General features: G+C 42.1%; 2 protein-coding genes and 1 long non-coding RNA gene across 8 annotated transcripts; 2 read left to right on the top strand and 1 right to left on the bottom strand.

Annotated features, from left to right (window-relative positions):
- The first annotated feature begins 42,119 nt into the window (after window positions 1-42,119).
- On the top strand, window positions 42,120-59,969 carry ZFAND5 (zinc finger AN1-type containing 5). Of its 3 annotated transcripts, none has more exons than XM_030005022.2 (6): window positions 42,120-42,332; window positions 45,932-46,089; window positions 46,526-46,637; window positions 47,057-47,154; window positions 57,937-58,062; window positions 58,319-59,969. In XM_030005022.2, the coding sequence occupies exons 2-6, from the start codon at window positions 45,939-45,941 to the stop codon at window positions 58,465-58,467; spliced, it is 636 nt and encodes a 211-aa protein (XP_029860882.1). In that variant the 5' UTR covers window positions 42,120-42,332; window positions 45,932-45,938; the 3' UTR covers window positions 58,468-59,969. The 3 variants fall into 3 exon arrangements, with proteins under 3 accessions (XP_029860882.1, XP_040976887.1, XP_040976888.1); XM_041120953.1 differs by lacking the exon at window positions 42,120-42,332 and adding an exon at window positions 43,837-43,918; XM_041120954.1 differs by lacking the exon at window positions 42,120-42,332 and adding an exon at window positions 43,977-44,109.
- Window positions 59,970-78,800: 18,831 nt separating this feature from the next.
- Window positions 78,801-115,051, bottom strand: GDA (guanine deaminase). 4 transcript variants are annotated; one of them, XM_041120735.1, is made up of 15 exons: window positions 114,928-114,943; window positions 114,767-114,894; window positions 106,409-106,497; window positions 104,656-104,827; window positions 101,996-102,083; window positions 100,615-100,720; window positions 97,790-97,817; window positions 96,250-96,357; window positions 95,094-95,201; window positions 92,859-92,956; window positions 91,396-91,463; window positions 90,778-90,924; window positions 88,212-88,330; window positions 87,087-87,114; window positions 78,801-86,048 (listed from the first exon to the last, which is right to left on the bottom strand). In XM_041120735.1, the coding sequence occupies exons 2-15, from the start codon at window positions 114,887-114,889 to the stop codon at window positions 85,978-85,980; spliced, it is 1,353 nt and encodes a 450-aa protein (XP_040976669.1). In that variant the 5' UTR covers window positions 114,890-114,894; window positions 114,928-114,943; the 3' UTR covers window positions 78,801-85,977. The 4 variants fall into 4 exon arrangements, with proteins under 4 accessions (XP_040976669.1, XP_029859879.1, XP_029859881.1 ...); XM_030004019.2 differs by having other exon boundaries at window positions 114,767-115,050; XM_030004021.2 differs by lacking the exons at window positions 114,767-114,894; window positions 114,928-114,943 and adding an exon at window positions 108,613-109,404.
- A 109-nt stretch (window positions 115,052-115,160) lies between these two features.
- On the top strand, window positions 115,161-122,172 carry LOC115336660. The gene is made up of 3 exons (XR_003921860.1): window positions 115,161-115,995; window positions 119,366-119,504; window positions 121,838-122,172. It is a non-coding gene; the product is annotated as an uncharacterized LOC115336660 (long non-coding RNA).
- Window positions 122,173-144,179: the final 22,007 nt, after the last annotated feature.

The raw sequence follows: 144,179 nt of genomic DNA, 5'->3' as shown, positions 1-144,179 counted from the left end.
TGGAAAGTACCTAGCACGTCATTGCCACTGCTGTAAGAAAAAAATCTTAATTTGTTCCCCATGCAATATCATGCCATGAAATTTCCTGAAATTTGTACAATCATGTGGTCACCTGACTCTTACCAGTCAGACTTCTAAAACATTTCAGGGGACATGCATAAAGGACAAATTACATTTGTAACAAGTTCAGTCACAGACAAATAAAAATCTTAGTATCATAACCATCTGCACTTGAAATCAAGACTCTACCCTTTAAAACTTCACTTTTAAGTTTAGAGTATCCAAACAGAAAAAGTACTAGGAAACATCAACAGTTCTATAGGGACATACCCTAATCTTTCATTTTTTATTTTATACAGATTTATTCATATATAAGATCCAAGAAGTGGTGACTAACTGTTTCTTTAGTGGAAACAGGGTAGGTGCCTGTCAGTCAGAGGTGAGTTTATTGAAGAATTTTGGCTTGGGGTTAGGAGGGTGTTGTGGGCCCTCAGTTTCCTTCTGACAAAAAAGCTTTTCTTTATTCAATGACTTCGATCATCCTTGGTATGAACAGCCCCTGCTAATAACATGCAGTAATATCCCAACTCCCCACTGCCTCTGTCCATGTTATTCTTCTTCAGGAATGCTCTTTATAAGAAATTCGTTGAAAAGTCACCTTTTCTTCTGTCAACCTTTTTATGTGTCTGAGTAAATCATGTCAGGTGTCTGAGCTTGTTGACCCTACACCAGGAAATATGAAAGCTTCTGATTCTCCCAGTCTTTGAATTTATCTGGCTAATTATCATGTCTGCTTAGCTGGCATATCTGTGCAATTTGCTTTTCCCTTTGGGATTTGCAACCAGCCATGAATTCCCTCTGGCTTCTCATACCTTAAGTAGTTGAACCAGGAGAGACAAGACATTTTGAGAAAGGGAATCCTCAAACAGTAAAAATATCTGCACTCATGTCTTTTCACTTAAACACCTACTGGCAGTGACCTCGCAGAAACATAGGTTAGAGCTCAAGGAAAGGTCACCGGACTGCAGTTTGAGAAACCTTTGATTGAAATCCAGGTGCCATCACCTGTCACATTACCACTCTCTAAAACCAGATCAAGCTTCTTAAGAAACCCAGCAAGTGCTTCTCACCAGCTGAGTAACTTCCTGGAAACCTGTTCCTAACGAGAATAGGAGTCCTTTTACTGCTTGTGTCCCCAGCTCCTGCCAGTTCCCCAGCTATTGCTGGCTGGACAGCAATGGCCCCACACGTTCAGTAGGAGGTCAAGCTGGACTCCTAGCAGCCAGCAGCTCTGGGGTAGACTACAGTGCCCACCCAGTGCCTCCTATCACGTCATTTATAGCCCATTCTTGTCTGAGTAGCTCACTTAGTTTAACTTTAGTTGGAAAATACTGTGGGGATTTTGTGGGAGTCCCATGGGGAAGTCCCTGTCTACCTGGGGGTCACTTGCTCCTCATGCACATAGTGCTGAAGATTCACTCAAGAGCTCAGCAAAAGGTTACTCACGCATGACTCCAACTTGTCCATACTCATATTTGATGGGATTTGGGAACTGTTTGCACTTCATCTTTCCATGTGCAAATGTGTGCTAATCAGAGGAAGAATGTGCTGGATAAGGATACAGACTGTAACTGATGAGCACATTGAGTCCAGTGCGGGTACATCTTATCCTTGCCACAAACATAAAAAGCCACTGTGACTGATTGAGTCTTTTTTTGTTGTTTTTTTTCCTCTTTTTTTCTCTTTTTTTTCTGTTTGTCTTTTTTCTTTCTTCTTTTTTTTTTTTTTTTAAATAATGCTTGGGTATATAAAAGGCAAAAACTCCCTGCACAATTTTTCTTTACCCAAGTACCACACAGGGCTTCAGCAGCAGCATGTACTAGTTTTACTTTAGCACATTACATGGCAGAATATGTACTTCCTTTGCTGTTAAACATGTGCAATTTAATAGAGGAAGTCTTAAAAAAAGATGAGATTTTAAATGCCAGTTGAAACATACAAACAAGCAGCAAAATTCTTTCCCCTGACAAGGGAAATGCTACAATAACAACTACCTCCAAATTAATCTAAAACAGAGGAGTATCAAAAGCAGTAGACAGGCTTGAAAATATCTTGGGGTGACTTTCAAATATAAAATGTCATCTAATTAAAAGGAAGCAAAGCATCTAGTTTACTTTTTTTTTAAAGTGATATAACTCTGCTATCAGCGTCTGAAGTACAAACTAGGTCAGATGTGACAGAGACATTACTATAGTTCCTTTTTTGTGAACACTGGCTTTCAGTACATTTTTTGGAGAAAGCAATTGAAGCTTCACTTCCTATTACCAGTGTTCTTTACTTACCAGCTCTATGATGTCTGCAAAGCAAGAACTGAAAAGCTTAGCCAATTAAGGCTTGTCAATTGCAATATAAAAATTGGAAGGAATTTACCTGCTCGTATCTGGGAATGACAACTGATAAAACAGCAGCTGCAATAAAAGAGGTAGAACAGTAAACACTCTTGGTGTAATTGCTTTCTGATCTTTTCGGATCTCAGCAGTAGCAGAAGTGTGCTTACTGTAGTCTTTAAAATAGGTTAGAACTTAGAAAACTGTGAGGACAGCTCTTGCACAAAACCAATTTATATGCCTGGAAATCCAGCAAAGGCTTAGGACCTTCCTAGATAACAACCCATGTTACCATCAGCCTGCATGCATGAGGCTGTCGGTCTTCCTGTATGGGAAGTGGCACCCTTTCCTCCCAGCTGAGGTTCCAGACTCAGTCGGTTTCTCTCCTGTGCTCATCAGATCCTCTCTGGAGTATTGCATTTCCCTATACTGTGAGATTAAAGAGACGCAAAAGTCCTGTGTCCTGGTTTTGGCTGGGACAGAATTAATTTTCTTCCTGGTAGCTAGTATCATGCTGTATTTTGCATTTAGTATGAGAATTATGTTGATAATACACTGATGGTTTAGCTGTTGCTAAGTAGTGCTCCTAAGGAGGTGTACAAGCTGGGAGGGAGCACAGTCAGGAGAGCTGATCCAAACTAGCCAGAGGGATATTCCATACCATGGAATGTCATGCTCAGTATATAAACTAGGGGGAGTTGGCTGGTAGGGGTGGATTGCTGTTTGGGGACTGGATGCACATGGGCCAGTGGGTGGTGAGCAATTGCATAGTGCATCACTTGTCTTTCTTGGGTTTCATCTCTCTTTTTGTTACCTTCCTTTTCATTACTATTATTACTATTATTATTATTATTATCATCATCATCATCATCATCATCATCACCATCATCATCATCATTATCATTACTGCATTTTATTTTATTTCAATTATTAAACTGTTCTTACCTCAACCCATGAGTTTTACTTTTTTTCCCAATTCTCCTCCCCATCCCACCAGGGCAGGGAGGATTGAGAGAGCAGCCGTGTGGTGCTTAGTTGCCAGTTGGTGTTAAACCATGACATCCTGTTAGTAGACTATGCCCACCTGCTTTTTCAGCTGGATAGATGACTTTCCACACATTACTCATTTGTGTTGAAATTAATTAATTTTCCCACAATTTTTTGGGTTGCCCATATTGTCAGCACAGTATCTTGATCATGACATTGTGGGCCTCCATGCAATCATGTCAATGATTGTGTCTCTGTGAACAACTCAGCAAGGTCTCAATGTCTTTTAGGGTGACAGAGCACAGCAAGAATACAAATATTCATGCACATGCTAGATGGAGAAAATTCTCACTTCAGCCAAGTACAAGAGAGTAGAGGAGGAAGAATATAAAGTGTCACAGTGACTTTTCCAGTCCCTGATACTGAACTACACCCACCACCCCATATCCACAGGAACCTCTCCAAGGATTAGAAGGAGATCAAGAGCTCCTTTACATTTCCCCAGATGCCTCCTACAAACTACTAACCCCTGCCAGTTCCCAGCCTCCCCTTTCTGTTGGAGGCACATGGGAGACACGCTGCTGGCCATTTTCCAGTGTTTGCAGCTTCTCTTCTGTGTCTCTTTGGGGTAGCTTTCCTGCACTGCCTGTCACCCAGTTTACCAGACAGAATTCAATGGTATTTAAACCCGGGCTAGGACTGGTTAAATAACATTTCTCCTACACTATAAAGCTTGAGTCTCACTGTAATGAAGCTGTAACAGTGGTAGATCTCTTGATAGATGCTGGCCTAGACAAGTCTAAATGAAACAACACAAAGTGTTTGTGACTGTTCTGATGACCAATTTGCATTCACTGGCAGAAGGGTACGGTCTTTCATTTTAAACCTTAATACCACCATTCTTTAATCTCATTCATTGTTTATGTAGTTGAGCTCTTATCTTGATGCCCATCACCAAAGCATCTGATGTCTCGCAAGGATTAAATTAACAATAATAAATCTCTCATCTTTCCCATCAGGTAGGAGTTGGAACTTGATTAGGAATAATTTAAGCCATTGTTACTCCTGTGTTTCCCCCAGGCAGCAAACAACTGTTGTTGACTGAAACATTAGTAAACAGGAGTATGATGAAACAAAGTAAAAGAATTGTGGTGTGAAACCCAAAGCATTTATAGAAAGCATTAGTCATACCTTGGAAATCAATCAAGAATTTGGGGAAGGGGGAGGGTAGAAGGCTAGAGAGGCCAAGAGGTAGGCAGAACCAGCTGTAAATAACTTCCCTCAAGATAGCTGACTAACATACAGTGCATGAGTTGAAACTTGTTTATTTGAACCCTGCGAACCCCGTACAGGTTTCTACTGGTCAAATGTTTTGGAGCTAGAAGCAGATGCAAGTGGCAAAGGTTACTCCCTAGTTACCACCACCAAAAAGCAAAGCGCTCTCCCACACCTTTCCACCTGGGGCTGGCACAGGAACAGCCAAGGCAAGAGACCTGTGCCTTAACCCCTGGGATACACATGGGTGGCAGGTGGGAACGGTCCTGGAGAACAGCCTGCACATTCCCGTCAGGTCATGTTTATGCACCAGACATTGGGTATGGCCCAGGAGACAAGAAGAGGAGGGTGGGACAGGCTGTTTTGGGGTTTCCAATTTATTTGCTTATTTCCTGCAAATTCACAGCTACTGAAGGTGAAAGAAACAAGGGGAATTGGAAAGGTGCTTATCTCCCTCAGCACCTCTCCTCTCTCCGTTTTTTGCCTTCTCTGCCCATGTTGCTTTACCGTCGTGTCACTGATGACTTTATTGCTGGAAATGAGTACTTTGGTGAAAACTGCAGAAAAACTAGCACTGTGCCCAGTGAAACTGCCCTGCATAAATGTAAAAAAAAAAAAAAAAAAAAAAAAAAAAATCCTCCCAAAACTTCTTAGAAGGAATGCTTTAAAAAGTTTTTAAAACTGTAGGATCTAATGATTTTATCAGGTTTTTTTCCAGTTGACTTCTGGGTAGTGGGAATTCAAATATCTCATCAATGAGATTCATCCCTCTGCAGATATTATCTCTCTTTTAACATGTCTTCATTATGAATTTTAAGGAGGGCAACACTAGAAGTGGGCACAAACAGAAAATTATTTCACAGCATTAATAAACCTCTCACATCCCAGTACTAAAGACGAGCTGTAATGAACATGTCAAATTACTGAAAACTCCTGTAAGGCTCTAAGCCCACCTCGTGGTCTGCTCCTGCTGCAGCACAGGTCACCTAGAATCAGTCTGCTGATGTCCGCCCCACTTCACAACTGAACTCAGAAGCTAATTCAAGTTAACAGCTGAATGAATTTGGTTCCAGCTACCCAAGACAGATCTCTTCTTCTTGAGACCAGAACATCTCAAGACATCCCTGTTCCTCTGTTAGAGTGGAAATGTTTATTCATGGAGGCAAAATCATGTCCCAGATTTTAATGGGAGGAGGATGATGGCTGTACCAAATTACCAGCTGAAGTGAGAATAGCTTTTGAGTTCAGTGCACAGCAAGGCCAATGCAAAACCACCTTTTCACACAAACATTCCTATTGTTATGGTAGTGCCTCCTTTCCTTTACTCTCATAGTTATGTATATCATTGAAAGGAAATAAATGCTCCCTGATGCCCATTCCTTACTGGAAGGGAAGGAGAAAAATGATAATTTTGTCATTTTTACAGCTGGTCCAAATTTCCTGCTGAAAACCTCCTAGATTAACTATGTAAATTCAATGAAAATGACATTTTCTCCAAATAAAAATATGAATGCCTGATTTTTCCAGAAGAAATGCTGAAATGGCGTTATTCTGTTTGAACTGTTATTTTGTCTTGAAATATCATTTGAGTATATCCAAATAGCAACTCGCAGGAGTTTCTGTCCTGCAAAAGCAATAAAGCCAACTATGAAAAAAGAAGCTGTTTTGGACAGTGAACTGGTTCTTCAACATCAATTGCAAATCAACATTCATCACAAGACTGGAACTTTGTTATTGTTATTCCAAGGGATGATATGAGTATTAGAGAAATAACAGGTTAGTATGTATAATGCAGGCTAATTCAATGGGCTGCTCCAGGAGGAATATGATAAGGCATAAACAAGTTTTGACTAATTATTAACTAGGTTAACATGACAGAGTGTGCGTGTGTATGTGTATGTGTGCGCGCGCGTGCGTTGGATGGAGATAATACTCTTACGAAGTATTATGAATGTGTCATATCTGCAACACTGATTACTCATCCCTGCTTGCAGACAGACTGAAAGTCCTTGCTATTAAGTATACGTACCAATTTAGTCAGTGCTCTCTAATGGATTAAGTGGAGAATACTGTCACACGGGGCACTGGTGATTCAAATATTGCAGCTCAGTGAACAAATTCTGTTTGGGTTTTTTTTAATCATCTTCTGTTCCCTTGTGTTACAGTAGCTTCACCATCTTAAGAAACTAGAGCATAAGCCAGAAAACCACGTCCACAATTTTGCTAGTATTAGCCCAGCGTTACATCACAGGAGTCCTGAGTTTCTCCCCACTGCTTTTTGTGCAAAGTTCACAGAATAAATAGCCTTGACAGCTCTCTGAGCCCACAATAGCTCCTCCATTTGTACTTTCTGGTGTTTATCCCACAAAGGTCAAGTGACGTCATGTGACTGTGCTTGCCCTTGCTCATTGTGTAGCTGTGTCATCCTCTTCTGCAGTTACTAAGCTAAACCTAAGTCCCACGTGCAGCACCACCCTGCTCCCCCAGTCATATCCTGGTGACAGCCCTAATTCCTTGCCTAGCACCACTATCGGTCAGGAGCTGTAACGGGATACACACCATTACAAATGCTTTCCACTCAACTTCCACTAACAGTGTGAGGAACCACAGCAGCAGGTTAGTAGGATGTTTTTATATTTCCTGTGGCAGGGAAAACATCCACACTTCTATAATATTGTTTCAAAACAACTGTAACATTTTGTTTAGAGGAATTCTGCACAAATTAAAGCAGCAACCCTAAGGATCCTCAAAGCCATGGGTGCCAGAGTCTGTTGCCTTTCCTCTTCCTGACAGTCTTATAGAAGTGAAAAAAAGTCAGATTTTTTTAAAAATACTGGTAGTTATGGATGAATTAGCAGGCTAAAAGTTCTGAGAGCCTCAGGTTTATACCTGCAAACCAAGAGTCTGAGGGCTCACCCAAAGACACCATTCCCCAGGCATCCACTTCTTCCACAGAGAGTTTCTAAGTCCTGAGAGTTGCCAGAATCAGGTCTCAGGAAAAGCATTTTCCTCCCCCCTGCTGATGCCTTGCACTTGGCTGAGGCAAGCCACGGCAAGAAGCTGAAGTGTCCCAACTCCAGAGCCACATCCCAGGAAATGGCTCTCCGGTGCCTTGGGATTCCCAGCCCTCGGACCACCTGCACACATGGTCAGCCTACAGTCTAGATCATCATTTTACTACACCTATTCAAATAGGAAAACTGCTAGTCTAACTAGCTGAAGATGGCAAATAGTTTCTACCGAGCAGTGAGCTCTGTTGGTTCATAAGGTTGTTTTAAAGGGGTACAACCTTGCTTTTACTTTCAATAGAAAAGCTTTGGATTTGAGCAGACTTCCAAAATATTTAGGACCTTAAGGGCTACTTACACTCATTGAAAATGATCTCTGAAAATCCAAGTTTTGTTGTGGATGTATTCCAAAAGAAGTGCTCCAAGTTTAAAAGTGGAAAGAGATGACCGAAGAAGTTTTCTTGCAAATTTTATAATCCTTTTCAGTGTAGGCAAAATGCTGCAAAAAAATGGTTGCTGACCTAATGTTTTGCTTTTCCACACCCTGTTGCATTAGGGCCCAGTAAAGGTCAGGAAAAATTAAAAAAAAAAAAAAAAAAAATCCAAAGAACCTCTGTCCCATTTTCAAACCTCAGAGGGATACAGCTTTATTGGGATTAAACTGGCTTTTGCTTCATGCTAACCAGAACCTGTTCAGAGCAGGACTTAAGACTGCACAACTGCAAAACCCATGCCACAGAGCACAGTCCGTAGACAGCATCATTACCCTACTTTATTCATGCATGTTATCCCATTAACTTCAATGGGACAACTCATTTTCTAGGTTGATCTATATACTCAAGTATTGGCAGAGTTTGTGTTAAAAATAGTTATCAAGGGAGAAATACATTATTAATGAATAATCAACTTCAATATGCCTTCTATGTTCCACAAGGAGAGATGGGTTTAAAAATTTAGCCTTCCACTCTGCTTATGAATAAAGTGTATCCAGGACTGTAGCATGCAGAAAGACAGCCTCCCACAGAAGGAGGATAGAAGGGTGAGGAAAAAAATCCACTTCTTTGCAAAAAAGGAAATAACATTAACACAGATCTTAGCTAGTGATTTAATGAGATGTTTTGTCTCCTGTGCAGTAAAGTTTCCTCATGTGATTATTTCCTATTATCACCTTTCTCCAGATGAATTTAAGGATGAGATTACTATTTTAAATGCCTGGAAGGTATACCTAACATCCAGACCAGTTCAGCCTGGAATCAGTATGCATAGGAAACCGGAAAATTTTGACACATGTATCTGCTCCAAGATGAATAGAAGAGATAATCCATGGACATTGGGGCTTATAGAAGAGTCAGTAAACAAATCTATTTCAAAACCTGAAAAGCTGGGAGCTTGATGGAAGGGTAGGACAGGAGTCGTATCCACCTTAGTGACCCAGATGGCTTTGCTTACTTCCTTGCCTGCTATTTGTCTACTTAAACACCCTGTCATTGCAAGATTATTTGCAACAGAGGAACCTTGGACCTGCTGAGAAAGTAAACACTGGTCAAACATGCACATTTCCTGAATATTAACAGGCCAGACACGAGTGACAGGCATCACACTGAGACAATAAATTATTGTAATGCACTTACCCATGTCTTCTTTTGTCTCAAAAGATGCAACACTACCTGCCTGGCTGGCATCTCATGTTAACAGACTGAGAAGCAAGCTGTTGATGCTGGGCCTAGGATTTAGCCACCCAGGCAGACACGACCCAAGCCATGTCGCACAGTGCCTATTACAACAGGACCGCATCCCCAGTTGAACCTGAGGAGTCTTTCTAACAGGTCATTAGGGAGCTGTGTTTAGACTCCCAGTCCCATGAGGTATCATGCTGATTAGTGTGGGGTGACAATGGCTTCTCTTCTTTGAAGTGTAGGAGCCAGATGTACAAATGCCAACTAACTCTGCACACCCCCACAGACTCTCATCCCATCCAGTGACATAATTCTTTCCTCCCCATTCCTGGATTGGCTTCATTGATCCAGAACAATGCTGTTCCTTGCCATGAGCACAGGTTAAAATACAAGGACTGAACAGATTGCCAGGAGACCACGCTCAAAACTACAGCTCTTACTCTGCATTTCCAAGTCCTGTGAAAGCCTACACCAGGGCCTAGTTTGGCCTCTAAGTATCATTTTTGTGATTCAGGTACATGAATTGTACACCCAGAATCATGTCCAATTTTACAATGGATATTTAGTTCCCAGTGTGTGCATTTATTATGGGGATCCTTGCTATTTCTAAAAGAGTTTAGCCTTTGTTGCTACTGAAGAATAAAAAAATAATAATACTGTAAATACTAAAAGTTCAAAGCTAGAATGAACATTCAAAGAAGCCAAAGTATGTTACAGTTGCACAACTGCCTAGCGGTCCTGTGATTTTTGAGTGCAAGGAGTCAATGCTACAGGGCTGGTACAACCGTTTTGCTTACAAAGTGCAGCACCACTCTTCAGGAAGGAGGACGACAAGTTCTTGAAAAGGTGGATTGTTTTTTCCTTTAGTATCAATGAGGCCCTACATGCTGAAATGTGCCCGTGTTTGATGGGTTAAGAACTTTATGCAAATGGCTCTTGGCAGACATGAACTAACTGCTGAAAACAATCCCATCTGTAAAACTGCACCAATTTGGTTGGCACCGAGTTTCCTCTCCTTATACCATGTGCTGACTGATGGAATAGGAATCACAAGAATTAAAGATAGAAAAGATCTATTAGCTTATCTATCCTTCTACTGCCAGGCCAGTCTTATTCCTTGCCGTATATTCAGCACTGCTTTCAAGTCCTTTTATAAAAGTTGCATACAGTCTTCCACCAATTCTTTGGCAATGCACAAGCCTAATGGCTCCCAAATTAGAAAGATTTCTTCATGTGTAGCTTTTGCCTAATTTCATGGCATTACCTCCTTGGCATGCCCTTGGCAACTTCGCTGTATGTTTAGCTCTCTTTCCAATTGTTTCCACTCCTGCCACAACATTCCTGCCAAATGCCACAGCAAAGGAGCAGATTCACAAAGGTGACAGTTTTTAGCATCCTCAAAAATTTTCAAAGCAGCTCTACATAGAACAGCGTGGCTGCTGGGGTGGATGATGAGCAGTTAGTAAAAGGAAAGGCAGAATTACACAAAAGTACAGGGACAGACTTCTGCTAGTGGAGGCATGACTGAACCATTACTGAGGAACAACAGGCTTTCCTGAATGTTGCTACCTCTCATGCAGTCTGTTTATGAAGTGCTAACAAGAATTTACAAAGAAAATACTGCAAGTCAAAATCTGAGGTTTCCTCTTGCTGTTTAAACCTTCCTGTAATGGAAACTGTAAGATTTCTCTAACTGGGCAATTCTTCTGCATTCTTAAAATGTCACGTTCATCCATGGATAATTGTATGTGTTGGTCACAAGTACACAGGTAGCTTCCTGATGCAGCCTTTCTGTATAATGTATTTTCTACTATGATTTCTATGCATACTTCAGACTTAAGTTGCAGGTCCTGCAATAAATATCGCACTTTAGAGCATGCTGGTTGCTCAGTATGCCAGAAGCCCAGTTTAAAAGACCAGACAGCATACTTGTATTCACTACCTTCCTACCTGCACTCCTTTCCTTCCACTACAAAGGTGACAATGCCATAGAAATTAGAAGTACTTGTGTGGCTTATCATTTGCCCTGAGGTGATTCAGCATTTGATTTAACTGAAATCTTCATTTGCCTCCATCCTCTTTCTTCACGGAAAATGTTGCCCTACCTGGCACACAGGAAGGTGAGAAAATCTTACTACTCTAGTAGTTATCTCCTAAATTACATGGTGGCCTTGGGGGGAGGCTCAGAATAGTGGTTTATCATCTTCTGACAGTCTGACAGTGTCAGATCACAGCACACCCACTAGTGCCAGGCAGCAGTCTGAGCATGAGTAATACTCCTCGTTTTGCTGTTACTGACTGTAAGGCTGGAAATTGATGGTGAGCACTCAAAGCTTATTTTAATGGGTTAACAACACATAGTACAGGGTCACAGAATCAGAAAAGTAAAAGATAGGAAAGCCATCTAGCCTTGTGCTAACTTGTTCCCTAAAATGTATTTTCTAGACTGTGGCTGTCTCAAATCAGTTTCTTCCACTTTCTTTGAAGTGTCATATCCAATCTATTATCATCACCAAAGCTCTGTCAGTACAGCAGTCATCACTAGTACTGAGCAGTGCAAGGAATGAAGTTTTATGAAGGATTTTCACTTTTTATCCCTTTGTACAGCCAACAACCAAAAATGTCAAAATTCTTCAGGAAGGGAATTCCAGGACCTGGGGAGAAAAGGGAAGTGCTGGAATGGTTCAAAACATCTTAAAATCATCCTGTATTAATGTCAGTTTTTCAACTGTTATATTGCATTATATGTATTATAAGGTATATTGTACACATACTTAATACTTGAAATGAAAAGTCATTTATTAAACACTGTAGATTTTCAGCTTAAATATTTATTGGGAAATCTTCATATGGTTGAAACATTTTCATGTTCACTTTTTTAACAGAAGTTCCAGACAGCAAAATAGGCTTGATTTCTTCAGTATTTTGATAGTTAAACACTTTTACTGCAAATTTTCCACCAGAAAACTTGTCAGAAATGTAGTCTTGCGCATTTTGTTTTGTTCAGCCATAGTAAATGCCAGTCAAGATATATGGTAAATACATTCCTATTTTGTTCCTTTCATGTATACCAAAGTACGTAGAGTGTATGCCCCTGAGTTAACTCCAACATGTTCTGAATGTAAGTGTAAATATTTTCCAATTCAGCACATGCATAAACCTGTTGCGCACACCTCCTTAAAATAAATTTTATTCAAGAGAGAGAAAAACACATCATGTTCTAGTCTAAAAGCAGGGAAGAGGTGTGGGAGGGAGTTTTCTAATCAATTCTGAATGGAAGAAAGAGGGATGCTCTGCTGCCATTTAAAAGACACTTGTGCAAAACCGCCTGGAATTTTATAGTTCCACAGAGACTTACCACGGTTCTAAGTATTAAGAGATGCTTATGTTTTAGTTACAATTCCCCAAGGGACCGTAACGACTGCTAGGGTTTAGAGAAGAACTGCACTGCCAACTCTAAGAAATGTTCAGCATTAGCAGACAGTCAAACAGTGCTGATGGGGTAGGTCAGGCTTCACCTTTAATTGTTTATACTTACAGTACTATTTTTAAAACAGTCCAAGAAAATCATATGATCCCGAAAGAACAGAGAGAGGCTATAGCAGCCTTGGAGAAGTAAAATTGCCCAGGGTTTCATTTTCTCATGTTGTCAGTTCAAGGGTGGACACTAAAGGGCCCTGAACTTTGAAAATGTGTTCAGATTTAAATAAATGAACAAGTATTTTCAGAATTAGGGCTAACGTTTAATATTAACCAGATACTGCAAGTTTCTAATTGCTCTATTTCTCTCCACTCCTCTAATGGAGCCACTCATTACTGCAAGATCCTAATTGTTATACCTGCTCCCTCTTACCCAGGGAGATACATGGGGAAGATACACAGCATCTTTATATTTTGCAAAATTAAATAATATGGCATCATCATACAACATATCTTACAGAAAGCTTTGTGTCAAGACACTGCAGGACAAAGCTTTAAAGCTTGGGCTGCTAAGCTGCACCAATACAATTTGCATGCACACCCCCTGCACATATAAAATAGATTAATGCATATTATGTTATCTTTACTCATTTGCATTTTGGTAATGATGACAAGGTGCTTGGCATGCTCTCACCACGCACAGAGAAAAGACAGTTTGAACACACATACATGCACACACACGTAGTCTTCTTTCATGCCATTTGGGAGAGGATTCAAATTGTGGCCTTATAAAATGTATAGCAAATAAGTAAGCAGCAGTATAGCAAGTAAGTAAGCAGCAGCTAACTTTTTGTAAGACAAAAAGTAATTCTATCTACAATAGTCAAACTCAGCAAATGTGGCTTCTCTTTATTAAATTTTGGTTTTCATTACAAAGAAAGCTGGACAATGAAATGAACACAAGAAAATTGTGAACAGAAGAAAGCAGTTTGCTCCCAGTTGTTACTCTCATCTCAGCATTGGCTCTACCAGTGTTCACAGTGGCAGCCTGGTTTTATTTTCATGCACTTAAATTACTGTTTTCCTCACAGAGCTGTTGAGGAAAAAGAATTGTGGCATTTGTGCAGCAATAATGAAGCGGTGAGATAAATTTACTGCATTTTCCAGCCATTTGCTGACAAGTTTTCTGAAATAGTGTTAAATTTGCAGTCTCTTGGCCCAGCAGCATCTCTGAGTACCATGATGGTGCTCAGCGGGCTTGGCAGCTCAGTGTCCATACCCTGACATAGCTGTAACTCTGATCTGTGGCATTTTACGGCAATATACAAATCTTGCCATTCTGTAGTTAGGCTGTAACTTGGAACAGAACTGGGAAGACAACACAATTTTTATTTAGCATAATTAGTCTGTGATTGGTAGCTAATTCTAGGTAGTTTTTTCCCAGGTATTGTGGTAATGAAATAATGTTGTCAGACTTCACCAGCTTATACTGGAGCCTTGGTGCATAAAGGCAGGAGTACTCCCAGGCTGTTGAATGCCTATATAATTTTATTTGCTAAAGAGAAGATAAATTCTAGTGTCGTGGCCAGAATTTTTCTAGCTTTGGGATCACATCAAAACAAGTCAACACCTCTCTAAAAAGCAGTCTAGAGCAGCTGCAATGAATAAATACAGCTCACTTGCACAAGCCCATTTATTTCAGTGATATCAACCCAAGCCAACCCAATACAGAAAAAGATTTAGAGTTTGTCTGCTTTCTTCAGGTTATATCAAGATGATGTACTTCATTTTAAGTGTACCATCTGAGCAGGCGGCATCCTAATAGCTTTCATTTTACAGTGAGTTACTGCTTCCAGACAAGGAAAGTTTCTTCTGATGGCTTCACTTGCTTATAACAACGCTGACCTCCATTCACAGTGGCATTTTTCTAGCAATTGGATGGGGGCCATGAAGCAACTGAAAACTGCTGCGCCCCACCTCGGGATCACACAACAAAAATCCTGGGAAGTTCTCCTGCCATCTCGTGATCTGACGTTTTTGAACAGCCAGCACCAGTGAACAGTCACAACTACCACAAAGGCTTCAGTCTGATACTCAGGCAGACGTGCTAGACACACAGCGTGTGTACATTTGACCTGACGCTGATTGCTGCAAGCTGACCACAAACCAAGCACTGTGCTCATCAACAGCTGTGACAGTGGCTTGAGTGGCCACAATCACATGTTCCTCTGTGTCATCTGCAGCTGCCCAGGAAAGAGAACAAGCATGAGGCCAAGAGAAGAAGCCTGGGTAGCTGCTTCAGGGAGGACAACACAGAATATCTTCATTTAGCACGTTGTTGTTCTGGGAACAATAAAGAGGCATTGCCAGGGAAGAGAGAGCAACCTGTGGCTGCAGAAGACAGAGTTCTGTGCACTTCAGCAACAGGAACATACACACAGGAGACCTCCCGCAAGCACCTAGAGCACCTGGAAGTTTGTGATGTTCCATTGGTGCCTACAGGTGCTAACCAATCCAGTGCTGACAGCCCGACAAGCAGAGCTGTTGTGATGAACGCGGGCACATGCCTTGAATTACAGATATTGCCACTGCCTTGCCCTCAGCTACTGACTGTTTAGATGCACGGACATTACTGTGTGTTTTCCTGTCATCTTATGAATCTTCACGTTTTCTTCCAGCTACCACAGCTGATGAAAACTTGCTTTTACCAGGAACTGTCTAACAGTCACCAAAGCAGGGTAACCACAGCGAGTGCTTTTGGGAAACAGTGATGCCTGGTGTGCAATATCAACCTCAGAACCCAATTCAGATGTGTTGGCTGCAATATTGTCTGGAGCAGTATCAGAAGGTGTGGGGGGTTGACCCTGGCTGAATGCCAGGTGCCCACTAAAGCTGCTCTATCTCTCCCCCCCTCAGCTGGACAGGGGAGAGAAAATATAAAAAGGGCTCGTGGGTTGAGATAAGGACAAGGAGAGATCACTCACCAATTACTGTCACGGGCAAAACAGACTTGACTTAGGGAGAATTAACTTGATTTATTACCAATCAACCAGAGCAGGGTAACAAGAAATAAAACCAAATCTTAAAACACCTTCCCCCCACCCCTCTCTTCTTCCTGGGCACGGCTTCACTCCTGAATTCTCTACCTACCCCCCACCCCACCGCAGCAGCACAGGGGGATGGGGAATGGCGGTTGTGGTCAGTTCATCACACGTTATTTTCTGCCACTTCATCCTCTTCAGGGGCAGGACTCATCACACTCTTCCCCTGCTCCAGCGTGGGGTCCCTCCCATGGGAGACAGTCCTCCACGAACTTCTCCAGCGTGAATCCTTCCCACGGGCTACAGTTCTTCATGAACTGCTCCAGCGTGGGTCCTTTCCACAGGGTGCAACCCTTCAGGAGCACACTGCTCCACCGTGGGTCCTCCACGGGGCCACAGGTAAAGGCAGAAAACCTGCTCCAGTGCAGGCTCCTCTCTGCACAGGTCCACAGGTCCTGCCAGGACCCTGCTCCAGCACAGGCTTCCCACGGGGTCACAGCCTCCTTCCGGCACCCACCTGCTCCGGCGTGGGGTCCTCCCCGGGCTGCAGGTGGATATCTGCTCCACCGTGGACCTCCATGGACTGCAGGGGGACAGCCTGCCTCACCATGGTCTTCCCCACGGGCTGCAGGGGAATCTCTGCTCCAGCACCTGGAGCACCTCCTCCCCCTCCTTCTTCACTGACCTTGGTGTCTGCAGGGTTGTTTCTCTTAACATGTTATCATTCCTCTCTGTGGCTGCAGTTTCTGTGCTGCCACAACTTTTTTCCTTCTTAAATCTGTTATCCCAGAGGCACTACCACTGTCACTGACGGGCTCGGCCTTGGCCAGCAGTGGGTCCGTCTTGGAGCCAGCTGGCCTTGGCTCTGTCGGACTTGGGGGAAGCTTCTGGCAGCTTCTCACAGAAGCCACCCTGTAGCCCTGCCTGCTACCAAAACCTTGCCACGCAAACCTGATGCAGAAGCACTGGAGAGAAAGACACCAATTTTCCAGGCAGTCCGAGTGCACTAGGAGATGCCTCCTCCTAAGGGAGAATTGCTGGGGACACAGTATCAGGGATGTCTCATATAGACAGGTAGACATCCATTTGGCAAAAGAGGCTTTGACTAACATATTGGGTCACTTGTCGTAGCTCGTGGGGTGTGACACCACTAGCCATGTCCCATGCTCTCCTGGGCCCATGCTTTTGCTGCACCTGCAGTGTACCTTATTGAGGGTACAGTGGTATGAGATACACTTACCGACAAGGTGATAAGCGTACCTTTGCTATGATGTGATCCATTTAAGCATTTTGGCCTATTGGCTTAAAAGAAACAGTGGCTACTCTCTGTGGAATACCTCCTCAAATGCTTTGTAAAATGGTATTTTCTTAAAAGAATGGGAGAAGAACTCTCTCTAGCCAGAAGCATTTGGTTTAACAGGCAAAAAGAGAAAATGAAATCACGTTTGAACAAACAATATCTCTGTTTTCCTTAAACTGCACCTGCTTACATGCTGTGCACACAGTGGGGGCTTGAACTGTAGAATCAGAAAGGTCTCAGTTTGGAAACTTTAACCTTTGGGTTCAAGATTCCTTCTTGCCTCTTGAAGCCCCCTCGAGAACTCCAGAGGCTGAAGGAGTTCATGAAGGACCAGCTTCACCTCCAGAGGAATCAAAGCAACTCAGCTTCCATGGGCCACTGTCCTCACTATAGAAGGAATCACTACCTGAAGGGTTATGACACTTCAAGGTATGTTCCTTGCAGGAGGCACTCATTCATGCCTGTCAAAGGGAAATCCTCACCAAAATTCACTGCCCAGCAGCACCAGCCCTTGTACTGATCCGTTGAAGAGCAGCAGGAAGTATCCCGCCAACCCCTAAGTTTGCTGAACACTTCCCAGTGTCCAGGTCTGGCAAGACTGCCTACATACACATCTGATTTGCTATTTCCTTTGAAGCACTGCACCATATAGCTTCACCCTGATCCACTTTGTTTTTTCCACTTTCATTGCCTCCACTCTCTCACTTCTCATGGTATAAAGAAAGGAAGGTTCATTAAGTGGAACAATGTCAAAGTACAAGATAAATATTTCTAATTTAAGAAAATGCAAATGCAAACCTGATTCATATTTAGCAACAGGGATATTTATTAGCTGCTTCAGTACTCTTTGCTTATAATCTATCAGCCAGGCCCAGATATGACAGTGGGGAGCAGGGTTTGATCATGCTCTGACTATATCGTGGGGCCCTGGATCCTTTGCAGGAGTGTAGGTGAACACCCAGCTGCACGGCAATGCTGTGTCAGGATGAAATACAGCCCACAGCATCCCCTGTGTCCTGCTTTCCACACAAGGGAAACCCAAGCACAGAGGCCAGAATGAAATCACAGCACTGTCCATGAGCTCCACTGGGCTAAGGGATCATAGGGTCAGGGCCTGGGAGGTAGACCCCAAAGGACGTTTGCTCTGCAGGGTGAACATTACCTGTATAGTGTCCGCAGCTCAGAATGGTGCCCTTTCCACCCAGACTGTCCACTCCATAATCTGCATCTAGGTGGGACATCCAATACACTTACCACTGAGCTTGTATGCTCTGGAGCCGTAACAGCTGCCTAAAGCGATCGCACATAATATATTATTAATATAGATGAAACAAACCCTTCCCTTTGCTTGACAATGCCTCTTCTTTTTCTCAGCTATTTTGGAGTTTCTGAGTCACAGGTTCTAATGGGCAGCTGTTCCTCACTCACAGGGTTTTCAGAGCCTGCTGCTGATGGGACTTCATGTTAATGTAAAGGCAGTCAGACACCAAAGAGGAAGAAGTAGAAGAGCAACAAGGAAGCATGCTTTGTTAGTTCATTTATCCACAAGATCTGCTTCTGCAACAGCTTTCCAGTTCCCTGATTATAGCAATTTTCCTTCTTCAGCAATTCTTAAGTTTTGCCTCCTTGCACTGCTGCCTTTTTGATTGTCCTCCATATGTAACCCTTCCAAACCCAAGCCTCTCTCCTTCATTTCATCATGCTCCCATAGGTTACCAAACATTTGTTTGCAGATGTTGTGCAGTGTTTAGCAGCAGTGTTCCAAGAAAGGTCTGATGCACTTTGAATGTAAATTTTCTGCTGTTCATCATTCAGATTTTATGATAGCAAAGCCAAACACAAAAAAACCAGCAATATAGCAACTGGCACTTATGTTAAACTAAGGGAATATGCTGCCTATATGCAGATCCTTTTATATCAATGCAGCTTGAGTTACTACTAAGTAAATTCAACATGTGCAAAAGTCTCCAGATACAATCAATATTGATCCACAAAGTTAATCTTTTCCTGTTGTGCTGTCCATGCTGCTATGACCTGGTCATGCAACACTGAAATTAACTGAAAGTATTTATTAAGAGTTAATGAAGACCAAATTCTATCACAAAATTGTTCTTGTGAAATAGAAAAGGAGGTCAAACATAAATGCAGACCTACAAACCCACTTGAAGTTAATCATGACTTTGCACATAAATCAGCCATCACGCTATTTGCACATACTGTTACAGTAACTATCCAGCCTACAGCAGCATGGCCCACAGATTTTTAACCAATTTACATCAAATACACATTGCTCGTGTCATTGTTAATGTCCCTGGCCTACAGACATCCCTGAAAATTCCACTTCTCTCCTCCAGACTAAAATTAGCTACAGATGTTTCCCAATTTGTTTTTGCTCAGTGAATGCCATATATTGTGAGGAAAAAATACACTATATTGGACAATATAGCATGAAGCATCTATATTGTTTCACTGATGAAGAGCTTTCCCGGATGATGATGATGATAAGTTTTAATGATTAGAGCTCAGCAGAGGAACTGATAGATATGTGGGAAAAAAGGGTGGGTAGTTGAGCCACTGTCCAGCACACACATTGCAGGTAATTCCAAGTCTTGTTGTATACGGGATCTGGGTCCATGAGCTAGGCATTTGTGCTAAGCATTTTATCTACACGGAGAAATTTATGGGTCAAACAATGTTGGTATAATTATCTCAGTAGAGCTATATCGGCATAAATCCTTGCATGAACACTCTCCTTCCTGACTAAGACTGCTCACGTGGGTATTTATTCCAGCATAACTATAGCATTATAATTAGATCAATATAGTTCTACTGGTATAAATTCCCATCTAGAAAGTGCTGTCAAAATTACTAGAAGAAACAATACCAATTCACCTTCATTTGTTCAGCCACATTTCTTCACTGCTATTCTTATACATAGAGAAAGGAAAATAAATTTATTCTCTATATAGTGCAGGAGGGAGAATTTTTTACATTGTCTGGTATTATATGTTTTTTTATGTCAACAGTAATTGCTATAAAACTTCATATCAAGAATATGGTAGTATAATGTAACTCAGAACCCAGAGAATCAAAAGGCAATACAGACCCCCCAAAAGACTCAATAAAGCTAGGTGAGCTATGATTAAGGGAGAAAATGGCAAATTTCCCATTTGCACCAACTAAATGTAATCAGAGCTGACAAGTAACTGTTCCCCCCAGGGGCTTACTGAATCTGTTTGAAAGCTCTAATTCCAAATTAAATCAAAGTACAAACAGTTCCAAAAGGCATCAGAGACAGCATGGTCACTACTGGAATATTAAAATGTAATATCAGCCATCTGACACAAATCAACTGATTTCTTATCTGGCCAGTTATTGTCGTGATGAAAACCCCTGTTCATCCCAGTTCAATACCATTCTTCTCCTCTGCCTGAACTCAGTAATTTGTTCCTTTCTCCACAGCGAGCAACAAACTGTGGAGGTGGAACAATGAACCCTTTCATGGCAAGAAAGAGAAGAAAATAAAACGCCTTTCACTGGACATCTTTTGCTCTTGGTCTCTCTCTTTTCCTGAGACAATGACGGCCTACACATTTTCAAAAAAGAGAAGGCTAAAGAAGAGATTATTAAAGTTATAATGGTCAAAGAGGACACCCTTTTCATAGCACATCTCTTACCTACACAGTTCCAATGTTCAAAGAGCTAGATCCTTATCAGTTAGAAGCAGGCACCTGCTTGTAAGTGCTGGAGGATCTCTGCAGGCACTCGTGGTTTGACACCGTCTCTCCTTGTAGACTCTGAGGCCTCCATGCTGCAAGTCGCTGCAGCAGGATGGGCGCGTTTGCCCCCGATGGGGACCACGGACAGGCTGATGCGGGCGCAGGACCCTACCGTGACGGAGCATGGGTTTGGGGAGTGAAGCCAGCACTCCTCATCTCCATGCACGCGTGGGAAAACCAGCGTATCCTTGTTGCACAGCGTATGGAGCGATGCATCGATCAGATGTGCTACAGCGGCACAGTGCAGGCACCGGGCTGGGCAGAGCTCCTCCTCGGGCTGCAGCACGGTCCATTTGCTTGGCTTGCCAGACCCACTCTAGTGCTGTCACCACCATCCTAAAACATCCCCAGCCAACGTAAGCCTATGTTGGTAAAACTATAAAGCAGAGACCAGGCCAAGCACTAAGGTTCCCCAAAGCTGCCAGTTATCTCCCTTTAAGACATTATACTAATAATTAGTAAAATCAGTGGAGCCTGTGGTGGGTAAAGCAGTTTCCCCATGTGGAGCAACTTGTGACACTGGAGCTTGCTTCTCTCTTTCAGTGGTGCACCAAGAGGTTGAATAATGATTTCCATAAGGGTTCCTGGATTTTTTTTTAATAGGATCCCAACAGAAGCTTATGGTTTTAATTACAGCTGGTGGAGCTGAAATCTGTATTCCATCCTCTCGACCCCAAAGATCCTTTTCTATGAGATTTTGATTTTAAAAATGTGTTCTGATTGTTCCTCTGAGTCTTTTCAAATGCCTGCCCTTCTTTAAGAACAGTGTCTTAGGCTGTCTCAAGGGCTTTGTTTAAATATTAATTTATTTTCTCCTCCAACATATTCTTTTCCTTAGAAAAATACTTTGTCATTTACTACATGGTCTGGGTCCTCTGAGAAGTTCTGCAGCTCCTGAAAAGTGTGAGTGCTTAGCTCCTCATAGGGGAGGCTCAAGACAGCATCCCTCGGAGAGCACAAAGAGGGAACCGGGAAAAGGCTGAATGCAATTCCCATCCAACTGAAAAGCAGACGAATAGCTGCCACAAGAACAAAGGCTGTGTTCGCTGGCAGGATGAACTGAAACTAATCCAGCATTATGGGCCTGGAATTTTGATTCTTCCTGGAGCATCTTCACATTTATATTCAGCCTCCCAGACTCAAAAAGGAGAGGAAAAGGGAGAGTGCTGTATGTCATCCAGGAAGAGAGGCCAGTAGCCAAGGCTGCTTTACACATCTCTGGTTTTGCTGTTTAGCATTTTAGGAAACTTAAGTCTCTTGGGCTTCTACCGCTACCAGTTACTCCTTTAGTTCAGATAGCTGAGAAAAGTGTTAGGATTCCTTATCTCTGTTAAGGACCCATAGGAAAGACGGTCAGGAGAGCTCAAGAAGATGACTTCTTCAGCTTAAGGGGTGACTTCTTTTTTAAAAATTCCAGGAAATTACATCCCCACGTTTCCAGCTGCGCCCACACCATAAGAAAAGCCTGATGCGAGAGAAAAGTTAATGCAAAGTCACACACTGAAAGGTTCATAAATGTTAGCATAATGGTAGGCAAAATTTTGAGTAGAAAAAAATGTATGCAACAATATAATTAAAGCTGGTAGCATAATGCATAACCTCAGGGGGCCTGAGCTAAGGCTGACCCAGCAATCCTGACTTTTAAATACTAGGTTTCACAATGTTCACGTTTCTTTCTCAGAGGTTTCTGGACTGTGATGTATTCACTGTCAGCTTTTCTTGTGGCCATATGGAAAGCACCATTTTTTAAGAAACCTGACTACAAAGACAACCTTGAAAAACATGGATTTTTAAAATACTCTAAATAATTTCTGTAGGGAAAAAAGAAAGTAGCAACTTACATTAATTTGCAAAGTTTCAAGTTCCATGAAGTCTGCCTGTTCCTAAAGTCAAGCAAAATGCTATGGTTACAGTGACCATGAAAAGGTACACTGATTAGCACTCACTTTCGAATTTCATAAAATAACCACAAAACCTTCTTCCTAGAAAACATACTTCTTAACTCCCAGTTCTTACACTGAAAAACTAGTCCGGTTGCTGATACTTGGGAGCTGCAGTATTTCCAGTATGAGAACTTCTGTAAGCTTTTATCTTATTTAGCAAAATTCTGCTGAGCTGATGAACAAAGTCACTATTGGTAAACAACACCAGCAGCTCCTCACAAATGTACCAGCATCTTCTCTCCTTTCTGCAGAGGTGAACATGCATGAGGCTCAGCAGTTCAGCAAAGGGAGTCTGCTAAACTAAAGATGGGTGATTCACTGTGACACACATCTAACACAGATTCACAGGCCTATCTCTTTGGTTCCTACTACTCCCAAATTCAGGAAGTTTGTTTAGCAATCCTTGTTTCCATCTGTGGGCTTTGCTAACCCAGTTGTAGGTCAAACTCTAACATGCAGAGATCCTACTAATACATAATGACATAGTATTTTCTATTAAGTTACTCAGCGAAAAGAGAGAACCAGGTGATGGTATTAAGACTCACAAACTGGACATTGCGACCATGGATGGACCTTAAAAAAACAGGTCATCCTGAAATACTTTGAAAGCTTCTAAAACAAGTGTAAAACCAAAGGTCACAAGGTCAATATGCCTGAGTGTTACTACAGTATTTTGTCATTTGTCACTGATTTGGAAAGGCTTGTTGTAACAGCTGGGTGATTTCAGGCATGCAATGTGACTTCTTCAGGATAATCTTTTAATCTCATGAGCTTGGTTTCTTGCAGTATGAAGTAGCTTAAAATAAAACAGAAAAGCAGACTTTCAATAGCTATATCAAACTGCAAGCTTCTCTAATGAGTGACAACTTTTTCCTCTTAAAGTGCTAGGTTTATACAGAAGACTGAATTTGTGTTGTTTTAATGACAGCAAAATTCAAAAAAATAACTGCAGGACGTATCTATTTTGCTTTCAAATACAATCTCAAATCCAAGTTTCCCAGTTAGAAAAAAATTAGTGTCAGGGTCACTGGGAACTGAAAAAGCATGAAAATTAGAACGTGTTCATGTAACCTTAGAAAAAAAAGCAGAGAGAGAAGAGAAACACTGAAGCTCCTGAGCCAAGGGAAACAGATGAAGATGGTGCACAGATAATTTTCAGAAAAATCAAAATTGTTATTAGCAGATGCTAAGATTCTTCAGTGGGTGATAAACACTAATATACAGCTCCTGTCCATTCCCCCAACCAGTAAGAGTTTGTCTTATATCAGACATGAATTAATGTGTGGATTAATGGTGTCATGATACCCGAAGTTAGAATATACCGTAAGGCTTCACCAAAGTTTTTCATTTCAGTAATGTAAGCAGCACCATATACTGAAAATTATAAATATTTAAAAAAAAAAAAAAAAAAAAAGTTGTTGCCTTTGGACATGTAGGTGAAAATCAACACATTAAAATCTGCTGGTTTAGATATTCCATAATTTAATCTATCCTAGTAATTTGCATTGCATATCAGACATACAGTGACTCACAGTAATTACAGACATGTAGACAGAAACAGAGACTATCTGCAGATAGGCTGCATATCAATGAATATAAACCTTTGCAGCTGGTTTGTTCTTATCATTTGACCCTTTGGGGACTCAGTTAAATGCACATTTTAATACTGTGGTTTCTAGAAAGATGGTCCACAGGATTATTTCTGCCACCAGCCCTTGTGAGCTGCCAGATAACTCCTTCATTTGACAGGGTGTGACCAGAGTCCCATATGGCCCTTTTGTCATCCTTGCACTACCCTGCAATAGGTTGGCTTCCCCTGTGCTCCACCTACACACTTCGATGCCCTGTTAGTGTGATGTAATTTAACACTATTCTGACCACAAAAAGGCGAAGAGGGAGGCATTTTTACATTCCACAGTTAAAAGAAGGACTAGTTAGATATACTACAGTGGCATGGGGATGGGCCTTGACATCCAGGGCTAAAAGCAGGAAAAGAAAGGAGCATGACAAACCTTCCCAAAAGCCATTTCAGCTGTGAGAGTAATAAAGAGTTGTATCTTTTCTCCAAAACGTAACAGCAGGTAAAAGGTAAGGAGGAGAAATCGAGCAACATGTCATACAAAATCCACTGCCTACACTGTGAGAATTAATTTGAAATTTTGATTAGGGGAAGAGGAGCAAGCAAAGTGTCCAGACACTGGCACCAGGTAAAATGCCACCCAAAGGCAAATGAACACAGCCCAGTGGGCTCTGCATGTATCTTCTCTGCAGTTTCAAGCCTGTAACCAGGCAGCAGTCCATCCACTTCCTTTAACAAAAGCCATGGTTCATGACTGCAACCTCCCCAAAGTCACTAACCCACCAGCTTGGCACAAGCACTTACAAGCATGACTAATTTTACAGCTGAAATGAGCAGAGCCCTTCCACAAAGGGAGACAGGAGCCAGAAGTGTGGAAAGTCTTCTACCACCCTCCTGCCCAAATCCGGACACGAGAAAAGGTGGCGGCATGCAGACAATCCAACCCTTTGTCTGCTTTTGTTCCTAGAGCACAGACCAGCACCACTACAAAACAGCTGCAAGCTGGAAAGGGACTTACTGCATTCACATTCATCTGCTTGGCCAGGAGTCAGGCCAGAAGCGCTCAGTAGTTCCTGGCTATTTAATAGCAGCACCAAGGCAATTGGAGAAAAACAAAAATCGGTGGTGGGCTTGAGTATGTGCTGACTCTCTCTTTATAAAGGGAATGGTAAAATAAATCAGTTAAGCAGTGGATGTGCCAAGCTGAGTTTCTAAGTCTTAAGCTACAACATTTTAATTTAGTGTGGCTGGTTTTTAATTTTTCAGTATTTCTGCTAATGGCTGCAGGGCTGCTCTAAAGCCCAAGCAGAGAGCCTTCATATTGGTATGAATGAAAGCAAATACATTGAATGTGTGGGTTAAATGGCAGGGTTGTTGTTATTTCTGTATCACAGGAGGGGGACATGGACAGATTCATCGTGGCCCTCTACTATGGAGGATTGCATCACTGTGAGAAGATGAGAAAAAAAGTAGATGGGAAGTAATGCTCTGGCCACCATGAGCAAGTAGGGCAGGAATCCTGGGGAGGCCACGACCAACATGAGAAGGCAGATGACAGAGCCGTGCTTTACCTTACCACTGCCTTTCCGTGATCCTATTTTCAGTAAAGGTTTATGGGAGAGACATCTTAGAAAATCTCTATATACAGCATCAACGAAAATCTTCTCGTACACTCCCAAATAGAGAGTCCCAAATCACTTGGGCCATTCTCAGGATCTCCAGAAATATCACTGGTATGGTATTTGAAACCTTTCCCAACTTACCCCATCCCTATTTCCCATGCACTAGAGTCATCAAATCTAGGCCAAGGCTAGATACCTAAAAAAGGATTTATTTTCCACTCAGTATAGCTCAGTCAATACAGTTTAGCACCTTTGAGAGACCGCTAAAGCCTAAACTGAAATAAAGCCAGCTAAGCTGGTTAGGCTGTGGGTAAGCAAACACCGTGAGGATTTTCCCATTGTGTTGTTGAGAAAACACAGGGGAAGAGCTGCTCAGGCAGGACCTTCCCTGTTGCTCCTATAATACCATCTCCCCAGCAGTGTAAATCAAATCTCCAGCAGACGGTCACCAAAAGGCTGTCCTGAACTGACTCACTTATGGCCTTACCAACAACGGGCAATCCCCTGCTTCTGCCCTGGCTGGCAGCAGTGCTTACCTGCATCCAAGGGAATGTCTGGCTGCCCTCTCCTGTCTTTTTGCCACAGGGCAGTCCTAGAACCCGAATTTATAGCAGAAGAAGCCAACGTAACTCCACACAGCACTTGGGTTAATTTTGCTGTGCAGAGGAAAGTGATTGATGCCCAATACGCAGCCACAAAACTTTCTAAGTGTCTGTTCTGTTGGAAGGGCAAGGTGAAATATTAGACCAAAAAGTTCGCATCGGTGTTATTTTCCATGGCAATTGCTCCAAGACGCTGAAACTACAAGCAAGAATTGCACTAAGAAAAGCTGTAGGTAGAATTTCTATAGATTTTGTATTTTCCTTTCATTACTGCAGTTTCATTACTTTATATTCTTTTATAATTTTATCGGTAATGACCTTAATGATTGCTGCACATAGACTAACAATCTTCGGAATGTTCTGGGATAGACAGCCTCAAGTGTAGAGGGTAAACACACTGTTTCCTTTAATAACAAAACACTGCTATTTTTCACAGGGTATAGCAAACAGAAGCAGAAAATGACAAAATGCAGATTATAACCTCTTCACAGTTCGGATGCCCTGATGCTGTAAGACTGTTAATGTCATTTCCTATGCTTTGGCATCTTTGCATCTTTGGTACCTTCCTTTGGAAGAAGTACGTATCTTCATTACCCGTTAGCTATAAAATCAGCCTCCCCAAAAGAGAACAACTGGTATTTGGTATCTTTTGCCCACAGGTATTTCCACAGGGCTCTGCTTAGGCTCAGTAAATGCTGCATTTATCTGGCTTTGCCCCTCTTCTGTTGTCCTGATTGCAAGTATGCAATGCTCAATATTGTTTATATTTTGCTCCGCTACAGTCAGTGAGAGTTTCACCATCAATTACAAAAAGAGACAAGTTACATATGTGATAATATACCAGCCCTAATTGTACTCCTCCAACAGCTGTCATCTTTTGTAATTATTTCTTAACCTCAGTTACATCATTTTAACTGCTTTGGGGTCATCATTTTGAGACTGATGACAACCACATTTATGTTTCTTTTGGTTGTTCGAATGACTCGGCCAACTTCCTAAGTGCCCCCATTCCCCCCACCCAGCTTTGATCCTATCGAAACTTGGCTTCAATTCCGCTTTCCTCATGGCTGCAATATTGATGAGTATGCAGGTCAACTAACTAGGCTATGCACTTTCTGCCTCAAGTGAAGTGGGCCCCCAGAGTGAACCCTGGATCTCAGCATCGTCCCAGTTTGTACCTGACGAGCAGCCCTGGGAAAGAAACAGAAGGTGGCAGATATAACCTCTTAGCTGGCGTTTAGGCAAGTAGAGACATTTAATCAGTGGGTTTACTGGCAGACTCCCAGTCTGCCTGCATGCAGCACACTGCCTCAGTAGCACAGGGGAGCCCAGGTTCCCTGCCTGATCCCTCTTCTCCCTGGTGAGCCCATCCCACATGGCAGCACTTCCACTCTTAACTCTCTTTTTTGTCAAAAGATTGTGCTTTTCCACTGACATTAGGAAAGCACTTTTGATCTCAAATGGTTTCTTAATTTTCAAAGGACATGGGAAGAAGGTTAAGATCACAAAGTGAATCAAAACAAATTACAAGATGTCAGTGTTAAGTCTACAAACAGGTTACAATGCAGAAACCTGGGTCTTTGCCAGAGAAAGCTTCCCCTTACACAGTCTGCTATATTATACTGACAAATCACTCCAGCAAAGTACCTCTGGTACTAGTATAATAAAACCACTCCCCTGCTCCTCTTACAAATGAATGAAGCCACATGGATGAAAACATAGTTTTGTCATTATAAAAGTGCTGGCACCAGGACAGTCTGTTGCAGAGAGTCAGTCTGAGATAACATCACCAAGACACATCTGTAGCATAAACTTGCCGCAGTTATCTCATCCCTAATTTGGCTAAGAGGCAGACAAAAAATAGGGTACCTGCAGGCCTTATTAACAGGCTGTTTACTTAAATATCTACCAGCTGGTTTTATCACTTTCTGTGGACTGAAGAAGTGAAAAATTCCCAAGTATAAAGGAATCAGTTTAAAAAAAGAAAGAAGACACAAATACAATTTTAGATTATTAGTTATACTTTAGATGTAACTTTCTTTTTTGCTAGTGAAATCAGACTTCATGGAGCTCCTCCATACTCTATCTTTGTTTCATATTTTACGAGCTGTAGTAATAACTTTCTTCAAAACACTGCTCATAGGTGTATTGCCTCTGTCTTGCAAAAGCTGGTTCCTTTGTGGCAATGGAAAGAAAAGAAATGTTTTTAATATTAAACTACACTTTTGGGTGTAATTATGCTCTACTGAGCTTTTCAAATGTTGAAGTGATAAATCAAGTGAAGTGGAAAGATGTTGGTGAGATAACCCACCTCCTTCAAAAAATAGCTTGACTAGTAGGAGAGAGGGAAGACACCAGGCTAACAAGATGACATTCAATTCCTTGCTGAAAACTGACCACTTAAGAAAGGTACCTGACCACTGGATCTCTTCCCAGGCAAAAAAAATAAAAATTAGTTTCTCTTATGTGTGCCTAGTTGGAACGCACTGAAAAGAAGGCTTTCTTCAGTGTGTACAGAAGGACCTTGCACAGCTTCTTTCTTATGAGATACTGATGGTAAAGAGAAGGTCTTGTGACAACACACTGCAAATGTTCTGATAATGCCATTACGGTGACCTTGTGGACGCAGAATTGGATGGACAATCAAGGACCTCAATTTCCGCAAGACTGAGAATCCAAAGCCCCAAGAGTTCTGTGCAATCTCACAGATTTTCAGTAAAATTCTCGGTGGCTATCTAGCTTTAAAATCTGCCTTAGTCATAAACTGTGAGACTTATAAAATCGATGCTAAAACCAGAGGATAATAGGAAGGTTATCAACAGTGGAAACCCAACAGAAGGAGCAATGCTAAAAATTCAAAAGTGTATAAAACAAGTAAATAAAGCCCAGATACAGAAAGCCTAACAGGATTAAAAGATATATAGGATATATAGGATGCTTAGACATTCTTCAAAAAGAAGCAAGAAAAGACAATTATGGTCCGAAGGATGTATATTTACCTGGAGTTCAGAATTATGTATTTTATTATGACATAGCTTTATTATTCTTATCATCATCATCATCATCATCATTTTATTTTATTGTTGGAATGCTTATTTTACAAAATGCCAATAGGCATTTTCAGGCCTATGATGACAGAGTATGCAAGACCACTGATGGGCCACGGTGAACAAAGCTGAAGTGCCTGGGGAGGTATCACTGGCATTGCTCGGGACAGGCCTGGAAGTCCCCCTTAGTACTTACAGATTGAACACCAGCTCTCAAAGGAGATTCTCCCTGCCTCTGCAGCTTTCAGCCTCCAGATTATCAAGTGATCAAACCTATCCAGTGGCAGAGTAACTAAACCGTCCAGTCTCTGCTGATCGGCACAGTAAAAATAGTGATCCAATGCCATGAAGAAACTCATTTATATCAGTAAGTTTGTTTCTCAGGATTGTACAATGTCTAGAAACAGATTTAACTGACTTTGTGTGAACTAGCATGGGCGGGCTAGGCTAATCTTTTACAAGGAGGAGTACAGTGAGTACTGAAGCAGTCTCCTAAGGATTAAAGAAATGGCAGGGCACCAAGGCTCCTGGGGTCCTTCTTTGATTCTCCCACTGTCCCACTCCCACACTCCCACTGTGTCCTTGTCCCAGTCTCTCAGGTCAACATGTCCGACTAAAGTTTGGTACATAAATCCATATTTAGGTATTAACCTGCTTTCTAGAAGTGTTCAGTATAATTCCCAGTTTGATCCCAGCACAACAGGCCCTCTTCAGGCCAGGAGAGAAAAGCATCTTCTCCCTAGCAGCTGGGGCTTTCTAAAAGAAGTAAATGTAATGAGATCATCAGCAGGAAAACGGCTATGCATTTTATGTATAATAGATCAATGTTGCGATCACTGGATTTTTTTATTATTTCAGATTAAAATGCAAGGGAGCACGCAGCATTACCCAAAATGGCAGGACAGCCTGGCAAGTCAACCTGGGTAGACAGCTCTCCCTGATGCATCTGCATTCCCTTCTGTATCATCATCTTCTATTCAAGCCCAGGTAAACACTATTTTTATTCTTTTATAAACAAATCCTCTTTATTGTTTCATTTGTAGTAAGACTCGCAAAGGGAAAAGCGGAAGTTAGAAATTGATGCCATCAGATACTTGGAAGGGGCCAGGAACACATAGACAAAGAAATCTCCTAGTGCTGAGAAATGAAATGGGCAGGTAACATGATGTTTCCTCCAGGCTTGTGGTGCCTTTGGAGTGCAATGAAGGACATGCTTTCTCAGATTTGCTAACTTTGCATATTCATCGTGTTTCAAACTGCATTCACTGCAGTGGTTGCATGCTTTTTCCAAAAGTATCTTACTTCTGGAAATGAAACATGAATGACAAACTGACATCTTAATGAAAATTATCTGCATTTGTTTACACTTACAAAGCTTTTAAAGTAGACTAAGTTACAGACACTTTAAATACTTGCCAAAACAAGCAGACGGACACGTGTGAAAACTCTGAGGCAAATGGCTTGTGAATGAAAGATCTTCATGAATGTGTTTAAATTCACAACTTAAGTAAACATCTTCTGTAGTTCCACAGCAAGAACACTGGACTGGCACGCAAGGAATTCATTTGCAGAAGCCCAAACTGGCTACTACATGAAACCAGCAGCTGTGGAAATTAGACTAATACACATCTTGGTTTTCTTGAGTTGCTACATACCTCTTAAAAGTCACTTAAGTCAAGATTTTCAAAAGCTTTTAGGAATTTTGGCTAGATGGACCTCTAAGTGCCATACCTTGGATACCTTGAAGGACACGAGCCTCCTGTTCAAGGTGTGGCTTACAGGAACTTTGCCAAACCACCTTCTTCAAAGGTTATCTCAGTCTGGGTATGCACCAGACTGCTAGCTTCTCTGGAAAAGTAGTGTTTTAACCTCTATGTGAGTTACAGCAGAAATACTAGGGGATGCAATGGAGACATTTTAGCTTTCTGGAGTGCTTGCAAATCTAGTGTTACCTATAAATTTGGTGTTAGCAGTTAACGAAACTCTACTAATCAGTAACCATGTGGTTACAGAGAAGTGCCTATTAAGTCATCTTAAAACTGCAATATGTGCTACCATGCCATTTCACATACATGCATACACTACAGCACATTGACGTACTGTAACTGCATCTTCCACATGCCACAGAAGATTTTAAAAATCCAGAATAATAAGCAGGATCTCAGAACAGTGTCAGCATTTTAGTTGAAAGGGGTGCATGTATGCTTTTAGTTTCACCAAGCAACTTTTATACCAGTGCTTTCTCAAGGTGATATGTTTTACACAGTATAGACCAAATTTTCAGTTGGTCCTTACTGTCCCAGAAGAGCATTTTACATAAAACCCCCTGCTTTTCAGAGAGAAATTACACGTGTACTGATCACTTTTCACCCAGTTTTGCAGGCATACATTTATTTGTGGACATCATTTTAGACACCTGAGAATTGAACCAAAGCTCAAAAAGCTTTTAAGTTCCCCATACTGAAGTACTGTCTCCTCAGTGCAAAGATATAAACAAGAGAAAGTGTGTATCAGAAGAGAGAATCAGCCCCCACCCTTTTACTTCTCTTAAAACATGTATGTTTCTATTTACATGTATGTCCATCTAAAGCGTCTGAACATTTTTCGTGTTTATTTATTTTGAGAGCACACAAATATTGCTTTTAAACTATTTATTTTCCTTTGAAGTCAAATTGTATTTAATAGTTTACTTTGTGTAACAATTACTATTTTCTTTGGTCTACAAATTACGTGGATTGTTATGTACCCATATCTAGCCCTGAGATCCAAATAAAACTGTAAATAACACATCATACACAATGTAAGTAATGCTATAAAAGAATATAATAATATAAAAATAATAATAAATAATTGATAAATAAATAAATAATATAAAAGCTCTTAGAATCGGGGACTATCAATAGCTTATCCCACAAAAGGTATCTTTCACTCCTAGTGAAAAGTTAGCATAAGTCCTACCCCTCAGTTAAGCGCTGTTGAAAACTTAAGCAGGAAGCAGATTTTCAAAGACCAGTAACTCTGACTGATGCTTCGTATAATCTATAGTCTTCTGAAGTTAGCAGGACTCTGTCTTATTCCGGTTACTGGGGAACATTTTCAACCTGATATGCAAGTTTCAGCTATGCCTTTAGAACTCCAGCTTTTTAAATGCTCCATATTAATCATAAAATAAATTTGGCTTCTATACACCCAACACCCTGGCAACCTGTTCATTAGAACATTGCTAGTACTGCATGAGTGTCCATATGGCAGCAGATGCAAAGCTTTTTGCTTTCTATTTCATTGATCTCGTCTTAGCTCCAAGGCACAAGAACTCCTGGGGCTCTTTTGTGCAAAGGATCTAAGCAGCTTATAAGGGTAAATTTCTTTTATGGTTCCACCAATTCACATTCACAATTTTCATTCTCTGAGGAAATTTACTATAGGTTGGTTTTGACCCAATACTATCGTATTCATGAGGTTCCCACAGAACAGTACATGAAAGCGCTGGCGTATAGGGAATGGAGATTAGAAGTATTTTCTGAGCAAATTGATCAATTATCACTGAGCTCTTCCCAGCATCACCAAAAACAAAAATAGTATTGTCCTGAAAACTCCTGTGAGGAGAGAGTTAAAGTTGTGTTGTCTGTGGAGTTTTTTTCTTCCTTAAACTGAATGAGGACATTCATAGACCATTACCAGTGGTGTCCTGCCAAATATTTACATCTCTGTGGTAAGCACATATCCAAATTAGCTCAAAAGATTCCCACTCTGAAAAGATAGAAAGGTGACCTGCTCCAAATGAAGTCCTTCCCTTATTGCAGGAATCTTTTTATGTCACATAGAAATCTGAATAATTGCTGTGCCCTGAAGAAATAATCTTTCATACCATATCTGTCCCAGTATTGGTAAAAACAGATTAGTTTACATCAGACACAAAGAACTGTATTAAGACAAGACAGACTTCGTCCACAAGTAGAGCTGGTAGCCTAGCAGGGTCTGTACAGCCACACAGACACAAAGAATTTGGCCACCACTAACTGCATGACGCGAATCAGCACATTACTCTGCTGTACTGAACAATGAGGCACCGCAGATCCACCTGCTTTCACGATGCGACTTCTCTGCCTGCCTCAGCCCTCTTACCTCATCATCTATTAATACTACAGCAACAACATCCACCTGTAAATACTTACCTCCTTTGTGAAAAATGAAACATATTTGTTGATTCTCCAGGACTGAGACCTGGTCACGTTTCAGGCTTTCTATATCAGGATGCGTGGTCATACCACACAAGTACAGTTTGATCATTGCCTAGGAAATGCCCCAAAATACAGAGGAATACGACAAGGAAAATGGAGGCAATGTTTAATTGTCAGATTAAATAAAATAACAGATTGGGCAGAAATTCCCTGCAGTCTGAGTGACCATATCTGACTCCTATTTAAATGTAGGAAAAAAATGTAGAAAATTAAGATTATCAAAAGAAGAGGAGGTACACCACCAGTATTGCAGTTTTCTCAGAAAAATGGTTGTGAGGAAGCTACACGGCTGAATAAAGCAAACAGTCTGTCCTCCTGTCTCATTTAAAAAAAGAAAAAAAAAAGACCAAACCACAACAACCAAAAAAAACCAAAATAGCAGCTATCAGATGCTTTAGTATAATTTACTAATACTTGAGAATGATATCTTCAACAGTGCTCAGCATTGCCATTAATTCTGCTCTCACCCCAGTCTACAGTAAAAGTACATAAAAGTCACTGGAATTTGTACCTTTGACTGTGATGCAACAAGAACTAAAACCATGTAGAGATTTTCTACATTTCATATGTTAGTGTTTCTTCACCTAAACTTTTACCAGTTTTTGTTCAGCTATTCCGAATCTCCACTGATGTAACTAAAATCAGAATTGGGTGCAAGAAAATGAAAAATTGAAAAAGTCGTCTTTAAGATTTGTGTATTTACCTATATCATTTTTCAACCCAGCTGAAATGAAGGTCTGTTACCAAAAAAAAAAAAAAATTAAAAAAAAAAAATCATGAAAAACCAAACCTAAGACACGAGGAAATTTACTGATAATCTGATTTATCTCCCGTATACACTTCTGATACAACATAAGAGCTTTTTATTTTATTGATGTACATATTTAAGTGTAACATGCTCTTTTTTCAAAGAACTCATAGGCAGCCAGGACTAAAACAGAGAACATGAAAGAACATGATGCAAAATATGAAACAACTAGGGAAACTAGAGAGAGAGATCTCAAGGGCATTACACAGGTCAATAGTAGAACTATTTTTGAAGATTGTGAAAAAAATTGAAGTTGTTTACAAGATCTGAAATGAATCTATTTATTATTTATATTAATTATCAAAAATGCTGTAAAACTGATTTACCAGCAACAAAGATTTCAGTAAATGAACAATGCACATATCCATTTCAGGACACATGGCTGATAATGGTGTTAGTGAAATTATGTAAACTTTATTTTTTTGTCATGCAACAGCTTCTGATGAATAATTTGGAAAGTAGTATTTTTTACAAAAATGCTCATCTATCTCTACTCGTACTGCATTCTACAAATTGCATACTTTTACCTATGTAAAACATAACTATGTTCATAAAACCAAGATTTAGTCTATGCAACAGATTTTAGACAGACTGAGATACAAACAGCATATCCCCAACTCATACTGGATACTTGTTTACAGCACATACCTTGTCGCCACTGACTGGCAGCAGCAGATTCCAGGAAAAGATATAGGAGGTACAGAAAGGTCTCCAATTTGATGTGCTTAAAGCTGAACAATCAATGCTTAATACAACATGATCAATGTTTGCAATATATTTGAGTCTTGGTTAAAAAGCTTTAGTAATTACTTTATGAAAGAATCAATGCATTTTTTCAAACACAACTAAATACATATGAGATCTGAGGCACTTCTTGGTGCACAACACAGTGTTAATTCTGTGAATGCTGTGAAATTCTTTTCTTATAGTGACCAGCTGTGGTGGATGGGATTGACTGACAACATTTAGATCAGGGGTCTCCACACTTTTATCATCATGCACCCCTATTAGTAAAACGTTTTTGAGCACATACACCCCGTATAAATATATTTATTTATAATTTATATACATGCATTACTGAAATTCTAGTACTTTCTTCCTGCACCCCAATGGATCCTCTCACGCACCCCACTTTGGAGACCACTGATTTAGATGGCCTAAGTAACTTAACTGCAGTGCTTCAGATGACACAAACACCTGGGCTTCTTCCTTGCAGTGTTGCAGAAAAGAGTTGGATGCAGAAATCTGTAGTACCTATGTTTGCCAGTCAAAAGTACAGGCTATCAAACTACAGATTATATTCTACATATCGATTTTGGTTTTAAAAGAATGCAGCAATTACAGAAGCTAAACTAGCAGCCAAGCCAGCCTCGAGTAATCCATTGATACAAAACTATCTAAAGCACCATCAGAAAACAAAGTACAGAAGTATTACAGTATCAAAATATTAACAAGAGCTTTTAAGGGGTGAAAATGAGACGTATGAGGGCAGGATGCAAGGACTTGCACAAAAAGCAGGCATAGTATGCCAAATAGCCCATGAACTGACATGTCTTTGGGGCCTATTAAGTTCTGAAGGTTAAAATGAGTCTGGACAAGACTAAGGTGCCATTAGCACAATGAAGAAAGGAAACTGAGAAGCACTGGCTAGGATCAACACATCCAGTCTAGTTGAGGCACTCGTTCACCACATCCACAGAGGTTCACAACTCGGCACGCCTTAAATCAAGGCCTGCTCTGGGCTGTTTGGGTAATGCAGATTACTTTTATCTGCTTAAGAACGTGGACATTTCAGTCACTTAAAGTCCTTGCTATACTTAATTATGTATTGTCTTCATTGTAACTAGATTACTGTAATGTTGTCCATGTCAGAGCTACCCGGGATTTCAGATTTATACAAAATATACGGAAGATCTTCCTGCCAAGCCCATTACCACTGTTCCACAGCTCAGACCTGCATCTTACCAAGCAGCAAATAGAACCAAACATGTTCAATTTGATAATTAAAGCCCAAAAATGACTTAGGACCTGACTGCCTAGGAGATGATGGCTTTTGCCATGTTGCATTTCCACTGATCAGGGTTTAATGAAGACAATAGACTTAGATGTTCAAAGAGGGTGCTTGCAACAAGGTATTTTCCATGCAAGCATTGTGGTGGGACAGCTTACACAACTGGAGTGCTGTGATGGATGGAGACAAGCCCTTTGGGAGAGACAGGCAGACCAGAGGAGGAAGGGGGCTGCCCTTCATGTGAAGGAGCTGCTCAGATGTGTGGGGGCTCAGGTCTGGCTAACAGCTTGTGGGTCAGGGTCAGAGGAGAGGTTGCTAAACGTGACACTGTGGATGTGTTACAGACCACCGACATGGGTAAGTAAGCAGATGAAGCTTTCTCTGAACAACCTGAGGAAGGCTCTGTGTCACAGACCACCATCCTCTTTGGGAAATTTAACGCATCAGGACTCCAGCCATCCAGGAGATTGCTGGAGGGTGTCAAGGATAACTTCTTGTTACACAGGTACTGGATGGGCCAAGCAGGGCTGATGGACAGTGGGTGATGCTGTACTGACCATGAAATAGCAGAGTCAAGGTCCTGAGGGGGGTGAGGGAGGAAGGCGAGTAGCAGAGCACAAACCCCAGGCTTCAGGAGGGCAGACTTTGAGTCATTCGGGGAACTGGTAGAGGGGATACCATGGGAGTCAGCTCTGAAGGGAAAAGGATCCCAGTAAAGGTGGTTGGCCTTTGAGGAGAGCATCCTCAAGCACAAGAACGGTCCACCTCTACACTCAAGAAACCAAGTAGACATATCAGGAAGCCAGTTTGGCAAGACAGGAAACCCACGATAGAACTACAACACAAAAAAGGCAGCATACAGAGACTGGAAGCAGAGACAGCCTACAAAGGGAGAATCAAGAAACACTGCCCAGGCATGCAGGGACTGTATCAGGGAAGCCAAAGCTCAGCTGGAGTTGAGACTTATCAGAAACAACAAGAGCAACAAGAAGAGCTTCCACTATTACACCAGTAGTGAAAGACTGAACAGAGAAAATATATAACTGCTGCTGAATGGAGTGGATGACTTAGTCACAGCAGACAAAGAAAAGATTGAGGTACTGAGTGCATTAATTTCAAGAAGTATGTGCATAAATTTAATTTCAGTAAAGCTGTATAAAGTAGAATTAAAGCAGAACTTTTCCCAAATAGAATGAGGAATGTTCATTAAAATTGGTATTCACAAATGTGTCTTTGAAAACAGGTTACATAAACATTTGTCAGCAGACCTTCCTATTCTGTAACCATGCAAATAATGATTCATTCTTTCAAACCCTCCACTGTAATAGTAATTATTGCCATTATTATCTAGTTGTACATAGGAACAGAAGCTGTGTCGAGGGTCACAATACATTAAGTAGTATACAAATACAGAAAGAGAGAGCCACTGCCCAAAGAGCCTGTATTCTAGTCACTCTCTACATTTCTTCTACTGCCTACAATGAAGATGAGAGCATCAGAGTATGTGTCATTACTCAAATGTCAGCATTACAGAAGAAAGTACGGGGGAGAGAGTACTGGCAGCCTTTTACGACCCTTCTTAGGTAAAAGCTTACAGTTGTGTACCATGATGCAGACTAATACATTTTAGAGAAAAAATAATCTGTGGGTAAGACAGGCACTCATCCCTCTGTGTCAGACTGCTCACCCCCTACCTCTAAAAACAACACAGCTCGACCAAAACATTTCAGGGATGCTACATTTCACCTCAGGGGTCTCCAGAGGGCAGCTGCCCTTCATCAGGAGGTAAGCTTGTTCCTTCAGAGGAGTGCCCAGAACCCTGCTCCATACCCTGTCACCCTCAGATTCCCAAACTAGGTATTTCCTGCCTCCTTCACCTGCTAAGGTCCAGGTGCCTACACCCTTGAACAATTCACAAAATACAACCAGGAATAGCTGTAAGACAGTGGAAGGTGCCTGTTTCTGCTTTACTTATTGACTGAAAATGAGGATGTTCACCTTAGAAGACTTGTTTAAAATCCTCTCTCTCTAACCAAAGTCACCTGCTTCCTTAGAAGTGCAGCTTACCTGTGATGCCACTGAGCGGACCAACATGAGGTCCAAAATCATCTCCTTCTTCTGAAGCTGTGGTTTCTAAGGAAGCAAGTACCCTTTCGCTCTCTGAGAAAAATGTTGAGGCTACCCTAGGAGTGGTCTCCCTTTATAGGTCCCTGATATTCCAACGATCACAAGTTAGAAAAGGTCTCCAAAGCAGCTTGCATGAACCTCACAGTATTCTTGAAGATACCAAGCTCTTAAAGGATAAGGTGATCTCCAAAACAGGAGGTAGAATTAGCTCTTTAGCATTGAATTAAGTAAAATGTGTGGCTACTTTACTCCTTCATTTTTTTTTAATTATGTGTGGGTTTGCTCTGAAGGAGAAGGAGAGTGTGATCAGCCAACTGGCAATGAAATTCATAATCAGCAATTTAAATTGAAAGGTCTCTTCTGTTTTGGGGCAACACTGCTGCATTTTTGCTTTTGATCCCACAGACGCCTAGATCTTGTAGGTAAATTTAGGTCAAATGAAAAGAAAAAATAAACCCAAGAAAATTATGTTTTAAGGGCTACCTACTTTCTCTAAGATACTATGTAGTGGGAGTGTGTCCCAATGACTCCAAATCAAACAGAAGGTCACAGAAGTCTAAGCGTTGAAGTTAGAAATCTCTGGTAAATATGCATAGGGTCACAGAGGCAATTTTTCTGTGGCTTGGGAAACTGGACATCCACCCAGCTCTGCAGAACCCCATAAAAAATGCAATACTCTTACACACTTGTGCACTCTCCTGGTTTCTAGGCCTGAGACTTCCAGGAAAAATACTGCCTTTCTAAGACAGCTTATATATGGAAGTTAACAACCATGAGATGAGCGTGTAGGCAAAGGACCTTAGCAGGGAATTCTGCCCATTTCCCATTCCTCTGGGGCTCTTTATCTTTGAGACAAACTTTGCCTGTTGATGTACCTCTTGAACAATCACTCTGCTTTTTGAGATTTACCTTGGAAAAAGCCAGAGAAGTTAATGGGTTTCAGCTGAAGCTGTTCCGACAGAGCTGGTCCTGTGCCCTGCCACTGTAAGAGAAGTCTAAATTACTCTCCAGTAAAAACTTGAATTTTTACAATGAGATTTACTGTCATCCTCAGTTTTGGTTCTGGTCATAAAATCTCTGCAAGGGAAAAAGAATACACATCTCAACTTCTTTGTCCAGTTTTCCCCTCAAAGTGATAAAGATGTGCAACTCTCAGAGAGAGTCCCGAGAGCAGTGATCTTAGAAGACTTCTCTTCTACATCATAAATCAGCAAGCTATGCTTAAATGTTTTCTTTTAATAGTTGAAGCTACTTTTTACTACCAAGTAGGAACTACCTGCTCAAACACTGCAGATAACAGGGGCATTATTCCAATCACTGGTTACAGAGCAGCTGCTGTTCCATACCACAATAGCAGCCTTCTGCAGCAAGCAGATTGCCCTATACTTCTGCAGTGTGCTATACTGCAGCACTGTGCAATTCCATGTACCTGAAGCTTTTGGGTCTCAGGAGACATCTCTCTGAAAAATGAGGAAAAGATGAACTCTAGAAAACATATCAGGCAAAAAAAGACTTTCTGACGATTTCTGTGATGTATTTCCCATAAAGCCATACATTCCAATTCTAGCCGTTTTCTTCAGATGAAGTGGTTTAGAGGCCCATAAACATATGCCCCAATATACTGTTGCCTTAGAACATAACTAGAACATGGCAGAAACTGCGTTTAAGGAAAGCTGAATTACTCAGAACACTTATCCAAGCAACTTTGAATTTTACAGCTGAAGATGTTCTATCCTTAAGAAAAACATACCATGCTTGTATGAATCCATGCATTTTCTGCTTCTCAGAAACACTGCCTTAAAAAAAAAAGTATTGCCCTTAGTTTACTATGGCAAAGCAAGTAATCATCGTCCTGTATCTACTAACAGTGTTTTGAAGCCATCAGGTACCCTGTGTTGCACTCGGAGCGAGGAGGAAGTCTAAAATAACAAGCTTTATTCTCTTTCCTTTGATTTCTTTCTCTTCCCATGCTACCCAGGCTTGCACGACCTTCTAATTCCCTCTCTCCAAAGCAGTGCAACCTTTCCTTCTCTCTTACCTTCCTAGGTCAGTGCCACATCCTTTGAATATAACAGCTTCATCAACATCCAATAGACATGAAGTCTATTTATTGTACCGATACCATCTTTGAAACACAGCTTGGGCATGTGGAAGTACAGAAATATCCCATCTTGAGGTTCAACGACCCATAAATTCACAAACCTGAATGCAAACCAAGGTCTGGTCTTCAAGTCCTCCCTGTGCTTCTACATGGTGACAGCCAATAGCTAGTAGCAAGCCCTCAAAACCTGAGTGTTCAGTCAGAAGATACTTGGGCCCGTGGGAAGCGCGGCAAACCCGCAGGCAGGCCAGGGTCAGTTGGCTATGGGCCGCAGCCTAACACAGTGCCCTGAAACATACGTGTTCCAAGCTGACACCTTTGCATGCCACAGAGGTTACGTCGCTCTTAGCAGGGTACGTTTTACAAACGCTCAAAAATCAGGACTTTCGCACCAGTGCAGCTCACAACGAGCAGGACTGACTTCTCTGCACCGTCATCTAGCAGCAAGAAACCACCCGCCAGCAGGCAGCCACCCCCGCCTCCGAGGCTGCTCCGTCACCACAGCCCGCTCGCAGGGTCTGGCAGCCCCTAAAAAGTTGCCCAGCGCTGACGTGCCCTACGCTTAGCATCGCTTTACGCCTAAGAAATTGTGAGCAGGCAAGAGCCACGGGATCCAGCCAGGGCGCTCGTGAAGAGCACGTTCAGGGGCCGAAGTAAGTGCCCCGGTTCTCCGAAACGCCGCAGCATGCCGGTGAGCAGCCGTCCCGCCCGTGGGAAACCCCCCCCTGCCCGCCCCCGCAGCCCGCCTGCCCGCTCACCCCCGGCCGCCTCACGCACCCACGGCCACGCCCCCCCGTGGGGCGGGGCGGCCGCTCGGCACACGGTTGCTTCCCGCCCTCCCGGGGCAGACGTCGCTCTGTGACGCGTAGCCCGGAACGCCGTCCTCCCCCGCCCCCGCGGGCGGCGGCGGCACCAGGGGCTGCCGGCGCGCGCGCTCCCGCCCCGCCTCCTGAGCGCCTTCCCCCGCCCCCCCCGCAGCTCCGCGCCGCCCCTGGGCGGCAGCGCGCATGCCCCGGCGGCCCGCGGCGGCCGGGAGGAGGCGGAGGCGGAGGCGGAGGCGGAGCCGGCGGGCGGGCACGGCTCCCTCCTCCTCCCCCTCCTCTTCCTCCTCTTCTTCTTCTTCTTCTTCCCCCTCCCCGCCTCCCTCCCTCCTGTGCCTTCCCGCCGCCCGCCCCCAGCGCACGGCGCGTCTCGCCTCGCGCCGCCGATACGGCCGCCGCTGCTGCTGCGGGAACAAAGGAGGGAAGCGGCGGCGGCGGTGCCGCCAGCTCCGCGCCCCGCGCCCGCCCGACCTCCGCTCTCCCGGGAGCCGTCCGGAGCTACCCGCGGCGCCTTCTCGGACGCCCGCCGCGGGGTTTCTGGGCCCCGCTGGGAACAGGTAGGTGCGGGGCGGCGGGCGGGGCGGGGCTGGGCTCGGCTCCCCAGGGCCCTCAGGGCGGTGAGGGGTGCGCGGCGCTCCCGGCGGGTGGCCCCTGCGCATCTCCCGGTGGTTCTCCTCCCGCCCGGTCCCCGGCGCGGGGGGAGGCCGCGGGCCGGGCCGGCGCGGGGCAGCGCCGGCGGCGAGACAATAAGGTTTCCCTGGCCGGCAGCGGCGGGGCGGTGGGGGCAGGCAGCGGCGCGGGGCCTGGCGGCGGCCGGGCGGCCGTGACTCAGGGGTTTGCGAGGAGCGGCCCGGCCCCGCCGGCCCGGCTGGGCACCCCCGCCCGCCGTCGCTGTTCCTCGGCCCGGCAGCCTCCGGGTCTTTTGTGTTCCCGTGTCCTCGGCGGAGGAGGCGCGGGGGGGCAATGAAGACGTACGGCGCTGCGGGCGCTTGGCAGCGGCTCCCCTTTTGTCTGACTCACCCAGCCGGGCTTCACCCTCCTCGGGAAGCGCCCGGTGTCGGTCCGCCTTCTCCGTACCGACCCCTCCTGCCCCGCTTCCCCCCAGCGCGGCCGTGCAAAGGCGAGCGGCCCGGGCAGCCTCGGTGAACCCCCCCTATTGCTTCGTTTGTACGTTTCCCTTGTTCAACTGTGGTGCCTCTTCGAGAGGAGGATGTTGAAGTGAATAAGTATTTTAGGTCAGCAAGCCGACCGCTGACGCAGTTCCCGGGTTTTACGGTGGATTTCGGTGCACGCCGGGGTCTTCACGTCCGCCGTCACGCTGAAGCGTGGGATCGCCCGGCGGCAGGGAGCGGGGCTGCGCCCGCCGCTGCTGGGACGGGCCGGCCGTCGCCTCGGGGGCGGAAGGGCGGCTTGGGTGCGAGGCCTGGGTCGCTGACGGGATTCCCGCTCCCGCCCCGAGTTCGGCTGGTGACGGCGAGGGTGAGCAGCGTGCGCTGCTGCTGGAGTTAACAGGCTGAATGAAAGGGCTCCGTTTTGTGTCGGGGGGTCCCGGGGCTGAGGACGAGCATCCGTGGGGTAAAGACCTGCTCCTGCTGGTGGCAGAACCGAGACCGTTTTTTATCATCTGTTTTTTTTCTTCTCCCCCCGCCCCAAGAGGAATAGTTGGGTTTAACCGCCCACCCCCGCGGTTGTGGGGTGCCTTTGTGAAACGGTGGCCGCCCGCTCGGCCCCTGATCACGCCCAGCCGCCCTCCGTGCGAGCTGGTGGCGAACATGGCTGTTGGAGACGACGGGCTGGTGATGCTGCGTTTTCCGGACTGAACTTCAGCGTCCCCACTCCCCCGCCGCGGGAAGGAAGGGGTAATCGGATTTCGCCTCGGCGGGTCGCGCAGCAGCCGGCGGCCTGCGGGGGATCGGTATAAATAGGGGCTGATTTGAGAGGCCCGGCGGAGGCGGCCGGGCGCCTCGGCCCGGCGGCCCCGTCACGTCGCGGCCGCCTGACAGGCGGAAGCGCAGGCGCTCGGCCACGTGACCCGCGGCGGCGGCGGGGGGGGGGGGCCGGCCGGCGCTCCTCCGGGAGAGCGGGACCGAGGTGGCGAAGAAGGGTTTAGCTGCCCGCCGGCACGCCGAGGGGGAAAGCCGCGGTGAGTGCGTGGCAGCCGATCTCCAGCTGGCGGTGGGCGCTCGTAGAGGAGACTCGGGTGACGGGCGGGGCACCTTCCAGAGCCCGGAGGAGCACAGGCTTCCTACGCGTCGCGTAACGTGACCTTTCGCTTAGGGGCGCGCACTGCAAGGAGTGGAAGAACGTGTTGGCGAGGGAGCTGCGGAGACTCCGGTGCGTAGTGGGTTATAACACCAGCACTAGCACCTAAAGCTAGATGTAGCGAAGCGGTGAAGCGCGTTCGCGGCGCGCGGGCTTGGGAGTGGAGCGAGGCGGTTGAGGTCGGTGGCGGCACTGTGTTTGGTAGCACTTCGAGCTTACCTGCTTAATAAAAGGGCAGAAGTACGGCCTTTATTTGTATCATATAGACATAGGCCTACGATACGGACGACAGGATTTTTTTAGATTTCTCTAGGTGGGTCACGGTTTCTTCTCGCTCCCTTGACTGGTGTGTATGGCTGTAAAACTTTTACCGGAATAAGTGCAAAGCTGCTTCATAGTCCTGAAAGGAAACTACTTATACCTGGAAGGTATTATAAAGGCATAAATAATACAACTACTCACACCTGGAAAATGAGGCCCCAGCAGGCAAGCAGATGAATTTTGCTTGTTTGTTTTCTCCTGCCCTTGCTTTACTTTGATCCCAGAAGTTTAGTTTAACTAGACAAAGGCAGCTGTCAGTTGTAGTTGTCATACTAGTGGAACATAAGTTTACTACTTGCAGTGTGGGGTGTCTTAATTAAAAGAAGTATTTCTCTGTATGCTGTAATGAATTTGCTTTTGGCCTTTTTGGCTTCTCACAAGCATCAGCAGTCAAATATCTCTTATTGTGACTGAATAGGACGACAGCAGTCTAGAGATTACACTAAAATGTCTCCAGGTGCTGTGTATAGTGCTTCTACTAAATCGAATTTGGGAGGACAGTGCAATATTCTTACGTGTCCTCAATTTGTAGCAGATGGCTTGATTACTGTGCTCCAGTTTTATTGCCCTTGGGAGTCAAGGATTTTGTTGCTGTTCAGTTTTTCTACTAACCTTGCTTTGCAAGAGCTTAACCAGCAGTGAAGGTGAAGTATTTTTATTCCTGACTTCTGCAGCTCATGCCAGAGAGTTAGCATTGCCTGCCTTGAGGAAGCTCACAAGTCTTGCTATAACTTTATTAAGACAAAGGATTTAACTGGCTGCTTTTTTTTTTTTTAAATGAAATGTGTAGCCTGTGTAATAGAACATATTCAACAGTTTAAAGCTGTTAATTTTATTTCTCTTGGAAGCGTAAGACCTAGTCTAAGTTTACTTCAGAAATGCTGCGTAGATTCTTGGTTGAAGGGCCCGTTGTACACATGTTGTTGCCAGTTAGTACTCAGTATCAGGTTTCGTACACCACTTAAGTGGTATTCATGGCCTTGTTTTGGAAACTCTTTCTAAAGATAGGAATACAGACTTTAAATGGCTGCTGCCAATGCTTCAGGGATTTTTATTGTTCTGTTTGACAAATGTATTGCAAGAGTAGGAACTGCTAATAGTGGAATGAACATAAAAATGATGCAAGATCAACGTTACTGAAAAAGTGGGGTTCTTCTGCTGGAGTGGGGAAAAAATAAGCCATGTTATTTGCCAGAACTGTTCAGTAGATATGAGATCGGTCTTGCTTATTCTGCGTATCCCTGTTAGTGCTCAGAGGTTGGTAATAAAGGGCCTTTTTGGCTGTCAAATTGAATTTGGTCATAACCTGCACGTGCAGCTCCGTGCCCAACAAGTATTTTATTTCTCAGTATTAGTGTGATGCCACTTTTTCTTCTCTTAAAGGTTCATAACGATGCTACTTAGCAATACAATTGCAGTATTGAATAGTATATTAACATCCATATAACGCTCTTTAAGAATGCTGATACCACTTTTGGGGGGCAGGGTGAGCAGACATACTTTAATTCTGTAACACTGTAATTGATTTTGGTGACATGCCAGCTCCTAATGCAGTTCTTGGTTTTATTTACAGCATCGAGATGACTCAGGAGACAAACCAGTCCCCAGGGCCCATGCTGTGTAGTACAGGATGTGGATTTTATGGAAATCCTAGGACAAATGGGATGTGTTCTGTTTGCTACAAAGAGCATCTTCAGCGACAGCAGAATAGTGGTAGAATCAGCCCAATGGGTAAGGGTCTGTGGTTTGGTGTTGTTGTTTTTTTTTTTTTTTTTTAACTTCTTGTGAAATAGAACATATAGAAGATGATGAGGAATCCCAGAACATTTTTCAGGAGAACTTCTGAAAGCTGTGTACTAAAACAGTGAATATCAAAGAGAGTACTATTTTAAATTACAGTAAAGAGAAAAATACCTTTCTGTGCAATATATTCTGGTCTGCTTGGCATTCAGCCATAACTTGCTTTCCCACTTAGCCTCCTCTGTTAGCATATTCTTACACAATCTCTGTATTTTGGTTGTTAACAGTATAGCTGTCTTTAAGTAAGAAGTAATATGCAGTAGCAGTGAAGATTGTATGCAGACAGTTCATAAATGTGTATACGAGACTGACTAACATACATTCTACAGTTTGTTCATAACTAACTTGTCAAATTCTCGTTATATAGGAACAGCCAGTGGTTCAAACAGTCCTACCTCAGACTCTGCATCTGTACAGAGATCAGACACTAGCTTAAACAACTGTGAAGGTGCTGCTGGCAGCACATCTGAAAAATCAAGGTAAGATGAAGGTATTACTTTGAGGTTTGAATGAGCTGTGGGTGTGTAGCGAGTTGAAGGCCTGTAGCAATCCTGCCCTATTGCAGTGAGTTTCTGCAGAGGAAGAAGGGACAGTCTACCTGACAGTGCTTTATGAATCTCTGTAAATGAGAACTGATTAAAATATTAGGTGTTGGACTGCTACATCTAAAAGGATGGGTTTGATTTATCTGTAGAAATATTTGCTACAGGTTTGCCTGTTTTCTTCTAGGGAAACTAAAATAGAGTAAAAAATGTGTTTTGAAGATAGTAGAAGCAGAGGTCAGGAATGTGTATCAGTAGTAATTGAACAGGTAGTTTACTAATGGGTCTGGACAGTTTAAGTGTTTATTATGAATGCAAAACTAACATAAATTATGTGTTTCACTGTACCTAAACAGAAATGTGCCTGTTGCCGCTTTGCCTGTAACACAGCAAATGACAGAAATGAGCATTTCAAGAGAGGAAAAAGTAACACCGAAAACAGAGACTGAGCCAGGTATGTTTGCAGAATAATGCTGGGTACACCTGCTTACTTAACTGGAAGCTGATGGTTTGTTTACTTTCTAAGTAGGCATCTCCTGTTGTGGTGATGGTCTTGAGGAGCTGTTAAGATGATTGTTAAGGATGCTTTTTGAGTACTCTGCTCATCAGAATCATGAAAAAGAACTAGTGCCACAACAGAGTTTTAAGACGCATGTTCAATGTTAGTAAAAAAAAAAAAAGACAGATACCTGTGAGGGTGGTTTTGGCTCCCAAACCTTCATTTTTAAAAGTAAGGCACTCTAAAATTGCATTTGGGCAAGGTGTTCGGTTCTTAAGTCAAAATGTTGAGTTTTCTGTGAATTATCTAGCAGTATGATTCCTGCTGAGTCATGGCAGTCAAAATGGCTTGTTGCATTTGGAGAATGGAGTTCTTAATAAATTCCATTCTACAGAGGAGTGAGGCTGTGGGGGAAGGGAATAGGTGGTTTAAAAATACTAACAAAAGCTGTTTAGGGTTCCTGACTAATTAAGTAATCAGTAGATATAACCAAAGCATTGTTCTGCAGACCTAGGATACTTGCAGCCTTAATTGCTGGGTGTGAATTGCCAATTTAAAAGTTTTATTCTTGTACTGGAAGGCTGTAGTTGTAGTAGTTAAACTTTAAAGTATAAACTCTTTCTTGGAGGGAGGCAGGGAGGGCAGCTTTCTTACCTACAACTAGTGAGTGAATTCATACCAATTTGTTCAAATGGAATCTTAACACACTTGTTCTGTACTTATACATATCCATGCTTTTTTTATTTAACAGTTCTGAAACAGTCTTAAAACACTAAAAGCTGATGTTTAGTAGGAAGTCTGTTCACTCAAGCTGAAGATAAAATTAATTTTTTGAGTTTTGAAGTTGGTGAGATGAAAATTGCAGCAGATGCTACTCAGCACTGTACAAAAGTGATTTTTATCTAGATATGTCTTTGCCAGCAAAGACTGCTATAACACCTGATATTTAATTGCTTAGTATTTGTACAGAGGATTTTACCATTTGCAATAAGTCATGCTAAGTCAAGATTCTGTGACATGAAGTGAAGTACAATTATACTGTCGATTGGGTTTTTCATTATGTATAGACTGAGAGGAGATTTTTGCAAGTGTTAACTTCCTGTAACTGATGTCATCTGAAGAGGCTTTCTGTATGTAACTGAGAAATGATTTAGACTTGCAACAGTATTTATGTATAAACCCATCTTGCCTTGTTATGAATTACTACCTGAAATGTGGCAAGCAGGAAAGAGGCATACATAAAATGGTAGTGGTGGTGCAGTAATAGGTGACTTTACTCTTGCTAGAACTGCCAGTAGGAATTTGTCATTTTGCCAGGTGTAAAGGACAGTCTTCAGTTATTGTTGATATATTACCTGTTTTTCAGGTACTGTGGGTCAACTGTATGATGCATAGTGTCACACAGCACTCTATTGATTAGAATAGGGGGAAAAATCCAAAAGCAGTTCAAGATACTTCTGTATTGTTGTAAATAATCTCGCAGGTTGAAACCAGTAAAAGCTGCCACAAGCTTGTGTAGACGTCACTGGAAAAACTACCAGAGTACTTAAATGTGTCTGGAAAAGACCTGTGGAACAAAAGTGCCTTCCTGAGTACATACCTGTAAATTTGAGACACCATCAACTGCTGTAACGCCTGAGTTCCCAAATAGTGTTACTGTTTGGCACAGATGTAGACAGCATGGGATAGTGTCCTTATATACTGTTCTTAGGGTGTGTCACACATTTAAAATACACAAAATGTTGGGTGTATTCAGTGGTACACTGATCTCTGTCTTGCAGGCAGGAGAAGCTGGCCTAGACCTTTTATAGAAATCCCTGTCATGTGTGGACTAGTTGCATTTTTCTTCCCTTCCTTTTTCCAACAGCATCCAGTATGTGTTGGTCTCTCCTCTCAAGGAGGAACTGAAACAATGGTAAATTCACATAGCCTCATAACAACAAAGCTGATACTTTCTATGAGGTGTAATTCTCTAAGATAATGCCACAGTCATAGAGTTGCTGATGAAAACAGTCTAGTTGTAAGCACAGTCTGACACTAGCAACTGAATTTCATAACCATCAGATAGTAACAGATGATGAACAATGTAGCCTTCAAGCAAAGTAGCTTGCTCTCCTTTTAATGTCTTCAACAGTATGAAGTCACATTCTTTTCTGCCAGATTTCCATTAGCAAATGAAATTTTGGATATTTGCCTTACAAGCCAGAAAGTTAAAAATAGAATTACATCTGGTCAGCTGATTGTTGTTGGGGTTTTTTTTTAGCAGTCTGTAGCATAAAATTATACTTGTTTGCTGTTGGAGTTGAAGCAACTGACTTTAGAAGGTGGTGAAGTTGAGAACAATGAAACAGTGAAGCTTAACAGGCTTATTTTTCTTTCTGTGTGGTGGGGTTTTTTTCCTTCACAGAGCTTGCAGCCTGGTTTCTCATTCAGAATAAATCCGGTGCTAAGACAATTGTATCTTAACATTTGAAGGAAGAAAGGGATGATGGATGTAACTGACCTAGTTGGTTGTAATTCACATGTCTAATGTGCTATGTTTTCTTGTAACTTGTAATTTCTTAGTTCAACTTGTTTGTTGCAAATCTATAATTGAATAGTGGCATGTGTTCAATGCAGTTGTGTGTCTGAACTGCTCCTAAGTCAGGGAAATATAAAGGCCTTTATGTCCAAACTCAAATTCAGAAGTGGGCACTATTTACAAAATACTCTTTATAGTATTTTGATAAGCTTTTACCCTTACTAAGGATTGAGTTCTAATACAGTCTTGACTAAAGTCAGACTATACCTAAAGCAATCTAGAAATATATTCATAGTTGCTTTTTTTGCTGTGCTGAGTTGCAGGAATTAAATGCAAAACCTGGTGAACTCCTTTCCTTGTGTTATGCTATCAGAGCAATGTATCTACCAAGTTGGTGAGGCATAGTGGAGCCTGCCCTTAAGAAATGTGGTGGCGGGGGTTAGCAGGTACTCAAATGGAAGTAAAAGATCCTGCCCTGGTTTTGGCTGGGATAGAGTTAATTTTCTTCTTAGTAGCTGGTACAGTGTGTTTTGGATTTAGTGTGAGAATAACATTGCTAACACACTGATGTTTTAGTTGTTGTTAAGTAGTGCATGTCCTAAGTTCAGGATTTCTCAGTTTCCCATGCTCTTGACAGCAAGCAGGTGCACAAGAAGCTGGGAGGGAGCTCAGCCAGGAGAGCTGATCCAAACTAGCCAAAGGGATATTCCATACAATAGAACATTATGTTCAGTGTATAAACTGAGGGGAGTTGGCCGGGAGGGGCGGATCACTGCTGGGGGATCAGTTAGTGGGTGGTAAGCAACTGCATTGTGTGTCCCTTGTCTTTTCTTGGGGTTTGTTTTTTCTTTTTTTCTTTTTTTGTTATATTCCTTATGATTAATAATAATAATAATATTTATTGTTGGTACTTCAGTTATTAAATTTTTCTTAATCCAGAAGTTTTACTTTTTTACTGGATTCTACCCCCCATCCCACTGGGAGCAAGGAGGAGTGAGCGAGTGGCTGTGTGGTGCCTAGCTGCCCGCTGGGGTTAAACCACGACAGTCCTTTTTGGTGCCCAATGTGGGGCTGTTAAAAGGTGAGCAAGCCCTGCTGATGACCCCTTGGCTCTCCAGTCAATGAATCACCATATGGATGGGAATTGGGGAGTCTCGGTTTGTGCACTGTTGCTGCCGGTGCACCGTTATGGTAGGGATTGGCACCTGTTGTTCTTCACCCTCAGCAACCCCACAACAGAAGGGTCCTCAGAGAGACCTGTTCAGTTTCCTGTAGACAGCTCTTCAGTTTCTTCCATCTCCAAGGCAGCTATACCAATGGCCCACCAGTACCCTTTTTGGTCCTTGAAATACTCTCTTCTGAGATGGTCTATGCCACGGGTGCATGGAGCCTCTGGGCCAGTCACAGATAAAGGTTCTTCCAGGAAAATTGCTGCTCCAGTCTCCGGTGGGCAGTGAGAGCGGTGTGCCAGACAGAGCAGAAAGGCTGATCTTACTCCTGATCCTATGAGAAGGAATTCTAATCCATTTTTACAAAAAGTGAGTGGAGAATCCTATGACCCAGACTAGAGGGCCCCTGCCTCCAGCCAGGTGGAGGACAGGGACAACCAGGTTTACTGGACTGTGTGGATTCGATGGCCTGGCACATCAGACCCACAGGAGGAGCATAAGGCTCTAGTGGACACGGGTGCACAGTGTACCCTAATGCCATTGAGCTATAAAGGTGCAGAACCCATCTGTATTTCTGGTGTGACAGGAGGATCCCAACAGCTAACTGTGGTGGAGGCTGAAATAAGCCTAACTGGGAATGAGTGGCAGAAACACCCTATTCTTGACCAAGTGGGGTCAGAGTTATGTCATTTATCTCAACCCTTTGTGGCCATGACAGGTCCGTACAAGAAAGAGAATTGAGTTGCATAGTAACAACTAAAAAACCTGTTTTGAAAACAAATATGTTTAAACAATCATATTGTTTCAAGTTATAGCATATTTTTAGTATTTTCTTGTGCTTTTGTAGGTCGTTACCTTGCTGAATGATGAGCCTCCAGTCAGGTCTGTCAGTGTTTACAGACATAATTAGTATCAGCATGTATGTATCAGAGGCTTGGGGTTGTTTGTTTTTTTTTTTTAGTTGTAGTTTCAGGGGTTGTTTTTTTTTTTTAAACCCAGTAATAGATCTGGTTTAGGGCATAGTGGGATTACCTATCATTTTGTGAAGCCACAGGGGCAGAGTAGCACTGCTTATAAAGAAAGTGAACCAGAAATCGAACTGATTATGGTCTTGTGTAAATTATGTATTTTAAAAATGGCTCTAAGTGGCTACCACATGATACTCCTTAGATCTTGTTGTAATGAGTGCCTCGTTAATCCTGATTTGTTTTCATACATGGCTATAGTATTTTAACCATGTTGCTATCTGTAGACAATTCCTTTGTGGCTCTTCGTAAAATTGTCTGATACAACAACTCTGTCTTGTGTTGAAAATAATTAGCTCGTCTTCATGTTTCCCGTATCTGCTGTAGCTTCAGTAGATGCCCCTGATTGAAACAATTCTGAAATGGAACAGTAGTCTCTTCTAAGCTGTGAAGCTGTCCACCTTGGAAAATAAAGACTGGGGACCCAACTGTTGCTTCTCTGCTTGTTGGTGATAGGATGCTGTTGTTATTTTAAGAGCCATATACCATAGACATCAAGTCTTCATGGTGATTAAATTAAACCATATTTCTGTGTGATACTGAAATTGTGGTAGCTTTACACTGTATTAATATAGCAGGAAAGATACTCTATAAGCCTGTTAGTTGGACATGTGGCAGATGAGTTGTATGCTGCAGAACGTTTCTGTTCCCTTTCTTTGGCATGAAATTAAACATGATGAAAGCTTATTCTGCAGCCTTTCATCATGGGCACCTTGGTTGGCATAGCAATTGTAGTTCCTGAAAAATAAAGTATTTATGCTCAGGAAGCTTGATAAACCATAATAAGTACTGTCCATCTTTTCAGACTAAAATTTTCTATACAAGTCCATTGTGTTAATATGCAATATAACGATTGCACAACCTCTGTTACAGCTTTCTGCTCCAGTACTGCGAAAGTGCAGTCTAATGTCTTTCTGGTAACTTTTGACTATAGCTTTTTTCTCTCTTGTTTTAACTTTTCCAGTTCTCCCATGGTGGGAGTTGGAGGTTAGCTTTAACAAGTCAGAATGCTTAAATCAAATTTTTTTTTATGCTTTCAACACTTTGCTCCACTGGTGTGCTTACCACTTACGAGTACCATGAAAGTCATGCAGTTTAAGCTGTTGGGATTTTATTTTGGTTAATTTTTGTTTAGTCAGAGAAGCTTCTAAAAACTTACTGGTGTTACTTTGGTAGCCCTTTCTGGTCACTTTTGATATGGGTTGGGTTAAAAAGTAATATTGCTTTATTTTCATCATGTTTTGTTCAATTGAAACATTGGATTCATTCCTTTCCAGTGTGAACTCTCAGTGGGGAAATACCTACAGTAGACATGCTCTTTTGCAGCAGCCATACTGGTTTATATGGTAAACTACTGCCGGTTTTGAAAATCCTGTTCTCAGAGTGGTTTTTAATTCGAGTGATAGTCCCACATAGTCACTGTGGCTTAATACTTCTGGGTCTGAGAAGAGCTCTGTTCTCCAGTTTGTAGGACCTTTCTGTGTATAAGTTGAGTAGCTGTCACGCTGTGACATGTGGCTAACCTCTTATCAGTGGCTTCGCTGTTCTCACATGCCTCTTTTAAAGATGAATCTTACCTTCAGACTACATGTGAAGGAAATTTTCCCGAATTCATGATGCAATGCCTGTATTTGTGCAGGTTTTTCTCAGGTACCTCTCCAATACTAGGATCATGTTAGTCTTTATCCTAGCAGATTGGTGATAGTCTTCCTTGTGAATGATGGTAATGCGTCTTACAGTGCCTACAGATAATTTAAGACCAAAAAAATATTTAATAAAGTCATGCCCAGTTCTGAAAATCTTGTTGCTCCTAATTTTTTTCGGCCTTGTAATAGGAGACCTGGTCTGGTAAAATTCAAGTGAAGTAAGCCTGATTGGGTAACCTCTTGAGCCAGAGGTTGGGAAGGGAAATGACCAAGGTGATAGAGAGGGGTACTTGCCAACAGGAACTCTATTAAAGTGATAAAACCTATTTTAGTGGTAAGGGGTTTGCTTCATCTGAACACTGTTGTTGAGGAAGCAGGTGTACAGGTACCAGTAATGACAACTTTCCAATTTTAAGCATTTTTTCAGTTATTCATTCCATTGTGATCATACAGCAATCATTTAGAGCACTTTGCCTGATGATTAACACTGTGATTTCTGCCATAAAATGAATTTAATATATTGAGGCTTGGAATTGCACTTGCCTGGTTGGATTTGGCTTCTGTGCTAAAGGAAGCCTTTTGTGACAAGCAGTTGTCAGGATAGTATCTGATGAATTTATATTGGCTCCTGATGTCATGGCAGAAAAACTACTGTTTACAGTATTTTTCATCTGAGCCACAGGTTGAAAAAGGATTTTTATTCTGAGCTTTTAAGTAAGCGGCAGGGTAGGCAGCTTTGCCTCTGTCCTAGCCACTACTCAGAAGCACATTTATGAAGGTTTAACATGATAAAAACTCACCATCAGGCTTAAGTCTGCTGGTGTAAAAGAATAGGAGAATCCTTTATTCAGGTAGAGTAATAAATTGAACATTTTAATTTGGATTTAGGGGGCTATGTCCTATCTTGTCTTGTGACCTTTTAGTGCCCATTACTGTATGTTGTGTGCTGCTTTTCCTTCTTGGAATGTGTTTTAGTTGTGGGGGAACGATCCTGTTCCGCAGCCCTTTCAGGACATGTTCTGCTACAGTTTCTTCATGCAAAGGAGGAAATACACCTGTAGTAGTTGGTAACGTATTCCCCTCCATGCATTTGTTCTCAGTGTCTGTTTTGCGGTAGAGTGATCTACTAGGCTCTTTGCCTTGGTGATTCCTGGGAAGTTGCTGTTTCCACTTTTACTTCCTTGTTGGCATGTTAGGCTGTGATAAAGGTTGCTCTTCCTCTTGTTTTCATTTTCTCTTGGTGCATGTTGTATGTTACTTTAATTATTTAGGTCACCGTTGATTTGCCCTTCTTCTGTGTTTTCTTTTGCATCTGATTGAAACAGCATGCATGCTCCCAGGGCTCATATTTACAAGTTTGTTCTGATGCAGATGAAGCTTCCCCCCGGCTAGCTATACACCAAATTGCAAAGTGTGTGAGCATTCAGGTTGTTCTTTTTCATCTGCCATGGCTTACAATTAGCATTTCATTTTTAAACAAATTAGCAATATAACAAATCTAAAAGGAGTTTCACCATGCTTTTTGGGAGGTGTTTGGTTTTTTGTTTGTTTCTTTTAAGGCCATAGCTGATGGCTGTTATCCAAGGTGCATAGTAGCCAACAGGTTTACACTGTTGTTGATACCGCTGGGTTTTAACCTGGGTTTTTTTCGTCATAGGTTCTCAAATAGATTAACTGATACTGAACACCGCTTCCTTGGGATTTAAAGACAGGTTCAGAGGATCATATCTGTTCATCTAGAAAATGTTAATCATCAAGACAAAGAAATTGTTTTCCAAAAAAACAAAAGCAGCAGCAGAAATTACTCTGAAAAGTACGAATAGCAGTAATGATTGTAGTGCTAGTGCTGTAATAGTTTTCTTACCCTTCAGACTTTGCAAAATAGCACTGACACTGAACTTCCCAAATTTTTTTAGAAAAAGATCTATGCAAGGTGATAAAAAATAAAGGTAGTAAATGGCCGTAGTTGTTCATTAGGACTGTCGCTATAACGTGTAAGTATTAGTAACCATTGTTTTTCTGCATGAAAGTTTTTGGTGATGAGCACTGAAGGTTTCTTGTTAATCTCTGAGAGCTTGTCACTTTTAAATCTTGTTTAGATTATGGGGTCCTGACTGGGGGCTGTCTTGTTGTACAGTGAATTGTGAGGCTTTCTAGAGTGTTAGCGGTAATAGTGAGGTGGTTTTTAGAATACCTATGAATATGCTCATGCAAACACAATTTTAAAAAACAAGTATTAAGAGTGAAGATAGAAAAAATGTCAACATAACTATTTCTTCATGTCTGGAAAAAATCCACCTTTCACAGGATACAACACTTGCTGATCCAAAACAATTTCAACTAACAAATCCTATTTGTGTGCATAAAGTTTATTACAAATAAGTCCTTAAAGCTTATATACTCCATTTATTCTGGAATGTGTTTTCTAGTTTGTTCTATTGTAGAAAAACAGATGTCATCATATAGCTGGGAGTGTTCAGGAAAACTGTACCAGGAGCATGTGTTAAAGTTGTGTACAAACACACCTCTCAGCTTTCCTCTGTTCTGGTTTGGATATAAAGAGGATATTAAAAAAAGTTGTTCGATTGGAAAAAAACCCAAACTTTTTTAAACAAAATTAACAGATTCACAAAAGTTCACAAAAGGACAAATATTTATCCTTCAGAGAACTTAAGTAAAAGGTGACTGAAGTTTCTCTGAAGGTGTTCATGAACAGAGGCAATTGAAAAATGATTAATTTTGACTATACCTGCTTGAACACTAAAGCTGAATAAAGTACAAAAATACAGATATTCAATGTAAATCTGCACTTAGTTCTTTAAATTAGTGAGAGTGTCTGTCATGACCCGGGCTGGACAGACCAGGGAGGGGTCATGGTGAATTCGGAATTCCCTCGGGCTAAATGACACCAAATGATGAGTTAAATGTTTTATTTGTGGCAGAAGCAACCTGAACTTGGGAAGCGTAACAGTAGGTGCGGGGATTTCTCACAACAGGAAATTGACATGGAACTGCCCCAGTGACCCGTGTAACCTGTGGTAACCATACACATCCATTCAGGGAAGACAATAAGGAGATCCCTCCCATTGAGTCACGAGGTTCAGAGCAGACCCCCTTGCTTTCTAGACTCCTTCTCAAAGAGGAGCCCAGGGGTGGCTGGATCTGCTCTTAGTCCCAGACTTGGTCAGTGGTTGATGTCTAACAGGATGAGTTGTGGGGGTTATGGAAAAGGAAGGAGAAAGGGAGAACAAGACAGACAAAAAGGAAAAGAGAAAGATTTCACCGGCCCTGGGTCCAGCATTGGTCCCACCAGCCAAGGGGTCCGGTTCTGGAGGGTGCATGCACCTGGGGCTTCAGTTTGTGTACTTTTATCATCTCCTTGCCCCTCCTTCAGGTGGGCACTCGAACTCATTAGGCTAATTAGGTGTCATGTGTGGTTTGTGAGCCTTCAGGAAATGGGTCCATGGGCTTGGAGGTCGTTTGGGGAGTAACTTCCCCTTCCCTGCAGACATGACCATTGTTTGATCTTTGGCCATCCATGGTGAGCTGCCGGGCTCAGCATATCAGAACAGGGAGCTGCACACCCTCAGGCATGACCTCCCTGTCCTGTTGTTGATGTCCTGTGCTGATCAGCTTCTTTTCACCTGTGGTTCCTTCCTCTGCAGGGTTCTGTCCTTAAGCAGAACTTGCCCCACCACAGTGTTTGAGACATGAACTCTTTCAGTCTCTCACAGTGTCGAAAACATGATGTCTCTTTTGAACTGTGTGTGTTTTGTAGCTGTGTTCTGGATCTGTCAGAATCGGTGGCTTTCTAGCTGCTCCTGGTGAACTGGTTTAGGCATTTGACTTCACAAGTGTAGTGGCAGAGTAACCCAGTACTATGATAGTAACACAGTACTGAACTTCATTTGTTTCTAAAATACATTCCTGTTAGTTATACTCTCTACAGCTATCCCCTCTGTTCAGCAACTTTAGCTGTGACAATATTGTTACTGGTTTAGATTAAATGTTACTTGATCATGTGACCTTTTTTAAAATAGTAAATGTGTACATGGAACTTCTGGAGTGCTTTCCAAGCCCTTAACACCTGTATATACCTGTATAGGTTTAACAAATAAGTGCCTTATATTTTCTGGCTCGTCAACTGTGAGGAAAAATCCAATTGTCTTGCATAGAACCAAAAGGGAAGAATAGAGTACCTAAAAATCCCTGTTCCTGATATACATTTTTGTAGACTAGTCCATGTAGTACTTTAGACAACAAACATCAGAGTTAGTAGGGGAAATTAATCCTTAAGACATATATGCATGCTACTGAATAGCTAGTGAAGTCAAGAAAAGGAAGTTTAACCTTTATTTCCTTTGCTGCTTTAACAGTTGTTACTCAACCAAGCCCATCAGTTTCTCAACCTAGTACTTCGCAGAGTGAAGAGAGAGCTCCTGAACTGCCCAAACCAAAGAAGAACAGATGTTTCATGTGCAGAAAGAAGGTTGGCCTTACAGGTATGAGAACACCTTGACAATTTTTAACAGATCTGTATGATTAGTTGCCTCTCACTAGATTAAACTTGCTTGCATATCTGTACCATTAAACTTATTTGCTTCTTCAGAATCCAAACAACTTAGTATGGCTGTTCATTTTTCTTATTCTGTATGTCAGAGTAACAAACATTCCCCCTTTGTAGTGACTAAGCCCTTAATTTAAAACTTAATTAATTATGAAGCTTCCTAGTGATGTCGCTTCTTTTTCTGTGTACAGGATTTGACTGCCGATGTGGAAACTTGTTTTGTGGACTTCACCGTTACTCTGACAAGCATAACTGCCCATACGATTACAAAGCAGAAGCTGCAGCAAAAATCAGGAAAGAGAATCCAGTTGTGGTGGCGGAAAAAATCCAGAGAATATAAAGTAACCTGCTTGTGAAAAGACTGACTGACTTCTTGTTTTGTTTTCAATATATCCTAGGAAAACAAGAAAGAGCAGGTGCATGGCCACTTTCCTTTCTTTCTCCAAAGTTTTACTTTTAGTCTTGTCTGTCTTAATGATACTTCAGAATGTTTGGGTGTTTGTTACAGGCAGAATTGGATAGATACAGCCCTTGAAAATATATATGCCCTCCCCAGAATATAATTGGATGATGAGAAACCTGCACAGGAATATACATGCGCAGAGGACAGACTCTCTAGTTCACATGTGCCAAACAGATGTATGCTATCTGCACGTTTGCAGCAGATCTGCCTTTTGAGATGTGTTTGAGGTATATAATCTTTGGCTAGTGTTATGTGCCTGTTTTGAAGAAGGATACATCAAAAAGGTTGGCAGTCTACTTCTATAATTTAAAATCTCATTCTGATTTTAGTTTCCACACTCCATTGTTTTCCAGCAGAATATAAGCTACATAGAGGGGTCCACCATCCCACTAAGATGAGTATTGGTGCCATATTTAAGAAAGTCACTTATCAATTGCACTGAGAAAAAAATGGAAAAAATCAGATATGTATCAGAAGCAAACTGTTTTCCAAAAGATTACATTAACTTTAGAATTGTCAAAATAGGTTCCCAAAGGAAATGTCTGCTGGGAATTTACAAGCTGGCCTGCAACAGAGTTGTCTGCTTTTCCTTGCATAGCTAAAAATGTTGTGTAGCACAATATTGTAAGATTGGCTTATAAAAAAAAGTTACACATGTTTTTAGACATACCACAGCAGCTCTATCAAGCAACACATGTCTGAGTAAGTTGCTGAAGTATTAGAGCAGTTCATTATTCATATACTACTTATGTTCTGTGTGTTCTGAGTTTAAAAAAATATTAGGAGTTAATTTTTTCTAGTTTTAAATGTAACAGTTGCACCATTCTGCATGGAAAACCATACCCAGTATGGTTGCTGTAGACTTAAGTGTAGCTGTAACCACTCTTGGAGGGCTGCTTTATCATTTTTAATTGTACTTGGGTGTAGGACTGTAGTGTTCTTGGGTGTATTGCATGGGCTGCATTATCTACAGCATTGTACAATAACAACTCTAGAAAAGGCAGTATACGTCACTGATGCTTGTCTGGTAATATCACTTCTGTGTTATAATGGAAGGGGTTTTTGTGATGTATGAAACTTGTGTTTTTTATATAAATGAGTACAGTTTAGACTAGTGTTGTGATAATGCCTGTTCTCATCTGTAAATAGTTATGTATGTACACAAGGCGCTACTCCTGAACTTCTGATTTCAATTGCAGTGTTGACTTCATTTCTACTTAACTATTAAAAGCATCAGGTTTTTGCCTTTGTTTTTCTGAGTTTTTAGATATGCAAACATGTACAGATAGTTCATATTTATGTATTGCACATAATCATGCTACCCAGCATCTATGCTGTATTGTATTATGTAAATAATAAAGATCATGTACAGAAGGAAATATTTCCTTTTGTGATAGTTCATTGGTTTTAGTTATTGCTGTAATCAGAAGGTGACCTTGTAGTGCTTAAGGTGCAAAGTTAGTACTAAGTTCTTGTAGATGTTGTCTTTATGTTTAAGCCTGCCTATGTCCTTAGTTCTTATTTGGATATAACTACTTGATGGCCTGACAAAAATGGCCAGCAAACAACAATGTGCCTAAGGGGAGCAAAGGAAAGCATTAGCAATTAACTTCAAAGGTTCTTTCTTTTGCCTACAAAACTTAGGTCTAGTGGATCTGTTTTAATACACCCTAATGGAGCCAGTATACTGACTACACCATTCTGTCCACAGCTTCACTAGCAGACCTGGGCAGAGTTGTTGCCAGGGTCAGCATCCAAATACATATGTTAAATATGCCAGATTTATCCTTCCCAGTGAGAAGGACAAAGCACACATCACGTGTTGCCTTGGAGGAAGACATCTTCACTGCTGGATAATGCCTAAGAATTGCTCATATCAGAAATGGATACTGTGCATCCCACCAGTCAGCTGATACTCATGTGCTAAGTTACTACTATAGCCACTGTATATACCTCCAACAAGGAAAGACAGACGTGCTCTGTGACTTCATTTTCCAGGATGAATTTTATGACTTAATCATGGAACTGCTTTAAAGCACGGAAATCATCATTTTTATGCCTGTATTAAAGCAAAATCAGCTACTTCCTGCAGCATAAAATGCTTTTATCTTTTTTTTTTTCTTTTGAACCCAAGAATGCCCTGTAATTGGTATTTGAGGAGAATGTGTCTGGGTTTTAAACTGTTGTGACTAGAGTGTTTTAGGACAGGTAATAGTACTGATACAGGTAGTTAATGATTATGATGGTCTCGATCTCTGCTTTTTCATCTGAACAAAGGCTGTACTTGGGAAGACTTGTTGAAATAATTGGTCTCAGTAGATCTGTGGAGGAAAGTATGGAATGAAAAATCCCTCATTGTCCTGTGAAATCATGAACTGTATCATATGTAAATTGCCCACAAGTGGGGTATGAGCCTGTACTCAAAAGTAAGTCTGGAGGCTCCCCTGAGCTTTGTTCTTTTAATAATTTATGTAGTGTCTATAATCATTCAGGAGCCCTAATTCTGTTGAGTCTCACTAAACAGTCAAAGGAGGGGAAGGTTGTTTAAAAAGAGCAGGTATTGACAAAGGGGGGGGGGGGGGGGGCAAGTATTTAAACTTACGTGGAAACACTGTGGTACATCTTTCTCGGCAAAGAGTAAGATGGTAGGTGCAGAGTCTTTCAGATCCCATTCTCTGCTGCCCAACTTGGAGACTGGTCTATACTCCTAAAATAAATGTCTAACTCCCATGGCACTGCCAGTCACAGTTTTAATACTGTGGTATTAAAATGCTTTTGAGAACAAGAGTCCATCTTCTATAATGTCTGAACACAAGCCATTCATAAAGCTGCTATTATTTGCTCTTGAGTTTAAAGTGACAAACAGCTACTAATAGTATACCCATCTTCCAAGGAAGAAACATGATCAAGTCACCATGATACTGATCCTCATTTAATGTTTGGCTGTTAGATTGAGATGTTCTTGACTTACACGTAAACACACTGTTCTGGGAAAGGTCTTCCTCTGTCCCCAACAAGTTTACCACATGATGGGAACTTTTATTTAGTTAGGGAGCAAAATGGAACATACAAACAAATGAGTAACTGAAAGCAGCTATGTGACTAAAAACTGTTTCGTAATCTTCAATTGGTGAAATACTTGCCTAGCTCATGTTATGGCTGTGCAATACTATGTTCCACAGGATTCTGTGTAAACTTACTGACAGCTGTTACTGTTAAACCTAAAATTTGGAGTGTAATGATCAGCTTCCTGTGGTGTTTCCAACCTGTTGCTGTAAGGCTGATGAGCTGCCAGATGACTTGGTTGGTTGTGGTGCACAAGGATGCCATGGGGTCAAGAAGCCCTGGCTATCTTCCTGGTCCTTAGCCCTTTGAAAACATGCTTCTGAGAATCAGTAACTCTGCCATGTGTTTTGGAAGGTCATTATTCACAAATGTAAATGCATGTCTTAGACACTTGCTTGTATTTGTTATGTCTCTTAGTCAATCAAAGGTTACTTAATAAGGATTTGACTCATGCCTGGTGTCTATAATGAGTAAAAATGCATGTCAGTTTCTCTGTGTTCCTAAGCAGCTCTACAGTATTGTCTGATGCATATGGTTGAAGGAGGAAATGCGCAGCAAATAAGGAAATTGGTTTGTTTCAGGTGTCCAGGTGTGTTAAGTAGCAATGATTTAGTAAGAAAAGGAACTTTGCTCTCTGTATAGATGTGTGATTTTTTTTTTATGTTTGTTTTATTAGTTTCTCAGCCAGCCGGACAATGAAAATGCCTTTTCTCACAAATGACCTATTACTGACTCACTTGATCTTTTTCATAATTAACCACCTGGGAAATTTGATGGACTGTGCTCTGATTCAGGAGACACAAAGGGCTCTGGCAGTACACCTGAAAGTGCCTGGATGCCATTGGAATTAATAAATGACAAACCCAAACAGTTAACTGAGAAAGACAGTTAGAAAACCTGAGCTGGAAAAATAATGAGAGTGACTACCTGTGGAAACATTAAAACATAGTTGTGGCAGGTACACCTGCCCTCATAGAGACTGAAACTTTTTGACTGAGAGAAAAAAACCCAAAAAACTAGAAGCCATCGTTTTGGGGTCGAGCCACCCAGCCTGCATGATGACTGTGGTGATGTCCATGCTTCCGCCGGTGACAACTGTCACGTACACGCTTTGGTTGAAGGAGAAGGCCCTCGGCCAGTGAAACACCTCAGTCAAAAGAAAGTTCTCGACCTTTGACCATATATGATGACAGGTCAGACTCGACTAGGGTATAAACAGGGCCCTGCCGGCGGGCAAACTGAGTCGGTCCTCCTCGGAGCAGTGGGTCTGCAGTCAGGGACTCTCCCCTTGGGTCGGGATGCTGCCCGAGGTAACTCCTCCAGGTTGAGAGCCCTCATCTTTTAAGTGACTGATGTGCACAATTTGGGTCATCATTTCTAAAGCTTAAGAATTCTTAAGTCGGTTGTGCACTATTAATTTCCTTTTACATCATTGAACCTGTGATTTACTAATGTTGGAGTTCTAAACATTTTTGATTGAAGAATAAATTCTGTTGTGTTTAACACCTGTTTAATTTGATTGTGTGAGTCTCGGTGACAATAGCCCAGGAGCAAAGTTCTCTCTGTGAGTACAGTCAGGATTAGTTATCACCACAGTGAGGTCAATATCTAACAGAAGAGAGTTTTAAATGCCATTTCACAGCCCTGAGTTACCCCTTAATCTACTGTAAACACTTCAACAGAATGTGCTTCAGCCTTTAAATTGCCCATTGTAGTAGTAATTTAGTGATGGACAAAGAGAAACAGGGTTGTGGGGTTTTTTGTTTTTTGCTAGATTGAAGAAAATACAGAGACCATTTCTGCTTGAAAGGGCACATCAGCACAACAAAACAGAACCAAGGACCAGATTTCTGACTCCTAAAAAATTGAATTCAGTGGAAGAAGCAAGTCTTGGCATGTGGGATGCAAAATAGCAGAGTACCAGCAGCCTGTGATTTAAATGAAATGAAAATAGAAGTGTAAAACTGTTAAAGATGGCAGTACTGAAATAAATGCAAGAATCAACACCTACAACGGCAACCCGAAACACTGTGGCTTGACTGTTTATTTGTGTAGATAGAAAGCTGTACCATTTTTAAAAAAAGTGTTGATTATTGAAATGACTAGAGTCACAGCTTTCTGAAGAAGATGTGTCTCACTCTTGCCTTTTGTACTAGATAGTAAGATGTAGATGACACTTTTTTTTTTTTTTTTTTTTTTTTTTGTAACACCAATTTCATTTCAGTGGATGTTTCTCTCCTGTAAGCCTCTGGTCAGTATCATAGCAATGTTGGAAGTTGGGTTTCTCATGTGAATGTTACTTTGGCTCAGGCCCTTTAAGTAAGATAGCTGTATCTTCACTAAACCTCCTTGTAGTCCTAGATTTTTTCTCCCTGTATCGATAACCAGCTCACAGCATTTATTCCCAAGTAGCAATAAGCCTGGTTGTCACAAGCTGACGTTTATTCATTATGGAGAGAAAATGAAAAATACATAGGATAATTATATCTACTCTCACACCTGAGTACAAGCATGCAGGGTAGACTGTTGTGTAATTAGTCCTGACCCAGGCAGGTTAAGTCTTGCACTTAACTGACTGTTATGGGCACCTGAGAGGGTTGTAGGGTGAAGTGCCTCCCTTTCTGCAGGCATTTCACAGTGCGGTTACCCATGGCCCAAGCCAAGCGATGGCATTTCCAGAGCCCCCCTCCTCCTTCCAAGTTCCTGTTGCAATGCCTCTAATGCTAAATGACTACTATTGCAGTGTGATGCTATTTTTAATCCATACACAGGTGACAACATTTCTAAATTACGTTACCGTGACTGTGGAGCAAGTTCTTTCTTTGTTTGCTTTTTCAGTTGTTGTGCATGTATTATTTTTTTTAAATATGTATAGGGGCTTGTGTGTGTATCAGAGAATTTTATATATAAAATATACAGTGCCTTCATCTTTTTCATTTTTCTTCCAGTTAACATTCCATATCTCAAAGGATTTAACCGAACACAAGCCTGATGTTTGCAATGTCGTATACTGTAGTTAGGAAGTAACCATCTCTGTGTAAGACCAGCCTGAGTATCAGCATAAGATGACCTTCCCTATTCATAGACCAGGGCCGTGTTTGCTAAGTGAACCACCAAGGCTGTGTTGCTCATGAAAAATGTTTAAATCCAAGGAAAGAGTTATAGTCACTGACTGTGTAATAGCCAAATTTACTTACCTAATTGGACTCAAGACACCTTAGCTGCCCACCGCTTTGCTTGCTAAGCTACTTTAAAATGCAGCTGCATCTGAATTGGTTTTATGCTCCTCCATACCCTCAGTCAGCCAGCCTCACCATGATTTGGTTTGCTATTAGGGAGGAATCAACAGTTTTAAAATGCTTTGTCTGGGGGTTTTGTTTGGTTTTTGAGGTTGTTTTGATAGGGCTGTGAGTGCTGTTGATGGTAAGTCACTTTTAACCTGCTCTTCCTGGTTCATGTATTTTCAGGTTCTTCCTACAGCTCCTTCTGAAGATACAATAATGAAATCAATTTAAATGGAGGCAACATGACCTAAAGGATAAACTGAAGCCATGGTTCAGTATGGGGCCCTGCTCACAGCAGAACTTTTCCATTCTTTCAGCTTAATTTTCCCACTGCAGCCATAGGCATCTCCGTCCCTTTATCCAGTGTCTGAAAGGCGTCATTAAATGTTAGCCAGGCATATGTACAGATGTGTATTTGGGCTTCTCTTTATTGGTGGATTTTATTTTCAGATTTCATTGACAGTGGTCTTTACACATAGTTAATGTATTTTGTTTTCTGAAAGCATTTTGGTGGTGATGTTCATCAGCTTGTTGGTGTATTCTTTTGTGAGAGGGGTGTTAGAAGCACAAGGTGTTTGCTGAGCTACTGCACAGCAAACATGTAGGTGGAGAAATGCTCCCTACAGCTCAGACCTTTCATCTTTGGAGACCTACAGTGCCCCTCACTAATATTTTTGCCTGATTGGTGATTTTGCAATATAGCGAGACAGGATGAAGTCCCACTGTGAATCTTCACCTACAATCTTGGTGATTTTACAGCCCAGATCTGAGGAAAAGAAAAGCAATTTAATTCACTGTTCCTCATTCCTGTTTATCTACTCTTTACCATAATGTACATTCACATTTATATTGTTTAAAACCCATCCAACCTGCCTCATTTGCTGATAAGGATTTTCCTTGAGCAGAGCGCATTTTTACTGTAAATTTGATTGAAGTTTACTTTAGTAGGTCAGTAAGAAGTTGGGCACATGATGAGTATGTCCTGAGTTCCCAAGGGAGCCTGTGAAACAGTTAGTGCACAGGACCATTTGACTTTGATAATGCTTCTGGGAGACCAGGTCAGACTAGGTTTAAACAGGATTAGGCTAAAGTAGATTTTCCTTAGTTGTATTTTAAGTAGCATGGGATTTATGAGGGGAAAGTAGGTTTATGACCCTGGAAAAATCTTGATCCCTTTCAGTCTGGTTACAGTCTTCAGAGTGAGACTGAGCTCGTTTCTTTGATGGCTACACTGGACTCATCTCATGGATAATATCCATACAGATTTGTGTATTTCTAGAAGATCACCTTGTGACTGACCTTGTACGACCAAAGACTTGGATGTTTTGCTGCCAGTTCAGTCACCGCCACAGCTTGTGGAGAGTTCACCAAGTACCAGATTTAGCACAAGGAGGGGGCAGGGACAGTCAGAAGAGGTGAGACCACCACACAGAGATTTGCACGGGCTGCTGAGGAATTGCAGTTTCAGTCTCAGTGGTGAGACAAATTGGCTGGTAGCTTCAAGCATGTAGCAGTGCTGCAAAGTTCGGCATTTGCCATGGTGGCTTCAAGGTTTGCTAGCTGAGACCAAGCCCTTAACCTGCAGGTTGCAGAAATGGGTTTACATTTGATTTAAGGTGATATTTTTGCTGATACTAGTAATTTAGTCTCTTACATGTAAGCACCTGGCAATAAATAAAGGACCAACGGTGGGAATAGTTCACTGGCTCCTCAGCAACATTTTCTAAGCCAGAGTTTGGAAATCATATTATGTTAGGAAATGGCCTTGAGGTACAAGTTAATTTACTCAGCATTTCACGTAAGCAGAGTTTGTTGTGTTTAACGGTTTGTCATCTGGTGAGGGTGAATCACAGGTCAGCACAGAGTCATTTCTCAGTGTCAACCAGCCTTCAGTAAATAGAGGCATTTAACAGTCATCTGCAAATAGCTGCTGGAGACCAAAGGTTATATGAGTGAATAATAACATTAGGACTTTTACAGTCCTCTTCCTCTTTGTTTCCCAGAGCCCTTCATGATGGTGGGTAAAGGTTGCTGTCCCCAATGGACAGAGGCAAGGACAAAGCGTGGAAGGGGTCAGCAAGGACACAGCTCTGTGGTCCTGTCTCCAGCTGAGCCACACTACCAGCCTACTGCCACCAGCTGCTTGACTCTCCTAGTTTTTCACACCCTCCACCCGACCATATGCAATTGCTTCCTGATTTGTTTTCGTGCAAGTGATCCAAGTTAAAAAGCCACACTTTAAAGAGCAAGACCACAGATCACAGAGAGTGTGAGTGAGTTACGCTGCCAGAAGCAGAAGTACAACATCTAGGGATGCCCCAAGTGCAGACCAAACCCATGCTGCAGCAAGAGGAGCACATCATCTGTGTCCTAAGCTGCCCCTGGCTGCGTAAAGCAGCAGTGGCAGTGACAGTGCTGGGTTCCAGACCCAGCTGTCCTTGCTTCTTCCAGGGTGCCTCTACCACATCCCTGCTTCCCCCAAGCTCTGGGGTGGCAAGAGCTTCTCCCCTCCTGGAGGGCAGGGAGGACCAGGGGAGGTGTAGCAGCCCTTCGGCTGGGGCCTGAGCAGGCACTACACAAGCCACACCTCCATCGTGTTGCGCTAGCTGGCAAAAACAGATGAAGCCTAGAGGTAATGGTTCCTATTTTTACCTTACAGCAAACCCTGCCCCAAAATATCCATGCACTTCAGTATGCTTCTATGGAGGGTAAAATCCACCCACCACCACACTTTGTCCTCGAGCAGGCTATTAAAAATCTTCAGTTGCTAGCACTTCAGCTCAGGAAGCAACAGCGTCACACCCACGCCAAACAATAAAAGCAGCAATAGGCAAGAATACCCATACTCTGTTACGCTTCTGCTCCCCGACCTCAGAAACACCCTTACTCCGTAACTAACTCCTGCAGCAGCTTCGGATGGCCTTTGCTTTCCTCTTTCATTCCATCCCCCTCTCTTCCTGGTAGCAGTTTTACAGTCTGAAGGAAACACGTCTGTGATTTTCTCAAAACAGTTCACATAATTTGGGGGGGGTGGTATTTTTTAACTAACCACGGTAAAAGGTTATGCCAAGAACATATCTTTGCAGGGCTTATTAGTACAGGAGAAAGAAAGTTAATATATGCACAGCCTGCTTCTGCGTATAAGTAGTATGCCATTTTGGGCTACAAATAGAGGGCTATTTTTAAAAAAGCTGACACAAAAATGTCACTATTGACTACAAGTCCTAAGCAGTCAGGGTACCTTCCACTTTTTTTCTGCTAACTATGCCTTTTTTTCAGGGCATGTTTTACTAGCCTCAGTTAAGTTGCTGACTTCTGTTTATTTTTTTAACCAAATACAATTTAGTTAGGTGGAATAGAGGCAAAGGGATTGTATAAAATCCATGTGTTTTCCCAAACCCGGTCGCTGTGGTTTTCTTAAAGTCTGTTGTTCAAACACACCTCATTGGTGCGCAGCTCTGTTCTAGATGAGGGCTGGATCTGAAAATCCCTCCCTTTCACTCTTCCACCCAAGTTGTCCAAGTGCTGTATGTTGAGAAGTGAAGCCTTGTGTCTTTCAGAGATCAGGGTCATGCTTTTGCCTTTTTAAAACCTTTTGTGTATCTAGGATTACAGCCACGAGCATAGTGTATAGCTTTTTTGTTTCCTACTTCAAGGAAAGAGCCGTTCTCAGCCCACAAAGCTAGTAACACAACACAGCTCAGGAGGCTGATTCAGCTTAAAATAAGCTGTGGCTAACCACAGTCTTCCCCGTGCCTCGGCTCCCTGCTGACACGTCCGAAAGTGATTGCTGGGTGGGTCTTGGCACTTCACAAAATCTGCGGGAAAGGATGGCCAGGGCAGCCCTGACACTGACGTCCCCACGCAAGCAGGAGTCCCAGCTGCTACGCCTCTCCACAGCCCCGTTGGGGCTGCCCATGCCCCTCCAGCAGTCCCACGCTGGCTGGCAGGGCTGCGGGACTCCTAGCCGTACCCGCGGCAGTGCCATCCCCAGCCCGTCCTCTCCTGTCAATGCCTCCTCCAGCCATGGCAAGCCTCTCCCTTCAGTGACTCAGCATCTGAATAATAGCCTTTTTTTTTCCTCCCCCATCTGTCTTGACAAGGAATTTCAATATAAGAAAATTGCATTTAGAAGGAAACGAAAATAGAAGAAACTAACTGGCATCTTAAGGTTCCCCTTTCCCAACGCTACAGACTAAGGACAGATCTACCCCATTTGTTTAGCTGAAGAAATCATGAGGCGTAGCAGTGAGTCCCAGAACAAGGTTTCAGGGCCAAGTAAATATTTTGGACAGGCTTGTTTATTTTGTCTGCGCTGATAGTGCCAAGCTCCAGCACCATGAAATCTGGCCTCTTTGACCGTATCCTGCCGAGCACCAGAGCTCAGAGGGACTTCAAGTAGCCCAAAATGCTATCCAAAGGGCAGAGTTATTCACGGCGCCTCAGGGGCTGTCTATGACACACCACCACTGTGATGCTGGATGCGGAATTTCAGAGGTGCGTGGGTCAGCTACCAGGCCCGGCCTAGACCAAGCCAGCCCCTACCAGGTGCACTGCGAAGGGAGCAAGCACTTACTGCCTTTGCTGGTCCCCAGGGTGTTGGGGCAAGTGACTAAAAGATGGAGAAAATGCTTGAAGTCAGCCAGAAGGAGCTGAGCCTGCAGGGGCGCGGGACAGCATCCCCTCCACCAGCATTGCCCCAGCACAAGCAGTCTCATAACCCCCACACTCACTGCAAGTGCTAAGGAAGATTGAATTTCCCCAGTGGATGCTGACCTCGCTTTTACCTGTGCTCAGAGGCAAGGCACAAACATGCCGCCAAAGCCCGCACAAAGCCTTGCAAGCTGCCACGTGGATGGCTCCAGCGAGGGAGTGTTGTGTCTCTGGTCCCTTTTTTGATTTTCAAAGTGATGTTCTTCCTTTAAAAGCAATGAAGATAGAATTTCTGCAATATGCGAATGTCCTTCATAGGGCCTCTGCATGAGTTTTGCCCGTATCTGACCTGACTTGTGAGATTTTACAGCAAAGGTTTTCCGGGATGCCCATGCAAACTTGAAGAGGAACACCACAAAAAAATAAAGGAAAATGCAAAGGAAATTATTTCTTGTCAGGGAAGGGGGGGGAGTAGGTTTTTTTTTTTCCAGTCTGTTTTATGATTTTATGGAAGTTTGCAACCAGGAATTTTATGTCATGTTAAGTGATCTGACATGCAAGCAGCAATAAATAAAAGCATTTTTTCTATTTTTATGATGATACGATAAAGTGTTAAAATAGGAGTCTCAAAGTCCAGTGTACAAATATTTTAACCTCTGGTGTCATGTTCAACTTATTTTAGTATTGAAAAGGCCACTAAAGTTGATCACCCTCTGCACAGTAAATGATCCAAGGGAAGTGCAGAGGGGAGCATGGAAGCTATTTATGCCTGTGAGAGACACCACACGAATCATGCTCATACTTAATTTTGTCTGATTATCAGTATGCATTTGTGTGGGCAGCAGAGGAATAGGCTTGTTAAATACTGCTTTGAAATCCGTTAGCTCAGCCCCCATATTTTGGAGTTAAACATGTAGAGATTTAGTGAACTTAGTGAGTCACCATCTCAGCAAATGCAAAAGACAGTTCAGTGCATTTAGCACTGATATCACATATACAATTAACACTCCAGAACACTTCTCTACATAACAGAACCACCCAAAGCAATTATTTAGGTGATATTAGTAACTAGGGTGCAGTGTTCTTTGCTGAAGAGGCAAGAGTCCCCTTTATAAGCATCTTCTCATGCTGTTGACGCTGGAAGGAGTTGGTAAAATTATGCCTGCAGAAAGGTTTAACTCTCACAATGCAGCACAAACACTACAGAGGGGAGCAATATGATGTAATATTTCACTGCCTATCAGAGCAGGTTGCTTACACCTTTGCAAGCAGTCAGCGGTGGCTTTCTTTTCTCCAGAGAGGGGCAGAGCTGGCAGGTGAATCCTTGAGGCCAAGGGAGATACACAACATTATATCCCCTCTCTTGGCAGAGAAGCAGCAGTGCCCAGCTGGGCTCTCCTGGGCTTTGCCAAAGACCGAAGCAGCAATGGGGCCATGATGATTTTCTCACTCTCTAGTGTAAAAGGATGAGTAAGTCTTATTAAAGGACTGTTGTGGTTATTACAAAGTCCTTGGTAACATTACAAATATTCTTGGTAATGTCTAGGACCTTGGTTTTGTGGCCGCCTTCTACAAAAGAAGGCCAGCTGAAATTTTCACGGTCTTTGCTTCTATGAGAATGTTTGGGTTTCACGGTAATCTTGGGTTTCAAAAACAAGTTACAGAAGCTTGTCCTTGCTATATAATAATATCATGCATTTCATCTGTACGTCCCACATTTTTCACCACACTATCTTATTGTTTACATAATTGTACTTGGAGGACAATTTAGAAAACAAAATGTAATTGTTCTGAGTGCTCATGTGAATAACAGAAGTATGAATAATGATCCAAAGGGATATTTTGCACTTTGTGCATGTTTGCAGTCAAGCTATTTTAACTTTGAATTCGGTGGAGTCGGAGCTCAAGTATGTCTGTATTTTGGTGCAGATTTTTAAGCTTGTCCCAGAATATAAAGTTTTTGTAGTGCTTACAGACTGCATATCAGCAGGAACTCACAAAACATCTCTGGAAGGAGTTGTGAAGAGTGACACCACTGCCAACTAGGCTGCCTGTTTCTCTCGTGTCCTTATCAGGAGGGTAAAATAACCATGTTCTCATTGTACTTCTTTTCTGTTGGAAAGGATCTCTTTTAAGTATTAGGTTTTATGTAAGTAGGGGCCAGTGGAGAAGAAGAGAAATATCCTCCTCTTGCCTCTCTCCCCTCTTTCTATGCCCTGGCATACAGTTACTGCTCTCTTCTTCATAGCGGCTCTCATCCCACACACCACATTTGTACCAGGAGAAAGAAACTGCGGACACTTGATACGGTTAATCAGCCTTGGACCACGATAAGGATGTTAGCTGTACAATTTTTTTTCTAAAGTCTGGCCAACGCTGAATCTGACGCCATCCTTCAGAAGTGCCCAGCTTAGCATGTCTATCAGCTTTGGCACGGAGACACCAGACATTTCAATGGTGGCAGGTTAATCCCAAGCTGTTTGGCCCTTGCACAACATGTACAAAATGTTCTGCTGCTTCCAGGTCTATGAAATGGTCTGTTTTGTTTGGGGGATAGGTAGGACTGGCTGTTACTCCATGCTTTTTGTGAAACCAGCCCAATCTACTTCATGTGTAATTTGCTGTCCAGCCCTAAGCTTTCTCTGTCGACCCAAATTGCAAAATAAATACATGAAAACACGCTTTTGATAAACCCAAGCCAAAATGATAAAAAGCACAAAACATTCCTACTTTTCCTTGAAACTAATTTTAAGCACAGTGATGCTAGCGGAAAAGCTGACACTATATTATTCACTATAGCTTGCAGTCTGGGAAGCAGGTATATGTTCAAGCAGCCAGTTTAAAACAAACAGAAGAAATTATTGTGCCACCCAACATATAATGAACAGGTACGACTCACAGTCACTGGATGTTACAGAGAGCAAAACTGTAAATGTTTCAGAAAGTGATTAGGCAAACTAAGGAGCTAAACCAAATTTCCCTGCTGCAATGTTGGCTTTAAACTTCTTTGACTTGTTGGCTGAAAGCGGGGAAGGCTATGAAGGAAGGCTCATGCTGTGTCCTGCTGTCCTCCTGTACACCCATGTTTATCAACCTTACTGGAAGTCAGCTGTGCTAGGTAAACCCAGCTCGGTCCCTTTTACATCCTTGCATAAGGAAGAGCGCAGTTATCCCTGAAGGAGGATGGATGCAGTGAGCAGTGGCTGGTGTGCCATTGAGGACATACCTGCGCTCCACATGAAGAATGCAACACTGTCAACAGTTCTGGGGTTCCTGAGCCCACTCCCCTTTGCTGTAGTTTTTTCCAAATTGAGTATTTTAAATAAATGAGAAAGAGGTGAGGGTTTTTTGATCTGAAGATGGAAGGGCCAGGGTCATCAGTGTGACAGTCCTCTGTGGATTCACAGAAGAGGTATTTTGTAGGAGCGAGAGTTGTTCAAGCCACCTTGATGCCTAGTTAGTTCCACACCAGTCCCACACCAGTCCCACAAATGCCCAGGAGGATTTACAGGTACCATTTGCCAGGAGAAAATCAATTCTATTTGCAATGGGTGAAATTTTACTTACTTTCTTCTAATTTTTTTTGTATTTTTTCTTTTTGTTCAATTGCATTTCGGTTAGCAGAGGCCACTAAACAACCATTAGCTTGCAGCAACTTTCTGCTGCTGACAGCCTAAGCTGGATTTCGTGGATACCCTAGAAGTGACACTTCATGAACTAATTAGAGGAGCAGCTGTTTTTCAGCATTCCAGAAAAATTACTCCGGACTGACACAGGGATACAGAAAACCACTGCTCCTGTGATCTCTCAGCTGAGCACTTACCTCACTTGGTTGCTCAGAGATATGAACTATTTCACTTGAAGCCCATGCTGGATACATCTTGCCAGTTGCAAAAATTCCTACCAAAGAACACTTTACCTAAATGATGGTTAAATTCCACTGGAACTGATGAAATATTGGAAACAACACTTTTGTCAAAAGACATTTTTCCATCAGAAAATGTTTCACATCGAATTTTACAAGCAGCTCTATGTTGAATGTCGCAAGCAGGGCAATCTCCTGGCTCTTTTTGCAGGGAAAAGCTGAGCTGCAAGGAAGAATCGTTTCACATCTTTGCTGTTCGTGTTTAGGGTAACCAGGGGTAGGTGGTCACGTGTTTGGTGGGGAACTGATCGATTTCTGCAGTGCTGTCTCCCCAGAGGGTGCTCCCTCTGCAAATCCCCACCAGCATTTCAGGTGACCCCAAGCCCAGCCGATGCCCAGGCGAGGAGTGGGAAGGGTGCCCTGGACCACACTGTCACAGTGGTTTACATGCTGCCTTCATGGCCTCCATACCTGAAATCACCCATCAGTCTAATGAGGTGATGTGATAAAGAGGTAACGCCATTTACTTTCCTGTGTTTTTTTTTTTACTGTACCGATAGTGTGTCTCACTCTTTCTGCACAGTCATTTGTGCCTGAATACTTGCATCTCTCATTACAGTTTACCATCCTGGCTAGAAACAAAAGCCACCCCTGCCAGCATTAGCAACAGATGCTTTTACTCAAGCGGGAATTAAAATTGCTCCTAAAAGCATATATAAAATAAATTCCGTTGTAATCCATTCTTCCTGTATGACTTTATCTTTCTTGTCTGGGGTTAAAAGGGAGCAAAAATGCCGGAATATTACTATAAAAATAGCCCTTCTTGGAGACCACAGTTGCACTGAATAAAAGGACTAGAAGAGCTGGCTGACCTTTCCTCCCATGAGGAAAACTAGCATTTGAACTGGGTTTGGTTTTCTTCCTTAAGCTTCCCCTTTACAGAGGAAGAAAGCAGTCCATTCCACACAGAGGGCAGACCGTTGTCACCTGGGCCGTGACGCTGAGGTCTTCTCACCAGCCTCGGAGAGGCAGATGCAGCAGGGGGGCTGCCAGCCTGTGGGGCTAGCAGCTGGGCAGGCGCCAGCCCACCAGCAACATCTCTTCAAAGGAGATTTTCTACCTGGTTGATTTCCATGCTCTTAGCAGCTTGCATCAAAGTTCACTCTTGGTTTTCCTCTTAGAAATCCACTACATTAACTTTTCTGGAAAGGACTAATTTGGGAGGGAGTTATTGCTATTGGCCTGGCTCTGCTGTGACCCTGTAAAGAAATTCCTTGAGCTCACAGGCCATCATTAAGCAGTCTTCCAAGGGAAAAATAATCTAGAATAAGATTCCATGAGGCTTCATTAAAGGTGAACTGCACTTATGACATGTACAGGTGGGGAAGAGGAGGAGGCAGAAAGGTAGAAATGGGCTTTACCATTCCTTCTCCCATTCTGCAGCTTTTACTGTGTGCTTCTTTTTCCATCATATTAAAATTGCATCTACTTTCTTCTCAGCCAGCAGCATCTATCATTGTGGGAAAAGGTTAGCAAACCAATTCCCGGCACTTTAAATTAAATCACATTTTTGCAGGAAAGACCTAGAAAATCGAAAAGGGTGTCGGCTCCAAGCACAAGCACACCAGAGCCTACTGCTACATGTCCTGTAGGGGAGCCCAACCACAAAGCCTGGCACACATCCTGCAGCCACACACGTATGATGGTGCTGGTGACTCGCCCACTCGTGGGTTCAGCACGTTTCATGTTTTCACAGGCTGCAGCCTTCAGCATTGCAGCCGGTGTAACGTCTGTTCTTTGGGCAATAACTATCAGGTAACTCCACAGATCCTAGAGGGTCCACATTACTGGTTTTTTTGTTGTTGTTGTTGTAGTGGTTTTAATTTAAGTGTGATTTTCATGGCCTCAACACCAAGGAACTGAGTGTTCCTTTGGGCAGGTTGTGTCCTCTTCTCCAGCACTGATCTCAACACTGCAAGAAGGCTGGAGGACCGTTCAAAGTAGTACTGCAACTGTCAGACAATGCAGCACCTAAGACTCTCGTACCTTTGTCTGCCCTGCATTTCAGCTATTACTCCAACTATCTGTATGGGTCAGACTTTTCTAATGGAAGGTTTATAGGTCACTGGAGTCAAAAGTGTGAAATGGTAGTTAAGTGTGTAGGGCAATGGCTGCATGGTGCTTGCAAGCAGCTGCTTCTCTAAGTGATGTGCTGTACTTTGAAAGTGCAGAGATAGTCACAAAAGGTGATGGCATGTGATACTGTGAGGGGGCATTATCAGAGGGCTGTGGCTCACCAGGGGGCTAGGAAGACTGTAGATGCCCTGGCAGCTCAGCCTTTAGGAAACATGCTCCAGAAGAAGAGGCAGAGAGGCTGTGCAGGGACGGGGGTAGAGAGGCGCAGGCAGATACCACCCTCCACTCACAGCCTGGTCCCCGCTGCCCCTACCCCTGGGCCGCTTCCACCGGTCTGAAACACTTCTGTAAGACACAGCCTTGGAAATACAGCAGCGAAAAGCAGGACAAAATTCTTGTTTCTTCCATTTTTTCCCCTCCCACTCATCTTTTCATTATTTCTTTTGTTCTTGCTTTCCTTTTTCTCTCTTATTTTCTTCCCTTTCCCTTTCCCTTTCCCCTGCCACACCTCAAAGGGTTTTACAAAGCAGGGGTAATATTACCAACCACTGTTCTTTTTAAAGACAGAAAAAAACCTGAAGCGCAGGGGTTTATGAAGGTTGCTCATGCCATGTTCCACCTCACACTGCCTCACCTTGTCTTCGTCCCACATCAGCACCTACAGCCAGATGTGGCAGCTGCTACAGGATAGCAACAGCTCCCAAACCAGGCGGAAGTACAGCCGAGAGCTGTCTGTGCACATGAACCACTTTGAGATGGCATTTGTATCAGAGGAAGTGCAATTACAGCAATTTGAATTTCATTTTATCCTTGAAGGTTTGAGATGGTGTTGAGGTGAGGATGTCTGAGATGGCATTGAGGTGAGGAAGCCCTAGTGATGGGGGCACCAGCCCAGGAGTGGCAGAAACTGCTCAGCTCCCTGCTCTCCGACAGGCCTCCGGTGAGAGTTTGGGCAGCTCACGTAAGCTGGCTGAGCGATGGGGTGTCCAAGGAACCTCCCAAACTGTTAGCATGGAGTTCAGCAGAGCACCACGCTTGAGGGAGCAAGCCCCCGTAATAAGCCAAGATGGTGAGCGTTTAGCATGTGCGTAGTGTCACGCTGCTCTTACCTACTCTGCCTGGAACAACTCCAGCCCTAGTCACTCCAACCTGCTCTGTGCGTCTCCTGGCTTTCACTGAGACCTTCAGCCCCACAGGTGGGTACATGATGAAGGCATGGCCTCATGGGATGCCTCATCCATCCCCCTCTCAGGCCTGGAGAGGTCAGAGCTGAGGATTGCAACAGTTCATTTCTTTATAGGTTTAGGCCTAGAAATCTGGGAATCTCTCTTTCTGTAACACCGTCTTCTGCATACAGTTCAAACTCTTTCTCTTTTCCCTCAGTTACCCCTCGGAGCTTGTGGATCTTCACATAACAATGCTGGAAATGCCACCAACATATGCAGCCCCTCAGCTGGGGTAGGGAGGACTGCTCAGTGCTGGCTGGTGGGTGCTGCAAGACAGCGATGTTCTCGTTTGGCACATCTGTTCGCTGTTTCACAAGCCATAAAAATACAACAATGGTGACTCCTCCTCAAAAATAAGAGCTCAGGAAACAATTTTTACAGCATCAAATTAATACAAGTATTAGCACTGCCCAGAGCTAGCTGGAATTGATATTCTGTATGAATTATCATAGGAGTTGGGTTTCTTACAGCTATGAACCTTGTACCAGTGTGTTGGGAGGTTGATATTTGTTTAAGAAGTGGGGGCTGAGATTAAACTTTAGCTAACGTTTTAATACTTCCAGGTTCTAAGAAGCAAAATACCTTTTATATTTTGAGATGGTACCTCTAGGACAAAATATGAAAGGAAGAGCCACTGCTCATATTTCATCTGGATTTCATGGCATTTCTGGCCATATTTTTAGGTTAATTCCTAAAGGACAGTTTTAATCAGAATTAATGCAAGAATGCAGTCACAAACTCATTACTTTGGAAGAAAGACAGCTAATTACAGTGTACAAGCACAGGGCAAGCAACCTTCATTTTGCATTTTAACTATGCTCTTAACTCATGAACTATAAACCTATTAAGCTCAGTTATAAATGATTCAGTATCTGATCCCAAACCAAAACCAGTCATTGTATTCTTTTTACTAGCCATGGGAGAAGACTGATGAAAATTACACTGGTAATGTGTTCATGATTATTCAATGGCGCTTTTTTAAGCCTGCAAAATCTGTGCTCACTTGCGCACACTGTGCCTGCATCAACTCATTGTAGTGAAACAGGTAATTGTAGCCTGAGATTTACTGACAACATACCCAAAGGCTCTCAAATTTTGAAACTGGCTCACAAACCTTCTATACCATAACAACTGTGCTCACATCTGGAGTTTATACTACTTTAAATAGGTAAGTCTCAACATACCACTCTAGCAAAATGTCACAAAAGCCTTTCTTACTGCTATTTTCCAAAAGAAAATGTTAAGTAGCAGAATTCCTATGCTCAAAGCCTAAATGGGCCCTTCTATCAAGAACAGTAGTCTATAAAGAAGTTTTCTTTCACTTGTCGTTTCTCTGTAGTTTGCATGACTTCTGCTAAGTTGGTTGATGAAAATACAGAACAGCTTTATATCTTGTGCACACAATTTTGCGTAAGTTGGTAACAACTTGCACATAATTCTCAAAATTTCAGCATACAATTCCTCAGTGGTTCTCCTATGGTAGTTCATTTTCAAGGAAATCCACTTCTTTTGAGTTTCAGAGCTTCTTAGACTGGGGACATTTCTATGCCTAAGCTTTGAAAAGTAAGAAAGTGAAGAAAACACATTAAAGGAAATGTGACTCTGTATGCTTGCTGCCAAGCACAAGAAGAAAGCATTTCAGGATAGTCTACTTAGACACAAAATACACAAAATACACAAAATAAGAAAAAGGTTACTGAAGCACTGGCTTTGATTTATCAAGCCAACAAATCTGGTAATAAAGATATGCAAAAAGCTGTAAGAGTTTTGAATCTGGAAGAAGTTCCCCTAAAATAACGTTATGCATACTAAGCAGAGTTTGCAAACCCCTATGATGCATGTGCCCAAGTTCCCCAGGGAATAGTTAAGTTCTGTGCACCTCCAACACTTTGCTGTGTATTATGGTCTTCACTGTAAATCTTCATCAGTCAGCTTGCCACCTTTCTCTCCTCCAAAGTCAAACACAGAAAGAGATGAGGGTTGGTGTAAACACAAGGCCTCTTTATTTTGTTTCGACAATACATGACTTCCCATTTAGCATGATCAAAACCAAGCAGAACAGTGGAAATCACATATACCATTTTTCCTAATACACTGCTTTTCCTTGAAACTACACGAGTACAACAGGAAGAATAAATTCAACAACATTAAATGCAGTTAGGCATTTTTCACAAACAAAAGAACCAGAGCCTATGCACAACAGGCGACGAGCAGACAAAACCAAGGACCAGAATCAGAAAAGCTTACTCCAGTGAGATACAAACTCTTCTTTGGGGAAACAAGGTTCGTCTCGAAGCAAGGGCTGCAAACTTCCTCAGCTAAGGAGTATGTGCAACAGCTTTTTAAAAGCTTCATCAGCAAAAGCTGTTAAAGGAACACACAAACCAGCTCTGAAGCCACAAGAACAGATAGGACACAGATCAAAGCCTTCAGTTGTCATAGATAGTGGTCCCTTCTACTGAAGGCTTATCTCCAGGGAGTTTTTGTACCTAAATGTGCCTAAGAGCACTTGGCTGAGCAAAGCCTGTGGGGACTTTCTATGCTTTTGTCAGCTGCTCACAGTTTACCCAGGTCTTGGCTGGGTTTAATTGTTACAAGCTCAAGTGTGTCCTGGTTTCGGCTGGGATAGACATAATTTTCTTCTTAGTAGCTGGTATTTTGGATTTAGTGTGAGAATAATGTTGACAACACACTGTCATTTTAGTTGTTGCTAAGTAGCACTTATCTTAAGTTCAGGATTTCTCAGTTTCCCGTGCTCTGCCAACAAGCAGGTGCACAAGAAGCTGGGAGGGAGCACAGCCAGGAGAGCTGACCCGAACTAGCCAAAGGGATATTCCATACCATAGAATGTCATGCTCAGTATATAAACTGGGGGGAGTTGGCTGGGAGGGTCAGATCACTGCTCTGGCATCTGTCAGCAGGTGGTGAGCAATTGCATTGTGTGTCACTTGTCTTTTCTTGTTTTTTATTATTTTATTATATTACTTTTCATTGCATTTATTATTATATTATTATTACTGGTGTTAGTACTACATTTTAATTTACTTTACTTATTAAATTGTTCTTATCTCAGCCCATGAGTTTTACTTTTTTCTGATTCTCCTCCTCATGCCATTATTGGTCAGGGCGCAGAGAGGTTGAGGGAGGGGCTGCTTGTTGCCTAGTTGCTGGCTGGGCTTAAACAATGACAAGTCATTAAGCCAAATCACTGCATCTAAGAGCTGTGCAAACATAATGACATCTACCTGATGGGACAAATATTTTGAATTTAAGTGTTAGGCGGGCAGGTGTTAAGATTGCCTTTTAGCCTTATCCTTCTCCCAACCTCGCTCACTCAGCATAATTATTTTCAAACTAAAACCAAGTGTATGAGAAACCACAAACTAAAACCAGAATTAAAGTGAATACACACTTCAGAGTCCTTACCAGGGGAAAGAGTGTGAGTCCAGGCATGACTATTGCATGCACTTCTACAGAAGTGACTGCCTCTGCAGAAGCCACAGGGGACCTCACTGGCTGGAGCACACTACAATTCAAGGCATTTTCCAAGAAAGAATTTCCACTGACATTTCCTGGAAACTACGCTCCAAAAACACTGCTCAGCCTTTCAAGAAAAACTAACAGTTCTATCAACTTTACACAACAGATTGTTGTTGATGTTGCTGATGTTCTTTTGGCTTCCCAAGAATTGTTTTTATTGCTGTTGTGTTTTTGTACAGAGAGCCTTGCAGATGTCATTTGCTGGCTTCTCTGTTGAGAGAAGCACAAGTTGTTACACATACAGTACAAGGGTCTAGAACAATCCCCCAACTTTAAGCCAAAGTTCCTAGTACCTACAAGTTCACCGCTAGGTATATGCCTGTGTAATTTAAAATGTGCTGTGCTCTCTGCAGTGTGCTTAACTTCAAAGCAATCTGATTTTAAAACAGCTTATTTTCAGTTACTCTAGTCACGCCAGATGCTTGTCTTCCTGTGTCGGGCTCAGTCATCACCACGCCACCAGGCACACAACAGGGGATGATCTGTGGGACATGCAGGAGCAGAGATTCTTCCCTGGGACCAGACTAGTCAAGTCTCTGAGCTGGCCAATGCCAAATGCTTCATAGGACACGTGGAGATAAAGCATAGCGTGCCCTTGCATCAGGATTTTTCTGGAGTTGTTACAGGTAATTTTGATTTAAATCTTGAAGTAGAGGTTAAGAGTTGAAAAGTGTTATCTAATTATGCTATGATTAGCTACAATTATTTGGGCTTGTATTATTAAGCATGTAAGTAACTCATTTGGAAATCTGCTCAGTTGTTGGGCCTCAATGACTTTCAGAAGGAATGAGGTCTGTGATTTAAAAGAACACTGACAGAAAATGTATCTTCTTTTCTGAGTGTTTCCCACCTAAAGCTTCACTGACACTTCATCTTGTTTTTATGAATTCCTCTGATTTATCTTCTTTCTACTTTGCATTATTTTGTATTCTGCTACCACCCTTTTCAAATTTCTTCTCGAATCCTTGGTTTTTCCCCAGCTCTTTCTCAAATTTTCAAAATTCCTTGGCTTTTTAAAAAAAAACTTCTACTTGTACACTATCATTTTAGAGATGAGTTCACCACTGCTACACACAGGGCTGCAGATAAGGCAGCACTGTTTATTCATACAAATCCAGTATTTTAAAAGCTGTCCACCTTATCATCTGTTTCGGATTGTTCCTGGAAATGCTTAAAACAATATTTTTAAACATCTTTTCTGAGCAATATTGTTGATACCTTTTCCTTTTAAAACTGGGATATTCTTTGAACTTGGGCCTTTTATTTTTCACGACTTTCATTTTCTTTTTAAATGTATAATCAAGAATAGTTGCATTCTCTTTTGCTCAGTAGAACAGTAGATATTTAGCAGGAATTATTACCTTTTGCTAATCTGCATTGCATAATCATAATTAAAATTAAAAAAATCTATTTCTCTGTAAATATTTTTAAATTAAAACATTACTACTCATGTCGGCTTTCATAAAACCATTATAACTTTTTCATTCATGAGTGTATAATCAGGCACAGAGTTTTAAACAGGGTCATTTTAACATTTCTTTTTCTAACAGGAAGTGCACTTACAATACTGAAAATGTTCAGTACAGTGAATAAATACACATTTTTTTCCCCTACAAAGCTTTCTGACTGCACAAAAAACACAGAATAAATATAAACATTAGGCCAAGGCAACGTCTTAAAGTGCAGAACTCCACTTGCCACACATGAATAATTCATATAATGCTGCGTAATGCATAGGCGATACTTACTAGCATTTTATTAATAATCAAAACCTGAAGTGACACAAGATCAACATATAACAGTAATTCCAATACATTCCATTTATAAGTAAGTGCTCACCTGAACACAGAACACATTAAGCATATTGTCCCAACAAGCAAGCTTTCTACAAACTACCCTTTTTTTTCTTTGTCTGAATGGTGCACTAACATTGAACACAAAGACACATTAAGAAACAAAGATCCCATCCACAATCTCGCAAGAGAACTAATGGGGAGTGACATCTGGAAACAGTTGCGTGTACATTTTTCCAGAGGTTTTATCTTAAGTCAGTAGCACGGTGTCAATTTATACTGACTGAAAATTATCCCTTTCTTTCTTTCTTTTCTTCCACTTACTCATCTCCCCTTAGTGTTTGGTTGCCTAACTTTAACTTTTACTTTTTTTTTTTTTTTTTTTTTTTTTTTTAAGAGGGGGGAAGAGGGAAGGACAATTGCTTTAATTTGTCTTCAGCTACTAAGTTCTGTGACAATGAGGATGGAGGGGGAATAGTCCAAGTCCTAGCCTCCATTAGCATTTTGGTCTGAGACAGTAGTGCTGTTCTGAAGTGAATTGCTAATCATCCTCCCTTATTGAAACTTGGTTCAGTTTGCAGGGTGGTTTTGGTACACAAGGATTAAGTTTATTTTGGAGGAAACTACACTGGAGGCTAGCTGCATGCCAAATATACTCCAGCCTCTAAAAGAGACACTGAGAGTCTGAGCCAATTATTTGGCCTGCTTCAAACTGCATATGCAGTGCAGACATCTGTCCAAGGAAAGAGACTATATGTAGTCTTAAGCTGCATATAGTGTAGATGTACGAGTCTCAGCAGGAACTGCTTTCATCTACTGAGCCTCCCTTACTGCACCAAGTATCTTGGCAATCTACACACAGCCAGAAAGTCCCAAGGGCCAAAATTTCACAGTGGGATCCTCAGTGACTTTCCCAAAATTGCTTCAGAGAAGTTTGGCTACTACATCTTCTGTATCTCCTAAAACCTTAAAATTTTTGCACGCAAGCCGTCTTCCACTGAACAAGCATTTGGGACTATCTCAGAGGACCCCACTTCAACTTTTTTTCTGACATTACAGTCTTTATCCATTCAATTCTATTTAAGATACTGTTGTTGAAAGTACATCCCAGTTTTTTTGTTGTATTAATTCCTCCACTGGCTTCCTCTCATATCAAATTCAGGCTTCTTTCCTTTACACCTAGCACCTCAGCATTTACTGTAACACTATCCATCTTGGTCCTCGCTCCCCCTGGTCTTGGGCATTGCAGGGTGCTGCAGTCAGCCCATGGCACTACCTGCAGGCAGAGCTCCTCCTCCAGCTGAGATTCTTAAAAACTGGATTCTCCATTTCTAAGTCTGGGTAGTGTCTGGGTACTAGACACTAGTAAAGCTATAATCAAAAGGCTGAGTTCCTACCTTGTGCCTGAATTTAACAAGAATCAAACTGCTCATGACACGGCCAATATTCAGATACAAAGCTCATTGGCAGCAGTTATCCTAAGGAGTCCCTTTGTAACTGGGCCAGCAGTATAGCGTTGAACTTGCTGAAGTTTTTCTGTTTTCCCAGTTTGCAAATAGGCAACCCCTTCTCCCCTGTAAATCTTTTAAGGAGAAATGCTGAATCCCATTCTTAACAACACTACAAAATAGTGGGAGAACAATGAAGTCTGAGACAGTTAAGACCACCACTAAAATAAAAGCACTGATTTAATTCATAGCTCTGGAAGCGAAGAAGTAGGGTACAAACATACATTGTACACAAAGCTGTGTAATCTTTCTCCGCCCCAGAAAACATTCCTGCAGGAAAGCCAAAGCTGAAAACCATGAAACTCCCTAAAAATAGTTTCAAACAGTAACTGGGGGGGTTAAAACGTGTCTCACAGATCTTTGGTTTTGGAACATGAAATTTGGTCAATTAAATTCATGTCAAAATTCATGAGGAAAAACGCTCCCTGAATCAGGAAACCAAGTTAAAAAGCTGAAGATTGTATTTGCCAATCAAGTGTGCTACTGTGTAGGTGACTGGGACACATGAAAAACAAAATGGTGAAGAAAACACCCTGATGGAACATGGAAATCTTAATCCTTAAATCTTGACTCCTAAGGCTTTAGGAATCATTGAACGTGATGGGTAGGAAGGCTGTGCCTCCGCAAGCAGAGGGCACAGCGCAGTCAGAGCCCTGTGACGAGGACACCCGAGCTGGCTCTCAATGCACGCGGGTGGTGTCTGCAAGCCCATATCCCCCCACCCCTGTTCCGTGGGGCTGCTCAGCTTCGGCAAAAAAAACCCCACACTGAAAAGGCTGTACTGCTTTAAGTGCCCAAGCGAGCTTTTACACTTTCACTTGACACTATCCTGGCTCATGTAGGCGTAAGCATAATGGTATGTAAACTCTGAAAATGCTTTTAAAATCAGAAAGTTATCAGCGATGTTGGGCCAAGCGGTCTCTCAGAAGTAGACATGAAGCGAGACTTGGGTGCAGTGACCCCCCTTGTTTTGTGAACAGAGGGACGTCCCATGCCTTTATGTTGCCAGGCAGTGGAATGAAAGTGTGAAACAAAGCTTAGTCAAAGGAAATCAAAGGAGTTTGAAGCAGGCCTTTAAAACCATATTCAACGCATGTTTATAGTAACTCAATACCATATTGTCTCTATTGACACCGAAATTAAAGCTTACAGCCTTTGTTTTGCAAAAACATAATAAAGAAACAAGAAGCAACCCCCTCCTCAGAGTAATCTTGCAAAAAAAAAAAAAAAAAAAAAAAACAGGTTTCTGAAAAAAAGTAGGGAAATATGGTTTTTAAGAAAGGAAATCACAGAGATTTCCAAAACAAAAAGGGCACATTTTTTACTTTGAATTGTAGAGTGCTGGAATTATGGTTGCCACGTTGAAAGATGCAAAAGAGCACGTTAAAGCTGAGCTGCTTTTTCCAGTGATGATTTCCACCCCAAGTTAAAGGTGGTAAAGGCCAGAAATAGCCCGTTTCTCTTGGATGTTTCTATAAACCTACTCACTTCCCTTACAGAAAGGAGAAGGGACATCGTATGGTCCTGTCTGAACAGTCAGGAGCAAATGAGCTTGGGAAAGGTTCTGCAGGAGGCTGAACTAGATGAAGCACTCCTTCTAGTCCAGAAAAACCTCTTCATTTGTTTGTCATTGAGTAGCCTGCTCAGGTATCTTAGTGCCTACTTCTAATTTAACATGTTTCATTCTGTCTGACTATGAATGACAAATCTGAACTTTTTGATAATAAGGACCCTTATTTATTTATAAATACACGCTTCTTATCTAATTTATCTTAAAAAAATAATGTTTTAAATGAAATAATTACTTTTAAAAAAATAAGCTCCTAAAGAAACCCGGAAAATGTTCTAAATGCCCCAAAAGGTCACTGATTTTTCCATATTTGGTGATAATATTATGGAAATTGCATTCTTCCATGATACTAATTATCTGCAAAATCAATTTACTAGCACTGGCTTTTTTTTAAATTCAGAGGCATTATAAACAATGAGAGTCTCACTTCTCTTTGTAATGCTTCCTACACTATTATTAAAAGGAATAGCAGGTGTCCTCTTTAATTAAGGTATTTACCAAATCCCCTATCAATGCACACATGCTATTTTTACAGATGAATTTAAATATCCATTTCCTCTAGAACTCTGACAATTTTGTTAAAGTAATTCTTGAACGGTCTAATAAAATTTCTAATGTTTGCAAGTTTTAAAACATTAAACAAAAAATGAGGTGTCATTCCTGATGATCAGGCACTGTGTTTAAGCAATCTTTTCCAAATCAGATGCAGAATGTTCAGCAGAGTGTTTTGCAAATGGGAAATGGATTTATACTGAACTTGAAAAAGGAACCACTTGCCTTCCAGCCACATACACTTCAGAAATATTCCGATCGTCACCTGAAATAACATGGTCAAAACAGAGATTTGCACATAAATCTATGCACTGATTTAATTAATGAAAATTATGCAATCCACAAAATCAGTTTTGGAATACATCATTTGCAGTGACCATTTCCTAGGACTGAGAAAGTTTCTTTGAAGAGAAATAGTCAGGGCTACCACAAAGATCAATGGATGTTTAAACTACCCATGCTTTTTTTTAAGAAATAAACATAGCATTCAGCTGCTGCAATGGTGTCATGGTGTCATTTCTATATATTTAGTAGATTCAAAGCCTGAAAATATTATATATCTGTAGAGAAAACACATTGTTGCACAGTATCTGAACTAACTCAGGTACCAGGCAGCAGTAAAGCTGGTTTGCCTCAGCCAGCTTCTCAAAAAGGCAAAAGCTTAATTAGAGAATGACACAAACGTGGCTAGAGTTAACACCAGTTACAATATAATAGGCAGCACAGCTCTTGGTCCAGACGATGTCCTATAAAGAATATCTATTCTCTTAGCAGGGTGGGATTGTTTGGGTGGGGTTTTGTTTGTTTTAAAGGCCATCTTTTTTGTTTGAGAGTGAAAAAATGACAATGGCAACTGGTCTGCAGAAGTCCTTCCGAGCTGAACTGTTTCTGAACTGGTGATTAGCACGTCAGTGTTATCTTACTGTGAAACATGATTTAGCTCATATTGTAGATAAAGATAGGTGTGGTAATAATTCTGACAAACTTGGTGCATCTGATCATGTTAAACTGACTATTTGACTATGTCCCAAAGAACAACAGCCAAACCACTTCATTCTTACTCAATATTTATAAATGAAAATTAATAAATGTAAGTAAATGTATATTTGATTAATGTAAATAAATATTAATAATGCTGACATATTAATGTTTATATACAATGTAAACATATTTAATTACTGTAAACAAATGTATATTTAATTATGTGTAAATATATGTAATATTAACCTCCACATTAATTTAGGCAATTTTTTCTATATGAAACAACACGAGAATTTTATGTGGGCTGAGACTCAGAACATACCTAGATACAGGAACTTCTGGACAGTGTCCTATAAAAAATGGTAGAAAACCAAATTCAGAAAACAGTGTCTGATATCCCAGATCATAGTTATTTGAAGCTTGAAAGAATTGCTAGAAATAGTTTTCACAAATATTCCTACTAACAGTAAAATCAAAACTTAATTTCCATGTTTTCTCATAAATAACTTTCAGTAAGGAGGCTGTATGCCTTAGGCAGAAAACACTGCATAAGTTTGACAAATATATGCCCAAAACACCATACCTCCCCTCCCTCTTTTTTAGAGCTCTCAGATTCATTTACTTATTGAAAAATAAGACAAAATTGTAAGCATTTTTAAAGTCCTAAGAACTGCTAACTTAGCTAAAAAGGTTTAGACTTCTTAAACCGGAAATTTTTTTTTTTCCAGAATTATTTGAATTAGGAAAAAGATTTAAAACTTAAATAATTCAATCTAATCCAGATTATTGTGGCGGAAACAAATTAAGGAACAATTACCTCACCACTTATGCCCACATTTCTAAGTAAATGGTGACATTCAGAATAGAGATGGTGATAGACAGTCTGGCCACATAAGTAAATTCAAGTTGTTCATTACCTTTTTAATTATAAAAGGTTTCTGTATGAGAAGGTGTGCTCATTGCATAATGCCAACACTGCTTATGTATTTGCATAAAACCCGTGCTTTCAACTCAAATTAGCTGTCTAGAGTTCTTGCTTAAATTTATAATAGCAGTGTGGTCAAGGCAACCTAGTCTTTATCTGGGAACAGGTTGCCATTTTTGAGTTTGAACTCAAAGTGTTAACTAAAACTGAATTGCTTTTTCTTGGCTGCCATTTATCACTGCAAATAGCTAACTCTAATTGTCAGCTTGGGCTAATAAAACATACATTAAAAAATGCTGCATGCATTTTTGTTCATGGGGATATGGGACTGTCACTGAGGACAGCAAGATTCTAAAAAAAACCAACCACAGAACCCCTTGGGCTGAAACAAGACAGCAGTGGTGTAGTACACCTGACGACTGCTACTGGAATAACTCTCAAGAGACTTACTCTGGCTGTATCACAGACCTTCCCCACATCATTTCCGGTAATTTTTTGGATCATTAATCCTGTTCTGATTACCTCAAAATTATCAGCAGAGAACAAGTCAAAAGGGCTGTCTGAAGCCTTCGTGTTGATTAGCAGTGCATCGAATTCTTTGCCGACCTCAAAGTTTCCAATCACGTCGTCTAGTCCTAGAGCTGAGGAAGAAAATAAGATCACAAACAGATCTTCAACACAAGCCTCTTTCCACCATGTGGAAGCACCTGGCAACTTACTTGAGATGTTCATAACAAAAACTACAAGAATTTAGATGATTATAAGGAAAAACATTAACGCAAAGTCAACAGTGAGTATGTTAGCATCTGAGCTCTTAAGCCACTCCTCAATAAAAACACATATATTTTGTGAATTTCTGAAGAGCATCTGTTAAGGGTAAAAGAAACCTGAAAAACAATTTGAACCCCTCTTTTTATTTTTGTTCTTTTTGAATGTTCTCCATTGATTTTGTGTCATTGCAGAACTGATGTATAGGCCACTGTTTAAAGTCAAATAACAATCATTTACATTGCAAAAACATTAAAGCTTCAAAAGGGGCAATGAATGAAATGAAGTCAGAGAAACAGTAAAGCATATAATAATACTCACCTTGTTAAGGCAGTATTAGATTTAATTGTTTAAACAGTTTAAGCAACTTTGACAGGTTGTATAGACCTATTACTATAGTAACATATAATAATATGATCATAAAAGAGGTGTGCAGAGAGGATACCTAAGGGTAATTAGCAGGAACAAAGAACAATATGGTGTGGAAAAAAATCATAGCTAGATCTGAAGGTCTCATAGCCACCTGTAAGGCTTGTCTTGTGGTCTGTTATTTAGCTTTGTTATTTCAAAGCTTCAGTACAACCTCTGGTTCTCAGGTCCACAAGCACTGAAAATCTACAATTTCATCTTCAGTGACCGGGTGCTTGCAAGTGCTTGGAATACCTGAAGAGAGGCCTTTGTGTCTCCTTGGAAGCAATTCAGGATAGTTTTTAAGTTGTACAAAGCATCTGCGTATTAAATCAACTTTTCTAATACTCTGGAGTTAAACTAAGTTATCAAAGGGGATAACATCTGCAAATAATCTGTTCACCTGTTTTCGGATTGCTCCTGTTCGACAAAGGAACTTCAGCCTTCAGTGAAGTTTGGAACTCCACAATACCTCAAAGACGTTGAAACTCCTCCAAATGGTGAAATATTTTGACTACCTACCAGTTTCAACAAAAATTATCTCATATTCCTTCAGGTTTGTGAGCAGACTGCAATTTTTAGATTAAACACAAGAGGGTGACAAGTGCTTAGGAGTCTCAGCAAAGCAAATCACTGCAACAAAGAATCGCTCATTTAAATTTCCTATTAATTAAATTTAATTAAATTTAAATTTAAACTGTACTTGTCCAGGCTACTGGAAAGTTGTACGAGTAATTTATATTCTACCCTTGAAAGTGATTCAGTAAGGGTAAAACAGCTCAAAATCAATATATAAAATAAACACATTACTAAGTACACCTAAAAACCCAGATAAAACAAGCGCAAGAGTAGCTAGAAAGGGAAACCACATGAGTTCAGGATTTTTATAAGTTTTCCTTTCTGTATCTCACCTAATTTATTCTCACCTTTTATGAGAACAGTATATATTGTGGGAAAAAGATCTCTACTTTTTTGTCCCCTGCCCCTTTTCTGTCTTCTCTATTTCCCCATTACACCCTCCAGAAATTCAAATACAGTCCTGAGAAAACCTGTTTGATGACATTTTCATTACATCTTTCAAACTTCTATTAATAGTTCCCAAAGGTGTTTTCTGACAACTACAAAAATATTACACTAAAAAGACTTGCGGCCAAGTCTACCAGCAGGTAGTGAGCTCATTTCTGCTAACTGGAACAGTAATAAGTTTTTACATATGTGTGGATTTGCTCTCTGCTAAGTTCCGTTGCTCTCATACAAGTTCTGTTAAAACCTTGTTAATTGTAGAAATCAGTACATGCATACTGATCACGACAAAACATGCCAGTGAACCATAATAACTGTTATACTATATGACTATATTCTGCAGATGCAACTGCAATTTAACTGTGGTGCATATCCTGTTTAAACTTTGTGCTTTTTTCTGACTGAGCAGTGATTTGCACGATGTTTTGATTTGCTGGAAAGACAGTGACAAACTGCCTTACTGAGAGCTCAAAAAGCAGAAACAAAATTAGAAACTGATGACAAACAGGATGCATGATTTCACAGTAATTGCACAGCTTTTCCTCTTAAGTGTTGGTTGCTGAGAAAACAAAGACTTTCCAATTGGTGTGATAAACATACAAGCACTAGTGATTAAGAAGTCTGAGGATCTTTGCAAAGAAAATGTACAACCCTGAAAAATCATTAAGACTCTACTATTAAACTCTCAACATCAATACGAACACTCTTCTATAATGAGCCTCGTACAGGTACGAGAGACTGAAGCATATCTCTACCCAGCAGATACCATTTTAGACTTCACTCTGGCACCAGAAAATCTGTGAATTCAGCCACCTTTTAAAGACAGGGAGACATAATATCAAAACGAGTTGTAGTGCTCTGTGTACATCCTAAAGAAATTTCTTCTTACCTTGGCTTCCTCCTAGAGTGGCTAGTTGAAAAGCTTCTTTAAGAGTTAGTCCTGTTTCATTCACCTTATTGATCTCAAGGCTATTAGATGCTATCATAGTTTTCCTGATGGCATCAAGCATAGAAGCTGAATATCCACCAGCAACATCTAGAAGGGATCAGACTCTTAGAAACAAGCTTTGGGAATAATTCTCTGGGTTAAATTTCTATGAGCTTTAATTAAATGGTACGAAGTGGCAGATGTGGTAAACACAAAAAGTTTTACTGCTGAGTACTGCCTCTGAATGTATAAATCCTAATAAAGGTGCTCTCCCATTCAAAGTGAGGGAAATAGAACACAACACAGAGTAACAGAAACCTGGTAAGTTCTTGTTCAAGCCCAGTTTACTCTCATGACAGGAACAAAATTTTCTTCATTGATTTTTGCTTTTCTTTTTAAACACTTCTGGACCAGCTCTAGATTTCAGTACTCTAGACTTCATTACTCTAGAAGTAGTGGGGGAAAAAAAGCAGGTCCATAAGTTGGAGACATGCTGACTTTTAAATACAAACAAGCAGGCATGTTTTTGTATCTCCCAATGGTTTCCAAAAGAAACCATTTTTACAGCAACCTACTAACCTGTGCCAAGGCCAAGCTTCACGTTGTGTTTCAGGACCATTTGCACATTTAATATACCGCTGCACAACCTGGGTTGGAAGAAGAAACGTGTTCTGTGTGATACACGCAGAGAAAGTTCAGGAAGAGTAGGGCTGTACAGTCATTTCATGACAAAGGCTCTCAGAATGTGTGAAACAGATTGTGTTTATTAAACTGGGATGGAGCATTTGCATTCATGTATCTGAAAGATAGGATTTAATCACTAAAAATAAAGGCAGTTTTTCTCAATTAAAAACTCCCACAGTTTTCTAGTTATCTGCTGAAAATGAGCTCTCAGCATACCTGTGAAAAAATCCAAATATGATGTAAAGTATATTCCCAGAGATGGGAGGTCATTTCATGAGCTCCAGTAAGTCATCACAAACAAGATATTGATTAAGTTAAAGGCAAAATGACTGTTAACATTTAGTACAGTATCCTGGCTGGATACCACACAGTATCTCATTATCGCTTAACAGAAAGAAGGCTATATAACCCATTCCCATTTCCCCCAAACATAAGCATACTTTGGGGCAAAGGGAGATGGCCTGAATCTGCCATTGATAGAACAGTCAAAAGAAATAAAGTTTAAAAATAAATATTTATTTATATATACATATATATACACACATATATACGACTATACTGAACAATCACAAGTCAGTCCAGAGCATACCACGCAGAAGTGGAGCATGAATGGTCATGCTCAATCCAGTATGTCACTTCTGGTGTGTCCTGGTTTCAGCTGCGATGGAGTTAATTCTCTTCCTAGTAGCTGGTATAGTGTTAAGTTTTGGATTCAGTATGAGAAGAATGTTGCTAACACACTGATGTTTTCAGTTGTTGCTCAGTAGTGTTAAGACTAAGTCAAGGATTTTTCAGCTTCTCATGCCCAGCCAGCAAGAAGGCTGGAGGGGCACAAGAAGGAGACACAGCCAGGACAGCTGACCCAAACTGGCCAAAGGGATATTACACACTATGTGATGTCATGCCCAGTATATAAACTGGGGGGAGTTGGGCAGGGGGGCAGATCGCTGCTTGGGAACTAACTGGGCATCGGTTGGCGGATGGTGAGCAATTGCATTGTGCATCACTTGTTTCATATATTCCAATTCTTTTATTATTATTATTATTATTATTGTAATTTTATTATTGTTATTATTATCATTATTATCTTCTCCTTTCTGTTCTATTAAACTGTTCTTATCTCAACCCACGAGTTTTACTGTTTTTTCCTGATTCTCTCCCCCTTCCCACTGGGTGGGGGGAAGTGAGTGAGCAGCTGCGTGGTGCTTAGTTGCTGGCTGGGGTTAAACCATGACATGGTGGAATGGGGTATTATATACATAGCCTTGTAATGGTAGGCTGAACTCAGGGTACTGCTAACAACAGCTTTATTTAATTGTACAACATTCTTTTTTTTCTTTTTTTGTTTTTTAACTTACGAAAAGTTAGAACTGGGGCAATGTGAAATTGCAGCTCCACGAAGACTAAAAAGTTTCAGCTCTTCTTCAGAAAGGTGACAGGCGTGAGCCATCACTGTCTAAAGAAAAACAGAATCACCACTTTACTCAATATTGCATTTAATTCAATGCCTGTGATTTTTGCTGTACTGCTTTTAATAGCCAAAAGAACACCTGTTACCATCACGGGAAATTAAGGCACTTCTTGAATGAAGGTCTTGAAATCAACAGGTGAGAAACTCTCATTAACTTCAGTATGCCTGACATGTCACTCCCTCAACTTTTATTCATTTATTAATGTAAGACGATAATGGTGCTGACTCTTGCAGTGTCTGCTGTGACTCAAGAGCTTCAAGGAACAAAAGCAAGAATTCCCCAGTCGCCCTAGCACTGTAATAACCTTACAATTTATACTTCGTAGCTAACACAGAAATTAAGTACTGGGGCTAGGAGTACATCAGATACAATGGAAGATGTATGTACTCTTAGCATGTTTCCCATTGTCTTTCTAAAGGTTTGCACCAGGTAGATATATATATTTGGACTATTCTTTAATTAAAATAATATAATTTGTTATGCAACTGATTAGTGACTTTTATTTCTTGGCCTACATAGCTGACTTTAAAAATAAGTTCACAAGCAGTATACACAAAACATAGAAGTATAGAATAGTATCATTTAATAGGGCATAAACCAACTATTCCCAGACAAATCTAATTGGAATTACCTCATATGCCAAATGCCCACTCAAAGGGAAGAGCAAGAGCTCTGTTAGGTCTTGCAGTCTGCTGATAAAAATGAGAATGGCACAGGGACTGTTTCCACTGAGCATCTCCTAATAGCACTGTACCCTTGCCATCTCTACTCAAGCTCAAATATAAATGAAAATGCAATGAGAATAGCCACATCTTAAGTTAAGGACATACGTATGGTAGCTGCTGAACTGTATCTCTGCTGATCTGTACTTCTTTTTAAAAAGAAGGAAATATTTCAGCCACAGCTCTGAAAAACATACTTTAAAACATTAAAAAAAATTAATTTGGTGTCTTAGTTTTGGTGGTTGGGGAGAGGGGAATGTCTGTGATTCTGTTAAGCGTGTGTTTAATCAAATGCTTCACCAAACAACCAGGAGCCTGGCACCAGTAACCCTGGTTTTCAGTGACCATTTTTAGTGCTGTGCATACAACAGTCTGACAGAATTAAGACCTATGTTTTTGCAGCAATAATATTCTCTGTAGTACACTGACACAACAAATCAGCGTGCATAGGACTGTGCAAGAGAACAACAGTTAATACTGTGTACATACTTAAGTAGTCCACATTGATTTCTCAGGTAAAAAGGATTGTAAGTAAGTAATTTACTGGGGCACATTTTTGTAGATAGAAATAGCAGTTCAGTGGCTAATTCCCAATGAGCTCCCAGCTGCCCTTTGTGCCTCTGAAAATTATCTCCTAAAATTTTAAATCAATTTGACTGATGTTTAAGCACTCTGACTGTAGTTAGGCTGTTAATATTCACTCTTGCATGGGCTCTCCACTATCTAATATGGTGTGCCCTGGCATTCCAACCTGCACTTAGTGCGGGCTGCTATCATATCTGCTTGTATTTATCTTGCCAGCAAAAAGCTTTAATGAATTTCAACTCTTCAGGACACTGTGCCTTTCAATACTTGGTAAAATCAGCTAATGAGAAGAGAGTGCTTTTGGATAGCTGGAATAGTAAAGTGTACCTGTCTGCATGTGAGATTCACATAGAGAACACAACAGGACAAGCTGCTTTTATGTAGGAAACTGCCAAAAAATGAAGGTGGTCCTACCATAACACCATAGAACACATCTTCAGGCAAAACCAATGTGAAGAACTTTGTAATATAAGGATAACTGGGTACTGCCCAAGAACTACCAGCTCCTACAATACCAGCTTTGCCTAGTCTCCTGATCCCACTGCCCCAATTCTCTTTGGAGCCCTTAGAAAATGGATCAGGGAGCGTAAGATACCTTTATTGTTCATCTTCCCTAAAATGCTTAGGAAAAGTGTGGGCTTATCTAAAGTTCCAATACCTTGACCAACACCTGTGCAACAGAGAACATAAAACCAATTTACTTTCTGCCAGATGTCACTGACCTTGACAAAACTTTTGAGGTAACTACAGTTAACCATCATATTCTCTACCTGGATAAATCTAAACTATGTTATGGAAATTTTTATGCAGCTACCTTACTGGTAAGCAGCTTGTTTTTATCATACAATTCAGTGTAATTCTGGTAGGCCGGAAACATGTTCTCCACAACTTTGATTTCTTCTTCATTCTCACTTATGTGACTCTGCAATAAGAAAATATATAGCAATAAGTACTTTAAATAGCATTAAACCTGACACTACAACCTTCTGAGCAACCTACTGGTGCTAAACATGTAATGATAGAAACTAGTATTTGTAAAGCCTATAGTTAGATCTAGTCCTTGCATTTCTCTTTTCATCAGAGAGGTCCCTGGGACCCATAAAAGTAGCTCCATTTGTTCCTTTAAAAGTGATTTGAGATGGTATGCCTGGATAGTCCATCCCAGTAATCTGGTGACATAATGCCCCACTTGGTATTTGGCAAATGTTAAAATAATAAATAAAATAATACATAGGACTGTGAGGTAAAAGAAAGAACCAGCCAACCACAGAGTGGACCCTGGGATCAGGGCAACATATAGGTAGCTGCTCCATGTATCTTCAGACGGGCTGATTAATTCCTGGCCTCAGATAAAAATCTGATCTTCCTGTACTCCCATTGGAGCATATATTTTCAAAATGCTCACTCCGTAATGACAAAAAATCCTGATGTAGGATAGCTTTAAAACCGTATATGCTTAGAATTGTGTAACCAAAAAAGAAACATTTCCAAGTTTCAACAGACCTGTGAGCTTTACAATACATCTTTTTTAAACACAGAAACTTCATCACACTGGAAATCCTACAGCTATGTTAACAATGTTAAATAAGATACAAAGATGAGTAATTTTTTATCGGCTGAAATCTGCTGTGTACAGAAACAGCAAAAGGCAGAGAGACAGATGTAACACCCTTGGACTAGGGAGACCAACCTCTAGCAACGCAAGGTTGCTCTAACCTACAATACTGGGTGCCGGTCTCATAGTGACGATGCGCTGGGTCTTGCTGAATTATGCCATCCTTCCAGCTATGAGCCTTCTCATTTCCTGTGCAGGTCACAGTGTTCTTGTGGAGTAAGATTAACAATTTCAGAGGAATTTAAAAGACAGGCTCCAAGGTAAGAATGTGGTTTGCTGAAATTATGAAAACTCCCTGGTCTGTATGCCATCTATCCAAACTATTTAAATTGTATACAGAGCTCTCAGAGCTTACCTGCACGTGGAGATCATGTGCCTGTGCCAAATTGCCAAGTGCATGCAGCAAATCCTCTGTGCAGGAAGGGCCAAAGCGGGGGGTTATTATAGGCTGTACCCTCGGATACTGAAAAATATTAAAAAGACATGCTTGGGATTCTACATCTATATATCAGTAAATATAATTAAGACAAGCATTCACACAGCAATTACATTTTATCTCCATTGCTTATTGCTTACTGCACCCTTGCCAACTCAGATTAAGCTGTATAGTAATTTCCTTATATTTATTAGAAATTTCACTACAGAAATAGAGAATCAAAGTTTTTTCTGAAAACAGTTTTAATGAACCTTAGTGAAGAAGTTGCTTTCATTACAACTCTTTCATTGAGTCACTGAGATTTTACCAGACTTCAGGAGAAGCATTGGATGCTTTTTCATATTTGCTGACAGTCCAGTATGCATTACCAGAAATAAGTCAGATGAATCACCAGACGTTTTTCTGAGTCCCACTTCTGTGACTATCAGACGTAATGATGCAAAACTGCAGAGTTCTGTAAAACCAAAGCCGCCTTCTTGTTTGATCTTCTGCACTCATGATAGCAACAAACTGTCCCTATATTCCCTGGGTAGGAAGATAGATTCCTACATAGAAAGAAGTGGTAGCACCAGATATGCTACATAGTAGGAAACAGTGGAGGAGACACCAAGACTAGAGCTACAGAAGTTTACTTTACACCTTGCACTTCTGAATTAAAATTTTCATAAAAAGTAGACACTGGCGTTGCAACTCTGCCTTCAGACACACACAATAGTTATGCATGTGGCACCACTAGAAGACAGTATATGGTAACTTTGTTTGCAGTTTCTTACACCTTCTCACAGATACAAGGTGGTCAGGACTTCTGCAGATTAGCCAATTTACTCTACTAATACATATGATTTAGACATTAAACTCTAGGCATCTGTTCTTTAGTATTTTGAGATACAAATGTCAACAAATTCAGCCATGGAAAACAACAGGCTGATAAGAGAAGTATCCCTGCTCGTAATATTGGAGGGTAAACCTCTATCTTTACCTCATGACTGTAAACCTGAATGTCTTCAGAAACACGCTGGAAGACATGTGCTGATTCAGAATACTAATTTGGTAATGGATTAGTAACTACCGTAAAAACACTGATATCTGCTGCTGAGAACTTCTTTTACCAGCCAGTTTGTATACCACAGAGTGATTGACTGACTTCCACCTTTCTTTAACAGAAAATTGTCCTTTCTAGGAAGCTGAATATTTTAAAGTCAATAGAGAACATGCACAGAACATTACTGTGCTCTGGTCTGACACACAAAACTGAATTTACACGGCTACGGGTCCATTTCTCAACAACATGGCCAGCAGAATGTTCTTCAGATTGATGATATCTGTCTACTACACAGAAAGATGTATATTTATTGATTTGTCACTAAGCCAGCAGTGTTTGTCAGTGGGATTAAGTATTTCATGTATTACACAGCATCTTCTGAATACAGAAATGAATAAAAAGGAGAACTCTACTTACTTTCTTTTCCAGTAGTTCTTTAACAAACCTGAAAAGGGTCAAAAAAAATCTGTTATAAATCTGTCATCTGTGTTATAAATTATGAAAAATACACAAAATATTTACTTAGATACCTTATTAAGCATTTCAGACATAGATCAATTTTTTACAGAACGTTGGGCCGGATTCTCAGGTGAAATAAAAAGAAGCAACACAATCAAGTCAGGATAGTTACACCAAATTATGCTAGCTGTGAATTTGACCCTGAATATACAGAATTTTTTTCATTTGCAATAATTAACATTAGACACGTGGTAATTACTCTGAGTTCTCACTGAAAACCAAATGCACGTTACATTAAATTCATTGAAAACATAATTATAAGTTAAAGCTGCAACATTAGAGAAAAAAACCACTTAAATTTGTCTGTCCGTGAATTTAAATTACAGCATTAAATATGTTCTACTATTTAAAATCCTATTTTTAAAAGATGCTGTAATATTTCACACCACACTTACAGTAGTTTCATATGTCCTCATTCACTGAAAGGACCCTTGATTTTCTGGAAATGTTTATATTAATGTTAGCGTATAGATTAACATCTTATGGAAAATACAGTATAGATTTACTTACTTTGTTAAATAAAAGAAGCTACCTCAGGGACCCCAACAAAAAACCCCAAGCAGTCAATATCCGTAATGCAGATGAGCGAATAAAACTTCCTCTAACTTTGCAGGGAAGAAGTTCTTTCAAAATTCATATGCACAGTATATGCAAATAATTTCCAAAAGCCAGTTTGAGATGGGTTCTGGACAGGATCTCTGTGAATTTTTATGTCATAGTTTATATTCCGAAAAACTTGTAATTTTGGTCACAACAAACATTGAAACAAATTTGTCAAATGTCTTCAGATGGAAAAGAAAATAATGCTGGAGGCTAGAATCGCAACACTGAAGCTCGTGCTAGATCACCAGCTGGAAGTAAGAGACCTAAGCTCAACTTCTGCAATGACCAAAAGAGTTTGAGCGCACCATTGTCTAACTTTGAGAGCCAAAACACAATGTGAATTAGGTATCATCTGTCTGTCTCTCCTCTTACTGATTCACCTGATATAATAATAAAATATTCACTGGAGCAGAAACTGTAACACAAGTATAACTCTCAGCTGATAATCCAAAACTTCTATATGGCTGTTTTCATTCTTTTTCACATTCTTTGAACTGCGTCAGCATTGTTTCAAAACCAAAATACCTTTCTCAAAATACCCTATACTTTCTTGGCTTATGTACTTCTCTATGAGGAAAGAAGCTCAGGTTCAAAGCACTGTCTTCTGTAGCTGAAGAACAGATTTGAAGTCTTTCCAGGTGACTACAACAATTAGTAGCATATAACATATTCTAGATTTCAGTTCCCTAACTTTTTATTCAACCCTCTTTGCAAGAGAAGGGTAGATTCAAATTCTTGACTTGAATCTAGATTTAATATACGAAGCACTTGGAATTATATATTATTTCCATGCATACAATATAAATATTTCCAGAGGCTCACTGTAAAGAACTGAAATCAGTGTAAACCATTTTCTGATGGTGTGAGAGATCATATTTCTGTTCTTTAAAAAAAAAGTTTCCCTCTTAATGGAAGAGCTTTTTCATCCTTCTGCAATTGTTTTGCTGTGATTCAGGCCTGATGAGGTAAGTACTCCTGATCCATGCTGACAAGCACACAGCTCTCTTCTCTAGATAGCTCTGGAGTACTTGTGGCACACTCTCATCCAAAGCTGAGAAACATTTGTTATTAACACAATCTCATGAGAAGGGAGTTGGAGGTATAAGACAGGTATTTAAAAGAAAGCTATTTAGATCATTCTGAAGCTTTAAAAAATATGAGAACTGGAAGTTCTCTCACTTTCAGGCCCATTCAGCAGTACTCAAATTGTATTATGGAAACTAGGCATTTATGTGAAGGAGAACAAATGTTAGTAGAGTGCAAATGACTAATACTACATGTTTTAAAAATGTCTTTAAATATAAACACCATTAGAAACCCATGACTATTTGTAACTTATACTGGCATTCTTCTAGCATGAATTGCAAAAATAAGGTAGCAACTTCACACAAGTGCCATAAGAAGTTTATATTACTGTTAGGTATTTTCTCTTCCAGCATCATATTTGAAACATCTATAGAAGTAAATAAATAGTCCCATGAGAAAAGCTGTATGTTTGCTTAAGCATTCTCTGAGCATGGATGTGAAAGACAAGGGAAATATAAGACAGCAGGCTGCCATACTCCAGTCTTGGGTCCCTTCTGCGATTTACATTGCCTTGATTTGTTCTCCTTCATTCCCTCAGCTTCAAGTTAGAGTAATTTCACAGTGCTATGCTGGGGGAGAGAAGAACCACAGTATGTTTAACATGGGGTATATGACTCCTACAACTTGAATAAGGTTTGATCCTAAATGGGGGAAGAAAATAGTTCAGAAGTTAATGGGGGCAAAGGAACTGATTACCACCCCACCATCCCATGTCAGATCACATCACCTCCACACACAGAGCTGTGAAAGGAAAAGAAGAGGCAGAAAAGGGACAACAACATACATATATTCTCTCCAAACCGTAGAGCTGTAGCTTCTCCCTTTCTTTGGAAGAGCTAGAGAGAAACCACTTGGGCTGTGCAGCAACTGGGCATGCAGGAATTGCCAGAACTGTAGGAAACAATACTGTTGGAAGAAAAAACTGTTCCTAATAAATCTGCACCTGTAAGTTCTTAGTCAGCTTCACATTCACTTTTCAGATGTATGAAAAAGTCTTATTTCTAAAGGTTGTGCCATCAATTTAATCACCTTACCTTTCTGTCTCTCGGACAGAGTCAGCAGTAATTTCTTTGTATTGTGGCACGCTGTCATTCACATCCATGCAAACTTTTCCAACAAATGCTCGTTGACCAAATTTATCTGTTGAGATGCACAAGAATATAAAACTCAGAATCACTGGTTCTCAAAAACTGCTATCAAAGCCTGTACTGCAATCAAAATAGCAAATTCCGCCCCAGCCAGCTTCCTTTAAGATTAACAGAATTTATGGTCTTTTCTTATCTTTAAGTTGGGACAATCCATGTGACTTTTAAGGCTAAAAAGCAAAGAGAAAAAACTCCACACATTTAAATAGGAGTCCTCCTCTTCCTCATTAGTACCCAACTTTATAAATGTTATAATTGAGGACTAGATTACTGTAGTTTAACCACAACCAGAATCCATAATGGTAGTACATGAAGAAGACTGCTGTGAAGTAGAGGATGAGAAACACAAGCATCAAAGTACAGTAGCTGTAGTAGATTATTACCCTGAGCTGAGAAAAGGCACAAAGATCTCAGTAAATCATCTCTCCTTAAGAGAAAGCAATGAGGTTCCTAACATGCCTCCCATGTGCAGTTGGATGGAGAAAATTACCAGAGCTACTTCTAGCCTCTTGCTTGAGATTTATGCATGCTAGGACTCAGAACTCATGTGTAAGGCTTAAAAGGAATGTATATAATATTAAATTCTAAGCTTTTAAATGTGTTTGTAAATTAGATCTTTTTTGTCCACTTTTACTGTCTGAGTTGTTGAATACAATGGCTTCAGTTTTTTAGGTTTTCCTACAACATCAGAAAGACTAGGGAATTTTTGGTGGAAACTGAGATTCTCATTAAATTGCTCTGTTTTGGGAGCTGGTTGAGCCTTGAGAAGTCCTGCAAGAATCACACTACTTTCAAACAGCAGGCATTTGCAATGGTGAACAGAAGGGAGGGACAAGATCCTGGCGCCAACTCCCACTGTTCTGGTTTCAGAGGGTGTGTGGAGATTTTTCATGTTGATTCTCAACTGAAACTTCAGCGTATCAGGAAATTAATGCATTGACTGCATGTCTTGTCATTCAGCCCCTTTAATCCTCAAACAGCAAAAGGCTAGAAAGAGCAGAGAACTGCAGCAGAAGAGCAACTCCAGCAGACCTAATTCAAGCTCAGCCAGCAGCTAATTTGGGAATGAAGAGATTAGCAGAAACAACAGTAGGAAAGAGGCAGTTAAGTGAACAAGGGTAACTAGGGTGGATTTTGGGGACACAGTTTGACAGATACAATGAATAAAAACCTAATTAGTAGAAAGACAGATCCCTAAAACTCTTAAGCTCTGTTTCCTTCAACTAACACAGTCTGCATAACATCCTTCAAAACTCACTGTTAGTCTTACCTAAAATTTCAGCAAGAAGAAGAGAAGTATCTGTATAAATCGTTGCGAAGTAGCAAGCTGTAGTCGTGCCATTCTTTAGAGTTCGTCTCTATAAAAAGAAATCAATTTCAACTTGTCTGGAAAAAAAAATAGTCAAGCTGCCAAAACACAGAACAGGCAGTCTGATTTCAAACTGCAAGAACATTCAGTTATTGTGAAATTGTGCAGTGAAGTGGCAAGGTAAATTTTAGATTTTTAATTTCATAATAGCTTTTTTAAGCCTGAGGGTTAATAAAACCAAAAATTCTTCTTCCAAATTCATACAGGATTTTAACAATGGCTAAACACATAGAAACCAGTCTGTATTTCCTTCACTCAAACTGGAAATAAATTCTGACTTATATTTAGAAATACAAACAACCAGTCATTTATGTTACTTCCTAGTTTTGAAAGGCTCTCCTATTTTCACACTGAAGCACTGTACCTAATGTTAGCAAAGCAAGGCTTTTGGGAAAAAGTAGTGGTTTTCATTTGGCCACCTGATGTGGCTGAAAAAAATAGCCAGGCTTTCATGTATAAAAATGCTTTGTTATCCCTGAATACAAAGTAACAAACTTCAAGGTAAAAGTAAACTGAGAACAACTGCTCAGAGTATAATTTAATTACTTATTTAATTATGCCATTTGAAAGGAGAAGGTGGTTGATACCTGTTCATATTACTTTTGGAGGATATAACAGTAAACGAAGAGACATTTAACGTTACATTAAGTCATGATGACATTTATAGCTTCACTTGATCTTGGGCCTAAATGCATACTATATTGACTACCCATCCAACATACAGGTTTAAATTACATTTTTGGATTCTGGCTACAATGCAGTTTGAGAATTTTATTTTATTTTTTTAATGAGATAGAAGGTGGGACATCCAACACAACTTTTGAGAATGGCTAGAGCTAATTATTTGACAAACATGAAGCCAAGCTCTGTCTTTTCCATACAATATTCATATTAAAGCAAAGAATTAAAAATATGTCTTTAAGGGTTCCTGAAATGAATCTCAAAAAAACCCAATGTCATTGCTGAGACAAATTACCTTTGCCTTTCTTAGCTTTTAAAACCCAGAATTCTCTACTTCTGGATTCCTAATATCATTGTTAAATGAAATCTAAAAACATTCTGTTTCCAAAACACCAGCAGGAAGAATTGGCTATCCTAAAATTTGAGGGACCAGAGGAGGTTCCAGCTAAAATCTGGCAAATTTCACCTGATTTGATTCTTTTACCAAGTATAGAAAGTGTTCATTGGAAACAGAATCTTGATTTGAAAAAATTCACTATGTTTTCATTACAACTCCAAAGTACAAAGATACATATGAAACTGTGTCTGCTCTCTGCAGGTTTAGTTCTATTTCTAACAGTTGAAGGTTATTATCATCCCCATCAAACATTGCAGAGCAACTGGTATTCTGCAGCATTTGGGGGTGAAGACATTTTCTTGACCTTGTCCTATTTGGTACACATGGGGAGAGCCTAACCATTGTGTTCAAGCTCCTACAACTACCTTCCATCTCCCACTGGCAGTTCTTTTCCAGGTGATGTTATTAAACACCTTGCACAGTGAGCACTTTAGCTGTGCTGATGTCACCCAATCTGAACTGATAGAGACAGTAACAGTATGTTGAGGCACACAGCTGGAAGGCGAGATCACCTCTATAGGTGAGTAGATGAAGGCATGTGCTTGTTGCTAGAGTTTATGACCAAGCTGCTCCTACATGGTTTTATTATGGCAGATGGCAGAAAGTAAGTTTTTTAAAAATTTGTGTGCAAGGACAGTATAACTATTTATTTCAGATTCACTAAGTTATTATTTTGATAAGACATGTTGTCACAGTATCAGACAAATGCAAGGCAACTTATGCTGGTCAAATCATTTAATCTGTTGAAGATATTTCAGTCCACATATTGAAGGATACATTTCAGTTATAGGACAGAATTAGTGCTCTGCAATGTGACCTAGCTGCTTATTGTTCATCACGTGGAATTTGACCTTAAAGCCTTTATATTGCTCAGAACCAGTCTAGCTCAAACACAGTTTCTCTCTTTGTGCCACAATACCATTGACAGACTTCATCTAAAGCACCTGCAGTGAAAGATATTCCTGCTACAAGGACCTCAGCTGTAGAAACGTCTTCCTTAGTTACTCCAAAACAGCCCAGATTTGTTGTCTGTGAGAAGCATCTTCTCTTTCAAGTAGTCTTTGCAGAACACGATTTCTTAATAGAGGCTTCTTGTGCAGAAAAGGAAATATCCTCTGAATTTTTTTTTTCTACCATGCTTGTTTTTTTCTGCATTGAGGTTGTCAGCACCTGCTGGCTACACTAGCTTTGAGAGTACTCTTAAATGTTGGTCATTGCACTCAGATATCAGAAAAGATGATAAACAAGTTCATTGTTAACCATGTGATTAAATGAACTGTCTTATCAGCAACACCAGAACAAGACTGGAACTAGTAGGGGACAATCTTGGCTGGCAATTAGAACAATAGCTATACTGTTGGTTTTATCTGGTTTTCATTACATTAAAACATGCTCTACTATTTCTGCTGACCTTCTGAAAACATACATATATTTCACATATATGAATGTCGTTAAATAGATAAACGACATTTGCAGTACTCACAACAACTCTGGTGTACACTTCTTCTGCAAAATCACTGTCCTTATATTTGGCTTCTGTTGGGAATGTGTAAGTAGTTAACCACTGAAGAAGAGGTAAATCTACTCTTGTACCAGTAAATGAATACTGAGGGGCATGAATGTGTGTATCAACCATTCCTGGCATGAAGAATTCACTAGGGAAAGAAAAGAAAATTGTAATAGTCCAAAATGTCACAAAATTTTCCACAGTAAGTATTTCAGCATCAGCCTATCACCTCCTACTGCACCTCCACCCATACTCCTTTTATGGTATGAATAATAACTTTACACAGACTTACATATAGCTAACTGAGAGAAAAACAATGTAAGAGCATGATTAATCCAACTATCTTTAATATTTACCCAGACTAAATACCAACAAATAAAGCCAAACTGACTTCACAATAACTAAAATTACTTCACTGTAGAATCCACCTGAAAAAGAGAAAATTTGGGCACAGTCCTACTTCCTAGCATGGATATATTTTGCTGCCTCTAGCTGCTACACCATTACAATTACAAAACTGTAACTTGCCATATCCCAGTTTTCTCTGCATTATATACGTGTGTGTATATATATTCAATCAATGAATTTCAAGGTTTAATGGAAGAACAGCCACTGTGTCTACAAATGCAGACACAGACACTGGTGAAAAAAATCTCTGCTCAATATCTTGACAAGGAAGGCATATTTACAATGGAACTGTAATATTGTCTGTTGTCATGTAGTGTGCATGTAATAACAGGGATGAATATATCAACATTACCAGGAAGTTGCTATGACTATTTTGTGCTGAAACTCCATACAGTATAAAATTTCTCTCACTCCTCTTCCCTTCTCCCTGACTACTGAATGAACAGTGATTTTGTCTCTTTGTAGTTACCCTTCTTCCTGTTTTCCTGCATGCTAGAAATGCTGAAAGACCTTTCTCAGTCTACACCTTCCATTTTCCTCAGGCTATTTCAAGTGAAGAAAACGTCTGATGACTCATATATTCTGTACGATTAGGCCTCCAACGAAGCACACAGATTTTTTAACAACTGAACACTAAAATGATGCTGCAGCTCTAGATTCTAAGCTACAAGTCATTTACAGTTGTGCTACTGCATGCAAAGCACAGTAGGTGCAATCCAAAACTATTTCCCTTTACCAGAAAGGTGGGCGATTTCACGGGCTGAAGAAAAAAGAAACACTCTAGCTGCAATATAGTTAGAAATCCAAGGCTCTGTGTTTAGAAGGTTTAAAACTTCTAATTTGATTAGTTTTTATTAGGGAGTGTGTCAAAGCCCAAGCAATTAGTTTTGTATCTGCAGTGTTAGTGTTACCTACATTTACCAAGTCTAGACTTTCGAGCTAGTTAGGCCCAGCTTGCTGCTAAGAAAATGGATATAAAATGTAATCTCAAGAAAGAACGTAATTTACTTCTGTAAGCACAGAAGAGGTCATGTATGAAAGCTAAACATGCCATTTTGCTCTGCACAGTGTAAATCAGCCAGCACAATTCAGCCATGGCTGCAGTCCCAAACCAAGGCGTGCAAAAAGCACATGGACTGTCCACTCTCCAAGTCCCATCCAGGATGCAGGCCGCTCTTGTGTTAAGACCTCTCACAGAGCTGAAAAGTTTTGGCCATGAGATTGGATTTAATGTGCTCCCTGCCAAAACGTGTTCACAAAGACCCACATGACTTCACTCAGAGAATAAACTGCATTTGCTGAAATTACACAAAACACATACTAGTTACTCAGTTCTCTTATGTCAGATGTTTTGAACCCCCACTTCTTAGCCAGTTGCTCTTGCTGATCAGATTGCTCCAAAAACACAATCTAAAAGAAAGAAAACAGAGTTAGATACTTGTGGTGGTTTAAGCCCAGTCGGTAACAAAGCACCACAAAGCCATTCACTCACTCCTCCCCCCTCAGTGGGATGGGGAGAGAAAATATAAAGAAAAGCTCGTGGGTCGACACAAGGAATGGGAGGGATCACTCACCACTTATGGTCATGGGCAAAAAAACAGGCTCAACTTGGGGAAAAAACAAAATCAATTTAATATACGACCAATCAAATAAAAACAAGGATATTGAGAAGTGAAACCAAACCTTAGAGCACCTTCCCCCCACCCTCCCTCCTTCCTGGCTCAAGTCCACTCCCGGTTCTATCTATCTCCTCCCCTTGGCAGCGCAGGGGGAAAGGGAATGGGGGTTGGGGTCAGTTCATCACATGTTATATCTGCCACTTCATCCTCTTCAGGGGCGGGACTCATCACACTATTCCCCTGCTCCACCGTGGGGTGCCTCCAACAGGAGACAGTTATCCACAAACTTTTCCAACATTGAGTCCTTCCCATAGGCTGCAGTTCTTCAGGAACTTCTCCAGTGTGGGTCCCTTCCGTGGGCTGCAGTCCTTCAGGCAGAGACTGCTCCAGCTCAGGCTTTCCCACGGAGTCACGGCCATCTTGGGGGGCATCCCCCTGCTCCACCATGGGCTCCTCCCCGGGCTGCAGGTGGGCATCTGCTCCCCCGCTCCCCTCCACGGGCTGGGGGGGGGACAGCCTGCCGTCTCACCACGGGCTGCAGGGGCATCCCCTCCTCCCCCGCTCCTCCTCCCCTCCTTCTGCACTGACCTCGGTGTCTGCAGAGGGGTTCCTCTCACATTCCGATCCCCTACTCACTGCAGTTCCCCTTCTTAAATCTGTTCTCCCAGAGGTGCTGCCACTGTCCCTGATGGGCTCGGCCTGGGCCAGAGGCGGGTCCGACTTGGAGCCGGGGAAGCTTCTAGCAGCTTCTCACAGGAGCCACCCCTGCAGCCACTCCCCTGCTAACAAAACCCCACCACACAGGCCCAAACACTGGGAAAATCAGGCTAGCTGCTGCCACGAGGGCAGAGGCAGGTTGTATGGAGTAGTAGCTATTGCTGGGGAAAGCGGTTTCCACTCCTCTGTTCACAGGAGGAGCAAGTGAACGCACCTCTGCAGGGCTTGGTCTCCGCTCACCCCATTTCTCAGCTCTACTCCCTCTACCTTTTGTTATTCAGTGGCAGAACCAGCCCATCTCTCACGCCTTCTCCTTCATACAGCAAAAGACAATTTTCCTTGCCTGGGGTCGCAGCTTGGAATACAGTTCATTTCAGCCGCAGCCTTAATAAACACGGCAGTATCACCCTGAGAAACACCTTTGTAAGAGGGCTTTTGCAAGTGCAAATTTAAAAGGCTTTTGGTGCTATTTTTTAACATTTATGACTCTCCTGTTCAAGGAAGCAGGAAGTATTCCAGTGTTGTAAGCAAACTGAATTGCATGAAGGGTTCTCATGTCAGTTCATTCTCCAAACTAGATTAACCTGCAAGACCGATTTGTGTTCTGTTTTGTTTTGTTTGCTAGCTTCTCATGTCAAAGAGATTAGAAATACAATAAAAAACTGCCATGTGTCTTTAAGAATCCATTCTACCTCATTGGGATTCTTCTCAAACCACAAGACCTCTCACAAGAAATTACCTATGTCAGCGCCTAAGAGGCACTTTCGCACGTCCGTTTTGTTTTGGACGCTCCTTATGGCCTGACTAAGTTGATAGCAAAGTCCAAGTAAGATCATTCAGTTGGCATCAGTTAGTCCACTATTTTTTTAAACTTCCTTCACAGCAACCTAAAGCATTCCTACGCAAAGAAGGCAAGGCAAAGGCTGGTGCCGTGCCCATAGCAGACTAACATTAAATTCATTCTGTGCTTTCCCACTCTCTTTCTCTCCTCGCACCATTGGTCCGCACAGCTTGTAGGAAAGATCATCAGCTATACATTTGCATAGCGTCAGCACAGTGGGAAGCGCAAAGGTCTTTTAATGGTAAGCTATGAAGTGGCAAATTTCGCAACCCAGCTTTGAGAAGGACCGTGTCAATGCCCTTAGTGCCCAGTTCATTCATCAGTTGACAACCTGATGAAGAAAGGTACCTTCAAATGGAAATTCAGGGGACACTCATGGTGTTATCCTTGGCGTAGTACATCATTACGGCCCCAGGAAGTCTTATCCCAATACTCTCGCTAGCGATCCTCTGAGCACGTCTTCATGATGTACTTTGACCTAGGCTGTTGGAGCAGAAGACGGTCTTGGAAGTGCGGTCCTCTGGGTTAACAAAATTCGTTTTTCTCTGCCTTTCCTTTTCCTGAGGCTGCGTTCGCTCTTTCTGTAGACCGTCTCCGCTGAATGAGGCACTTGGCTGCTTTCTTCTGGTAGTTCTGGTACCTCAGCTGGCATCTAGTTTCTATTCCTACACCCTACTAACGTGCAGTACACAGGCCAAGGACTGAGGAGACAGCCCGAGAGATTCATCCTGGAGCACTGCGTACAACACAAGAGGTGGAACGAAGCCGTAACTGCCACCTCAAAATGAATGTTTAAAGTTTGTAGTATTTTAAAACTCGGTCTGGTCTACTTCAGAACGTCCAATCCGTTTCCTAGCGCTCCAGGCACAGAGCAACAGGTTCCAAGCCGCTGGCAGCTTGTGGCAGAGCAAGCGTACTAACCCAGCCTGTGCGTGAAACTTCCTAAAGCGGTTACAGCCTACAGGTTGGTTGCAAAAGTGGGTTGCCAGTCCCTCGCCGAGTAGCGCCACACGCCTTGCCGGGTCTCTCGCCGCTTCCCGGGAAGTAACTGGGACCCCAAAGCCCACCGGGCTTCGCTCCAGGCTTCTGCGCCTCTCACCCGGCGGAGGACCCATCCCTGCGGGGGGGTCAGGCGGTGGGGGAGGCTGACGCTTTGGGGCGGGGGAGCGGGGGAGCGGGGGGAGTGCACCCTGCGCACCTCCCGGCCGCCTGCGGGTGCCCCCTGCCCAGAGTTGTTGCGGGAAGGGGTATACTTTAAACCCGTATCTCACATCATCTTCACATGAAGGCAGAAAAATTCATATCTTAAAACAGATTTTACACACTTGCTATAAAGGTGATAGGTTTGCATTGAAATACTTCTTCGTCCTGACTATCAAGTATGATTTTGAGATACCTACTTACAATCCAGTGAATAACCGCACCTACTTTATAACTTGTAAGAAAACAACTAATTGATTCTCAAGTAATACATGAGCAGAACTGCACAGACCTCAGTGTCCTCTGGCATTCCTGTTACATACCACCATGCTTGTAGCATGGTCGTTTGTTGTGGAGGTGTGCGACAGCCTTACGGGAATTCAGTGACAGTATTCAAAACCAGAGGGGTCAAATTAATTGCTTTGCCTAGGACTGACTGGCACTGAGCTAAGTATTTTCTAATTTTCTGCTCATGTCATTAATGTTGGGGTTTTTTTATTTTTTAAGTGCCTAGGAAGAGAAAAGAAATTGAGGGAAAAAACATGGATAATATTTTCATTTTCCAGAACAGACTAAAAGCATGCCGAAGATCTTTGTTTATTTCAAAAAAACTACAATCTGGAGCCTAACTCAGCCCCATTTGACTCCTAGAGGACATTGACTCTACTTCTGCTGAGTTTCTGTTGCCAAGTTAGAATTTTAGCACACTTTCTGTTTATTTTTAAATTCCATGGTATTTTAATCTACAACATGACTCTTGGCAGCTGAATTCTCAACTCTTTAATTCTCTGGTCTGGCAATAATAGGCATGACAACTCTCCAAGAAACAAAGACTGGGGAGCCTAAGAACTATGATGTCCACAACAGGCTCCAGGCAGGATCTGGGTTTCCGCAGCACTTGACAGAGTAGAGGTCCCTGCTGCCTCCTCAGGCCAAAGACTGTCTATCCTGGGCATTCAGGAATTCTTGCCCAACCACAGCTTCTGCCAGAAACCAACTCATGGTCTTCTACCCCCTTTGGTATAAGAGCTCGTTCCTCTAAGTTCAAGGGAGTAATCTTACTGCTATTGGCACCCTTCTGCCCCTATGAAGATTCCCACACTGAGGGCCTGTACCACCCTCATGTCAGCAGTTTCCAAGGCAGCAATTAAAAAAACACGAAAAGGCAAGATCAAATAGTTGTAAAAAGGCAATAGGAAGGAACTTAGGAGGAAGATTGAGAGGACCAAAAGAGCACTGATTAGCAGTTATTTGCAGGCCCGTTTTTTTATGTGTATGACATTACCCTTTGCATTTTCTATTTTTTCTATACAGAAAAATAAGCAAAGGCTGCTAAACTATAGACAAGAAGTTTTTGGCTGCCTGGTCTTTTAAATGCACATATGGCTTATATGATTTACATTGTCTAAAGTGCAGATGTTTTAAGTTTTTGTCAGAGAAAAAGTATTAAAATCATACCATATAAATAAATACCACACTAGCAAAAATTGCAAGAATATTGTAGTCCATCAATACTTCACACGAAGCAGCATCTCTCTCCTTCTAAAGAGGAATATAGCCAGCTTAATTAGCTATATATCTGCAGAGGGCTTAGAATACAGACCTACTGAAATTTCTGATGAGCAATAAAGAAAATGTCAGTCAGATGCTGAAGTCAAAATGGATGCAGAATGAGTAATGTTAGAGCTGCTCGGGAAAAAAAAAAAGGAAAAAAAAAGAAGAAAAAAAAAGGAAAGAGAGAGAAAAACATGAAACACCAGATGGCAAATTCTGGAAACAGGCGTTGCCATGGAAAAGAAGTGGCTATTATATACTCTTAGGGTGCAGATAAATAAAACACTTAAATCATGGAAGAATGAAAAAAATGTTTCAAGGGAGCTGGTCATATGAATTTAACCCTAAACCTGAGACCTGGTCCATTACTGTTGAATATGGCAATGGATGAATCAGCAAGACAGCTATACTCTTTTTGAACAAACTTCCCAACAGAACACCTTGGTCACCCAAGAGATGTTCCCCATTGCTTTAGGATGCATTTGCTCTGGCCACCTCTAACACTGAATGCTTTAAGGTCTTTGAGGTCTCAGGCTTGGACATTTGCTTGAGTATTTACTTGTACATTCAAGGTAACCAACCTGGTGCATGAGTCCTTTAAATTAGTTCTGGACCTTAACAGTGTAAAAGCAAGAAAAAATTCTATGGCAGAGTCACTACAGAGCCTAGAGAAGTGCACAGGCAAGACTAAGACCTTCGGCTTGTAAAGAAGGAAGTCAAGGACAATAACCAGCACTTTGGGAAAGGTCTGTCACAAAAAGCAGGATCAATGGCTGCTAACACCAGTGCCCAAACACTTCAGTCAGTTCTGATGTTTCACCCATGGGATGGGGCTAAAGGATCCTAAGATGAAGAGCTGAGACCTCCCTACCCTGGTGCCTAGCTCAGGCCTTTTTTATTCCAAGAGATGTCCAAAGCTCCTTCATCAATGCATAGCTGGCCCACTAAACTATGCACCAACCCTGATGCAGTAAACCCTGACTGCCTCCAAGCACCACAGTGCAAATAATTTTGCTACCAAAAGAATGAAAAGTGAACGATACTGGCAGAAGGAACGCAGGTGGTTTTGATCCAACCGTGCCTGTGTTGCTTTGTTTCTGGCTATGACATTCACAGATGAGCATGAGTTAGGGGTCCATCCTTCTTTCCCCTCCCACATGCTTCTCTTCCTTCCCTGTTCCCGCAATGATTAGCTGACTTTTGCAATTAGAGACATGATGCCAATTGCTTGCCTAATTCCCAAAACTGGAATGTGAGCCTAGATGAGAGACAGGAGCACTTACTAGCCCCAGCTCCTGAACAAACAGCCTAACCCGCTGAGAAAGGCTAAGCAACAAATTCGAGATGGATGTTGGTGCCTTGGTACCTTCGTCCTTGTACAGCTAACACACCTCACTTGCTACTCTAGCTGGCTTAAATCAAACACTTGTGTTTGACAGTACTTCACAATGTTAACTCTTACTGCACAACTCTCGCTCTTTTCATGGCTTCAACAGGAGCTGTAGGCTTAATACTTGTTCTATTTCCTTAATATTCTACTCAGCTAAATTAATTACACCAACATTTCAGTAACTCACACTTTACACCTCTTTTTATTTTCTTTATCCTGAGGCATGCTACTCTTTCTGTTTGCCATTCCTCAAAAGTGGCACCACACTGCTCTGCAAACAGCTCAGTTAAACACAGTCCTTATTTTGCTAACTGAATGATAACTACCTGACAGTAGCATTTTGCTTGCTAAAGCTCCCTTTTCATCTACAGGCAAAGCAGAGAGAGCTGACATTTAATCTGTGGCTTTTACCAGCCAAGTATGCCCACGTGCAGCAGGGGTCTGGGCAGTGTTTTTGTGGTGCTGGTTGTATGCTGCCGTCCCTCGGAGGACACGCAGCGACTCACACTGGAGAACAAGACCTGGCTGTTAAACAAGCTGATCTGTCCACCCTGTCAGGGGCTGTGCAAGGTTTTTCCATTATGGAGTCAGCAACATGAGGCAAAGAATGATACCTTTTTAGTTAAACTTACTTCTTTGGGAGTAATACTGAAACAGTTTTGGTGTAAATTTGGACAATAAAGGTAAGTCATTTTCCAACCACCATGTCATTCCTGAAAAGCCAACTCCTCTGTGGTTCCACTGGAAGTTCTGCATGAGACTAAATTGTGACTAATAGGCTAAAGGGTACCAAAACTGATTGTATCAGACCCTGGAATAGTAAAATGCCAAGAATTTGAATTAAAAAGAGAAGAAACCGAAAGTCCTTGTTACTGTACTCTGGTGGAAGTTTTATTTTTGGACAACAGTGTTTACTGGAAAATTTTTTTTTTAAAACAACTGCATGGGAATGTGCCAATTTATGCAAGGAAAACAATATCCAGTGAATCCTTGTTCACTAGGAGAAGGGAGGAGAGTGACTGAGAGCACAAATCCCTAGGTATAGCTTACTGAGGTACCTGGTTTTCAAGAAGATCACTTAAAGGTCTTGATCTCCTAAGGATGCTGAGCAGGGACTCTTTTCCAGAAATTGCCATTAGAGAGGGCAGGATGGGGTATGAGTTTCTGCCCCCTCCACCTGAGTTATACAAACCAAACCCTTCTTTCATTCAGTTCTATTGTTTTTAGTTGACACCTGCCAATACAGGGTTATGTAAGTTTTTATCCCCTCCCATACGTCAAAATACAGCTTCTCATAGACTTTGCTATGCCTTGCACCAGACTCTTCAAGAGCTGTAAGAGGGCTGTCCTGAAGCAGGCCCTCATGGACCTGTATGAACAGAGAAAATAAACACTGTGAGGTCTCAAAGTGTGCTCTGCACAAATTTCAAATGCTGCTGAAGCATGACACACGGAAGCCTGTTATTTAGCCACAAGAAAGAAAAGGACCTTTTTTATTATATATTGGGCACCTATGCATGTTATTGAGTCTCTAAGAAATTACCAGTCTACCTACACACCATGCACTGTGAACCTGAGTCTCACCTATGATACTGTTAAGGGAATGGTAGGGCTTCCCTGCCAGAATCGATCTTGCATTCTCTGCAAGGGCAACGCTTGTTTTAAACTTGGCTTGTACCACTAACATGGCCAACGTCATCACCTTCCTAACTCTTTATGGGTATATGCATTGGTTTTGCTTGTGACAAGAAAAAAAAAAAAAAGCCTCACACAGGAAGCTGTGCGTAAGTACAGGGGGTACACTGCAATTACTCACCATCTTTTTTGATACTTTGATACTGTTTTGATACTTAGAGAATGAAAAACCTGCTTGTGAAACTGAAAGAAAACAGAGAGAGTCTGAAGGAATGCCCGGTCCAGGCTACCGTTTTGGAAACATTCAGCACGCTTCAAAAAAAAGACTTAGGCTACTTGCAGACTCCTGCCAAGCAGGTAACGCGCCAGCCCCGTTACCTCCGGCTCCTGCGAGCGTGAAATCCCTTCCCCGCGGCTCTCTTCTCTGCCCGACAGGCACCGAGTACTTCGAGTGCGACGGTTTTCCACTTTCCCCCTCCGGACCGGCGGAGACGGCCCTGCCCCTCACCACCCCCGGACCGGGGCTCGGGACCGAAAAGGGTCGTTTTCACCCCGAGCCAGGGGGACGCTGGCGAGAGCGGGACACCGGGAGACCCCCGCTCCGGCGGAGCGGCGCGGGACGGCGCCTGGGGCATCTCCCCCCGGCCGCCCACAGCAGCCGCCCCGCAACACGCCCCTTCCCTCGCACCCCCCCCGGGCCCCCGGCCCCCCCCCCGGGCTCACCGTCCCGCCATCGTCCACCCCCAGCAGATGTTCGTGGAGGATCTCCATGGGCGCGGAGCGGCTGGAGTGCACGAAGGTCCCCCTGAAGACGTGGGCGAGCGGCGGTCGCTGCGGGGAGCCCATGGCGGTGGCGGAGGCGGCGGCGGAGGCGGCGGGCGGGCCGGCGGCCGCTGGCGGCGATCGCTGGGCCGTGGCGGAGGCGGCCGGGAGCTGCCACCCAGCGGGCCGCTGCCGCCCCTCGGTGTCTCCCGGTGCCGACGGAGCTTTTCAGAGCTGTCGCCAAATCCCCACCCCCCGGTGACTTTCCGTTCGGGGAGTGGTTTCGGCGGAGGGAGGGCGGCAGGCCGGGGGGCGGGAGGCGCCCGCGGGCGGCCGGGAGGTGCGCGGGGTGCACTCCCCCCGCTCCCCCGCTCCCCCGCCCCAAAGCGTCAGCCTCCCCCACCGCCTGACCCCCCCGCAGGGATGGGTCCTCCGCCGGGTGAGAGGCGCAGAAGCCTGGAGCGAAGCCCGGTGGGCTTTGGGGTCCCAGTTACTTCCCGGGAAGCGGCGAGAGACCCGGCAAGGCGTGTGGCGCTACTCGGCGAGGGGCTGGCAACCCACTTTTGCAACCAACCTGTAGGCTGTAACCGCTTTAGGAAGTTTCACGCACAGGCTGGGTTAGTACGCTTGCTCTGCCACAAGCTGCCAGCGGCTTGGAACCTGTTGCTCTGTGCCTGGAGCGCTAGGAAACGGATTGGACGTTCTGAAGTAGACCAGACCGAGTTTTAAAATACTACAAACTTTAAACATTCATTTTGAGGTGGCAGTTACGGCTTCGTTCCACCTCTTGTGTTGTACGCAGTGCTCCAGGATGAATCTCTCGGGCTGTCTCCTCAGTCCTTGGCCTGTGTACTGCACGTTAGTAGGGTGTAGGAATAGAAACTAGATGCCAGCTGAGGTACCAGAACTACCAGAAGAAAGCAGCCAAGTGCCTCATTCAGCGGAGACGGTCTACAGAAAGAGCGAACGCAGCCTCAGGAAAAGGAAAGGCAGAGAAAAACGAATTTTGTTAACCCAGAGGACCGCACTTCCAAGACCGTCTTCTGCTCCAACAGCCTAGGTCAAAGTACATCATGAAGACGTGCTCAGAGGATCGCTAGCGAGAGTATTGGGATAAGACTTCCTGGGGCCGTAATGATGTACTACGCCAAGGATAACACCATGAGTGTCCCCTGAATTTCCATTTGAAGGTACCTTTCTTCATCAGGTTGTCAACTGATGAATGAACTGGGCACTAAGGGCATTGACACGGTCCTTCTCAAAGCTGGGTTGCGAAATTTGCCACTTCATAGCTTACCATTAAAAGACCTTTGCGCTTCCCACTGTGCTGACGCTATGCAAATGTATAGCTGATGATCTTTCCTACAAGCTGTGCGGACCAATGGTGCGAGGAGAGAAAGAGAGTGGGAAAGCACAGAATGAATTTAATGTTAGTCTGCTATGGGCACGGCACCAGCCTTTGCCTTGCCTTCTTTGCGTAGGAATGCTTTAGGTTGCTGTGAAGGAAGTTTAAAAAAATAGTGGACTAACTGATGCCAACTGAATGATCTTACTTGGACTTTGCTATCAACTTAGTCAGGCCATAAGGAGCGTCCAAAACAAAACGGACGTGCGAAAGTGCCTCTTAGGCGCTGACATAGGTAATTTCTTGTGAGAGGTCTTGTGGTTTGAGAAGAATCCCAATGAGGTAGAATGGATTCTTAAAGACACATGGCAGTTTTTTATTGTATTTCTAATCTCTTTGACATGAGAAGCTAGCAAACAAAACAAAACAGAACACAAATCGGTCTTGCAGGTTAATCTAGTTTGGAGAATGAACTGACATGAGAACCCTTCATGCAATTCAGTTTGCTTACAACACTGGAATACTTCCTGCTTCCTTGAACAGGAGAGTCATAAATGTTAAAAAATAGCACCAAAAGCCTTTTAAATTTGCACTTGCAAAAGCCCTCTTACAAAGGTGTTTCTCAGGGTGATACTGCCGTGTTTATTAAGGCTGCGGCTGAAATGAACTGTATTCCAAGCTGCGACCCCAGGCAAGGAAAATTGTCTTTTGCTGTATGAAGGAGAAGGCGTGAGAGATGGGCTGGTTCTGCCACTGAATAACAAAAGGTAGAGGGAGTAGAGCTGAGAAATGGGGTGAGCGGAGACCAAGCCCTGCAGAGGTGCGTTCACTTGCTCCTCCTGTGAACAGAGGAGTGGAAACCGCTTTCCCCAGCAATAGCTACTACTCCATACAACCTGCCTCTGCCCTCGTGGCAGCAGCTAGCCTGATTTTCCCAGTGTTTGGGCCTGTGTGGTGGGGTTTTGTTAGCAGGGGAGTGGCTGCAGGGGTGGCTCCTGTGAGAAGCTGCTAGAAGCTTCCCCGGCTCCAAGTCGGACCCGCCTCTGGCCCAGGCCGAGCCCATCAGTGACGGTGGTAACACCTCTGGGAGAACAGATTTGAGAAGGGGAACTGCAGTGAGTAGGGGATCGGAATGTGAGAGGAACCCCTCTGCAGACACCGAGGTCAGTGCAGAAGGAGGGGAGGAGGAGCGGGGGAGGAGGGGATGCCCCTGCAGCCCGTGGTGAGACGGCAGGCTGTCCCCCCCCAGCCCGTGGAGGGGAGCGGGGGAGCAGATGCCCACCTGCAGCCCGGGGAGGAGCCCATGGTGGAGCAGGGGGATGCCCCCCAAGATGGCCGTGACTCCGTGGGAAAGCCTGAGCTGGAGCAGTCTGTGCCTGAAGGACTGCAGCCCATGGAAGGGACCCACACTGGAGAAGTTTGTGGATAACTGTCTCCCATGGGAGGCACCCCACGCTGGAGCAGGGGAAGAGTGATGAGTCCTCCCCCTGAGGAGGAAGGAGCGGCAGAGACAAGGTGTGATGAACTGACCCCAACCCCCATTCCCCGTCCCCCTGTGCTGCTGGGGGAGGAGGTAGAGAGAACCGGGAGTGAGGTTGAGCCGAGAAAGGAGGGAGGGGTGCAGGGAAGGTGTTCTAAGGTTTGGTTTTACTTCTCATTACCTGTGGTTTTTTTGTATTGGTCATAAATTAAATTGATTTTGGTTTTTCCCCAAGTTGAGCCTGTTTTTTTGCCCATGACCATAAGTGGTGAGTGATCCCTCCCTGTCTTTGTGTTGACCCACGAGCTTTTCTTTGTATTTTCTGCTCTCTATCCCACCCGGGGGAAGGACTAAGCAAGCAGCCTCATGGTGGTTTGTTACTGGCTGGGCTTAAACCACGACACCAAGGTAGCTGGGTCCCACTGTAGGCTGTCCTTTCCAGCATGCTGCCCTCGGTACCTGTGTGCTTCACTTAAATCAGACTACACACAGATTCTGGCTTCAAATCCTGAGCTCTTGTGCTGGCTGCTACACAGACACACGTACACCACTGTCCAAAGTAATATTCAGCAGAGCTCACTGTGCCTGAGAAACCTTTTTGTTGCATTTGATGGGGATGTGGGCTGCTCCTGAGAATCTGAGACTGCTTCAGCCCTGGTTTTCCATTAAAAATCTCAGGGATTTCCTCCAGGTACCTTACATAAAGGGTGATACTTAGTCCAGTGATTTTAGTGAGATTTAATCCAGCCAGTATTTATACATGAGAAGAAAATCAAAACCACAGTTTCTTCCTTCTGACAGTTTCTTCCTTTAGCACTTCAAGGGAGAAATCTCAATAAGAAACACTGTTAATGATAAATTTATTGCCATAAGTGGGTTCCAAACACTGTGAAGCTGTATAATTTCACTGTTAAAAGAACTAGAGGTCTCTTCTGCTTTTTCCAGCTGTCATGTGGGAGATCATGGGAGCCCCTGAAAAGGGCTGGTGGAAGAATGGTTAACTCCCTTCCCTCCTCCCAGACTTTTTTTGGTTATCAGTTTGCACCAGTTACACATGCATGCTCTAGATATTGTCATGGCTCAAGATGAGACCTTGGCCAGCTATGAAAAATGGAGTCCTTCTTCCCAGATATTATAAGAGGATTGCACTGATGTACATTTAATTTTGCTGGGATATGCTGGGCTAGGCACTTTACCTCCTTGGATAGAAATGTAATGCTCTGTTGTGACTGTTACATACTAATTAACTTAAAGAGTGAATGAACTAACTTTCTCTTTTTTGCCAAATGGTTGAGGGTCTGGAGATAGAGATTTAGCTTCTTATAAATTACGTAATGTTTTGTTTGAATAGCATTTTAAAATAAATCATAGCTTTAGAAACTGCTTGAAATCATCGTACCTGTATTAACACATTTACATTAAAGTACATAATCACTGTACTTTGATCTACTGCTGTTAAAAAAAAAAAAGTCTGTCTCACATTCAGTAGCTTTTCAGACTCTCTTTGTCTTGTAAATCATTGTCTCCCAGTCAATTACAGAAATTAGTCTTTAGGCTGAGTCCTGAAGCCAAACAACTTCAGGACTAGAAGAATATCAGTCAGTGTACTTCTGGGAGCACAGGGACAGATTTTAGCAGGATTAGAGTGTCTTCATTCTCATTAATGCTGTCACTTTCTGATCTTTTTTCACTTGGTACACTATACAAAGAAAGTATTCAATGCCTTGTTTCAAAGTTTCAGAGCACCTAAGCTGATCCTGCAACATCTGAGAAATACAAGAAAAAGGAATTTGTTTCTCCCCCGTGCTTTCAAAAAATAGTTGATGGGGTACATGCCACCAAACAGAAGCTTCTATTGTCAGGACTCTGCTGAGGTAAGTCCCTGTGGAGCCTGAGCATCAGAGTACAATAATTATTTTTCTGATATAGAAGTGAATGTTCTTATTGCATTTTATGGTCAAAATGTACCTTGTATATAATTTGTAACATAGCAACTACGTCAATGGAGAGAAAAAATATTTATCCGCTATTGAGTGATTTTTGTCTGTGAAAGAAAGGCCTGAGTATGCACCAAATACTTGGGATTATTCAGAAAAGAAAGTGAAGTATGATAATATCTACTCTCAAGTGTGAAATTAAGTTGAGAGCTAGGGTTAATGCAGCACAGGCTACTTCAAGAACCTCATTTTCCCTGAGGCATTTATATCATCAACATCTGTTTACAATACTTTATTTTTCCAACTCCATCTAAATCTGAAAATTACCCCATCCAAAAAGACTAAGAAGCAGTGACCATACATACAAGCTCCATTTAATTTACCATCATGGGTATTCACTCTGCAGGTCCCAGACAGAGCGTTCAGCCTTTGATTCCCAAGTCTACACAGGCTTGGGGAGGCAAGGCTCAGACACCTCCAAGGGAAGGTGGAGTTACCTTCTGACGCTTTCCACCTCCAAAAGGGGCCAGTACTGGCATGGTACTGTCATAAAATATCCCATCGTTAAAATTTAAACATAATACGTTCTTGTTCACTGATATGTAATTACCTGAAGCGCAGATTGGCTGATGTTAGTTTTAACACTGATAAAGATTTTCTGTTTTCCTGCCAAGGCTTGTCCCTAACAGGAATTGTAGTAACTAAGCCAGAGAAGTTCTTAAGAAGATCCAGGTAATACTACACAAGTATCAGAAAAACTCATCTCTCACTAGAAGTGCAAGCATGAATGGGTGAAACATGCCAAAAGATTTTGTTGGCAAACTTGTTTTCAGTTTCCACAAGACACACAGGATGAATCAATACGCTTGCTAGACTTCAACTCTGATCGTGCTTGGAGAGAATAGAACAGAACTTGGGTGTCTGCTGTTGTTAACAGAGGTTTATGGGGAACAACTGGACCAGGACTTGGTGTAGTTGCCTGAGCCCTTTCACTGAGAAAACTAGCTGTGAAATTACATTACATGGTGAATGCAACACATGTAATAGAATGGGATCAGCTGATACCTAGTCATGGCATCATCATAAACCACTCTACTTAACCATTTTAAAAAACTGGCTTGCTAGTCTCATTTTCATGCTCAAAATCCGTAGAACCAAATAATATACTTCAAAATATTATCAGTGATTAGACATTTATCTAACTTTGCATTACTAGCAGAAGATAAAACCATTAAGACATGTAGACAAAAGTAGTCACAAGGAATTGAAGTTACTATTGATTTCCTCTGTAATGCTGTCCACACATGAACACTTCTCCTGCTTTAAAGAGGAGCAAGTGACTGCTTTTTCCTTCTCTAGCCTTGCCTGGCAGTGGTGACTGATAATCCTGATGAGCTCAGTTGTCCAATGTGCTTCCACTTATGCTGGAATTAATTTTCTTCTCCAGTGATTTGTGAACTCTGAACCATGATGAGTAACCAAACTTACAAACATAATTAATAATGCATGCATCCAAACCTACTCCTGTAAAAAAAGCTTAATAATTGCAATGTGTTAACCAGCAGTTGCATTTCTAAACTGTACGAAGGACTTCTTCATGTGTGCTGGTGTTCAGACAGGTAGTAAAATCATTGTGAAAGGTTTTGTGATCAGGTTGGAGGAAGTCTATTAGAAATATAAAACTGATATCACAGTATTATTATTTCATCACTTTATTCCAGAAGATATTAAAACATATATATATACTGTGAGCATTAAAAAAAATTTCAAACACTTACTGAATTCCAGTAGTAATAGTGATGTGTGTAAACTAAATTAACTAACTTTTTTATTCACAGATACATAGTTTCATGTATTACAAGCTCTGGAATTTAAAAGGAATTTATTTCTATGACCTGTTGACAGAAAGTTTCCTCTTTCCATCCAAACCAGGGTTTCTAAGCCATCTAAAAATGGCAGTCTCTTATTTGAGGTACACCACATTTCCAACTTCCCAATAGTTCCTCTTAGAGAAAAAGAGGGAGAGGGAAGGAGGGAAGGAGGAAGGGGAGGAAGAAAGGAAGGAACTTATCAATGATAACTATTATGTAGATGTGCATGTCAGTATTATTTACCCAGGTTCAATCTGAGAAGTTGATAAAAGCCCCCTTACCCCCCCAAAAGGCAAATACATACAATGAGTGGGAAAAAGTGGCATTTTGTCACGTAAAGGTTGATCAAAATATTCATTGTTTCCCAAACACTTCACAACCTCACCCCTTTCCTAACAGGCTTTTATGGAATGCTGCCTACTGCCTAAGAAGTCCTACAGTACTGGTCAGTGTACTCTGTGGGGACCACATGGACGTGTCAAAAAACATGATTTCCTAAGACTGCAGAAGAACAGATGTTGATGGGCCTTAGTCTTTCCTATATCTGTTTCCTTAGTCCTAGTTTTTGTCTATGTTTTGCTTGTGTTTTCCAGAGGGTTTTCAGTAGTGCAAATCTTTCTCATAAAATTACTGTTTTATCTTGCTTGCTGATTCTCAAGCCCTCTTATAACTTCAAAGTACTACATGTGTGTGCCATATTGGCATCCAATAAATGTGTTTATGTTAGCAATTTACTGTGCTGGACATGCAAATTTCCTTGACAGGATTTTGGGGGTGGGGGCGGGGTGTGGGGTGGGGGGCAGATTTGTCTTGTGTCTGCATTTAGAGTCATGCAGTGTCCACTTGTGTGCACCACTTGTGTGCTTGGCATGGTTTCCCTCTTGGTTGGAGGGAACCCATGATGGCAGTGTACGCAGGAAGCCACATAGAGGTCCCCACCTGCAATGTGTCTGCAAGGTTCTTCAGTAGTTTGCTCTTTACACATGCACAGGTTTCTGTTAGTAAAGACTAGGCAGTCTGGTTAAACCACAACAGATGTTTCTACAGAAATCTGGTTTCACTTATCAGCTATAGACATATTCATCTGGGAATCACGTATTAGGTGTGGGCACATGGTGCGTACGAAAGACCAGCAACTAGCATGAGCTCTCTTGCTGGTAAACTCAATGTGGGTATGTAATCCTAGAACCACAACAGATAGCATCAAATCAAACCCTTATCCCTTTGAATCACACCAGTAAGTAAGGTGAGATCCTTAAGCCATTAAGGACAGCGTCCCACACAACATCCTTGTCACTAAATTAGAGAGATACGTGTTTGATGGATGGACTATTGGATGGATAAGGAACTGGCTGGATGACTGTATCCAAAGAATTACAGTCAATGCCTCAATGTCCAAATAGAGTGTAACAAGTGGTGTCCCTCAGGGGTCTGTATTGGGACCAGTACTCTTCAATATCTTTATTAATGACATAAACAGCGGGATTGAGTGCATCCTCAGCAAGTTTGCGGATGGCACCAAGCTGAGTGGTGCAGTGGATATGCTTGAGGGAAGGCATGCTGGCCAGAGGGACAGGTTTGAGGAGTGAGCCAATATGACCCTCATGAAGTTCAACAAAGCCAAGTGCAAGGTCCTGCACCTGGGTCAGGGCAATCACCAGTGTCAGTAGAGGCTGGGTGATGAATGGATTGAGAGCAGCCCTGCAGAGAAGGACTTGGAGATACTAGTAGATGAAAAATTAGACAGGAATCAGCAATGTGCACTTGCAGCCCTGAAAGCCAGTTGTATGCTGGGGTCCATAAAAATAATTGTGGCCAGCAGGTTGAGAGAAGTCATTCTCCCCCTCTACTCTGCTCTCATGAGACCCCACCTGGAGTACTGCATCCAGTTCTGGAGTCCCCAGCACAAGAAAGACATTGACCTGCTTGAGCGGGTGCAGAGGAGGGCCATGAAAATGATCAGAGGGCTGGAACACCTCTCCCATGAAGAAAGGCTGAGAGTGTTGGGGATGTTCAGCCTGGAGAAGGGAAGGCTCCAAGGGGACTTTATTGTGGCCTTTCAATATATATTCTTTCTTTTACATACCTTATATAATTATTTCTTCAAGAAAGACAGAGAAAGACTTTTACCAGGGTCTTTAGTGACAGGACAAGGGGTAACAGTTAAACTGAAAGAGGGTGGATTGCTACTGGACATAAGAAAGAAATTATTTACTGGAAGGATGATAAGACACTGGGACAGGTTGACCAGAGAAGTTGTGGATGTCCCATCCCTGGAAGTGTTCAAGGTCAGGTTGGACGGGGCTTTGAGCAACCTGATCTAGTGGAAGATGTCCCTGCCCATGGCAGGGGGGTTGGACTAGATGAGCTTTAAAGGTCCAAAAAACCCAAACCATTCTGTGATTCTAAGTATCTGCCTGCTTCTGAAGTTACCAGTCTTTTATTTTTTCCAAAGGTAACAACAGTGTTCACAATTTTATAGTGTGCTATTTCTCTTGAATCTGAAGTTGACATCTGGGAAACACAGTCACACACCCCATGCTGTTATTGACACCTCCAGAAGGGAATCCTGGCAGAATTCACAAAAGCATAGGGCTTCTCCCCAACCAATGCCAACGCAAACTTGTTCTGCTGGAAATGCACCTGCAAAAGCTGTGCAGAAACTATACTGACTGGAGCATTATGAACACATACACAGACAGCATACTGCCACAAAGCAGAAAACCCTGACATGGAGACATGTAGAGGCCATGTATTAATGGTAAGAGGCATTGGATCGGTTCTCCTTTTTAGGCAAGTGTTGTCCAACAACATTGTTTCATCATGCTTGTCATTCCTTATTTCTTCATCTTAATTTATTGACTAGCATCGTAACTAACAGCTCTTTTTGCATTCTGTTTTTTATGTGACTCCTATTTATGCTGCAGTCTTTCTGCTGCTTATGAATACTATCAGATTCAGGTTTGTTTTCAGATGTGTTTGTTGTCTTGCAGCATTCGAGGATTGCTATGGTTTGTACAGTATTTTCTTCAGACTTCCTTAAAACTTTAAGTAGAATTCCCTATTTTTTTTTAATGTGCTTTTCAATTTTTCGCATTAGTGATAGTTAGAGATTTCCTTTTTCTTTCAGATTTTAAGCTTAAACACTATACTTGAGGTTGTTAAACTTGGTTGTGTTCCATGGCTGTTCCCTTCAACCATACACACAGCTAAATTTATATAAAGAAGGCACAACTGTGATCCTGTAGTCTGATCATCTATGTAATATGCACCATTGGCAATGCCTGAGGTTATACATATTTGAGTATATGTCTAGGAAGTTGTTGATACATAATTTGCCGGTAATGGAGAATTCATTATGGCCTTTATTAAGATATGCTAAATTATTTTTATTGATAATGATCTTTCCTGGAAAAAAGGAAGAAAGGCACCTTATTTATAATTTGAATTTGTTTACCTTGGATTTCCAGACACAATATTTTTATACTGAGTTGAAAAACCCCTTATGAAAGCTGCATTTCATTGAGATCAAGCAGAATGCTTCACTCTCCCTTTTACAATCTAAATAGGTTGTGCTTTTTGTCTTCCAATGTATAGCTTGTTTTCCCATCCTTAAATGTTCCTTATGGCTCTTTTCTGGATCCTGTCTAATTTTATTGTCTTTCATGGACATTGAGAACTGGACGTGATATGCCAGAAGCAATCGCACTAATGCCAAATGCAGAGGTTATGTAATATCCCTATTTATACATCTGAAACCAGCTTATTTGCCATTTTGCTTGTGCTGCTGCACTGAGAAGTCATATTTGCGTGATTATCGATCACAGTCAATCCTATGGCACAGTTAGCTGCTGAATAAATACACCCTACATTCTTTATTCCTAAGCATACACCTTATATTCTTTTTTGTTGAAATATGTACTATTTGTTTGAGACAAGGCAGTTAAGCTGTCCAGATCCCGGAACTGGATTCTCTATTATTTACTACTCTCCCTACCTCCATGTCTTTTGCAAATTTTACCAATGACAATTTTGTATTTTCTTCCAAATGGCTGGTAAACATAGTGTAGAGCCAGGCAGTGGTGTCTGCACAGTTCCAGTAGACACACCATAATGTACTTCCACATTTATAGTATGCCTAGAGATCTGTCTGCTTTCTCATATGAGTTGGTGGGGTGGTCAACAGCAGACTGTGTATGGTATCCTGTCTTGTGTTTTATCTGATAAAATAGATTTGCTAAACATTCAGTGTGAATTTTTTTCTGAATTTTCAATATTTTGAAAACAGAATTGCTTTCTTTTTTTTTTTTTTTTTTATTTTATCACTTCACTATAGCAGAAAATTCTTGTTTCCAAAAAGGAAAAAAGCAATCAAAACCACTGGGGTAATTGCTTTGTGTGCTTTTTTTTTTTCAACACTTCTTTCAATGCTTGTGGAAAAGGGCAGTGGGATCTCCACTCCAAAGCATCTGCGTGCATCAGCTGGCACACATTAGTAAATGTCAGCTCTGAAATGCTTTCAGAATCAGTTAAAAAACATATGAAGCAACCTGTCAAGCTGTCACAGATAAGGCAGATTGAATGACAACCCATCAAGGATCTGGGTACTGGGGTTTGTTTAAGAGCCAATGGGATTAAGACTTCTTCACGCACTCACTCCCTCACTTCCCCCAGCATTAGGCTCCCAAGCTGTCAACCTCTGTCCCCAGCAAGGAGGTCACTGCCGATCCAGTACGGTTGGGCAGAAAGTCATGTAGGCTCCTGCTGTGCTGCTGCTGGCAGTTACCTCCTTAGGTGTCACTGGCTAAGGATGCTGGGCATCCCCCCGCACTCACCTCCACTCAGCTCTCTGATCTCCAGGATCTTCCCCCACTTCCAGGATGTTTCCTTCAGTCAGGATCTTCACCTGCTCTTTTCCAGGCCCTGGCTTTCCCAGCCTGAATAGTCTGTGTGCAGAAGCAGGATGTGTAATCAGCCTCTTAAGTGGTCTCATGTCCCTTCATCAATTGGAGCATTCAGGACGAGCCACCTGTGTTTAGACCAGGTGTTATCAACATTTACAACTGTCCCTCATGCCAGTTGCAACTAGCAAGTAGCAGGCTTCTGCTTGGGAGTGTAAAGTTGAGTTTTGGACACCTACTTACATACACAACATGCATCTAATTATCTGCTGCCGGCTAGCATTCACAGCTAAGCTATTTTTTCATCCATGGCACAAGCAAGATTGTTTTTGTGATTCAGAAGTACTGTCGTGACTCATAGGCCCTTTTGATATGCAAGTACAACGCTTTAAATAGTACACTGTGACAGAAAGACAGAGCAGGCAAAGTGGCTTGTCTCCTTTGAGAATCTTGGTCCCTGGTAAATCACACTCATTCACTTTAAGTGTTAAACTGCTGTATTTTTGTAGTTTTTTGGATTAGCTACAACAAAGAGAAAAAGATCTAAGCCTTTTTAAAAGGCAGTTAGTTTATGCAAATCAAGTGGGCTCCTGTTTCTCAGTTTTCCACACAGTCAAGAGCTGCAGAAAACAGCCAAGGCACCTACAACGGATTCTCAGTGAGTCCTTCATCGTCTGGGGGAAGAGCAGCTTTGTCGTACTGCCTTGTCAGTGCAAGAGAAATGAATGTCTGGAATAACAGGCAAGTACCAGCCAAAAGTACTGTTTCTGCTCTGTGTCATTTGAAAATGAGGACTTCTACTCTTTGACTCTACAGCCACACTAGTTTTGATGTGTCCCTACCCTGCAGCTCCCAAGGCAGAAGGACCTGCTGGGCTGAGGGAGAAGAAAAGAAACTCCCATACATTCCCAGGAGAAGTTCTGTAACTCCCACAGTATCAGCACTAATTTCTAGTTTTATTCTCAAAATGGATGTTAGAGAAAATACTTCACTCTACTTTTTGCTTTTTAACTGTTTTTTTTGAGAGATTTAGGTAAAACATGAGCTGCTATAAAGCAAGAGAGTGAGACAAAGAGCTCATAGCTGTTCTTGCAGCAACTATATGCCTCCCAAGAAGCCTCCCAAGGGCACATACATGACATCGCAGGTCATGTATGTGTATCATTCTTCAGTGGAGACTCTGGGTAGATGGATTCCAGGATAAAGTCAGAGAGATTTCAAAACTGTAATGTAACTGGACTCCGGTATTGCAGCAATTGTTCACGAGAAGGAGAACCGTCTTCACCATGTGGAAGTGGATTGCCAATATCCAGGGAGAATCCCAAGTAACTACTGATAACTAGTTAGTGGTCTGGCATCAAGAGATGTGTGGTAAATTCTGGTTTTCTAGGCAACACATAGTATGTTTCAGAGGCATTTGCACAGCATAGCCAGTGTGCCAGGGGACAATGAGAGACTAAAGAAGTTAGCTGTGTTTGGACTATTCCAGAGCCATGTGCTAGCAAACCTTAGAGCGCTTTAAACAGGAATTACTGTGCTCCAGTAATGCCAGATCTGGTGTGTCACACCAAAGGAATCATGCAGAAATGTAAAATATCCAAGCAAGTTTCTGACTGGAGAGTTTCATGAGCCTCTCAGCTACCCCTGTTGATCACTCCATACAAGTGGTGATCCTCCGCAGACTCTGACCTCAAAATATGCTCTATTGTTGCAGAAGTTAGGTCCTATGTACATTTGGGAATCTTGAAGCATGCTGGAGCTGGCTGATCTGAAATAATGGGTAGTGATTTTGAAATGATTACTGTTATACCTCCTGATTTTACCTTAGCTATGTAACTGCACAATTGATTTTTTAAAATGTATTCACCTTTAATGAAGGCTGACCTGCATGGGGAGCCTAATTTGCATCATTCACTGCACAGCTAAACAGTGAAGTTGGAACCGAAAAAGCCAGGCAACTTTGCCACAGGCAAACTACAAAAGAAGTGGTCAGTTGAGGATGTTTTTAATCACAAAACAAAACTGGGTGTTACATTTTTTTGTACTTTTGGCAGTAAAATAGAGTGGAAATACAAGATTTTTTGTGTATTAAACCTTTCTTTTATTACTAATAGGGACCCATTTATTTCTCCAGAGAGAAGATTCATAAGGAATGTTTATATTGTGAAATAACCTTGTACAGTGAAGAAGTTAACCAGAAAAGCCACCTTGTACTTCACTTTCTAGGCAACTTAATTGAACTAGTTTCGAGATTGAGCAGATAGATACCTTTCCCAATAATCTGTAATGGTTAAAGATTAAGCAACTGATTAGCTGAAGATTATGTTAACACTAACAGCAACCTCAGTTCACATGCCTTAAACAAAAATAGCAACACCCACCAGTATTCGTTAACTCCTCACCAACGAATACTTTCATTCACTTCCCACATGCAGCCACCCACTCTTTTCATAACTCATTCCTTTAAATCATGCTCAGATGCACCAGATTAAATACAGTCTTGAGGTTTTTTAAGAGTGATAACGCATTATATACTTTCACAGTGAAAGTGTGTCTGCTAACAAAATATACAGTTTCACAGGGGGTGTAGCCAAGCTTGCACATGCAAGTTTAATTAGTGCTTTTGGGCCTGTTTTTTTCCCTATTTTCTGATTTAAACTTCTGAAATTATCGTTTTCACTTAGCAACAATTCTTTTTCTTGTCCCTGCCCAATCTCCACTGAGTGCTTGCTTTCGCCTCCAAAAAAGAGAGAGTTTTAATAGCTTTCTGCTTAACAGACTGCCAACTGAAGTATAAAAAGTTACAGAGAGGTGGTTTCAGTATGGAGGATGTGAAACAGCTTACTATACTAGCCCTGTGACTCCTGTCACTAAAGTATTTTGTTAAAGGACTTATGAGGTTTCTACGTAAAAACTTAAAAGTTTAGTTTTACCTCAGCAAGTGAGTTCAAGGACTGTGTAGGGAGACAAAACTAAGGTCACCCTGCCCCTTATAATGGAGTGGGCTTCGCAATTATTTGTTCTTTCAGCTAGTTCTTTCAGCTAATAAGTTGCTCTTTCATAATCACTGTTCCCTTGGACTCAAAAGCTACAGCAGTTTCTTCCATGTCAAAATCTGGCTTCAGATCACATGCCTGTTCCCTAAGCCATTTCCAGGCCTTAATTACAACACTCTGTGGTTGGATGAAATTTAGATTAAGAATCTGGGTTTTCAGTAACTTGAGGGCAAGAAGGGAAGGGAGAAGAGAAAAAGCTATTCACTTCTTTCACATCCAAGCTAAATGCTTCATTTCCCACTAGAAGTTCCATCTCACTTCAATAGATGCTGTCCTAGTTTCGGCTGGGATGGAGTTAATTTGCTTCCTAGTAGCTTGTATGGCGTTCTGGTTTGGGTTCAGTATGAGAAGAATGTTGATAAAACATGGATGTGTTCAGTTGTTGCTAAGTAGTGTTTAGACTAAGTGAAGGATTTTTCAGCTTCTCATGCCCAGCCAGCAAGAAGGCTGGAGAGGCACAAGAAGTTGGGAGGGGTCACAGCCAGGGCAGCTGACCCAAACTGGCCAAAGGGGTATTCCATACCATGGGACGCCATGGCCAGTATATAAACTGGGGGGAGTTGGGCAGGGAGGGATCGCTGCTTGGGAACAAACTGGGCATTGGTCAGCAGGTGGTGAGCAACTGCATTGTGCATCACTTGTTTTGTATATTCCAATCCTTTTATTATTATTATTGTCATTTTATTGTTGTTATTACTATCATTATTAGCTTCTTCCTTTCTGTTCTACTAAGCTGTTCTTATCTTAACCCACAAGTTTTACTTTTTTTCCGATTCTCTCCCCATCCCACTGGGTGGGGGGGTAAGTGAGTGAGCAGCTGTGTGGTGCTTAGTTGCTGGCTGGGGTTAAACCATGCCAGATGCATAGCTAGATATTTGAGCAACTGACTGATTTTATATTTGAAGGACAGTGCTTGAAAGATTAGGGACTGCTTTTTGCATTAGGAAATCTCCCTAGAATTACTGAGTATGTCATGTGTGTTTCCATACCATTCTTCTACTTCACACTAACATCATTTTCGGTGTGTTTTTTATTTAGCTAGCTATTTGGGAGGTATAATAAAATTTTAATTTCAGTTCTTAATAATGGGGAATGTTAGTCCTTCTCATATATCAATTCATAAAAAGAGATAATTTTCATGGCTATACTGAATTTTCTTTCCAACGACCCTCAGTGTTGCATATATACTAGACTGACACTCACAGGCCACCTTGCCTCATAGATCGGTGCTTAATGGAGCTGAGCTGACTCCCACTAGTTGAAAATGAGGCCTTGTATTTCCAATCAATCATCCTGAAGACTCACTGAACACCAAAGGATGCACATATATTCAAGAATCTAAAATATCATTTTAGTTCTTTCCTTTTGGATCTTTGTCTTCCTTAACAAACCAATGTGTTTTATTGAATCATGATGTTGCAGTTTTTATTCAATATAAAGAAGTAATGGGAAAGCATTTTGCCTTTTACTGTCTGTAACTATATGGAAATGAGAGTGGCTAGTGCTGCTACTAGGATGGTACATATTGACTATTCCATAGAATGATCATTCATTGTATCCAGGGAAACTCAGTAGAAAGTAGCAAAAGAGACATTCTGCATAATATGAACCCTAAGCATTCATACATTATGCAAGTATTTCATCAGCCTACGTAACACTGCCTGCATATAAAAGTATAAAAAGCAGCAAAAAGTAAAAGAACCTTTCTGTTGAATAAAAAAAAGAGTCAGGTGATCTTCTATCTAGTCTTGGGAGTTACAAGAAGTTAGCATTGCTTCATACTTTCCAACCATCTAACCTCTAATAAGAGTAAGCATTTCACAGCAGAAGTAAACATATAGCTCAATTTGTGTTTACTTCAGTAGAACTCCTCATTTATTTCTGCACAATGTAAATTCCTCGGATTAAGAGTTTTACTGAGAATCTTTCTCCTGCAGCAACAAATACAATCGAGGAGAGACGCTATAAGGCAATAAAAGCATTTGGTACTGGCATGAAATCATCTCAGTGCAGTGTGCGCTGGTGCTCAGGCAGTCGCCATTTCAATGGATCCATGACTAGTTAATCCCAATGGCTTAGAATTCTCTCCTTCCCATTTTTAATATTATTGATTGCTTCAATCAAAGAACATGACTTCAAGAGAGACAGCTCCAGAACCTGCTCTTTTCATTAGTGTCAGCTGTACTGAGGATTGCAGGCAGAAGAGCTCCAGGACTCTTGCTGCAAAGAAGGCACAAAATGGGGGTCAACATTGATATTTCACCAAATGAAGGGCTTGCCTCCTTGCATCAGAGCCCATATGAATGAACCAGTCTCTTCTACACCACTGTTTTTGAGCTGTTCACCTGCTGAATTACTTTGAAAAGCTGAGCTGACTCTGCTGTGTGTTTGCAGGGCTGGCTTAGGCATATGTTGGTAACTGTTTAAGCCAGTAGGACTCGATACATGAAAGTTATGACCCTTTCAATCACTGGTCCCACCAAGGCACATTTAGATTATTGCACTGTGTTTGAAGTAGCACAATTCATGTCATTATTAAGGAACAGACAGAGGGATTAACTCATAAAGTTAGGAACCTTGTCATACTGCACAGTCAATGAAAAATCGCGGTTAAGTGCTCAAAGACAGATACTTCCCATTGTCTGTTACATCCTAGGGTAGCTTTGTACTTATTTTAAACTGGAAACAGTAAGCTTCTTCCTAATATATCTACAGTTAATGTCATCCCAGGCTAAATTCTATAACCATTTAAAGATTTATTATATTTATGGTAATATAGCAGCAGGAAGGACCTCCTCAGCCACTGAGATCAGCCATCTGATAACACCTCACAAAGTCCCATAACTCAATGCAATATCAATTTGCATCTTAAAGCTAGCCAGGATTTCTGTCCTGACTCTTGTGAGGTGGCAGCTGTTCCAGACCATCATTTCTCTAATGGAAAGGATTTTTCTTCTGATTTCTAGCCTAAATGTATTTATGGGTATCTCGTAGGTCAGATGAGAAAGGTCTCTTAGTTTATGGATGAAGTAAAATACAGATACAAATATATTCTTTCCATGCACCAGCAGGTTTGAAAGCAGACTGATTCCTGTTAAGGATCAGGTATGATTTAGGGTTTTTTTTCTATTTGTGCAACACTAAAACTGTAGTTAGGTGTCCCAGCTATTATTACTGCTTGCTTTCTACAGGTTTCCAAATGTAAACATTTCTATCAAAACTCACACATTTTTTATTTGCTTTAATTTTTACAAAGGGAACAGTAACAGAGATCTGAATGCTTCCAAAACATGGTATCAGGATACAGAGAGTCTGTAATTCTAGGCTTTTAATAGCATGTGTTACTCCCTGAAGGAAGCATGGTGTAGGAAGGGGTTTTTGGCTTCAGCCTCCATGATTATGGATGCCATATACTGTCAGCACTTGAGAGGCTACAGTAAAGGGCAGACTAGGAGAGCTTTCATTGCTACTGGTCCTGTGGTGAAGAAATAGATTCATGAACTGTAAAATTACCATGGCAGCTCAGTACTGCCTATGTGCATGGTGTATTTATTCATCTTAGCTTTTGTTCGTAGGCAATATGTGTTTTCCTAAAGCTTTATTAAATAAATGACTTCTGTGTGATGGAAGAAAACATATTTCACTATTTTTTTCTAAGTGTGTTGTTTACTAAAGCACTAAGAGGCTAGATGAAAGCAGATAAGACTTGTAAGGATGAAAAGGGCAGCATACTTCCAGATCATGCATTCAGAGACTGCACTGAGTCTGTTTTATGCTGCTGCCCTCAGAGGCACAGTGCTGTGGCTGCAGATGTGCGATGGGCTTTCCATCTGTTTTATCCTTCTGGTTTGTTCAGGGGCCAAAGACACATAACCAGGTCCTACTTTTATTTGTTTAACAGCCAAAACGAAAAATAGTTACAGCTGCTAACATAATAAACAAACAGATGCAGAGTGGACATAAAGGCATTTTGTTTGACCAGCAGTGTGTGTCCCCATGACAATGATGACTGAATAAAAGCTGAGATTAACTAGTCAGATTTAAATAAATAGTCCTCACAAGGACATATAAATAATCCCCTAAGGAAACGTTACCAAAGCTCCCAAAAGATTTCAATTTTCTGGATATGCACAAATCCATCATTTCAGATTCAGGCAGTTCAAACAGAGGTTGTGGTCTGAAGAGCTGCTCAGGGGTCTGGCTTTGCAGTTAATAGCTTTTGGGTTCAAGGCAGCAATGCCCTTCTTTCAATAGGTAGCAGTGGTTATCAGTCCATAACAAACTCTTTCATGGTTTATTCTTATTTATACATCACACTAACCAGATGCTTGAATGAGAAATGGGGAAGGGGCTGAGAAAGTAGATAATGGACAGAATGGAGTTGAAATCCCCTTTATAAATGTAGTGGCTGTGCCCATGTTAATCAGTAGAGACAGTCTCATCCCATGGTGCTTCTGCTGAGTAGATTCCCATTCTGCTCCAACTACCAGGATCTCCAGAGTGGTCTAAGGCTCATAACTCCTGAGGAACAGTTGTGCACAGCACATCTGCAGTGTAAGCCCAATGTCAAAATCTGCCCCAGCTGTTGTTGCAATGATAGCCCAGTTTTGTAAATACTCAGCAGGCAGTCTAGCTTTTCCTGAAATAAGCAGCTCAGTCTGCTGCACCAGCCTTGAAGTTATTATGCCTGGCCCCCTCAGATGTAGGATGATGCCTTTAGCATTGCTCTTTGCTTTGGCTGACCTGTGCCTGTGCTCCTTTCAATCAAAACATCAACCATGTCTTTTGCCAATTCCAAGCTGAACATGGATACCTGACTTTTTTCTCAGATATTTTTTAACTGCTGTGTTGGTCATTGAAACTGAAGATGAAAACAGAGGACATACAGAAGAATGGTGAAAAAGTAGGCAACTCTTACTTGCAGGACTGGGTACTTCTGCTCCTGTGGGAAAGAGTGCAGTCTCATTGTAGTCAAGTGTTTGAGTTAATGCCTAACTAACTGTGGTGGTACTGCTTAATTTAGGGTTAAACAGGATGCACTGTCCTTAAAGGAAGACCATTACTCAACAGTTTCACTATCTAGGCCTGGTTACTTTGTATAAATGATGCAGGCTTTACCAGAGATTAGACCCTTGAAGAAGGAACTAAAGGCTGATAAAAAGGAAACATCCTGCCCCAAAAGGCACCAAAGGCTGGATGGCTGCCAAAGAAGTATGAATTGGGGGAAAGGTAAAGAGGGCAGGGGGAGATCGTGACGTCCGACTCAATTTAAGACCTAAAAGTCTTACCCACACACATACTCCTTTAGCATGCGCTGTAGAATACAAGAACATTGTGCTTCAAATTCAGAGCAGAGAAAACCTTAGCCCAATAGAGATGGTGGCAGATAAGCAACTACCAATAATGATTTTGGGGAAGGACTTTGGAAACTAGGTGGGTGAATCTAAAAGTGTATAAATTGCTTGCTTGTTTAACTGTAGGGTGTGCTAGCTTTGTGGAATTACCACCTAGCACCCTCCTTTGCGCAAATATGAAGTAAATAATGTCTCTCCTGTGTGAGTGACTATTTGCCCGTTGCACACCAGGTGGCGAATCCATTTTTCGGACAACAGCAGCACAATGGGACAAAGGTGTAGCCCAACAAGGAGAAGGGGAGATGATAAAATCCCTTCAAGATTAAGTGAAGGCTTTGGAGGAGCAGTTGGAATATGAGACAAGGAGCCTCTCTGATCAGTTCGCCACCGAGCAAGTGACTAACGAGAGACTACATACTGCCTTGACAGAGGCTTTGGAGCTGGAAGGGCTATTAAGGGAGCAATGAAACCCGCTCCCTGATTGGTGTAGAAAATGTGGATGCAGACTGATGCAGGAAAGGAATCAAAATCATACACTTTTGAAGACCTAGGACATATAAGGGAAGTATTTTCTCTTGGGAGGGGGGAACCCATGGTGCAACCTTTGATTAAGACTGAGACTGTGTATGGTGGTCAAGGAGGAGCCCAACAAGTTACCACCCATATTGTCCACTATTCCCCCACTGATTTGGCTAAAATTCAGCAAAAATATTCCTGGGGGCCCTGAGAAATAGAAACTGAGTATGTGTGGAGAGTATCCCTTACTGGGGGCAACTGCATCCTGCTAAGCATGGACAAGGCAAGAGCATATTGGAGATCAGGGGTTTTTCTAACTATGAATGATGATAGAGAGCCCTGGTCCCTGACCCAAAGAGCAGCATATTGGGTGTGTGGACTGGATCCTATGGAAAGGGGAGACCCTTTCTCAATTAAAGTACCTACGGCAGGTCACATTTTAGAGAGCGTACAAAAAGCCGCATGTCTCCAGTTGATGCATGATCAATTCCTGGTTCTGCAACAGCCCTCCCCCATGCAATATGTGGCAGACTCCAAAAGGCTGCATCCTCTTATAAGGGGACTGCTCAATGCCTTGAAATTTTACGGGGTGCAGTTACAAGATCGCTTAAGAGCACCCAACCCTGAAGAAGGGGAGGCCCCTCCGGAGATGACATGGGGAGAAGTAGCACAGGAGTTGATTAGTTATGAGAGATGGATGGGGTTCACCGGTCAGGTAGAGACAAAATCCAAAGTGGACCTTAGGAGGGTGGAAGGGAATGGAGAAACAAAAGCTAGATCTGCATACAATTTTTGACCCCCTCCTCTGACGAGGCCAACATGGCCTCCCGATAATAGAAGATATACACTGTGGACAGAGGGTATCTCAAAGGGAATCCCCATGGAGGTGATGGATGGCTTGCCAACTCCCAACCTGGAAGGTCTGGTAAAGCCTGGGACAAAAGAAAAGCGGCCCTATCTCCCTCAAACTTTGTAGACCTTTCTCCCTTATCCCAGGAAGCCAGAAACATAACCCTGTATGCTCCTTAGGAGGCTGAATTGATTGATTTGGAAATCCCCAAGTCAGGAAAACCCCTCCACCATCCCCAGCAAGTGAGCTGGGGGACGGCCAGTGGGTCCATTTGAGAAGGCTCACAGAAAGCGATAAAGGGGACCTGTTAATTAACTTTCCCCTCTGCCCCTTTTCTTAAAGTCACATTTTTGGTAGATACTGGGTCTCAAATGTCAGCTTCAAATTCAGAGCAGAGAAAACCTTAGCCCAATAGAGATGGTGGCAGATAAGCGACTACCAATAATGATTTTGGGGAAGGACTTTGGAAACTAAGTGGGTGAATCTAAAAGTGTATAAATTGCTTGCTTGTTTAACTGTAGGGTATGCTAGCTTTGTGGAATTACCATCTAGCACCCCCCTTTGCACAAATATGAAGTAAATAATGTCTCTTGGGTGTGAGTGACTGTTGGCCTGTTGCACACAAGGTGACAAATCTGCTTTTCAGACAACATCATGACTGGGACTTTTGCATTAACATGGTAGTTAAAATCTTAACCATGGGACAGGGCATTTCTCAGAACATGGAAGCTGCAGACAACCTGTTAAGATGATGGGATCTTAGGAAATTCAGGTTGGAAGGGACCTCAGGAATGTCCAACTGCCTGCTCAAAGCAGGGACAGCAGTGAGATGAGATTTTATCAGGGCTTCACCCAGCTGGGGTGTGAACCTCCCCACAGGCTGGAGACGGACCAACCTCCCTGAGCCCTGGCTTCTCCGCTGGGCCAGCCCTGGTCCCACAGCCTCTCCTTGCAGGGTAAAAGCTCCAGCCCCATCATCTCAGTGGCCTCCCCTCACTTCTCACAAGTTTGTCAGCATCATTCCTGGGTTAGGGACACAAACTGGAGGCAGTACCTAGGTGGGGGCTGGCAGGTGCTGAGTAGAGGGGACAGTCCCTGCCGTCCCCTGGCTCTCTGTGCCGTGTCCTGCTCACATCAGCCTCCAGTCAGCATCCAGCCCATCAACTACCACCCTGTGAGCCCACTACCCAACCAGGTCCTCACTCGTCAATGTGTCCTCCCTCCCAGACTGCAATGTCACAGCCCAGGATATTGGGGGAGACAGTGCCAAAAGCCTGGCTAGAGCGGAGATAGGTGGTGGCATCCGCTGCTCTCCTCTTGTCCCCATGATTTTGTCGCAGAAGGCAGTCAGGTGGGTCAGGCACAATTTACCCTTGGTAAATCCTTGCTGACTGCTCCTCGTTGCTGTCTTCTCCCTGCTGTGCCCAGACGTGGGCTTCAGGAGGTCTCACTCCTTGCTTCTACCCGAGACTGATGGGGGGCCAGCTGGCCTGTGGTTCCTCAGGGTGGCTTTTCCCTTTTTTGAAGGCAGGTGTGACATTTGCCTTTCTCCAGTTGTTGCAGACTGTCACAACCCATACTGGACAGACCAGGGAGGGGTTGTGGTGAGTTCAAAATTCCCTTGGGCTAAATTAAGGTGAAGTGACACCAAACTATCAGTTAAATGTTTTATTTATGGCAGAAGCACCTAAACCTGGAAGGCGTAATAGTAGGTGGCATGGTTTCTACTGAAACGTCTACAAAGGTATGGATGAGAAAGAGAAGAAAAAAGAGAGGAAAACAAGAAAAGGAAAGAGAGAGAAATATCACCACCCTTGGATCCTGCAATGAAGTTAATGGTCAATGACACTGACAGTCATGGTAATCCTCTGGGAGTGTGCAGGAATCCTTGTGTCAGCATCTTTTATAGCCCAGTTCCCACCTTTTCTCACGTCAATCACGCCCCTCTTGGTTTTCTGTGCACTGCCCCTAAGGACTTATGTAACTCTCAATTTTCTGCACAGGCACCACTGGGGGGTTGTGGTCGCAAAGTGTCCCTCGGGTGGCTGTGAGCCCCTTCCTCAAATAAATGTTCTCTGACCTCCGGCCATACATGGCGAGCTGCCCCGCTCAGCGCGCCCACACCCGGCACTGCGCATCCTCTGGCACGGCATGCCCTCCTCCCGTCCTGTTGCTGCTGACCGGCTTCTCACCTGCGGATCCCCCCATTGTTATGCAGGGCTCACCGTGCCATAATGTTTGAGACATTAATTCTTTTAGTCCCTCACACCATGCCGTGGCTCAAACACTGTCTATATAATCTTCGTCCAGGGTGGTGACTGAGGGAGACAACATGTACAAAACTTCAAACACTACAAAACTTCAAACAGTACAGAACAGTATAAAACTTTGAACAGTACAACAGTAGAAAACTTTAAACAATGCTATAGGGTTACTGTGATGCTTCAAGATCTTTGGCCATCATGATTCATGCATACTGGACAGAAGGAGAGAAGAGACAAGAAAGAGAAGAGATGACACAGGTAATCACACAGTGTGTAATAGCTATGCCAATCAAAACATGAAACCAATAACCAGTGTTAGTCCTAATTTTATTAACCATGCCCCCCTTCCCATGAGTCCCAGGGATCGTAGGATGGTTTGTAACCAAGAGCTCAGGGTCCAGCCATCAAACCAGTCTTTCGACTGCATTGCTCAGAAAAGCTTTCTGGTCTGCTCCGACAGCTCTTTCATCTTCTTCCATGCTTCCTCTATGGTGGTAGTTGTGTTATGTGTGGTGATGCAACATTCTCCGTTGGTAAGATTTAACATTCCACGTACTCCTTGCTCTTTTAACAATAACATATCTAAAGCAAGTCTATTTTGTAAAGCCATTTTAGACACCTGTTGGATTTGTATATTCCTTTCCCTGAAGGCATAATTGGTCCAATTGCTTAAGACATGTACTTGCCAGGTCAGGTTTTCTAAGAGAAATTGGTGTCGTTTGAAGGTCACATACAGGGTAAATATATTTTCTAACATTAGACATGTTGTCATGCCCCAGGTATATTAGTAGGGGATTTGGACTCTATCCACTGCCAATTCAGGTTGTGCCTTAGGTCCCTCACTTTCTTGACCCTTCTGTGTTGCAGGGACATTGAGAATTGGAACACCTTGGAAGGGCATATTGTAGGAACTCCCACTCCACACCATAATCTGGTATGTTGTCTTATGTTAAGATGGGAATATAATTTTCCTTTAGAGCACCCCCATAATGTCCCTTGTGGGGCAGGTTACTGTGCTGTACAACATTGATAAGTATCATCTCTGGGTACCCAGGTACCCTGTAGTTCACCATCCCACATCCTTTGGTGTTCTGGACCATGGCTTATGGGAATACCGCACCTAATTGCAGTTCTTCCCATTCTCCAGGTTCTGTTACACACCTTGTCTGAATTTCGGAAGCCCGGGAAGGGTATCCCCAGCAAGTACACATATCTCATATGAGGGTTTGGAGTTCAGGAATATACCATGTTTTAGTGGGATTTCCTGTGCCCGTGGTACAATTCAGGATTGTGGTACAGTTCATTAACAGGGAGTTTCCCGGGCAGGGAGTCTCAACATATTTCTCATCAACGGGTTTATTGGGATCAGTGACTCCATATATTACACGTTTGATAGACCAGGTCCACTCATATCTGGTTCTATTAATTTTACCATATTCTTGGCCTGGGTGATATGGAATCTGTATATACCACATAGGGGACCACTTAACTGTATAACGGTGTTCAAAAGGTTCCGTTTCAGGAGGTGGAGGCCAACAGGGGATTTGGGTACACGATATTCTGTGGGGATTCATACAGTGAGTCCAGCCTCACCACTTTCCTGACAGGTTATGTATGTTCATCAATAGGAGAAGGAGATATTGGCAATTTAAATGGGGCCTCCAACATAGGTAGTACTGGATTATTCTCATTCCATCTCTTACATATGTTGTTCCAAAGACCACTCCAATTTGCTGGAAGAGGAAATACCAGACTACTCATATTCCATCTATTGCATGTTTTATTCCAAAGGTCAGTCCAATTTATTGGGGAATTTGATAAAATGCATCTCAGTTCACCCTCCAGACCCCATTGAAATAAAAAGCATTGTTAATTTGACTCTCAAATGGAGCTTTCACCCTGCCCCAAGTACAATTGGTGATACAATTATTAATGGCCATATGCAGTATTCTTTCCAACGGCTTGTAGAGGTTAAGGTTAATCATAGAAAAGCCAATACCTTCTCCTGAAGGAGATTGGGACACAGATTCCTTGGTTAGTATGGTTCCAGATACACAGAAAACCCTGCATTAGTTCCCAGGCAAGATTTGGAGACTTGTTTCCTCTTCCCTTACCAAGGATGGCGAGGGCGAGGAAAAGCGTTTTCCAAAGCATTGTGCATGGTTATAACATACAAAAACAATAAAGAAAACTATACAAATGAGGCAAACAATCACTAAGGCTAACAATATAAACATAGGGTTCATGAAGGCTCCTGTGATGACCTGCAGATACACAGAACAAGGACGAAGCAGGTTTTTAAAAGGTAGCACAATCCATCTAGTATTGATTTGGTGATCTCTTCCATGGGCATTGGTGGCTATCCAGGCATGAAGGCATTCAGCAGAATTTGTAGGATTAAGGGTACTTCCCCTACCGTTGGTAAGTAAGTCTACCAAACAGGTTGTCCCAGATAGTGGGGTGGTTTTACCGAATCCTTTGTTTCCCTCTTCCCCGGGAGTAGCAGGGGGGTGGGGCAAAAAGCGGTGAGCCTGGGACATCCATTTACTGCCCAGCGACTGTTCACCTTCGCTAAGGCATCAGGGAGCCGTGCAGTCCATCTGGAATCATGGGGCCTAAGGATATGCTTTAGCAACCCATTTGTCCTCTCCACTATCCCATTAGCTTGAAGGTAGTAGGGGGTGTGTAATACCCATTGTATTCCTTCATCCTTTGCCCATTCCTGCTTTACTACCACCCCGGCAGGAAAGTGGCTACTGTTGTCTGATTGGATCAACTGGGGTTTGGGCAGATAACTAAACCATAGCTTCAATCCTTTCACCATGTTTTCTGCAGTTGCCCTTGCAACAGCCACCACTTGGATAAGTCCCAATACCACTTCCAACCCGACAAGAATATATTGCTTCCCATCTTGACTTCTTGAAGGGTCCTATATAATCAATTTGCCAAGTGTCCCAGAGTCCCTTCCTGTCTCGTAGGTGGAGAGGGGGTTCTTTTAAAGGATGTCTTTCTAGCTGGGTCTGGCACTGACTACAAGCAGCAATGATCATATTACACAGTTCCCAAGTAACAGGCCAACCTCTGCCAGTGGCTTCTTTGAAAAGATGTCTAACCCCTGAATGACCACACTTCACATGTAAACATTCTAAGAGGTGTCTCCATTTTTCCTCTTCAGCTCCTGCCACCATGCTAGCTAAGTGAGTTAGTGAGTCTACCTGATTACTCCAGATGTGTGCTGGGTGATTTCCCCCTTGGTGTGCAGCTACCCATCCCACCAAGAAAGTTCCCTGTTTAGCAATATTCAAAATCTCCTCCCATTTTTCTCTTTGCCACACAGGTACCTGGTTAACCTCCCACTCACTCTATGCCCAGAAGGGGAGTCACTCAATGCAGCCTTTAAACACAGCATACGAATCTGTATAAATGAGGACTGGTTCTCTGTTCTCAGCTTCCCTTTTTATCGCACTCCAAACTGCTATCAACTCCCCTACCTGGGCACTTCCCTCACCTACTGTTACGATTCAGTCCACTGAATCAACATGCAGGGCTACCGCTTGGTACTTCCAGATCTTTCCCTCTCTTTTAGAAGATGCATTGGTGAACTACACATTTTTTTTAGATGAGATTCAAATGGAGGGGCAGATTTTATATACAAGGAAGGAAGTTCTTGAGTTAATTGGTTGTCAGGCGGTTATTGTATTTGGAGTGGTTTAGGTGCTCCCTCTATTTGGCGTGTGTGACAATAATGATCTAGCTGCACATACCATTTCCTTACAGTTTCTTGCTGTGCGACTCCTATAGGGGGTAGGGTTCCCACCAATATTGTTTTTAAACCTTAAAAGGCTCTCTCAGGATAATTGGTTGTTGCTGTATAACTTTTTCCACCTCTTGCAAATCTATGTTGACCACAAAGAGGCCCTTTTCCCAAACTGTGTATTGTTTCTCTGCATCTTTAAAGCTATGTGAATAGAATCCGATAGGCCAAGTCAGGCCTTCGGGTCCGCGCTGCCACATATGTACTGATAGCCCATGGATTGCAAAACCCCGTTCAATGCAGAGTGGGTCTGTTGGGTGAATTGGCCCCAAGGCCTGATATACCCCAGCTTCAAAAAAATTAGCAATTTTAAGGCTTCTTCATGGACCAGGGTCCAATCCCAAGAGACCCTTTTGCATATTAGATCATACAGGGGTCAGGCTATGATAGAGAAGTCGGGGATGTGTTTCCACCAAAACACCAACAGGCCTAAGGCATGTTGGAGTTCTTTCTTATTTGCAGGCATTTTCACTAGTTCAAGGGTGGTCAAGGTTTCAGGGGGAATGCACACTGTCCCACCCCTCCACCAGATGCCCAGGAACCTGACTTCTGAAGACAGGAGCTGTACCATCTCTGCCAGAATCTGGAGCTCTAAACTCTCCAGGTGAGTAATTATTTTCATTTGGATCTGTCCTACTACAGTGGTATCAGGGCCGCCAATTGGTATATCATCAATATGTTGGTATACCTTAACTCCATCCTCTGGGGTAATCCAGGCTAGCTCCCATGCCAGTGCATAGTAGGCAATGGTTAGTGAGTGGCAATATCCCTGAGGAAGACATGTAAAGTTAAATGTATCCCTTCCCAGCTAAAAGCAAAGTGATCCCTATCCGCTTCCTGCAAGGGGACCATAAAAAACATGTCTTTCACATCAATTGTCACTAGGATCTGGTGGGCTTGTTCTTGTATTGTTCCAATCAGCTCAGCCATGTTAGGCACCACAGCTGCTAAAAGGGACCTGTATTAGCATTCAAGCACTGATAGTCGATTGTTAACCACCATTTTCCATTTGGTTTGCAGACTGGCCACACTGGAGAATTATGAGGGGAGTGGGTTGGGACAATTATTCCCTATTCCCATAGCTCAGTTATTACAGGGGAAATCCCGTCTCTCGCCCCTAATGGCAAGGCATAAGGTTTCACATTGACTATTTTTGAAGGTGGGAGTGCAGGTACCAACTGCAAAAGCCTCATTGAAGTCTTAGGGAGTCTGAACTTCCATTCCCTCCTCTTCGAGTCTGTCCATGCTCTCCCTTTCAATAAGTCGAGCCCCAGAATGTTTGTTGGTAAGGTCCCCAGTATCATAATGACCTCTGTTACAGTCTTGTCTCCAGGCAACAAGCACTAAACTCAAGCCGTTGGCTGCGGCTGAGAGTTTCCAAATACATCAGTTACCCAATCTGTTTCTGGTCGACAGCTATGCCTTTGTGGTTGGCAACATCCTGTCAAAGTGCTGACATTTGAGACCCAGTATCTACCAAAAATGTGACTTTAAGAAAAGGGGCAGAGGGGAAAGTTAATTAACAGGTCCCCTTTATCGCTTTCTGTGAGCCTTCTCAAATGGACCCACTGGCCGTCCCCCAGCTCACTTGCTGGGGATGGTGGAGGGGTTTTCCTGACTTGGGGATTTCCAAATCAATCAATTCAGCCTCCTAAGGAGCATACAGGGTTATGTTTCTGGCTTCCTGGGATAAGGGAGAAAGGTCTACAAAGTTTGAGGGAGATAGGGCCGCTTTTCTTTTGTCCCAGGCTTTACCAGACCTTCCAGGTTGGGAGTTGGCAAGCCATCCATCACCTCCATGGGGATTCCCTTTGAGATACCCTCTGTCCACAGTGTATATCTTCTATTATCGGGAGGCCATGTTGGCCTCGTCAGAGGAGGGGGTCAAAAATTGTATGCAGATCTAGCTTTTGTTTCTCCATTCCCTTCCACCCTCCTAAGGTCCACTTTGGATTTTGTCTCTACCTGACCGGTGAACCCCATCCA

Source organism: Aquila chrysaetos, chromosome Z, assembly GCF_900496995.4.
Source record: "Aquila chrysaetos chrysaetos chromosome Z, bAquChr1.4, whole genome shotgun sequence".
NCBI classification, from domain to species: domain Eukaryota; kingdom Metazoa; phylum Chordata; class Aves; order Accipitriformes; family Accipitridae; genus Aquila; species Aquila chrysaetos.
Note: the sequence above shows the minus strand (reverse complement) of the source record. Positions and strands in the feature narration are given on the sequence as shown.

Bases quoted from the DNA above. Each gene is read 5' to 3' on its own strand.
- GDA (XM_030004019.2), bottom strand. From the start codon at position 114,889: ATGGGCTCCCCGCAGCGACCGCCGCTCGCCCACGTCTTCAGGGGGACC. The intron at 91,464-92,858 runs GTAAGTTAAAAA...CTTCCAACCCAG, and splicing joins TGCCCCAGTTCTAACTTTTC to GTTGTGCAGCGGTATATTAA. The intron at 90,925-91,395 runs GTTAGTAGGTTG...GATCCCTTCTAG, and splicing joins GAAGCTTGGCCTTGGCACAG to ATGTTGCTGGTGGATATTCA.
- ZFAND5 (XM_030005022.2), top strand. From the start codon at position 45,939: ATGACTCAGGAGACAAACCAGTCCCCAGGGCCCATGCTGTGTAGTACA. The intron at 46,638-47,056 runs GTAAGATGAAGG...GTACCTAAACAG, and splicing joins AGCACATCTGAAAAATCAAG to AAATGTGCCTGTTGCCGCTT. The intron at 47,155-57,936 runs GTATGTTTGCAG...CTGCTTTAACAG, and splicing joins GAAAACAGAGACTGAGCCAG to TTGTTACTCAACCAAGCCCA.